The sequence below is a fragment of the Rhinolophus hipposideros genome (genome assembly GCF_964194185.1).
Source record: "Rhinolophus hipposideros genome assembly, chromosome: 1".
Classification (NCBI taxonomy): Eukaryota; Metazoa; Chordata; class Mammalia; order Chiroptera; family Rhinolophidae; genus Rhinolophus; species Rhinolophus hipposideros.
This window is the reverse complement of record NC_138047.1, coordinates 64253152-64388064: the sequence shown is the minus strand read 5'-3', so window position 1 is coordinate 64388064 and position 134913 is coordinate 64253152. Positions and strand designations below refer to the sequence as shown.

General features: G+C 38.3%; 3 protein-coding genes and 1 pseudogene across 4 annotated transcripts in view; 2 read left to right on the top strand and 2 right to left on the bottom strand.

The window, feature by feature from the left end:
* Positions 1-14602: 14602 nt before the first annotated feature.
* On the bottom strand, positions 14603-19925 carry DSPP (dentin sialophosphoprotein; the record flags this gene model as incomplete). The annotated part of the gene is made up of 4 exons (XM_081052729.1): positions 14603-17044; positions 17533-18516; positions 18647-18733; positions 19875-19925. 4 exons carry the CDS (start codon positions 19923-19925, stop codon positions 14603-14605), a joined length of 3564 nt encoding a protein of 1187 aa, XP_080908855.1.
* Positions 19926-76796: 56871 nt separating this feature from the next.
* On the top strand, positions 76797-126515 carry SPARCL1 (SPARC like 1). Its single transcript, XM_081046163.1, has 11 exons — positions 76797-77348; positions 108626-108690; positions 112683-112859; positions 113226-114128; positions 115491-115563; positions 116787-116905; positions 117375-117495; positions 119167-119303; positions 121151-121299; positions 121931-122079; positions 126055-126515. Exons 2-11 carry the CDS (start codon positions 108637-108639, stop codon positions 126081-126083), a joined length of 1911 nt encoding a protein of 636 aa, XP_080902289.1. The 5' UTR covers positions 76797-77348; positions 108626-108636; the 3' UTR covers positions 126084-126515.
* LOC308499369 (large ribosomal subunit protein P1-like) lies at positions 86488-86839 on the bottom strand (annotated as a pseudogene). Its single transcript has one exon. The product of its transcript is annotated as a large ribosomal subunit protein P1-like (transcript).
* Positions 126516-131091: 4576 nt separating the features above from the next.
* Positions 131092-134913, top strand: part of SCPPPQ1 (secretory calcium-binding phosphoprotein proline-glutamine rich 1) — a gene marked incomplete at both ends in the record, with an annotated part of 4408 nt that continues 586 nt past the window's right edge. The window contains 4 exons of the mRNA XM_081052698.1: positions 131092-131151; positions 132291-132323; positions 132414-132491; positions 134357-134401. Of these exons, the coding sequence (XP_080908824.1) occupies positions 131092-131151; positions 132291-132323; positions 132414-132491; positions 134357-134401 (216 nt within the window). The remainder of the gene's footprint in view (positions 131152-132290; positions 132324-132413; positions 132492-134356; positions 134402-134913) is intronic.

Genomic DNA, 134913 nt, shown 5'->3' with positions numbered 1-134913 from the left:
TTGGTATTTTTTTATAGGAATTGCATTGAACCTATAGATTGCTTTGGATAGTATAGACATTTTAACAATATTAATCCTTCCAATCCATGAGCCCAGCATATCCTTTCATTTATTTGTGTGCTCTTCAGTTTCTTTCTTCAATGTCTTATAGTTTTGAGAGTACAGGCCTTTTAACCTCCTTGGTTTCATGTATTCCTAGGTATTTTATTCTTTTCGATGCAATTGTAAATGAGATTGTTTTTTTTAATTTCTCCTTCTGATCATGATTAGTGTATAGAAAGCAATGAATTTCTGTATATTAATTATGTATCCTGTTACTTTACTGAATTATTTATTAATTCTATTGGGGTTGTTTTGGTGGATTCCTTAAACGGTTTTCTGCATATAGTATTATGCTATCTGAAAATAGTGATAGGTTTACTTCTTGCTTTCCTTTTCTGGAGTTTTCCATATCTTCAATTATTTTTACAATAAAAGTTTTTAAATATGATTTTTAAAAACTAATGTCACAGGTCAAATGTTTAAATCCAGGAGTTTATGCATTTATAATAATACCAAAAACAAAACAATAATAAAAACCTCTACTTGGTGGCTACACAAACATTTGCTTTATAAGGTTTGTTAAAGTTGTACAATTGATTCATACTTTGGGGTATGTGTATTATATTTCATAGTAAAGAGTCTTTAATATAAAGTTTTTGTTTTAAAAAATGAATATTGAGTATGATCATTAAGAATAGCTCATGATACAATTTCACCATTCTAATCTTATATAAGCAAATGTTTGTACATTTTTTATATCAGAATTTTTTGAGTTCTTAAAAACATTTTTTATCTTTTCTCCATAATGAAATTTTAATTGATGATTTGTTTTGAGACTTGGGAGTAGATAATTTTTTTTTTTAATTTTCCTATTTGCAATAACATTGAAACATTGCAGCTGGCTATTTAGAGACTATTTCAGAATTTACAATACCACAACTTAGTATTTTGAAAAAGATTAATTTCAGTGTGCCACAGAAATTGATTCTTTTCCAATCTGGAGACCTCAGAATGTTCTGATCTTGGAGAAAATTGGCAGTAGAATAAAAATGGATAGCACTGAGGACATCATGTCCCTCATTTTTCTTTGCCAACCTAAAATAATACTTAGACTAGATTATAACATTAGTTCTCAAAGTTGTTCTACTTGGGACTTTTTTTCTGTAACCCTCCATACGCCAGTGAAAGGATTCCAAAAGAATCAATTCTGAACTTGTGAAAGGAAAGATATTGGTCTGGAAAAGAGTAGCTCAATCTGAAAGTAAAAGTCCTTTAAGATGCATCTTACTGTCAGTTACAGACTGGTGGCATCAGGACAGAGATGTGTGAAAACCTTCATTAACAACATCTAATAATATGTACAAAGTGATGATGTCAAAGCATCTCAGATTCCATGGAATGCCAGGCATATAATTTTGATTCTGGATACAAAAATAAATAACGGATCATATTTTCTCCCAAATGCTTTATTCTTACTTTACTCATGGTTATTTCACTTTGCTAATAAAATATGTAATTTTGGCATACCAGATTATACATATATTTCTTTAAATCTCATCTATATGTAGAAAAATATTCATCAAATGCACAATCAACATGACAAAAGATAATAAAAAAGGTGGTAATGAAATGGGTTTTGGGCTTGTCTAGCAGTTACATCAACTGTGTTTTGTCAGTCTGAGGTATTTGAATCTGATGATCTGGAGCATGATAATCACTAACACCTTTGACAATAGTAATTATTACATAGATAAACATTTCACTTAGATATGTATTAAGTTTCATGTGATATTATCCTGTCCTCAGTCCTTGATTTGATCTATATGTCTAAGAACCCACATGAACCAAATTAGAGATGTCTGAGTTCACTACAGACATCTCTAATTGCTGATCTTCCCAAAGATTTCCTATATTCCCATTAATTGTAGGCCCCCAAATTTTGTTCCTTCTTTACGAATAGAATACCTATTAGTCTACTAGGTTCCTTTCCTGAGCCCATAAAATTACATAAATATTAGTTGTGATCTATGTGCTTGTTTTAATATATTTTCTAATCCTATTTCCACTAATCTAACAAAATCCTACTTCTCCCCTAATTAATTAATTTCAACTATTTAACATTTTGCATTTTGTTCTACTCTTCAACTTCCTTCTCTATTCTTTCTCTAGGTGCCGCTAACAACTTAACTTTTTATTGTCTGTTAATATCATTAAGGCCTGGCAGACCCCTATTAGGCACTTTGTAAAAAGGTAATATTTCTTTCTTTGCATAGTTTGAAGGAATGAATAGGTTTGTCCAACATTGTGTTTATTGGTCCTTAAGTTGAACTATTTGAAAGTGCTGTTTTTTAGGTTAAAAATAAAATAGTAGAAATAAAGCAACCAGCACTTCCCTACAATGCTTCCTTCTTATTTCCTCATCTCATCTTCTTTTCTCATAACTTCTCTATGAATCCTATACTTCAGCATACTCATCTATTCATTGTACTTCTCAATGCATTCTGCTTCTAATCAGTGATTCATCTTACTCAGAATTCTCTCCTTGCCACCTATTATATTACTGAGGGTTTGCCAGAACAAGTGGGATAAATACATAAATATTTATATTTGTATTTGTATTTATATTTATATCTGTATCTATACCTATCTCTATATCTATATCTATATTTATATAATAGAAATAGGCTCACATGATTATGGAGGCTGAGAAGCCCCATGATGTAAAATTAACAATACATAAATAATGACATAAAGTAAATACATCTTATGTTACATAATAAGGGAATAAGAAAGAAAAGAAAACGAAGAAGTTATACGTACATGCACAAATGTATTCATAACAAAATAAGGAGAAGTACTCCTGGCCATTACAGTCTTTTTTCCTGTAACTGGTTGTGTGGTCATAGCTGGTATTTATAACTACCTTCTTCTACTACCCATTCTGTGTTCTTTTTGCCTTCAGCACCTCAGCTGGTTGTAGTTTTTACCTAGTGGAGTCACCCAAACCTTCATTTCTTAAGGGTCTGGGACATTTTTAGTCTTGCCTGGATTGAGTGGTTGTAGTTTTCCATTGACCTTCACCACAGGACATGGTAATACGAAGAGACACCCTAATATATCTCTTGTATTCCTGACATACTCTTTCTTACCGCCATTGTGGAGTAATAATTCAACTTTTCCATGGTAATTAGGATCAGTTACCCAAGGCCACACCATAATGCTCTTCTTTATCTGTCATTTGAGAGACATAAGGAGCTCTAAGTGGCCAGATGGCTGTATGAACTTCCAGTTCAATACACTCATTGTTGTGTCTCCTGATGGACATGTTCCTCCCTCTGGAACTAAGACCTCTAGACCAGAAAAGCATAAAGTCACTAGAATAGGAGGCAAAAGAATTTGCTAGTGGGTCAGGGGGAAACAGTGAGTGGTGCCACTCCCATTCCCACCCCTTGATTCCTAGACTCATGAATACTGTCAATCATAGATAACGCACCATATATTGGACACTGATTCAGAGCATATGCAAAACCTTGCCCTAGCCCTGCACAGTACTGCCACCTGGCCGGCACTGTAACTGAATCTTCAAAAGGCCGTATCACCATTTGTCATGCAGGGTGTTATGCGGGGTCTCTAATCCCGTTCCCCACACCAGAACGATATGGTGAGGCCAAAAAGGAACACCCACTGAACCACAGAAAGGGGAGTCATACTACTATATTCTCATTTGTGGCTGGGTTGGAGACACAGGAAGCAGGAGCCACACGATCCACAGTCTGCCATCCCCTTCTCTGCCAACCAATCAACCCCTTGCTAACTGCAATCCGCACTTGCTACCTCAGCCACCATCTTCTTGCTGGCCCCCATTTTCTGCTAGCCTAGCCATGGCAGTTATATTAGTGCCCAATGGCTCACTGGTAAGAGCTGACGGCCAACTAGCCACAGCTGATGGCCATCCAATCACAGTAGATGGCCATTTACTACCAGAGCCAGCACCGTTCCACATGAGGCCGAAAGCTTGGAAACTGCACTCCTGGCTCTGTCCCCACACCATTCTATCAAGCCAGCTACTTCAGGACATTGGGGAACAGGGCAAGACCAGTGAATTCCATGAGCGTGGGCTCATGTAGCACTTCTTTTTCTGTGAGCTGAGTTCCTTGATCAGAAGTAGTACTGTGTAGAATCCTATGACAGTGGATAAGACATTCTGTAAATCTACAGATGATAGTTTGAGCAGAAGCACTGCATGCAGAAAAGGTAATTCAATATCCAGAGTAAGTGCCTATTCTAGTAAGATCAAAATACTGTTCCTTCCACGATGAAAACAGTCCAATGTAATCAACCTGCCACTAGGAAGCTGGCTGATCACCTGGGGGAATGGTGTTACCTGGGGCCTCAGTGTTAGTCTCTGATGCTGGTAGGTTAGGCTCTTAGTAGTGGCCATAGCCAGGCTGGCCTTGGTGAGTGGGAGTCCACGTTGCTGAGCCTATGCATAATCCCCATCCCTGCCACCATGGTTATTTTTTTCATGAGACCATGGGCAATGACAAGGGTAGCTGGGGAAAGAGGCTGATTGGTATCCACAGAACAGGTCATCCCATCTACTTGATTATTAAAATCCTCATGTGCTGAGGCCACTCTTTGGTAAGCATTCACATAGGACACAAATATCTTCATGTTTTTTGCCCACTCAGAGAGATCTACCTACAAATTTCTTCCCCAAATTTTATTTTCACTAATTTTCCAATCATGTTCCTTCCAAGTCCCTGACCATGTAACCCAGGGGTGTCAAAACTGCAGCCCGTGGGCCAACTGTGGCCCACAATCCATTGTTAATTGGCCCGCAGCAAATTCCAAAAATATATTTAGTTTACTTAAATAAACCAGGTGAGGCAATACGTACTTCACCTCGAGTGAGTGGCCCAGCTGTTTGTGTATTTTACCGCATATGGCCGTTGGTAACAAACATTGAAAAAAGTTTTGACACCCCTGATGTAACCAAACCGTTAGCCACAGCCCATCAATTAGTATATAGCCGCATGTCTGCCTTTTTCTCCTTCCAAGCAAAGTGAACAAGCAGGTTCACTGCCCACAGTCTTGCCCATTGGAAAGATTTGCCTTCACTGCTGTCCTTAAGGGATATCCCAGTCAGAGGTTGTAGTACTGCAGCTGTCCACCTTTGGGAGGTGTCTGCATATTCTGCAGAACCATCTGTAAACCAGACCAGAGTCTTCTTTTCCTCTGTCAGCTGATTATATGGAATGCCTCATGAGGTTATAGGTACAGGCAGGGAAAAAGAAGACAGTATAGCAGGAATGGGGACCTCCGACATTCGGACCACTTCTTCATGTAACTCACATGTGCCTTCAGGGCTCAGGCCCAGTTACGTATACATCACTTCCATTTGCGGTGCACACCTAACTTTGTGATAACATCCAGTTCATGATAGGAAGCTCAGGTCACATGGTAACTTGACTCGTGGTCAAGTGCTCAGTCTCTACAAAGGCCCAGCAACAGGCCAAGAGCTGTTTGTCAAAAGGACAGAGTTATCTGCAGATGATGGCAGTGCCTTGCAACAAAATCATAAAGGCTTATGCTGCAATTTACCTACAGGGACCTCCCACGAGCTCCAAACAGCAGCCCTATCTGCCACTGACAGTTTAAACTCCACTGGATCTGCTGGATCATACAGCCCAAGTGGGAGAGCCACTTGTACAATAACCCGCACCTGGTGAAGAGTCTTCTCTTATTCTTAACCCCACTGAAAACTATCAGATTTTTGAGTCCCTCAGTACATGGGCTGGAGTAACACATTAAATGAGGAATATATTACCTCCAGAATCCAAAGAGATGCACTAGGCATTGTGTCTTTTTCTTGGTTATAGAAGGGCCAGATGCAAAGAGTTATCTTTCATCTTAGAGCGGATATCTCAACATGCCACACACCACTGAACCACAGGGGTAAGAGGCCCCTGAATTTTAGTAAGATTTATTTTCCACTCTCTAACACACAAACGTCTTTCCAATGAATCTAGAGCAATTGGTACTTTTTGTTCACTGTGTCCAATAAGCATAATGTCATCAACTCATACGTACTGAACCAGTGTGATATCTTTGAAAATGGAAAGGCAATCAAGATCCCTGCAAACTAAATTATGACATAGGGCTAGAGAGTTGATAGGTATAATGAAGGTGGGAAGTGAAGGTGTTTTGCTGGTCTTGCCAGCTGAAAGGAAACTGCTTCTGGTTGTCTTTACGGACAGAGATGGAGGAAAAGGCCTTTGCCAGAGCAATGCTACATACCAGGTACCAGTGGATGTGTTAATTTGCTCAAACAGTGAAACCACACCTGGTACAGCAGTTGCAATAGGAGTCGCCACCTGGTTAAGTTGACAATAATCCACTGTCATTCTCCAAGATCCATCTGTCTTCAGCTCAGGCCAAATAGAAGAGTTCAATGGGGATGGGGTGTGAATCACTACGGTTAAATCTTTCAAGTCCCTGATGGTGGTGCTAATCTCTGTAAACCCTCCAGGAATGCAGTATCGCTTCTGATTTACGATTTCCCTAGGTAGAGTCAGTTCTGATGCTTCCACTTGGCCTTTCTCACCGTAGTAGTCCTCACTCCACAGGTGAGGAAATCAGTGTACGTATTCTGCCAGCTGCTAAGTATGTCTACTCTAGTTATGCATTCTGCACTGAGGAAATAACCACAGGATGGGTTTGAGGACCCATTGGACCCACTGTGAGATGCACCTGAGCTAAAACTCCATTGAATTCTTGATTTCCATAAGCCCCTATTCTTTCTGGTGGGCCACAGAGATATTTTGGGTCCCCTGGAATTATTGTCAATTCAGAGCCAGTGTCCAGTAGTTCCCACAGGTCTGATTATTTCTTTTTCCCCAGTGATGTACAGTTACCCTAGTGAAAGGCCATAGGTCCTTTTGGGGAAAGTTGGGAGAAAGATTAATGGTATAAATTTCAGTCGTATACTAGGGCTTTTCTTCAAGTGGAAATGCTCTTCCCTTCATTCAAGGGGTTCTGGGTCTCTATACTGTCTCAAGTCTAGGAATTTGAGGATTTATACCTCTCTGTTTTTATTATTTAAGTTAGCCTTTTGTTCACTTGATATAGAATTTTTCTGCAATACAGATGAAGTAGAATTTAGTAAACTCACCATCTCTTTCACTTCTAGAAACACCATGATTAACTAACCAATGCCATAGTTCTGTGCAAGTCAGACTATTCTGATTACTGTTTGACTGTGCTATCTATTAGGGCAACCACACCCAACTCGTCTTTGGCAGTTGAGTGTCACCACTTGGCCCCTGCCACCCCGAGATCCAATTACCCTTATTGCATTTAGGTTTTCAAGTGGAATAGCTGTGATTCCTACTGTAAGGCATGGCCTACAGAGATGAACAATCGTAGAGCTCTTCAGTGGTGCTAGGGTTCCCCTCACAAATTCATTTCTCAAAGTATTGATGAAAGCTGTGTCTTATGGTCCCTTCCAGTGTAGGTGAGTTGGTCTTAAATGACAAATCCACTCCAACATGCCAATCTCTCTAAGTCTCTGAATCCCTTCCACTACACTAAACCAAAGGAGGTCAAGCATTTCTAGTTCATTCACTTTAAGCCACCTTTTGGTCTATGTTTCAGTCAATCAACCAACCAATCAAACTTTTAGAACACTTTCTAACGCCCCAAGCTGCAACATTAAATGCAGAATCTTGCTTAGTGAGCCCATTTCAATAAATTTGGCCTTATCCAATTTTATGTTCTTTCCACCATTATCTCATACCCTTTGTATCCATTCCCACATATGTTTTCAGGATTTGTTTATATAAATACAATGAAAATGAATTATTAGAAAAATGATCATACTTGGATTTTATGGCAATGTCAAGTTGCTATAAAAATTATAAGTGCTTATTTTCAATTTCTGTACTTCCGAACAAACCACTTACCAGCTGTAACTATGCCACCTTACACTTTGATTGGCATTGATATAAGTACTGTAAACATCTTTAGGTTGATAAAATGATTTCAAGAGCTCTAACAGGTCAGAATTGGTGATGGTATTGCCGAAGCTCTAGCCAAAGACATTCTGGATTGGGACATTTCTCCATCAAACACTCCTCTGAAGATAGATAAGTGAAGCGAGGAAGAAAACGTGTGACTAAACTTATTATACAAAACGTTATTGAATTGTTATTTACCTATCTGATAATTTTACTTATCAATGGCCATTTTACTTCAAGAAGGGAGTCTTTCTAACGTGTAGAGCCATGAAGAATATTGTCGATTCCTTTTCCTGATTGTTTCTGATTGTTCATTTTTGTGGGGTTCTTTGCTTATCTTGTTTATCCTGAGTCTAGTCAGAATGGAAAAGAGTACTAGGATAAGATTCCTTGGTTGAACAAAATGTCTACATTACTCATTTACATTCCTAAAAATGAAGTTCAGTACCAACAACTGGCAGATAATGTCAGGTGAAAATTTGAGCTTTTCCGAAAGAAGAAACCCAGAATAAGTTATAAACGTCCAGCTTTTAGCTGTCCTTCAAACAAACCCAAAATGTGAGAAGAAATATGTCAGCAAACTTCAGAAACCCAGAGACAGAGAGACTCTTGGGAAAGAAAACATCTACGAAGTTAGGGCACAACATCCTGAATTTCAGAAGAGGACTCGAGTACAATATAGAGATAGAAACTCTTAACTACCAGAACTTAACCAATTAGGATGGGCTGCTAGTAGAAGAATGGAATAGACAGAAAGGAGACAGAACAGGGACCTCCTCATCTACATGAAACAGGTGAGAAATGCCAGTGGAGAAGTTATACCATGCTGCAAGTTACAAACAGGGAAATCAGTTTGCGAAACACTGGAACTGAGAGGAAATAATGTATGTTCAGGGTATAGAAAGTAATCAATAAAAAAAAAAATCATGGGAGGTGATGCCAAGTCCAACAGGTGGTGATCAGGAATGGGCATTATTTAAAGAGCAGGCAGGCATTGGGGAAAAGGACTAGCACGATAAGCGTCTTGGTTTTAGCAGAAACATACCTCCCAAGAAAGTAAGAAATGAGCTCATACTGAAAGTAAAATTCTACCCACTTTATCAGACTGGACTAACAGCCAGCTACAACTGAAAATGATAAAATTTAACAGGAAAAGGACTGTGAAGTCGTAAAGTGTCATAACAACTCCCTAGTTTGAATGACTCCTGCTTTATTAATCACTGAGAAACTTTATTGTCTAAAATTATGGATTATCAGAGACTTTGTTATTTAAAATGATATCAGTAAAGATAAAACACCCCACTCTTGCCTGGAGGGTCTAAGGCACTTTGAAACAGATCATTTTCAATATACAAGCCAGGCGCAACAATTCAGATAAGGGCTCTCTGGCTACCACAGTCCACATCCATCTAAATTTTGCACTTTCGAAAGATAAAGGAGCCTGGGTCTACTTCACAGTCCAAACCTGATGTTGACCCCTTTAGGTACAGCCCATTTGCTTTGAGCCTCCCAAACACTGCTTCTTTTAAATAGCACCTATATTCCACCCTTTCCCCAAATCCTGTAGTAGTTCTATCTTTTCCTTTGTTGAGACACCCGAGGTTGCTCTGGTTGCAGATTCCTTGCTTGTGTTGGATCAGTAAGCCTGATTATGTCAGACAAGTTTGCTCCTGGTCACCTTAGGCTGATTGGGCTAGGACAATTCTAAGCAGTACACTAGAATGAGATGAGGAAGCCGCACAGAAGCCCAGTGAGAAAGATCATAAAGGACTGTTGCTTGGGGACATGGTAAGAGTCCCCTTACTGGAACAGGATCTAGAATAAGACAAGAAGTAAATGTGCTTTGGTGCCAAGACGAAGTGTTGGTCTATTACAGCCTGAGTATCTACTGCCTCCAATTCACGTTGGTCTGAGGATGGAGCAAGGAAAGATTCAGGGCTTACAATGGAGGTTGGTGCTAAGGAGGCAGGAGATGGGACCCAGCTGGTTGAAATCTCAGAGCTGACCAAAGCGCCAGTGATGGGAGCTCAGCACAGCAGCCCCTGACTACGGGCTTGCCTGGGGCCTCACACAGGGAGATGTGTGGGAATGAAATTCTGCAAAGGGCAAAGCATTTCTCCCCAACGTTTCATCTCTTTAAGGTGAAGCGGGGGGAAGAACTAGGTAGGAGATAAAAGAAAGAATAAAGGAGGGCGGCATGTAGCCAATGGCAAAGCCCCAAAAATGGACCTGGAGGTACAGGAAGCACCTTATGATAAAGTGCTCTGTAAACGTAGTGCTTTGTGCTAGACTAATGGAATTGTGCCGACTAATGGAAAACACACTGAGACTAATGCACTGGTGATCTTTAGACTTTATACCATTTTCCTGGGCTCCATAAGTGCCCTGCAGGAATTAAAATTTTTTTTTTTTCTGTTTGGAGCGTATAAACCCAAGATCTCTGTTCAGAGGAAAGTGCTTGGGAACATTGTGTTGTTGACTTGTTTTGTTCTCTAGAGGATTTGCTTGCAAACAGCAGTGAATGGATCACTGTGAGAACACTACAATATTTTCGTCTGTGACTGAACTATTCTATTCTGTTTCGGCTCCTTTTCTGGAGAGGAAAATACTTCCTAGTTATTTTGGTCTAAAGTTTTTCAAAACTTCCATTACAAACCATAAAGTTTGAGTTCTGGGAAATTCCATTCCAGTTAATAACTTAAAATATATTCATATGGTGAAGTATGACTCTCCAAAGGTTATCTTTTTATAATCTATTTTAAGAAATAGATTTTATAACAACAGCAATAACAAATAAAAACCCTTACTACCTTTCCTAATTTGTGGTGTAAGCAGGTGCAGAAGGAATTCCTGTTTCAGGGTGGGAAGGATAAAATGACCTCTGGGAGCCAGTTTTAAAATTGGGTGTCATCAGTCACATGTGGAGTTGCCTCTGCAACCCAAAAGAAATCTTGAATTCCCAACAAACCCACCAGCACCACCACGGTAGCCTCTTGTTCAAAAGATGACAATATTACCTTGGCTCTTTTACTGTAGCACAAACAAACCCAGAAACCCATTCCCACCAGCACTCTTCCCCAACTCCTCCACACATACACCACTAATTGTTTCTTTTGTTTGTTTTTTTTTAACCACTGCTTCAAAACTGGAAAAGAAAGATAGAAGGAGAAAAGTGAATGTGAAAACTAAATATAAAATTATTACTAACAGTGATAATATTTTATAACACTTTTCCAAACCAATGGCTTTCAAATCTTTTTTACTGCCACCAACAGTCAGAATGACGTTTTACACTGTGTGCTAGTATATACACATTTGGACATATTTGTGTATGTATGTATATAGAGATAAATGTTATCAAGTTTCACAAAACACTACATAGAATGCCTCAATATTTTCTTTTTTATTCTTTTGTTTTACCAAATGTTGGTCAGTAAATTGATATCATGACCTGCTAAATGAGTGGCAACCTGCAATTTAAAAAAATACCACTCTTGGCCCTATAGCTCAGGGGTTAGAGCACTGGTCTTGTAAAAAAATACCACTCTCATAGGCAATATTAGCAGGTAGCTTATTGATCTTTACTCCAGAAAATAACCCCAAACCAATTTGGTTTTCTACTCTTGAGACATTCTTTTGAAGTGTCTCCATTTTCGCCTCAAAGGTCCAGAGGTGAACGCTGATATGATTATATAAGAAAGGGGGGATGGGGGAGGGGGGTTCACAGTGTGAGGGATATAAATGATGAACGTCGAAGTATTACCTTGTCTTGTGCACCTGAAACTAATAATAAATAAATAAATAAATAAATAAATAAATAAATAAATAAAGATATAAGACTATAGGTTAATGATTAATTCTTACATAAATGGGGTTAGAATAACTAAGAAATCTAAAATAATGAATAAACTCAAAATGTATACACAAAAAAAAAAAAGAAATTCACGCTGAAAGGTGGCTGGTTAGCTCAGTTGGTAAGAGTGTGGTGCGAATAACACCAAGGTTGCCAGTTCAATCCCTGCACGGGCCGCTGTTAGCTTCACCCTCCAAGAAAGGAAGGAAGGAAGGAAGGGAGGGAAGAAGGGAGGAAGGAAGGAAAGAAGGAAGGAAAGAAGGAAGAAAGGAAGGAACACCTGTAGAGTTGAACTAGAAATGGCTTAGAAAATGGTGGAAAAATAGGGACTGATTAAAAACTTATGGCACTTTACAAAATGAACTACAATACAGAATGTCAATCTGTGTGCTGTGAACCAATATTTAAGGTATATTGTTAGGTTATAGAATAAAACAAGCACATTGTGTATAGTAGACTTTCATGTGTTTTCAAAAGGAGGACACATGTGCTTATACATGCATAGAATATTTCTGGAAAATTCCACAGGATATTAGTAATGGGAATCTCTAGGGAAGAGAAATAGAGGACTGGGAGTCTGGTATGATGGAGGTTTAATATTTTTGTATATCTTTTTGTAGTGTTTTAATTTTTTGTGTATATACGTATATTACTTTTTCAAATAAAATAGCTAGTTTTTAAAACTGTGATGGAGAGAGTAAGTACTTACAAACTCATTAAGATGAAAGGAGTTTTCCTTGTGAACAGTCATATAAATAAATGTTTATTATAACATCAAAATTCATTATCTCTTTCATTTACATATCTTGTACAATTTACAAAGAGTTTCATATCCATTGCCTGACTTAGTGCTCATAACAACCTTTTGAAATAGGTGCAACAGGTACTAGAAGCCACACTTCATAAATTTAAAAAAAAGAAAAAAGAAAAAAAACCCGAAGCCTAAAAGGAGTTAAAAATCTAGAGCACATTTTCACGAAAGAAGTTTGGAACCATTCACACGATTGTGATATATTGAAACCTGAAATTTTACATTATTTTGAGTTATCAAGTCGTTTTTGAATAGCAGTATTTTTAAAGCTTTCATCAATATTCCTTACAATATTGAAATCTTAACTAAGAAACTCTTGCATAAAGGAGGAAGGAAGCAGAAAAAACAACCACTGAAACTCTCTGTGTAAAATATTCCTAATATTAGAACATAAATTGTCAACTAATGACTAATTGAAAATTAACATTAAAGAAGTTGCACCCAAAACTTCACTCTGTAGATTTTTACCTTTGAATTGGAACAAATCTAAAATAATTACCTAAGTGGAAAAAGAGAGAAATGACCAATCATCACTACTAAACCTTGAGAAAATACCCTGAAGGTTTTATGGCTATGGTCATTGTATCTCCGAGTGTCTCTGAACAATCCCAATTTGTACTTCCTGTCCCCAAGTAATTATTGATAGCCCCCCATTCACTCTCAACAGTATTTATAGTAAGATGACACTCTAGTCTCATTATCTTTAAGATCCTCATGTTCCAGTATTTGGGCTTCTTCCCAAAACTAAGAATTACCCTCATTCATGCAAAAGCTGAAAGGTCCATGCTCAGCAGTTAGCTGCATATATGATTCTCATATAAAACTATAGTAGTTTCCAAGTATTACCCACCATCAACTGCTGGCTTTACTAAAGAGATTAATAGCGAAGAGGGAATCTCAGGGCCTGATTTGGAACTTTGGGAGTTTAAAAGGGAAATGTGAACCAAGTTTAACTTGGTGAGACTGAAGTGGAAGACAAGTAACTGATTTCACTTTAACAGAGTCCTGAACATAGAGTTCAAAAAGTGAACCTCTCCAAGAGTCCTTCATTCAAGTATTGTTTTATTTATTAGTATTTGGACGGTGGCTATTGAAGGCAAGTCACTGTGTTAAGCACTGCATCCATTTGTCAATAGTTTTAGGGACTTTGTGCTGAATTTCCAGCTGGAATCGTAATATTAGTCTTCATATTTTGTTGTTTAACCCAGTCTCTGAATTCCTCTCTGGCACTCTTTAGAATTTCCCTAATTTGGAATTACTCTACTCAATAATTACAAAGATTACTCCCAAGGTCTATATAGGTTAAGTCGTTGCTGCTCTTTTTTCTTTTTTCTTTTTTTTCATATTACAAGTACGTTTCTTCCTTAGAACAAGCACATGAATTAGTACCCAAGCTGGATATCACAGTAACAGCATCTTTTACTCAGCAGAAAGTGAACCATCTATTCAGAATATGTAATTACTGAAAGATTAAGGCAAAGCCACAGGTTGTTTCTAAGAAGTGTTTGCTTGCTACATTCTCTAAAGCTTGGCATTTCAATTGAGGTTATCATGTAGTACATGATTACTTGAGGTTTCTGTGTGAAGTATTAAATAATTTTTAATTGTTCTTTTATGTTTAGATTTACACTTTTAGCAAACTCTTTTCAGAATATGTTTTAACACACATGTACCAAAGGTAATACATTCAGATTCTCTCTCTGCGGGAGTTGGAACATGGCTCTGAATCCGCCAGTTTGATTTAATTCCCCTCATTTTCTGTGGATGTTTACATGTCCTCTGTTTATTTCTCCCCTTTCTTTACTTTTTTGGAATTATTGATTTCCTATCACTCACCAAGCTTTTTCCAAAAGGAATCTTGTGGAGTTTTCTTTAGTTCTAATCATCACTGGTTGAGTGATTACTGTCACTGCCTTTACTGTCACTATCACTGTCACTATCACTACCATTGTTGCCATTACCGTTGTTGCCATTGCTGTTGCTGCCACTCTCATCACTACTGTCAGATGCACTGTCGCTGTTTTCATTACTGTCACTGCTGTCACTGCTCTCACTACTGTCACTGCTCTCACTGCTGTCACTGCTGTCACTACTGTCACTGCTCTCACTACTGTCACTGCTCTCACTGCTGTCACTGCTGTCACTGCTCTCACTGCTGTCACTGCTGTCACTGCTATCATTGCTGTCACTGCTGTCACTACTGTCTGATTTGCTGTCACTGCTGTCACTACTGTCACTGCTATCACTGCTGTCTGATTTGCTGTCACTGCTGTCACTGCTGTCTGATTTGCTGTCACTGCTATCACTACTGTCACTGCTGTCACTGCTGTCTGATTTGCTGTCACTGCTGTCACTGCTATCACTGCTGTCACTGCTGTCACTACTGTCACTGCTGTCACTGCTGTCTGATTTGCTGTCACTGCTATCACTACTGTCACTGCTGTCACTGCTGTCTGATTTGCTGTCACTGCTGTCACTGCTATCACTGCTGTCACTGCTGTCACTACTGTCTGATTTGCTGTCACTGCTGTCTGATTTGCTGTCACTGCTATCACTACTGTCACTGCTGTCACTACTGTCTGATTTGCTGTCACTGCTGTCTGATTTGCTGTCACTGCTATCACTACTGTCACTGCTGTCACTACTGTCACTGCTATCACTGCTATCTGATTTGCTGTCACTGCTGTCACTGCTGTCTGATTTGCTGTCACTGCTATCACTACTGTCACTGCTGTCACTACTGTCTGATTTGCTGTCACTGCTGTCTGATTTGCTGTCACTGCTATCACTACTGTCACTGCTGTCACTACTGTCACTGCTATCACTGCTATCTGATTTGCTGTCACTGCTGTCACTGCTGTCTGATTTGCTGTCACTGCTGTCACTACTGTCACTGCTATCACTGCTATCTGATTTGCTGTCACTGCTGTCACTACTGTCACTGATATCACTACTGTCTGATTTGCTGTCACTGCTATCACTACTGTCTGATTTGGTGTCACTGCTGTCACTACTGTCACTGCTGTCACTGCTGTCTGATTTGCTGTCACTGCTGTCTGATTTGCTGTCACTGCTGTCACTGCTGTCTGATTTGCTGTCACTGCTGTCACTACTGTCACTGCTGTCACTACTGTCTGATTTGCTGTCACTGCTGTCACTGCTGTCTGATTTGCTGTCACTGCTGTCACTACTGTCACTGCTGTCACTACTGTCTGATTTGCTGTCACTGCTGTCACTGCTATCACTGCTGTCACTGCTGTCGCTGCTGTCACTGCTGTCTGATTTGCTGTCACTGCTATCACTACTGTCTGATTTGGTGTCACTGCTGTCATTACTGTCACTGCTGTCACTGCTGTCTGATTTGCTGTCACTGCTATCACTACTGTCACTGCTGTCACTGCTGTCTGATTTGCTGTCACTGCTGTCTGATTTGCTGTCACTGCTGTCACTGCTGTCTGATTTGCTGTCACTGCTGTCACTACTGTCACTGCTGTCACTACTGTCTGATTTGCTGTCACTGCTGTCACTGCTATCACTGCTGTCACTGCTATCACTGCTGTCACTGCTGTCGCTGCTGTCACTACTGTCTGATTTGCTGTCACTGCTGTCACTATTATCTGATTTGCTGTCACTGCTGTCGCTACTATCACTGCTGTCACTGCCGTCACTATCTGATTTGCTGTCACTGCTGTCACTACTGTCACTGCTGTCACTGCTGTCACTGCTATCACTGCTGTCACTGCTGTCACTGCTGTCACTGCTATCTGATTTGCTGTCACTGTTGTCACTACTGTCACTGCTGTCTGATTGATCTTTGCTGCTGTCTGATTTGCTGTTTTCATCGCTCCCATTGTTACTATTGCCATCACTGTCATTATCATTAACGTCTGATATGCTATCACTGTCATCATTTCCTTCTCCTTTTGAGTCACTCTCATTGCCATTATCTTTGGATTCATCAGAGTTATAAGAAGTATGTCCTTGGCTACTGCTGTCATTGTCATCTTCAGAATTGGCATCACCATTGCCTTTAGACTCATCACTGCTATTGGGATCATCTCCCTGCATGGATTCATCATCAAGCTCATAACTGTCATATCCACCACTGTTACTGTCACTACTTGTTTTGCTGTGTCCAACCTTATTTCCAGGTTCTGATTTTGGGGCAGGTCCTTGCATGTTGTCAGCCTCTCCTTGTGTCTTGATATTTCCTTTGATCATTCCATGTTGTCCTTTACTCTCTTTATCTTCATTGACTTTTCCAGCTTCCTTGGTAATATTATCTCTGTTGCCACTGCTGGGATTTTCAATTTCTATTCCCTATGGAAAGATGGAATAAAGAATGGTTAATTAGTGCATGTTGTGATGCAAAATTGCATTGGTTGAAGAAAGACTGACTGGGGAAAGTGACCAGAAAAACAAGAATTCAGCTTCTGGTACTTCAGAAACATCTGTTTCTGGAAATGTGCTTTAGTCAGTACTTAAACGTGCTCTAGTGTTTAGATTATATAACAACCCATCCACATTTTTAACCAGTAGTAAGTTTTGTAAACCATTACATGCTGCAGCCATTATTTAGCATAAGACTTTTCTAGAATTAGAATCAAATGTTCAGAAATGTCTGATTTTTAAAATTGTTCTATATCGAAGTCTAGTAAGACTCACTTTCCCATTAAATTTTAAAGTAATTTAGGTGCAAAAATACATAAACACTTTATTTGTGTCATGATTTATTTGTGTGCTATTGTTAGTGGGTGGAGGGGGAGAATTTAAACTGCCATTGAAAGAAATCAGCTTCCCAAACTAACCTTATCTTGGCTCTTCCCATTAGTACTTGGCTCTGATTCTTTGATGATTCCATTTTCTACACCATTGTTTTCTCTGTGATTGGGTTTTTGGATGTCCTCTATTCTTTGGCTATCAGTGTCTTCTGGAATATGGTCGGAATCCTCCTCACTCTTAGAGGCATTGTCTCCATCTGTGTCATGGGGATCTTCTTTGTCTTCAGGATCATTATCTTCATTACTAATTGAATTTTGCCCTAAGCTGTTGTCATCCTCATCTCCTTTTCCATGACCCTGACCCTCCTGGCCCTTGCTGTTATTACTGCCCTCTTTTCCATTTCCTGTTTCTTCACCTTCATCACCACCAGAGCCCTTATCTTCATCCTCATCTACTCCATCCCCGCTAGGACTCCCATCAGAATTATCCAGGCCAGCATCTTCTCGATTGCCAGCTCCACTTCCCCTTGGTGTCACTCCTGCCTCCTCATTACCATTTCTCTCGTCTACTCTCTGAGATGTTGTTTCACTAGTATTTCCCTCATTTCTACAGGAATTCCCATTTATTCCATCTTCGTGGCCTGAATTGTTATTGCTTCCAGCTACTTGATGTTCATCTACTTTGACAACAATAGCATCCTCACTCTGACTTGCATCTCCAACATCCTCATTTGTTGAATTCTTTTCGGTATTTCCATTAATATTGCTCCCATTTGCTGCTCCAGTATTGTTGGTAATGCTTACTTGTCCCCTGATGCCATTTGCTGTGGTGGTTTCTTCTCTCCCATGTATCCCATCATGACCATATGTGCCCCCATTCTGATCCTCAGGATTCCCCTCTTCATTCCCTAACGTGGAATGCGTATAAAAACTTTTCTTTTTTGCTTCTGCCCCCTCAGAGCCATTTCTCTCTCCTTTGTAACCATTTTCGATGTACTGTGGCCTTCCTATTTCATTCTCATACATGGGGACATCACTTTCTTTGGTGGTATCATTGGCATTTAACTCATCCTGGAAAAGAAACAAAAATAAATCATGGATATCATCTTGAAGTAATGCAAACTGAAAAAGAAGAGTGTCAATTTTGGGAAGTTAATGGAATCTAAAAACACCTTATAGAAACACATTTTATACCCCATACCTGCATTGGCACTTCCAATTTTGCTAGAAGATTTAAATTCACAGGTTTGTCAACAGCATATCTTGCCAATGGCTTGATTTGAGGAACCTACCAAAGTGAAAATATTGGAAATCGAAAACATTCTTATTTTTTGTACATACACACACACACACACACACACACACACACACACACACTTTTCTCTACATGAAGAAAAATATGTAAAACATAAAGGCCAAAGTATGATCTAATCAGGTAGAAAAAAGAGGTGACCTTTTACAGGCTTATGTGGAATTTAAACTGGGCATGCAGATATTTTCCACAATGTTGTTACCAATTTTATTGATAAATTAACCAGACCATTTATCTCAACTATTGAAAGAGAATAGTCTTTATTAAAGAAGAGGAGATAGACATTTGGTGTTTCTATGTAATTAGCCTCTTGTAATAATAGCACAAGACACGCCCTAGGTATAATCTTGGCCAAAACTCCTAAGAGAAAAGTTGTTGTGACAAGAGCTGGTGCAGAAGCAAAATCAAGTATTGGCTACTTCTGTGTCCTTCACAAACACATTTGACATAGTTGAGAAAATTCTCAATTACATAAATACTAAAGTGTTTGGTATTATGAAAACATATCAAAATGTTAACCATAGCAGCTGACTGATAAAATTACAAATGGTTCGATTTTCTTTGTTGGTGTTTGTCTGTATGTTCCAAATTTTCCACAGTGAGCATATAAAAAATAACTCCCTGAGTGAAACATTATTTTTTTCCTATGTTGAAAAGAAGTCTTTTTCCCATTTTTCTTTCCTAAAACTTCCTAAACAATTCATTGATATTAGAATAAAATTCATAGTGCATGAGCAAAGAGGAACAAAGTCTTCATAACTTCTGAGCATTGAAACAAGATAATCTGATTGAATTTTTAAAATAATAATCCTTCTGACCAGCATGAGTTTTGATTGGAGGAATGGGAGCATGAATTTGGAATCATGTTTGGTTTTCTTGAGACCCCAGAGATATCTTGTCAACTGTTTTATGCAAACCTAAATGTTTAGACTCAGCTTATCTGCAAAGTCTTAAGGAAATATACATATATTTTAATTTTTTTTTCAGTTACAGTCGACATTTGATAATATTTTACATTAGTTTCAGCTCTACAGCATAGTGGTTAGATATATATTTTTTAATAGTAGGTGAAAAGAGATAGCAAAGTCAAGAGGTTTTCTGAGGAAGGCATACTTACCGGAATAGCCCATGCTGCTGCCCAAATGCAAACATATATAATTATCTTCATTGTCTTTAGTAATATTAATTAATGGCTATTAAAAAGAAAAAGAGAACAGCACAAGGTTACTTATAAAGCAAGACATGATAACCACAGTAATGTCTTAGTTTGGTCTGTAAGCATTTGCCTTTTTTGGGGGGCAAGGAGTATGTATCCAACATGAGAAGGCAGCTGTCAAGGCTCAGTGTTCTGGAACATACGGAGTGGTCACGGGGACATACAGTGCACTATCACACTCAGCACCAATGTAGCCACCTAGATGTTGTCTGCCTCTGCCAGTAAAGGGGAACAGCCATGTACGCACAAAGGCATAACCACATCTTTGTCCTTCTTGATGGTAAAAATCTCCCTCCCTTCTGAGACCAAGTATTAGCTAGGTGTGCTATTATTGTGCTTAGAAGGTGAGGCAGGTATCATCCTCACCCCAAATCCATACATTGGGTTATTCTAGATGTAAGGGAAAGACACAAGGGAGTCTAGGCTAATGGAAAGAACATGGAGTTTGGATTCAGAGACCTGGGTTCAAATTCTACGTTTGCTACTTGATGTGTGAGCTTGAGAAATTTGAGTCACTTTATTAAGTCTTTGTTTCCTCTGTCTGGGATAATAATAATGCTTGCACTTCAGGATTACCCCAATTATTTTAGCAGAAGAATATTTTCTGAAAAGCCTTCTCTGAATCTATGTCAGAAGGTGTTCAGTATCTCCTTTTACACCCAGCTGCTTCTGCACCCCTCACTAGTAGCACACTGCACTGTTTTAAAATATCCTGGTTGCTTGTATGTTCCCCTGCCCTACTGAAAGCTCCTGAGACCCAGGAGAATGTTTTGATGATCGTTGTAGTCTGATACATAGCACAGAAAAAGACATTTTATGAATGTTGTTGATGAATAAATATGTATTAGTATAAGCAATAGCTAGCACTGTCCTGGGTATTTAGCAATCTCTTAATAAATGATAGCAATTATTATGTGGGACTTCTAAAAACATGATCCTTTATTCCTGTTAGAATTCACATCCAGAAATGATCTAGAATATATTTTTGGTACATTGGAATAGACGTTATAGTCCATGTGAATCAAAATTTAAATTCCTAGTTACTGTAAATTGAATTTCCTGATGTAGAGATACTATTACTATAGAAAGAAAGGGAGTTTTACTCCTTTTTCATGAACTCCCACTGGATTTATAGATTATAATCCTGCATGTCATAAAACAGCCTTTATTGAATTTAATGTTGACAGTGGAAATATAATAAAACCTCAGTGAATATCAGCTGCTATAGGATTATTGGCATGTCTTCACAGGAGGGAGGACAGCTCAGAGCTACTGAGAGAAGGGAAAAAGTGATTACTCTCGTAGCTGCTCAGCAGGAAGCCAAGACCTCCTTCCAAAATGCTATAGATTAAAAGCGAGGCTGAGGTGACCTCAGGACAAGTATAACGCAGAGCTCTGGCAACAGATTCTGAAGGGCAGCTGTTCAGTAAGCAAGGGTTACACTGTACTTGGCAGTCCGTAACCATGACATAGACTCTGCAGAAGGCCAATCTGCAGTGCAATTTGGAGGAGCCATGGTCCTCGAAAGGCACCTACAATAAAGGCCAAGGTTATATGCAGCCCCTTTGTAGTAAACTGCAGCCCAGTAATCTGCCCACATTTAGCTCCCTTCAGATTCACTCCAGAGCAATTGCATGATGCGTGAGAATGCTCACCACTGTTTCCACATGTAGGTAATGACTTGAAAGATGACTACAGAAATGGCCTCAATTTTGTCAGTTGGAAAGCAGAGAATTGTGGGAATCCCCTTTCTGATTATGTTATTGCCATAAATAAAATGAGATTTAGCAATTATCTAGTTAATTTAGACAAATAAATAATAAAACAGTGAAAAGCCTAATTAAAGCCTTGTTTGAAAGTCCAAGCTAGATTTTTTAAATCTGAGTTATCTAATTTTTTTTATTGAAACTAACCAAAGCAACCAGATAATTATCAAATTTCCACCTCAGTTTGCCAATTTTTTAGTAACATACCTTTCTTTTTTCAAACCTATCATTATATTGTAAGATGGAAAAGCAAAGTAACAGAAGTCAGAATCTCTAGATATTCTAAATAGAAGTGTTTGAATATAGCTTTTAAAACCCTGATGTCAGTTGGCAGAAAATAAATTAATTTTCTAGGCCAGTTTGATTTTTCAGGGACCAAGAAATTAAATGTAAACTCATTCATTCATGAGTTTCATTCATTCATTCAACAAAAATTTGAAAACCTAATGTGGGCCAGACATTCAGTCCTAGAAACACACGAGCCCTACCCTCATGGAACTTATCACTGAGTAGGTTAGCCAGACTTTGAAATAAATGTAACATAATGTGTTAAATCAAATTCTAAAATTCATGTTTATTTCTTAATAGAGTCAGTGTTTGAATGTTACTATTGTTACTATTTAAAAGAAGAAGAGGTTTTTTTTCCCCTTTTTCATTAAATCCCATCACATCTTACATAGCAATGGTTAACTATGTAGATTCAAGGTTCTTAAAAATGTTTTTTCTCGATAAAAATAACACTAATGGTACTTTAGTGAATTATACATAAAAGATTCTAATCACTCAATCTGTTGTTAACATTTTACATTTAAAATTTGCTTCATCTTACATATACTCTTTCTATTAGCAACTGATATCTTGACATACTGGCTGTGGGAAAACAAAAAACCCTATTCTTCAGTGAGGCAATATTTTGCTAGGTGGAATTAGCATCCTTTCCCACATAAGTTTCCATTATCTTTTAATACAAACTCTTGATTTGACCAGTCAAAAGGGAAGGAAAAATATCTAATCATACAGGGTTATTCACTTCTTAAAATCTAGTTGGCTTCTTTTCTGAAATTCAAATTTCTTTCTAAAGTCTTCTGTTGATTCTGAGTAAAGAGGATGTTTCATCTTACCTTAAAAGGCTTCAAAAGGACTTTGAAAATCCAGGATTTCTTATCTTTTTCTTTGAAGACTGAGTGGCACACTGTCCTGGACTTTTGCGTGACAATTTTGTACCTGCTGAAATTTAAATGCAGTTTGATAATTTTCCCAACCAATCACTGTTTAGGATCCCTGATATAGGGTTATAAAGTGTCACTGTGTCTATGAAGCACATAATAACTTTGCCCACTTCCTTCACTTGCTGATACGTATTTGCTCACTGAACCATTTGGTTCCAAAGGGACTAGACTTACTTTCATTTAATTAAATAGCTCTTGGGAGGCTGTTTTGCATCTTAAATGTAGAGAATCGGTGTAATGTATCTGAAAGAGCCACTTAAACTCTGTCACCCTGACATTTCTTGTCTTGCTAAGGTTGGCAATCTAAGAAAACTCTAGGTTTCTTTAGTAAATATGACTGCCTATTTAAGGCCCCTATCATTCCTGAGGTAGGTATTAAAGTTTCTGTGCTGTAATTCAAGGAACTGTCCTCAAGCAACAGTCTTGACATTGCACAGAGGTGTCTTTAACAATCTATAAATAGTAACTCCATGCAATCTCTCTGACCTAAACACTGATGTAAAGTTTTTAAATGTGTCAATTTAATATTCAAACTAAATTTAAAACTACATATTCAAATTACCAAAATTTTTTGTAAGGTAGTTAAATGTGCAAAAGTGTGTACGGACAAAAGATTTAGCTCTCAATTATCTCTCAGTTATCTGTCAGCTGTGGAGGACAAAATAGAAAACCAAACCACATTATTAGCAGAAGGTTTTGGTACCTGAACTCTTGAATCCCAGACATATCCTATAATGCAGATAATCTCTACACAATTTTTCCGATTTGTGAGTTTAAAAACTTGACAATCTATGTCTCTCCATGAACTTGTTCAGAATTTTCAGGAATAATCCAATCTTTTTTTCTTTTTTTAATTAAAGTTTATTGGGGGTGACAATGGTTAGTAAAGTTACATAGCTTTCAAGTGTACAATTCTGTATTACATCATCTATATATCACATTGTGTGTTCACTACCCGGAGTCAGTTCTCCTCCCATTCCCATATATTTGATCCCATTTACCCTCATCTACTACCCCCCTCCTCCTTTACTCTCTAGTAACCACTAAACTATTGTCTATGTTCAATCTTTTTGTATGTTATAATATTAAAGCATGTGAACCATGTAAGACCACTAATATACTACTACCCAACAGTGATAACTACAGAATTTATATATAGGACTTTTACAGGGAAAGCAGTAAGGTTGAAAGGGAGTGGAGGGACTTTTACAGGGAAAGCAGTAAAGTTGAAAGGGAGTGGAGGTAATGGAAAAAGGATTTTTTTCTTTTTTGGAAGCTGTGTTTTCATAGCAAGCACTTTGTTTTTATTTAGACAGCATGTTTATGTGGAGGAGGAGGTCTTAAGTCACTGGAAACAGCACAACCCCCTCACTCACACACAGACATCAGTGGAGATTAGTGAACTGAAACTTACTTCCTTTTCCTTTAATTTGAATGAACATAAATTATAGTCAGAAATTTTAATAATTAATAGAACTAGTAGACAGAAAATCAGTATACATAACAAGATATAAAATGCCAACTAACTTGATCTAGTTGACATTTATTGAACACTTTATCCAAGTACAGCAGAATGAATCTTGTTCTGAAGAATAGGTGGAACATTTCCCAAGACAAACCAGATTCTAGGCTCCAAAACAAGTCTCAATAAATTTAAAAGGATTTGCGTCATACAAGGTATGTTTCCTGACCACAATAGAATTAAATTAGAAATCAATAACAGAAAGATCTCTGGAAAACCCAAATATTTGCAATCTAAATAACAAAAGTGTACTTCTAAATAATCAATGAATGAAAGAAGAAACCAAAGGGAAATTCAAAATTTTGAATTAATTAAAAATTAAAACACAACAATTTATCAAAATTTGCAGGATGTCACTAAAGCAGTTTTTAGGAGGAAATTTGTAGCATTAAATGCCTATATTAGAAAAGAAAAAGGTCCCAAAACAATGACTTCACCCTTCACCTTAATAAACTACAAAAAATAGAAAAAACTAAATTTAAATTAAGTAAAAGAAAGGAAATAGTAGAAATTAGAACAGAAATCAATAAAATCTTTAAAAAATAGTGAAAAATCAATGAAATCTAAAGCTGCTTTTTTTTTTTTTTTTAGAAGCTTAATAAAATGTATGTCTCCAGCAGGCTAATCAGATAAAGAAGAGAAAAGACATAATTATCAATACAATAAGAGAGATAAAACTACAGATTCTATAGACATTAAAAGATTTAAAAGGGAATACTATGAACAACTTTATGTAAATAAATTCAACAACTCACATGGAATGCTTAAAACCACCATAGTCCTATATCTTATCCATTAAAAAAGTTAAATTTGTTTTTAAAAACCTTCCCACAATAGCCTCTTTTCATTTTGTACTCTCTCTGTCCCTTTTAATCTAAGCTGGCAGCATTTCTACTGATATAAAATTTTCAAGAAGTCTTCCATGGATTTCACAAGGGTTCACTCAGTAAAACAAAAGTCATAGCCACAGATCTTTCCACATAATTTTTTCTGTACCTTTGAATTTTGCTGAGAAGGATGAAGGACAATGCCTGGAAACTATTTAGAGGTCCACTGGTTTAAGTGAAAGGATATGAGGAACACTCCTAATTTCTTGTGGATGAATATTCTGACTTTTTAATAACTTTCCCAGCTTTCAGCAAAGGGAGGTAGAGTCACTCCCTCAGCCATTTCTCTAGATCATGCTCTCTTGACAGTGAAGCTCTTAATTTTAGCATCTTTTGCCATTTGAAGAGGCAGAGAATTTTTAGTATTCTCAGGCCCTGGTTCCTTTTTGTTTAGTTCTTCTCTCAATGTATCTCTCAATGTATCTCCTCTTGCATTTTATTGTAAGCAGCAAGAAACCAGGCAGCATCTTCAACACTTTGCTTAGAAATCTCCTTAACTGTATATACAAGTTCATTGCTTAAAAGTTCTGCTTTCCACATACCTGAAGAACACAATTTGGCTATGCTTTCTGCTAGGCTTTTTGCCATGATGATAATAAGAGTCCTTGTTATTCCAGATTCCAATAATGTCTTTCTCACTCCCTTCTGAGACCTCAACAGGAACACCTTTAACATCTATATTTCTACTAACCGTCTTCCAGCCTCAAATCCTTGCCTGATTCCAAAGCCACTCCCACATTTTAGGAATGTCTTATGGCAGCTCTTCCACTTCCATGTACCAAAATCTGTATTACTTTTCTATTGCTGCCTCTGCTTTTAGAGGACTCATTTGGCTGGGTTAGCCTTATCCAAACAATCTCTTTATCTTAAGGTCCACTGATTAGTAAACTTGATTATATCTGTCATATCCCTTTTGCCACATAATGAAACATAATCATGGAAATAATACTTCATTATACTTACATGTTCTCCCCATACTCAAAGGAGAGGGGATTATACAAGGGTGAGGGTCACTGGGGGTCATTTTTAAATGCTGCCTACAACACATTTTAATCTATAGTAAAAGAAAATAGATCAGTGGCTTCACGGGGTCGGGAGGGAAGGAGGGAAGAACAGGACTATAAAGGGTCATGAGGAAATGTCTATGGACTTTTTTTTCATTGTCTTAACTGTGGTGATGCTTTCATAGGTGTGTGTGTGTGTGTGTGTGTGTGTGTGTGTGTGTGTGTATACATGTGTATATCGAAACTTACCAAATTTTACACTTTAAATACCTGCAGTTTATTCTGTGTCAATTACACCTCAATAAAGCTGTTAGGAAAAAGTAATTAATCCATTTCAAATCCTATAAATTGAGAAGTTAAAACTATGCCTTTAATTAGGGCTCTCCAAAAGAGACTATAGACCCCAATTTTTTGTGGAAACCAAACAATTAACTAAAATTTAAGATCTAGACTTAGATATCTTCACAATATTATCAATTTAGTAACTAAACAAGTGTCCAAAAACCCTTAACTGAGATTGTTATTCTGTCCCTAAGGAAAGAGTTTGGAGTGGAACTGTTAACATAGTGGCTGCTCTATTACCATGACTTTGAACTATTTGCCTTCCTGTTTTCTTAAATTTAGATAAACAGTAGCTGAGCCAACCATCAAAACTAAGGCAAAAATAGCAATAGCAATATAGAAACAGAGAGAATGTTCTGACTCAAATTACACAAACCAGCAGAAGGCAATTGAATAGTAGTTCTCTGTGTAGGCAGATGTACGACATCCCAGCAGAGCATCTTTGATTGGTGGAAATTTAAAGGGCAAAAACCTTCAAATCAATTTCCTGATATTGAATTAATGCCAGTGCAATTGGGAAAGCAGATACCATATTAATTTTTTTTTAAACTACCATAGTTATTTTTAAGTGGTAATCATTTCTTCTAGATTTTTTATTCTATTTCATCCAAGTCTACAGTTGGCATAATGTTCTCTGAAATACCTTAATTAAAAAGGCACTATAACTGAACCTCAAGTAACAGACATGGCTGTGGGTCAGCTTTAGTTTCCATTGGTTTATTATGACTGAGAACACAACCATTTCTGACCACATAATCTTTTCTTCTTAGGAAAAAAAAAGAATACTTCAATTTTTCTCCTTTCATGTGCATATATTTTATTTTCTCCAAACCTGTGTCTCTGATATTGAGAGATATTAGAGAGTAATCATTAAGAATCAGAGGCTTTGAAGTCAGATATATCTGGGTTAAACTCCTACCTGTCCCCTACATTGTGAGGTACTTGGTACCTCGGTACTTGGTACAAGGTACTTGGAAAAGTACCTAATCTCTCTAAGATTCAGTTTCCTCATCTGTAAAATTATGTTATAATAATAGCTAAAACTTATTGAACATTTATAACAGGACAGCCCCTATAAACAACAATCTAGGCTCATTATCTCATGTAGTCCTTAAAATGATCACACGTGGTAACACTGCTTTATCTCCATCATAGAACTGAAGAATGTATATCCTTAGGTGGCACAACCAATAAGTGACACAGCCCAGATTTGAACCCCAGAATTCTGACTTCAGAACCTGACTCTTAGCCACTGCACTAAGTGCCTACTTTATAATGACACTGTGAAGGTAATACATGGAAAACTACTCAGTGCCCAGTACACACACACTCCTAATGAGGGGAGCTATTATGATTTCATGGTTCTTCACTAAGTCCGTATCCTTTACTTATCACTGCCCAAATTTTCCTAGGATTATTGGCAAAATGATGCCTTTTAAATAAGACCCCAAAACTTTGACAATTATTTTACTCAATACTATTAGTAAATTACTAATCTTTGGTGCAAAGAAAAGTATAATGGCTCTCATTCTTTGTCTCCTACTGAGTGCTGAGACTCCTAACAAGCTCGCATGCTTCCACCCTCTGGGCCTTACTCCCAAATCTCTCACACAGATGAAAGAATTATCTCTCTAAAATTTAAACTTAATCATGTCACTACTTAGATTCAAACTTTTCAGAGGCTCTTTAATCTGACTTGGAACTTCTCAAACTATCCAGCCTCACCTTGGACCTCATTCCTTTGAGAACCCTTTAGACCATGGAACACAACCTATGCTGGGAAGATAACAGAAAAGCAGGACCTGAGATGTGTCCTGGATCAGAGTTCTAGATGATCTGAATACCCAGGACATGTCCTGTATTTTAATGACGTTTCCTACTTTCATATTGACTTTGAGAGAAATACTTAAATATCCTGTATTCAGCTCTTCTCAATAATCACAAAAAGTTAGCAATTTGCACTAGTTTTCCACCACAGTAATTGGTGTTTAAATCTCTCAATTGGCAACACTAGCCAAAAATCATTCCTCCACAAATAAAGATCTGCACAATCTAATATGTTCTCTGCAGCAGGTTTGGTTGAGAGAAGACCAAAAGGAGGGACTTGAAATTAAAATACACATTTTTCTTATATAAGAAATGAAAATACTGTTCTTTGGCCAAACTCCTGAGTCATGAACAAGGAACTACCACTAATAAGTGATAACAGATCAGTATACACGCTCAGAAAACCAGCCAGTCAGCAACCACTTCATTCCAATAACTATGCTTTTGGAAGTTAGCAAATCAATGACGGCCCAATCTTCTGAAAGGCCATTTAGCGACAACACCATGCTTCTAGACAACAGCTAATCAGTAAGTGCCTCACTCCAGTAACCACACTGGCACCTCTGCAAGCCCACCAGTCTCTGAACTCTCTCATTTCTCAAAGTCCACTGATCCCTGAAAGCCAGGCTTCCCAAAACATTAATTCAATAATATTGTGCCTTACAAGCACAGCTCTTCCTTGTGAGTAGAAGGAAAGTCCATCATTTTTAGATCAGATATTGAGTTCAATTTATTGTTAGTTCACAGGTTCACAACTTTCAACAATTCAGCTCCTATGTACAGTTAATTATGTGTTCCAATTTGTGAGTGACACTCACTGCTATGACATTATCAAATTCAATCTTATCACTTCTTCCTCTTGTTGCTCTTTATTTTAATTTGTGTATAGTTGAACCCCAAAATGCCAAAACGTAAGGTAAATTTTGTGATAAATTTTCTTATCATTTATTAAATGAGGAAAACGTCTTTTTGAAATTCAGTGCAGTTTCCAACTATTTAATATAAAAAATGGTGGAAAGTCAAATATAAACCAGTATATAATAATAACCAAACATAAGAGATGCACAACTTCCTAACCAGTGCTAAAGATGTGATAAAATAATAAATTTTTATGAAACATTTAGATGAGGAAGATAAAATAATCACAGCAGAAGCTATAATGGCTGTCCACATTGCATATCATCATCCGTTTTCAGCTCTAATAACTATCAGAATGTGCTGCTACCAGAGCTGTTTACTGATCCCAAAATTACAAGCAAATTATCAGGATGAAAGCTACTGCAATAATAAAAAATGTAATAGTTCCATTTGCTGTTACAGAGTTTATCAAAGATGTAATGCCTTACCTTTTACAACATAGGTACAGATGCAAGTAGTTTATCCTTGAGCAACATGGGTTTGAACTACTTGGGTCCACTTATAAACTGAGTTTTCTTTCCAGTAAATACCTGTACTGTTTTGGATACACAGTTGGGAGTCCAAGGATGCGGAGGGTCTACTGTCTGTATTGATCTATGCCATTTTATATAAGGGACTTGAGCATTGCAGATTTTTATATCAGTAGGGATCCTGGAACCAATCTCCTGAGGACAACTGAGGGACAACCTAAGTTTCGGGGGCATCAAAAATTATACGAGTACATGGATTTCTACTGTGCTAGAGTCAGTGCCTCTACCCCCCATATTGTTCATAGGTCAACTGTAATCATAACGAGAAAAACATGTTCCCTTTGCTTGTATATTTTCTCATGAAGAAATGTCACTTAAAAGGCTATTGTTAGTAAAATCATTTCCAGATGAGACTTCAGAGGAGCTCTATTATTGAGGTAGGAGTTAATGAGAAAAATTGTACTGACTTTGGTGGCAATAATATGAATATAAATTTTGGTGGATATTTGCATGAAAGTGCAAACAACGTTTACTCAAAGTTGAAGTAAACATAAATGGAAGTTGTCGGCTGTCCTGCCATATTCTGCACAATGTTGTTCAAACAACATCTAATCTCCTTTCACTTGACATTGAAGTCATCATGAAATTGTTCTCCTACTTTAGCATTTACACTGTTTAAACTGGGTGATTAAAAGATTTTTGTGAGAACAGTCAGAGATAGAAACTAAAATAACAATCCCACTTACAATTGCATCAGAAAAAAAATTAAACACTTAGGAATAAATCTAATCACGGAAGTAAAAGACCACTATCCTGAAAAGTATAAGACATTAGTGAAAGAAACCAAAGAAGACACAAATAAATGGAAAGATATTCTGTGTTTATGAATTGGAAGTGTTACTTTTGTTAAAATGTTCATATTGCCCACAGCAATTTACAGATTCAGTGCAACCTCTATCAAAATTCTAATGACATTTTTCACAGAAATAGAACAAATAATTCTAAAATTTGTGTAGAACCAGAAAGACCTCAAATAGCCAAAGCAATCGAGAAAGAAGAACAAAACTGGAGACATCACACACAAATTTCAAACAATATGACAAGACTATAGTAATCAAAACAATATGGTACTGGCATAAAAACAGATACATGGATCAATGGAACAGAATCAAGAGCCCAGAAATAAAATGACTATGCAGTCAATTAATTTAGGGCAAAAATATACAATGGGGAAAATATCTTCAATAAATGGTGTTAGGAAAACTGAACAGCAACATGCAAAAAAAATTAAAAATGGACCACGTTCTTATACCAGACACAAAAATTAATTTGAAATTAAACTTCAATGTAAGACCTAAAACCATAAAACTCCTAGAAGAAAACATAGGCAATAAGCTCCTTGATATAGGTTTTGATGATTTTTTGAATCTGACACCAAAATCAAAGGCAATAAAAGGAAAAATAAATAAGTGGGACTACATCAAACTAAAAAGCTTCTGCACAGGAAAGCAAATAATTGACAAAATAAAAAAGCAACCTACTGAATGGGAGAAAATATTTGCAAATTAAATATCTAATAAAGGGCTAATATTCTAAATAAAAAGCACTCATACAACTCAATAGAGGGGGAAAAATAACAAATAATCTGAATTAAAATATGGCAGGAGATCCAAATAGACATTTTTCCAAGGAAGGTACACATTTAGGTACATGAAAAAATGTTTAACATCATTAATCATCAGGGAAATGCAAATCAAAACTACAGTGAGCTATCACTTCACACCTGTTAGAATAGCTATTATTAAAAAAAAAACAAGCAATAGTATTGGTGAGAATGTAAAGAAAAGGAATTTTTGTGCACTGTAGGTGGGAATGTAAATTGCTATAGCCATTATGGTAAATAGTGTGGAGATGCCTCAAAAAAACTAAAATTAGAACTACTGTATGATCCGGCAATTACACTTCTGAATAGAACACAGCTACTTTGATAACAAGAATTGCCTGTGTGTGTGTGTGTGTGTGTGTGTGTGTTTATATCAGGAACAATTTTCATGAACTATAATACCCTTACTATGTGTGACACACTTTACTAATCTCTCTTATGTTTCATTTTTAATGCTGCTTATACTGGTTTTAACTCCCTGAATTGATTTATAACCCAGTAATGTGTCACTATGGGCATTTGGAAAACACTACTCCAGCACATACAGAAAGAAAAATATGTTTTTCAGATTAATAAATAACTTCAGTATTTGAAGTTTATGGGAAAGATAACGGGGCCGAATTAAATGATTGCATTCTCTAGAAATTTGAAGACTGGAAGCAGTAACTTCTTAGGTTTTCATTATTTTTCATCATTTCAGATGCCATGTTCATTTCTATTTTCCCATTAGGTATGTGGCATTGAATGTAAGAACCACTTAATTAGTGGACCCCATTCTCTTTCTGACCTACGAGGGAGTTCATAATCTTCTATAGAAGATGCAGTAGAGTTTGGTTTGTGGTCAAGTTCTAGGCATAGAGCCAGAAACTTTTCATAGATGAAAAAGTGGATAGTTATTCCTTGCAGGCTAAACAAGACTGACTTTTATACTTTTCAGCAAATATTTGGTTATAATGGTCCTATGCAGGCTATTGATTTGAAGTCCAAGAAGTGGTGAATATGGTGGGGTGGAAGACAAAGACGTGACATTTGTGAAGCCCTTACACACATCAGGAATTCTAAAAAGCACGTGTCATCTGCCCTCACGTTTAATATTCACAAAAGCTATATTAGTCAATTATCCTATTTTAGAAAAGAGAAAATAAAGGTCCAGACTCACAACTTCTAAGAGGCAAAGCTAGAATTTCAATCTAGATCTGCCTGACTCAGACTGTTGCAGTGCAAGGAGGTAAAAGAAAAGAGTGGGGGGGGAATGGCAAGATTGCCCAGGTTATGTTCTGCTAGGTTATTGGCCCAGTGGGAAATTTAGTTGAAATTAGTCTGTTCTGTTATAGTAAAGAAAGAATTTATATCATGATTATTAATTAATTGTCAATAACATAGCAGTGTGTTAGTCAGGATAGGATAGACTATGCTGCCTAAATAAATAAGCCCCAAAGTTTCAGCAGCTTAGTACACAGAGGCTTATGTTCTCACATTTCACAATACAGTGAAGATCAGGTAGCTCTCCTGTAGACAGTAACTCAGGAAGCCAGGTTATTTCCATCTTGTTCTATTGTCTTACAGCTTTGTAGTCACCCTGGGCATTACCTATCTAAAGATGGGGAAGGGAAGACAACTAGCATAAAAGACTATTCTGGATATTTTAGAGATCAGCTCTAGAAGTGGCTCTTTCCTTTTGTCCACAATTCATTGGCCTGGACCCAATCACAGAGGCAAGCTGGGAAGCTGGGAAATGTGGAGGAGCTCTCAGATATGGGCTCTGCCCCATTAACAGTATCTGCCCCAGGCAGGAAAGGTTTTCCAGGCTCCATGTGGGTTCTCACATTTGTGCAGGCGACCTGTATCTTGGTTGATTAGATATGGCCGAGGACACTTTTAGATAGCTTTGAAGCACTGTTTAACTCTTCTTCATCCAAGGTTGTTATTAATAAATATCATTGTTATTGTCTTTAATAAAAACATTTGAGGTCCTCTCTAAGACAGTTTTAAAGATGGGACTGAGGAGAGGACAGGCCCACAGGAAACGTGGATTACTCTTGCATTACAATTTTTAATACTGGAATTAGCAGTTTTCGTAATGTGGCTCCTAGACAACTTAAATCTGAATCACCTTGATTCAAGCTGTTAAATCTAAATTTGTAGGAAATGTAACTTAAATCTGAATCACCTTGATTCAAGCTGTTAAATCTAAATTTGTAGGAAATGTAGATTTCAGGGAACCACCTCTGACCTGTTAAATCAGATTCTTCATTTTAAGATGCTTCTTAGATTATTCTTGTGTTCACTAGTATTTGAGAAACACCGTCCAACAAGAAAACTGAAATATCTTCCACTTGAAAGCTAATCCTGCCTATGATTACAAAATAAGCTCAGGTCTGAGATTCAACTTCAATCTTCTTTTCTAAATGAGAAAAGCCAAGGATAGAAAATTCTAGAATTTAAACTGTCATAATGTTGGCTGAAACAGATGATGACAGAGGCCAGACCATCAACGTCAGTAAAAGAAGAAAACATGACAAGCTCAACTTGGACACCAAAACTCCTCAAAACTTTATTTTTGATGGGAATGTGTGTGTACGCATGTGCACACATGCGTGTGTGTATGTGTGAGTGTATATAAACCTCATATCTGCCACTTCTTTTCTCATCTCATCACATTTTCTAATTTAACCCTCCCCTGCCCTTCCAAATGACTACTAAACAAAAGCCACCTGCCAACCAGTTGTTTGCTAATATGAAATGATATAATCACATCCTCATCAGAGTGCTGCTCTGAGGATTCAATTAGATACTGTGTGTGACGTGTTTCGGTCAGATCCGGACACCCAGATGGCTAAATCGATGCCAACAATTATTAAAATTAACGGAACCACTGACAGACCCATGGTGTTACGGGGCTCTAAAAATAATCCCAGGTGGGCCAAGAAATTCAAGTGCCTGATTTCCATTACTCAAGGAAGAGTTGTGAATAGATGAGATAGGTGACTGCGATGGGTACATCACGGCATTCTTCAGGAAACGAGTTAGGAATGCCAGCCCACCCAAATGTACCCTGTCACATGGCGTAGTGCCAGGGTAAGTGATACGTAGCCCAGCTCCACCACTACTGCCGCCCAACACACCCACTCAGAGAGGGTTTTAAGCCAAATGTAAATCAGTGGATAACTTGCCTACAATTGCCTCTTATAGACATGGCCTTGGACTCTCTTCAAACAACAAACCACCCATCAGTTCAGAAAATGACAGGGTTCAATTTTAATGGGTCTATCTGCCCCCTCACAAGGATGTGTTCAGGAAGAGAAGGGGGGCTGCTAAAATGCCTAAGACCACAGGAAGAATCACGCTACGATGTTTTGCATGAGCTGCTATGAATTTAAATAAACAAAGACAATATCCCCTTTAATTTTAGTATGTAGTAGCCGAGCAAAACTAAAAAGAAGACTATTGGTGAGCATTGAGAAGAAAGATTCTTCCAAAATATTAATAGAATGGTGACAGGAAAGGGAAAACAGCATGCTGTGTTTTTTAAACAATAGGTCACAACCCATTGATGAATCATAAAATGAATTTTAGTGTATTTTAAATGAAAGAACAGAGTAGAACAGAACATCACACATGACAAAGGTATTTGGAAAAGGTCTGTTTTGGTTTGTATGTGTAGTGTGGGTTACAATGTAATATTTATGACTTATAGTGGATTTGTAGTGGAAAAGTTTGAAAATGTGTAGCAGAAAGCTAATTGCTCTAGAATCACAAGGAGTTTGAATCCAGGCTTTATTACTTGCTCTATCAGTTTTATGACTTGTGACAAGCTTCCATTTCTTCAGATGTGAAATGAGAATAATACCTACAAGAATTCTTGGGAGGTAAAAACAGGATCATGTATACAAACTGTTTTAGCACAGTGTCTACCACAGAACAGTCACGTAAGGTGTTATATACATAGATAGATTCAGGTACCAGAGTAACATTTAATTTCCCTTAGCCTCAGTTTCTTATTCTGAAATAAAAGAGCTGAACTAGATGAACTAGGGCCTGCTCTACAATTATGTGATATAGCTAAAATGGTCATTCTATTATCAAATCAGAGAGATTCTCTGAAATGTATGGCAAATCCCAGGTGACAAATAGATTTCTTTTTTATTAATTAAATTCTTTGTTTTTAGATAATTACAGAGAAAGCTTATGTACCTGTGATAATAAGAAATATTAAGATAATAATAATAAGAAATAAGAAATAATAAGAATATTTGGTCTCTGTCCCTGGTTCCTGGCACAAGCTCCTAAAATCTTGGGAATCTCCAGAGTGATAAGAGTATCCTTCTTATGCTAATGAATGGCTGGTGGCTGGGGGCTCCTAGATAGCTACAGAATGGGTGCTAATCACCAGAAAGACAAAAGCATGATTAGAGAGTTGGGACTTCCAGCCCAGTTCCCTGACACAGATGGAGGGGAGACGGACTAGAGATTGATTGGCCAATGATTTAACCAATGATGTCTACATAATCAACCCTCCATAAATACCACTAACTGACAGGATTTGGAGAGGTTCCAGGTTAATGAACAAATCAAGGTCCTGGGAGGGTGATGCTCCCAGAGAGGGTCTGGAAGCCCCAGATCGCTTCATACCTTGCCCAATGCATCTCTTCCATTTTGCTGTTCCTGAGTTGTATCCTTTATAATAAACTAGCAAGTAAAGTGACTTCCTAAGTTCCGTGAGCAGCTGTAGCAAATTATCAAACCTGAGGAGGAGATTGTAGGAACCTCTGATTTATAATCAGTTAGCCAGAAGTACTGGAGGCCTGGAACTTGTGATTGGCATATGAAATGGGGCAGTCTTATGAAACAGAGACCTTAATTTGTGGGATCTGATGCTAACCTCAGATAGATAGTGTCAGAATTGAATTCAATTGCGGGACACCAGCTGGTATAGGAGTATTTGTTGATGTGGGGAGAAACCCCACATATTTGCTGTCAGGAGTTTTGTGAGTAAAAATAGCTCTGGAGTACCTTTTGCCCAGTTTCTGCCGATAACAATATCTTGCAAAACTATAATGCAATATCTCAACCAGGATATTGACTTTGATATACTCCATTGATCTTATTTAGATTCAGATTTCTTTATAGGTTCCAACTATGATTGATCAGTAATGGGTAGAGTGCAAGCTTGGAGGCTGCTTTGAGTCCTGATTTAAAGGGAACAAATGTTTCATGAAATTAGCAACGTCCACCACTGGGACAGGATTGGAGAGTGGTGACATGTTTGCTACAAATGTGCTGACTCTAAAGTAAGTGAACAAAATGTTTGTTTAAATTAAACCTTTATTTTTTTTATTTTTTTTAAGATTTGTATTGGGGAAGGGGAACAGGACTTTATTAGGAAACAGTGTGTACTTCCAGGATTTTTTCCAAGTCAAGTTGTTGTCCTTTTAATCATGGTTGTGGAGGGCGCAGTTCAGCTCCAGGTCCAGTTGCCATTGTTAGTTGCAGGGGGCGCACCCCACCATCCCTTGTGGGAGTTGAACTGGCAACCTTGTGGTTGAGAACCCACTGGGCCATGAGGGAATCCAACCGGCAGCCTTCAGCATTAGGAGCACGGAGCTCCAACTGCCTGAGCCACCAGGCCAGCCCTAAATTAAACCTTTAAAGTTAGTGCTTAGTGAGTTATAACTTCTGTTTTTATGTAATATAAATGTTTTAATATATCAAGATCCAAGAAAAGGGTAAAAAATTATCTCTTCATCAGGAAATTATACGAGCGATTCTAACATGTATGTAGGTAGATAACCTATGCTCAGCAAAGAGAACAAGCCTTAATAGAGTCAAGTATACAATTATTTTTTGGGCACCTTTTCACCTTTGAGTACTTGAGCTATTTTCACGTTGAGTGCCTGAATGACGGCTTTATGCTAAAGAATAGAGGCAACCTTAAATGAGAATGTCTGTTTGCTACATTCTTTTCCACCAACTCTACGTGAAATCATAAGATGTATTCAATTTAATTGAAAGATGAATGAAACAATTTGGACAGAATAATCAAGTTAAATAATTTTTTTCTTTAAAGCCTTTTTAAGTAGGCTTCACTAGAAAGTAACAGGATATGGGAACTGTTTGCTTTCAGGAAATGTAAATCTTGTATTGGACTTTCTCACGGAGTAGAGTTGCTTTTGAGTGTCTGAGATTTATTATTGAGGAAAGCAGTTTAATATAGTAGAAATGGAGCAGGACTTTGTTTATCTTTGTCTTTTGGCTTAGCATTTTGCTATCTTAAAAGAACTATCTGTATAAAGTACTTAATACAGTTCCTGGTATACAGCATGGGACAAATGTCCGCTGCCGTGATGATGATGATGATGATAATGATAATGATGATTGTGCTCATGATGATTCTTGATGATTCTAAGCTTTGTAAATGTTAGTAAACCACTTAACCTTTCTGATTCTCTGTCATCTCATTTGCAAAGGGGGAGTGATAGATAAAAATATTGCCTTTTATGCCTACTTCACAGGATTATTGTAAGAATCAAACAAGATTATGGTTTTGAAAATATTTTGTAAACCGAAAAGAAGTATAGGTGTTCTAGTGATTGTTGTTGATACTAGATTTTTTTCCCCTTTCACTACAGAAAAGATAATTATTCATAAATGTCCTGAAATCTAGCTCTAGTGTGGATCACATGGTAGATTCTGCTGAATGAAAGCATATGGGGATATTTTCAGTCTGCTGACTCCACACTCCTTTCTCCAAACACCACCCCCAGCTACTACTCCTTCTACTACCACCTCCAGAGAGTTAATGAATTGTCCACCTCTACTAGGACTGCAGCCCTCCTCTGTTCTTATGTGGGTGTGATGAAAGGAGCAGGTTGGCAAAGAGAGAATAGATGTGGGCATCAAATCAGTGGACAGGGAAAATTACAGCAAACTGACATGCACACACGCAGAATGTTTAGAAGAGACTTACTATAGCCCAGAACATTGCAAAATAAATTATTTCTATCTAAAATTAAAACATGTTAAAATTAGAATCATAAATCAATATCTCAGTGACGCATGTCGTGGAAAAGATATTATTTCACATAAGATAATTGAATTCTTGGAGCCTCTTTTCTATAGAGTGCCCTCTCACTGATGTCAAAGGATGCATTTCCCGTGGGAGAGACAGAGTGGGGTGAGGATCAGCCTTGACAAGAGAAAACTGATCAGATTTAATAGGCCCGGGTTTTCACTTGGACTATACTGCCAATGTCCTCAGTTATAAGGGGAATTTGCCACCCTTTCTGGTTTGTTGAGCCATAAATATGTTTGCATTTTGTCTAAATTGGCATCTGAAATGGGGGGCAGTCTTGTGAAACTCCTTGTTCCACAGCTGTGTTTGAGGGGGCAGGAAGCTATATCACAGTCATCTTCAAAGTTTGAAAATATATGATAATTAAAGTCAGCAACATGCCCAAGGTGCAAATCGAGAAGGGATGGATTCATTATTCAGAACAGTTGATGTGTTTTCAGCAGGGCTATGATTCATCAGTATCTAAAATCATATCACAGAATAAAAATAGCAAAAGGACACAAGATCACAGTGCAAATTTTGACTTAATCAGCACAATATAAAATCACATTTCTAAAATGATTCTAATTTGCACTGATCCCAACAAATCAAGAAAGAGTTTTGAACAGACAAAATACAAAATATCAGAAAATAATGTTCTTTCTAAGTAATTTCACTTTAAGTTTGAACTACATATTTTAATGACAATAAATATCCTGATAAAAAAATAATAAAGCATTGAATAACCATGGTGTATACCTGAGACTAATATAACTATTTATGTAAGCTATATTTTAATAAAAATGTTAAAAAGTAAAGAACAGGAAAAGTATGAATGCCAGATTGAAAGTATAAGAAAATCCATTGACATTTAAAAAAAAAAACCTCTCTGTACTATAATGAAATAAAAGTAGTTTTAAGGTATAATCAGATTTCTGGACTACTCACTGTTAAAACAGAATTTTTATAAACATCATTCAATGTACAAGTGAAACGATACCAAAAGACCCTGCCCCATAGGTCACTTCATTCAGCTGCTTCGAATACATTTTGCAGGAAATTCCTTCCTATGCTTTTTTCCTCAGACTCTAGGCCATTTTTTCTTTGATGGATAAGGCAGACAATTGATGGAATTATTTTTTAGGCTCTCTCTTGTAGATTTGTCACATTAGAACATGGGATTCAGGTCTCCATCAAGTTTTTGTCCAGATATGTATGCAAATCCATAGGCGTTCTTCTGAGGAAAGAAGCTTTCTGCTGTGTCTGCTGACATGAAGAAAACTGCCCATATCCTTAATTTTCTTAAGAATTTCTTTTTATATTTGCCCCTCTTACTTCATAACTAAAGGATATAGATCTTTAATCAATTACATACACTTTCTGCATTTCAAACCCTGGAAAGAAGCATCAATTTAGAAATAACTATGAACAGGTACCTACTAAATATCTGGTTAAGGAAATGACATTGAGAAAGTCTGAGAAGCATATTAGATTTCCAGGCCTCTGGGTTGGAATGAACCACAGAAAGTAAATTCTACCTCAACTAGCAGCTAGATTTTACTGAGAATCTAGTATGTGCTGAGCACTAAGAACTTTACATGGATTAAATGGATTAATTTATTTAATTTCCACAACAATCCCATGAGGTTATCATTATTTTTATTCCCATTTCACAAATGAGGAAAATGAGGCACAGGGCAGTTAAATGCCGGGCCTAGTACCTAATCTAGTGAATAGTGGAGTCAAGAGCCAAACCCAGGCAAAATGGGTGAAGAAACCTAGAGTCACATTTCGGGCTCAGTCTAAAGATGTCTAGGAAACACACTTTTGTTACTCTCACGTATTGGCTCAATTTTATGTTCCTGTTCTAGTTTTCCCTCTCTTTCATCAACTACTTCCAACATCTTAATTATATGTATTTCATATGCTCCCTCAGTTCTTTCTCCTTAATCAAGGCAGTACATAAATAAACATGATGCCAGTTAGGACTCCCCCCACCAATACTGTTATCTATAATTAACCATAGTTATCATTATCAAAAAGATGAAATATGTGTATTTGTTCATATCCTGGACTCTAACTGAAAAATATCATAATTTAGTCAATGGAAATTGAATAGGCTTTGGCCAGATTGGTACCATGTAAAACTGAAAGTATTGTTAAATGAAATGTAGAAGGCAATGTCTTGCCCCTTCCCCTTTCCTTTCCCAGTGTAGAGAAGTCAGCAAAGTGGCTGAAGGTGTTAGGGCAGAGAAGGGTTAAGGGCGCCATGGGGATGCACAGGCATGGGGAAACAAGTGAGTTAGCCAAGGACATGGGACAATAGGGAGTAGGTAGACTGAAGTGGCAGTAGGAGAAAATGACTGATATAGTTGGAAATTGGTTATGCTGAGAAAATTAGTAAATAAATTGGGAAAAATTAGAGCCAAGTTTCTAGTGCTGGAAAAGGGTATTTAAAACACGGAAAGAGGGAGGGCTAGAAAGAATCTTGAGATATGGGGTTAGAATCCAAGGTAACAATGTAAACTCATGGTTTTATAATACACAGATAGAAATAGAAATAGTTGTAGATGTATATGTGTGTGTTTATGTGCATGTTTGTGTAATCCTAGCTCTGTCTAGTAAAGAAACCTAGAAGCCATGATACCCCAGTAGTAATGAGTACACCAAGCACCCAGATTTTGCTTTCTAAATACCATTCTCCTCTGGAAGAAATCAAAGCATCTTGAGAAATGACTGATTAGGACTAAGGCAAATAAAATACAAGATGAGCCTGCAAAGTCTTTTTATGTCAGAAAGCACATAAATACTTAAGGAATGATGGGGACATGTCAAAGGATTACAGGGGCCACCTTGAAGGAACTCCCTTTGGCCAATTTGGAAATCATTTGAACATCAAAATAATGTTAATAACAGATAATGGTAATAAGCAAAAATACAATAGGAATCCATGAGTCCATATGGATATAAAAAATAAGAAAACAGAAAAAATAGGAAAAACAGAGTTTTTCCTTATAAAATGTCAACTAATAAAGGTAGACAATAGAGAATAACCACATTGAAACGATTATAAAGGAGATTGATTGTAGCAGAACTATCAATGGATTCTGAAGCTGGTGAGCAGAGATTAGATGAGGTACAGGATATTAGCAAAATATCAGAATAACTCTCCTCAGATATACCCCAAGTACAAATCAACTGTAAATGGGAAAATGATGACTTTCAGGTGCAGACATCTGGTAGAGAACAACATGCCAAGTGGTCAAGCTTAACACCACCAGCGGTAGGATGGGTTAACGTCATGTGACTCCCTGATAGAGCACAGTGTCATTTCAGTGGCATAACTGCCAACCATGGGTCGTCTAAGTCTAGGCATGAAAACAGATCAAATGAACCTAGTTAGTGATCATCCTATGGGATGTAATATTTCAACTCTTTAAAACCATTCAGCACATGAAAGGCAGGTAAAAAGTGGGAACTGTTCCACATTGAAGGTGTCCTAACAGACAAGATGTTAAATGCAACTCATTATCTTGGATAGGATCCTTCATCATAAGGGAAAAGAGAAATTTACCAAAATTTGAATGGGGTCTTTGGAGTAGACAGTTGTGTTGTACCAATGTTGATAAGTTTATTTAGAGAGCTGTGGGCTATTTTTACATGAGAGGGCCATTACTTTTAGGAAATACACACTGGAGTATCTGGGGGTGATGGGATATCCTTTCTTCAACTTATTTTCCAAAGATTCAGAAACAGACTAATGATAATGGAGTTTGTGTGTTGCAGTAAATGCAGTAAAATATTAACATTTGAGGAATCTGAATAAAAGAGATATAGCAGTTCTTTTACCTGTCCTGGCAACTGTCCTATAAATATGGGATTACTTCACAATAAATTATTTAAAAATTTAAAAGTATCTTCATTATATTGATAAAATCTTGACATTTTAATGAAAAGCAAAAATCTCAAAGAGTTACATTGCCACATGACATGATTTTAACAAATGTTTTTCTCCTGAGGTGATCAGTGGCTTTTAGACACTCACTCCCTGCCACCGAAAGCAGTAGCAGGTTAGATTTAGTTTTGTGTGTTTACCTCTTGACATAAATCTCTAATTTTGAGTCAAATGATGTGTCTAGTCTAGAACAACAGTGCAGAAATTATAATTATCTGTCTATGAAAACACTGTTTGTCATGAAAATGCTATTTTTCTGGGAAGCAGATTATGTGATGCCATCTTAAAACATATATACTAGAGGCATAGAACACAAAAAGACCCTTTTACAACAAGTCATTCTGAAGTTCAAACATAACAAGTAAAACCACTGTCAAAATACATGATGTGAACCTGCTGTTTCTTCCAACATTGATAGCTTTCCTGGCACACACTGGCCTAGATATTGGACAATTTTATTTGCTTATAGTGTTGCAATGGTTGGACTATACTTTATTGAGTTTTAATATATCTATAGCAATTTGGAAAGCTCCTTGAGAATTACAAAACAGCAAGAAACAAGTTGTTCTTGCCTGTGAGCACTGTAAATTGGTTAATCAGTTTGCTTCAAAATATGCCAGGAATGTGTACCTAGTCTACCTCTGTATTTGCCTGGTCTTGGGCAGAGGAGAAAAACAAATGATATTCAGTACCTCGGACTATGAGGTTTGGAATCTGAATGTGTGTGGAACATGAGCTTTTAATAAAAGAATTCCAGAAATAGTCTTTTCTAGTATTAGCAAAAGAATTTTTGTTTTTGGATCTTTTCCTTTTTTTATTTAATTTCACAGTCCCATGACAGGATAAGAGTGAGAGTGGAATTGAAAATGTATCAGCTTCATAGCACAATGTGTTTGCTTTTTAAAATAGAGAAGAATCAAGCTCAGCGTTGTCCCACCACTATTTATAACACCAGACCCGTCCCCACCCTATTAGTCCCCTCTATACTCATCCGGCCAATGGTGAGACACACCAGCCCACTCCTCTGCCTACACCTGTAATTGGACATAGAAGAAAACCTGGTGACATTTCGTACCTCAGGCTGCAAGCGTGGCAAGATACTGGAAGTCTCTTGGGACCTAGTAGATTTGGAAAATGAGTAAAAAGAGAAGGAAGACTACTTCTGTGGGATACTACTATTGGGATAGGCAGAATATTGGCCTCTCTGACCTTTGCCGCTGGTGTTACACCCATGACTATGTTATATTACATGGCAAAAAGGATCTGCATGTATAATTAAGGTTATGACTCAGTTGACCTTAAAATAGGAAGATTATCTTAGATGATTTGGGTGGGCCAAAGGTAACGACGAGCCCTTAAAAGTAGAAGAGGGGGACAGAGAGATTTTAACCATGAGAAGCAGTCAGTGCACCATTGCTAACTTGAAGATGGAGGAAGCCGCAAGGAAATGGGAACCTCAGTCCTACAGCTGCAAGAAACTGAATTTTGCCAGCAATCAATTAGATTAGCCGTGAATTGTTCCTCAGAGCTTTCAGAAAATTATGTATAGCTTCCAATACCTTGATTTTGGTTTGTAATTCCCTGAGAGGAGAATCCAGCCACATCTACAACACTGTGAGATAATAATTAGGTGTTGTTTTAAGCCACTAAGTTTGTGATAATTTGTTAGACAACAATAGAAAAATGAATACAGTAGGTATAAGGTTGTTATCTTACGTGGTAGAAGTAATGGAATAGACTAGAGGCCTAAAAGCAGCATTCCTACTGCTTAAAACTTTATTAGAATGATGTGATAGAGAGAATGCTATGGTTCACTAATGCAATCTCTTCCAGGGCACACATTTCACAGCTATTCATGCATCTAGGGTGGAAGCATGGGACTGAGCTCTGGTCAAAGGAATGTGAGCAAAAGAGACAAATACACTTCTAAGCCTGGCCATAAATTGTCCCATGCAATCTTTTGTTTCTCTCTATCCCCTTGTCCCTACATGCTAAAAGTGAAGGAATCTATCATAGCACAGCCAGAAAGTAGAGGGACGGATATAAGTTTGCAAACTTTATATTTTACTCTCTTTTATCACCAATATTTCAAACAAGGAAAGATATTTTAACACTAAATTATAGGAAGGATATACCCTCATTAAAAAATGACAGTCTCGGGGTGGCCAGTTAGCTCAGTTGGTTAGAGCACGGTGCTCTTAACAACAAGGTTGCCGGTTCAATCCCCACATGGGTCACTGTGAGCTGCACCCTCTACAACTAGATTGAAACAGCTACTTGACTCGGAGCTGATGGGTCTTGGAAAAACACACTTAAACAAATAAAAGGTTTTTTTTTAAAATAAAGGAGTCTTTCTCAACAAGGAGCACTTGATGACCCTATGTGACAGGTATATATTACGCTGTCTTTATCCTTTTCATTTCATTTTGTATTATTGAAATCTTTGTCATGGAATGGCACTAACTTGAAGACAAGCACAGGGGAGCCATTGTACTGGGTGCAAATCTCAAATGATATGTATGGTATGGGACTCCTGGACGTTTCCAGAGCCAAATTTTCATGAAGACAATAAAGCTTAAGGTTTAGAGCCCTGGGAGAAACCCTAGCAATATATTCACATGGTCACATAATTTGGGGAAAACTACAAAAGTAAAAAATTTTAATCACAATCAGTTTAGACTGTCTCTTTCCACGCTGACTTCCCCTTATGTACACTGATACTGATGTGGTCACTGGCACTTTTGGAGTCTACTTAAAGTGAAAGGTAAAATGGGGATATATTCAGTTTGAGTTGAGTGGGATATATTTACATGTCTCGCAGTCATTTCTGTGTATGGTGGAGTAATTGCTAGCTATCCCAATGTAGATAGAAATGGCCTCCGTTAATACACATACCACCCACTGTGCCAACTCATCTGCCATCACAAAGTTGCACAGTCAGAGCCAGTTCAAGACGTGAACATCTCATATTGCAGTTGGCACTGGAAGCATGTGGGTAGTCATTAAGAAACAAGAATTGAAATGTATGGAGACAGAAGCTAGTCTGTAAAAGTGCTTCCAACATCAGACATACAGAATGGTAATGGGGGGGTTCAGTTCTCCTCTATACCTTGTCAAAACAGAAGTTCTCTCCTGTCAAGATTATATACTGAATGATGCAGCATATACAATTATAAAAATACCATACGTTGTATTTTTCTTTTTTTATGGCATACTTGGTAAAGCCTAAGAGTCAGTCCCACCTACTGATGTGCCAAGAGCAATTAAGGCTCAACTGTAACAGGAAGGCACACAACCTACACAAGGGACACTGCTGGGGCACCCAGCACGGTGGATAAGGGAGACTGTGTCACTGGGCCCTACAGAAACCTACTGCATAAGTCCACTCAGCCAAGACTGAGAAACACAGAAGATCTAACTAATACATAGAAACAAACACAAAGAGGCAGCCAAAATGAGAAAACGAAGGAATACACCTGAAACAAAAGGAGAAAACTCCAGAAAAAGAACTAAACAAAATGAAGGCAAGCAACATACCAGAGACAGAATTCAAAACAATGGTTATAAAGATGCTCAAGGAACTTAGTGAGAACTTCAATAAAGAGATAGCAAGCATAAAAAAGGACATAGAAACTATAAAAAAGAACCAGTCAGAAGTGAAGAATACAATAACTGAAATGAAGAATGCACTAGAAGGAATCACCAGCATACTAAATGAAACAGGATCGAATCAATAATTTGGAAGGCAAGGTAGCATAAAATATCCAATCAGAACATCAAAAAGAAAAAAGAATCCCAAAAAATGAGGATAGTTTAAGAGACTTCTGGGAAAACATCAAGCATAACAACATTCGGGTCATAGTGGTACCAGAAGGAGAAGAGAAAAAGCAAGGGGTTGAGAAACTATTTGAAGAAATAATAATTGAAAACTTCTCTAACCTGGCAAAGGAAATAGACATACAGGCCCAGGAGCACAGAGGGTCCAAAACAAGATGAACCCAAACAGGCCCATGCCTAGACACATTATAAATAAAATGATAAAGGTTAAAGACAAAGAAAGAATCCTAAAAGCAGCAAGAGAAAGGCAACTAGTTAATTTTAAGGGGGCTCCCATAAGACTGTCAGCTGATTTCTCAACAGAAACTTTGCTGGCCAGAAGGGATTGACAGGGAATATTCAAAGTGATGAAAAGCCAGGACCTACAACCAAGGGTACCCTAACCAGCAAGGTTATCATTTAGAATGGAAGGACAGAGCTTCCCAGACAAGAGAAAGCTGAAGAAGTTTATCACCACCAAACTGGTGTTACAAAGAATCTTAGAGGGACTTCTTTAAGATGAAAAAAAAAAGATAAAAAATATGAATAATAATATGGCAATGACTACACATCTATCAACAATTACTTTCAACATAAATGGATTATATGCTCCAATCAAAAAACATAGGGTGACTGAATGGAAAAGAAAACAAAACCCTTACATATGCTGCCTACAAGAGACTCACTTCTGATCAAAAGACACACACAGACTGAAAATAAAGGGATGGAAAATAATATGTCATGAAAATGGAAATGAAAAAAAAGCACAGGAAAACAAAAAATGCTGGGATAGCATTATTATACCAGACAAAATAGATTTTAAAACAAAGGGTATAACAAGAGACAAAGAAGGACCCAGTAATTCCACTCTGGGTATTTATCCAAAGAAACCCAAAACGTTACTTCAAGGAGATTTGTGCATCCGTGTGTTCATTGCAGCATTGTTTACAATGGCCAAGATGTGGAGGCATTGATCATTCATTGATGAATGAATGGATAAAGAGGAGGTGGTACATATATACAATGGAACATTGCTCGGCCATGAAAGGGAAGGCGTTCTTGCCATGAGTGGCAGCACGGATGGAACTGGAGGGTGTTGTGCTTTGTGGAGTATGAGTATGTCAGATGTAATGTGATTTTGCTTATGTATGGAATCTAAAGGATGGATTAAACAGACAGACAAAACACAAACAAAGTTGTGGATACAGAGAACATTTTGATAGTTGCCAGATGGGGGAGAGCTGAGAGGGTGGGTGAAAAGGGGGAAAGGATTAAGAAGTACAAATTGGCACATACAAAATAGTCATAAAGTTATAAAGTACAACATAGGGAATAGTCAACAATATAGTAATTAACTATGCATAGTGCCAGGTGGGTACTAGACTGACTAATCAGGGGGATCACTTCTTAAATTATACAAATGTCTAACTACTATGTTGTACACCTGAAATTAATATAAAATAATATTGAATGTCAACTCTAATTGAAATTTTTAAATAGGTGGGGGAGATGAAGGGGAATAAGAGGTCCAAATTTCCAGATATAAAATAAATAATTTAGGGGGATATAATGTACAGCATGGGAATACAGTCAATAATGTTTTCATAATGTGGTCTGATGTCAGATGGTTGCTGGACTTATCATAATGATTACTTATTTAGGTATATAAATGTTGAATAACTATGTTAGCTATATTTTAATAATTTTTTTTAAAAAGAGAAAGTGATCAATTTAAAATGGAAGTAACTTGTAGATATTTAGATTGTCTGAAAATTTAAATAATGAGGAAAAGTGAATCACTGGGAAATGTTTTCCACTTTCTTTTTACTGATTTGACATCTACAGAAATATAGCAATAAATCAATATAATGAGCACATGGACACCAAACTAGTTAATGTGTCACCAATGCAGTGTATTTATGATCAATCATTGCACAAGAACAATTTTAATATACTGACATCTTTATACTCATAAATGAAAACAAAAATTGGAAGAAGTTTTTCCAAATTTGAAAATGTTATGTTTTTATTTGTGTCCCTTCAAAATTCATGTGTAAAAACCCTAACCCCAGAACTGAAAAATATGGCTGTATTTGGAGACCGGGACTTTAAAGAGGTAATTAAGTTAAAATGGGGTCATTGGGGGAGACCCTAATCGAATCGGACTGGTTTCCTAATAAGAAAAGGAGATTTGGACACAGACAACAAAGACAAAGGGGCACTGTGTGGGGACACAGCGAGAAGACAGCCATCTGTCAGCCAAGGACAGAGGCCCCAAGAGAAACCCAACTTAATTACACCTTGATCTTGGACTTTCAGCCTCCAGAACTGTGAGAAAATAAATTTCTGTTGTTTAATCCACCCAATTTATGGTATTTTGTTATGGCAGCACTGGTAAACTAATATAGACAGCAATCTAAACATTTTACATGATACTCCAATAACAAGTTCTGAAACTGGAAGAAACTTTTCTTAACTATCACCAATAGAAAATAAACTATGCTAACTATGCTAAAGGAAAAACCAAATAGTTGTTCTATTCTGTCTCACCATAAATCAAAGAGTACGAACATAATACATGTAAAATAGAAAGTATTAAAGAGCCATGTAAGGCATTAATTAATAAAAATATTTTTATGGAATATTTTATGTTTGTGAAATTTGTCAGCTTTTTAAAATTTGTAATTTGTTGTGCTTTGTTTTCTCATTCTACAAAAACATTTATTTTCTAAACTAATTTTGTATTCTTTTTCTTGAAAAGAACTCCAAAATTATACAAGTCTCAGACTTCACAAAACCTGAATCTACCCCTGCACTTCACTTATCTCATTTCTCAGTGACAAATGAACCCATGCTTGTCATTCTCCCAGTCCAACTGTACTCCCAAATCTGTCAAGTGAAATGTTTCTGAAACTTGCCTCAGAAATAACTCCCTGGATATTCTCATTGAATAGGTCCTATGTGAGACTTCGGCATTTGCATGTTTGAAAAATTCCACAAGCAGTACTTGAAAAATTCCACAAGCAGTCCTTGATGGTCAGCACAGGTTGAAAGCCACCATCCTGAGATGCCAGGGGTGGCTCATTTGGGGGCACTTACTTTACAAGGAGTGGGTCATCACTCATTATGGGTTGTGAAATCCATTTAGTGGGTCCCCAGTATTGTTTTAACAGGATGGAATAGGTTAGCATGCATCACGAGGTTAGTGGTTTTTGTTAAACTTTTGTTTCTAAATAAAACAAAATCTGTAATATCTACATTGCCATGGGGGGACCCAACTCTCAATGTCAGGGTCATTAGAAGTTTCACAGCATCAGTTGTCAGGGACACCAGAAACTAAAAAAGAGTGACCTGGAGTTTAACTAATTGTAAACAGCCCTTCTTGCTTATACCCTTTGTTAAAGGGTACGGATAACTTTGTTACAGGACTTGAGGGGGGAAAAAATCAGAATAGAGAAATTATAAGCTCACAGGACTTTTTCAAAGAGGTGGTAAGCGAGTGTGTGTGTGTGTGTGTGTGTGTGTGTGTGTGTGTGTGTGTGTGTGTGTGTTTTCAAATCCTGGAAATACTAAAATAGCTGCAGAAAGAGGAAAGGCAATTTGAGATTTAAAAAAATAAAAACTGTTTTACTATGGAATGTGGTGGGGAAAGGAAATAGGAGTTTGGAAAAGCTCCCTTCATGCAAGCAAAAGTTTCTATCTGTGTACTTTAGAAGGAAGTAATAACCACAGACGAAAGAACATGGTATGAAAACAAATGGTGTGACATTTGTAGGGCACAAAGACCAAGTTCTTTCTACTCAAAATAAAATGCTTAAGTTATGCTGTCTGGCAAAGCCCACTGAGAGTTGGTAATGTGCTTGTACCTGGATATCTTTGTTTCCTGGAGCCCCTAAAAATAAAAAGACATACTCTATGTGGCATTTAGATTTAGTCATCAACTAACCCTGGACTGTTTTCACTAAGAACCTGTTATACTTTAATTTGGGTAGCAATGAACCATCTTTTCTCTTTGTATTTATGAGCTGATAATCATGAACTGGGAAGACCTTGAAAATTCAAGGCAGCAAATTTTTCTAAGCACTTTAACAAGAAACTTGAAAATATAGGGTCAATAAGAAATACACTCTTCTGTGAGAAAAAGTATTTTCTGTGTTCTAGTTTCATTACTGTTCAGGGATGTTAGGACATTGTTCTATTAATTGTGTTGATATTTATTGAAAACAGGGTGGCAAATGAATTAAAGCTACAGGCTCTGGAGCCGGACTACCTTGGTGAAAATACAGCACAGTACTTATTAGCTGCATGAACTTGTGCCTTAATTTCTCCATTTGTAAGTGGGGCTACTAGTGAATATAACTCATGAAGATTTTGTGAACATTAAATGAATAATACATCAACATGCTTAAAATAGTTCTTGGCATGTAGTAAACACTCAGTAAATAGAAAAATAATCGAAAAAATCAGTAAGAACTTTAAACACAGACACAGAAAGATCAAAGAAGAGACTTTCCTGCTAATTCAACATTTATCTAACTTTTTTGTCCAGTTTTAATCCCATATGTTGGAAACAAGGTCAGTAAAAATGGAACTATTATTAAAGAGGATGAAATAATGACTTTTAAAACTGACTCTAGCACAATGATTCTCAAGTTGAGGTATTGAGGATCTTTGGCATTTCATTCAAAAATACTATTTTTAAACAAATGCTCTGTTAGGTTTGAGGGTTTTTTTTTAATTAAATATGTTATCAATAATATTTGTTTATTACTTTGTTAAAACTTTATAACCTGAGATCATTTGCGCTATGCTAGATAACCGACCATGGTATTGAAGAAATGTTCATCAGCGGAGAAAATTGGGGCTGGGGTGTGGTGTCGGGAGGCAGAGTTATTTGGAAAACTTTCTCAAAACACAAAAGCCTATGTTCTTCTTTTGTACCACTGATACAGAAGAAGGTACAGAAACAACCCCATAGTGAAGTGTTGTAAGTATAGTGGCAGTGAACCCAAGTTCTCCAGCCTTTGACATTAACTTTTTCTTTAATGTACAAACTAAGTGATGCAAACCACATTCTGCATAAATATGCAATCTAGAATCTTCTCCAACGTTCCTATGATTTACTATAAAGGGGACTTATGTTCTCCTAGATGCCTGTCACTGCAAAGTCTTGATTCTGAATCCCCATTCACTATTTCCCTACCTGTGTGCTATGAATAACCATCCTTCTGCTTGCTTTCTCTCCATTCACTCCAATTACCACTAATACAAATCTCCTCCACTCCTGGCTCTCCCTCTCCTTTACTCTGCTTCGTTTTTTGCCCTAACATTTAACAGCATCTGGAAAATTATATAGTGATTCTGTGAGGACAAAATCTTGGTCTATCTGGTTTGCTGCTATATCCCTACTATTGTACCCCAGGCAGTAGGACTCAACAAATATGTGTAATGAATGAGTAATTGAATGAAGAATTCATTATTATTATTTATTTTATCTATGTAGTTGACTTTTACTGTGGGCTTTGGATAATGGAGGTTACTTACACCGGAGCTCAGAACAGGAAACAACTTTAAATGGTTCCCTAACCATCTCTATTTTCCAAGCTCGTCAACCATCTCCCTCAAGGAATTTCCCATAAGCTTTTCTCCTTAGTCCATGTTTGTAAATTTTTTGGGTCTTATTTTTCCTTTTCTTTCACACTCCATCCTATCTCTCTTTTGGTCCCAGGTCCAGGGCTCTTCTTGCTTCCAATGGTGATTCAACTAAGAACAAATCTGCACACCCAAAAGTCCCTTTATTGTGTTTCCAATACTAGGTACCTAAAATTTGACTAATCATAACCCTTGGTCAAAGACACAGGCTCCTCCTTGATCCAGGCATGGCCTTTATTTATTTATTTATTTACTTACTTACTTATTTACATATTTGTTTGTTATTCAATGAATACCTGTGTATTTACCACTCAGAATGGAAATGAGAACATTCATAATTTCTAACATCTACATATACTCTTCTCCCTATCCTGTACCCTGCCTCTCTCCACCAGAAGTAATCACTATCCTACAACTTCTACTGTTACTCCCTTTGCCTTTTAAAACTTGTAGTTTTACCACAACATAAATATTTCTTAAAAATATATTGTGTAGTTTTGTTTATAACTTTTTTTAAAAGGGGGGAATTATAGTATATCTAATTTTGTGGGCTTACTTTTTACTCAAATTATATTTCTAGGACACATTTGCATTCATTTTTCTTTGTTGCATTCATTTTTCTTTGCAGTAAAATATTTTGTTGTATGAATATACCACAATTTATCTGTTCTCCAGTCATTGGGCATGTGAATTTTTCCTTAGTTTTTGTTATTTCAAATAGCAAAGCTTTTATGTGCATTCTTGTGTATGTTTCCTAATGTACATGTACAAGAATTTCTTTTGAATGTATATATGGAATTAATATTCACAGAGTATTTGAATCTCCAACTTTAAAAGGTAATGCCAAATTGTTTTCCAAAGTAGTTGAACCAATTTATACTCCCACCAGCAAAGTATAAACTTGTCTATTGAGCCACATCCTCTCCAATATCTGATAATATTAGAGTTCTTCAATTTTCCAATTGATTGGGTTTTAAATGTTATCTCATTGTGACTGCCAACAATCCTTGGCTTATAGATTCATCACTCCAATCTCTGCCTCTATGGTCACACTGCCTTCTTCTTTCTGTCTCTCTCAGTGTCCTCTCTTCTTTGTATAAGGGCACCAGACATTTGACTTAGGACCCACCCTAAACCCAGGATAATTTCTTCTCAAAATTTTTAAATAATCACATCTACAAAGGCCAAATAAGGTCCAAATAAGATCACATTCTGAGGTTCTAGGTAGACATAATTTTCAAGAAGATACTGTTCAACTCACTAAAAGATGAAAAATTGGAATATTGGGAAAAAGCAAGTCCAGGAAACAGGCAGAGAGTGGAACATTAAAGAATGAGCATGAAGAATGAAGAGCTGCATAATATATGTTAACACCTACCCAAGAGCACAAGGATGGAAGGGGTACCAAACAACCATGTAGACAAAAAATGGCTTAGCCAGTTTACATCAGCCATCCTCTACCATCAGCCACCCACTACTGGTATATGAACAGTGGATGAAGTAGCTCTGTGTCAGGGAGAGAAGCTATGTGTGTGCCCCATCTATGCTCCCATTCACCAAGGCTGATTTAGCTACTGCCCTTGCCAAATGTATAACCTGCAAACATGGGAGACCAATGCTGAAGGTTCTATTCCATCACACTCTTCTGCATCTTGTGTTCCTCACTCAGCAATAATTTGTGGAAATTCCTGAAGAACATCTGGGTCAGCTCTAATTAATTGTTTTTAATGGCCACATAATATTCCAGGGCATTCCAAGGCTTTTCCTGCTATGGCCTCCTTTCACATTACAACACCCTCTAAAATTCCTCTTGTGCTAGGAAAATTGGACAAGTAGCCAAGAGCAATAGATGGTGAGGACACCTGAGAAGATCCTGTCTGACTTGTCTCCCCACAAACAACATATTTCCTCTTCTCCTGCTCTAGTTTCACATTACACATTCAAATTTAACTGTTCAGAGAAGAGGTGGATTTCTGCAATTGATAAGTTTCATTCTGGGAATTAAGTTATATTTTTTAAATCCATTTTTGGCCACAAGCTAATAAACCTACTGTTTTCTCAAATAAGTGACGAAAACAGAGAAACTCTTTGAATATTTCAGGAGACTTGACAGTGAGATAATCCTGTTGAAAGTCAGCTGCAAAAAACATTTTCAGAGTCACCGTAAGTAGAGAAAGCACAAAAGCAAGTCTCCAAAATTCTGGTGTGAAAGTTCATGTACTTCTTTTTGAAGATCACTATATATGCACAAATTTTTCTTAATGATAAACCTCAAATTAATTTAGGAAGGGGAAACAGACGGTAAAAGAGAACATATCTATCTCCCAGTTGTCCACAGAAAAGCAGCAGCTGCTGCAGGATGTCCTTACATGGCATTCGTTTCCTGTTGTCCCCAAGTGAAGTCTGCAGGGACACACTGGGGCAAGTGGTACTTGCCATTTCCTGGAAGACAACCACAAGGCCGACTCTATAATTACTCAGAGGCCCCATCTAAGTACCACAGCAGTAATCAGGCATCGGTCACCGGAAGAAGAGACTTATTGGGGGCTCTGAAGAGACATATGTGTTGGGCCTGGGGAGTGAAGGGTCCAACCCACATCTGGTCAGAACCTACAAGGAAAGCGTTGCCTCCACAGATACTACAAGAAACATTTCTAATGAAGAGGCTGACAACCACCACCAACAGCCCTGCTGTCCAAAATATCTGAATGGGAGCAAAATTTCATGGAAGCAAATAAAAATGTCTTGAATATTTAGAGATACAGTTTATATTGGCAACACATCCTGCGTTCGGTTAAGCTAAGTAGTTTTGTAGCTGTCTTGTCTTACCTAACTGGACCTCAGATTGAAAAATCACTGCTCTACCAGCTAACTGTTAGTTTTAAATGACTTCTAGGAAGAGTCCACCAACAATTTCATTTCCCTGCACTGCAACAAGCAGTATATTAGCTATGGTGAGAATTAGCAGCTGTAATTTCATAACCAACAAGCCAATTCTGATGCCATTTCTAAAATATGTAGCTACTTATAATCACTTCCATTGAAAGATATAACCCTTTGTTACAATAAATAATAGTCAAATTGCCTTCTGAACAACACGTACTTTTCCTGATTAAAAACTAAATTGCACATGATTTGAGTTTTATTGCCTCAAGAGATTTCTATAAACTTTTAGAAGTGGTTTTCAAACTTTATTCCAGGAATCTCTCTCCATAAGAAATCTTCCCAGAGGGATAAACAGATAAAAGCAGAACTGTTCCGATTAAAGTAGTTTAGCATGCTCTCCCCTCCTTGCATTAACCCACCCTCATAATATTCCAGGGCGTAAACAGATTTTAAAAATAAACTGTCATAGTTGGTGAGTTAACGTAACCATTACTTTAATTTTTTATTTTGAAATAATTATAGATTTACAAGAAGTTACAAAAATAGTACAGAGAGGTCCTATGAACCCTTCACCGAGCTTTTCCTAAAAATAACACGGAACTATAGAGCATTATCAAAACAGGGAATACTATTAAGTAGACTATAGACTTGACTGAGATTTCACTAGTTTTCACACCCTCATTGTTTCATATAGTTCTATAAATTTTAGCACTAGTATAGATTCCAGGACCACAAAGGAACACCCTCGTGATATCCTTTATAGTTCTACCTTCCCTCCATTCCCATCCCTAACCCCTAGCAACCACTGATCTGCTGGTCAGATCCCCATACTTTTGCTATTTCCAGAATGTTATACACATCAAATCATAGAGTGTGTAACCTTTTGAAACTGGCTTTTTTCCCTTAGCATAATGCCTTGAGATCCTTCCAAGCTAATGTGTATCAATAATTGATTCATTTGTATTTCAGAGTACTGTTTCATTGTATTGATTTACCTCAGTTTGTTTATCCATTCACCTTTTGAAGGTCATTTATGTTATTTCCAGTTAGGCTTATTATATAAGTAAAGCTCCTGAGAACATTTGTGTACAGGTTTTTGTGTAATCATTAGTTTTTATTTCTCCAGGATAAATGCCCAATAGTAAATTGCTAGGTTGTACAGTAAGTATATGTTTAATTGTGTAAGAAACTGCTAAACTGTTTTCCAGAGTTATTTCCCCCGTTTTGCATTTCTACCAGCAATATATCAGAGATCCAGCTTCTCTGAATTCTTGTCAGCATTTAGTATTATCAGTGTTTTCCCTAAGGTTAATTGGTGTGTAGTGGGGTAATCATTTATTTTTCAAATTAATATAACCTGTCCTTTCTTTATATGTCCAATTTAAAATTGAGAAATGTTGAAATAATGAAGACTAGTGCTTCCCAAACATAAAATTAGCATAATAATATATGTAATGATGTGAACCCAAAGATAGCTATTTCAGGTGAAATCTCGATGGGTGGATTTTACTGAGGTCAGTGATCTAGTCCCAACTCTAAAGACTCAGAAACTTTATTTTATTCATTGACTGAAAGATGAAAGGACATACAGGCACTGAGCCATGCCATACTACTAAGAGACTATCTGCAGGCTAGGATATCAGGTATAACAATATCAGACAAACCTGGCCAGAGAAAGGGTACCGTTTCCCCTGACATGGCAGGGCTACCCAAGTGCCCAAAGCTCAAAGCAAAGGTTTACAGAAGCAAAGCACAGGACACTGATGTTCTTACAGGCATTTTTATAATGCTATGCTAGCCTGACAGAAGGCTCCCTTCACTTTAGACATTCTTGAATGAAACACAATCACAGTCTATACGATAGAGTCATCTTTTGGCCATGACCATACTAAAGAAAAGACCCACTTTTCATCCCCCTTTTACAGCAGGGTCACTTACCTTCTCCTGGATTTCATATCGCCCATGAGCCTGCTTCTTTTAACTTCTATTAACATGCTATTTTTCAATGTACTGCCTGATTTTCATGTATTTAATATGCTGACTTCCTAAAGATGCTTGGGCTCACTCTCAGGGAGAGTCAACTATCTCTAAATTGTAGGATAATTCTAAACGTGTAAATAATCAATTGCAACCTTAGCCTGTCATATTAAAATTGGTTTTAAATTTGTTCTAAATATAAAAACAGTCCATGCTCACAGTAAATAATTCAGACTTCCAAGTCTTGAGCACATCATTCCCTGAGGTGATTCTACTGATCGAGTGGTGACATTTTAATCTAGTTATCTTTTATCTTAAATTTTAGACTCTATTATACTTTGCTGTCTACATCACCCTGTCTAAGGACTGAATATCTTAAAACTCTAAATATACACTATGTAGATAACCACATTGATACTTGTTTGAATTCCAACCATAGAAAATGGTATCTAACCACAAACCCAAAAGAGCTCTGGTAATTGGTAGTATTGCGAATGTAACTGTGAGTTGCTTCTGATCACTAGAGCTGGGTCCTTATCATGGCACAAAGTGAGAAAGAGATTTGAAACTGCTTTAAAGTTCAGAACTTTATCTGGTGTCTTGAACTTAAATTAATCTACCTCAAAACCTATTTCCTTTCTGAAAACATCTTTATTGCATTCAAACTGTTTGAAATTATCTTCCTTTACAATTGCGATTGAATAGAGTGCGATTTTTATTGAGTTGGTTTGGCTGTATTTGTTACAGGCTAAGAGATCCCTAAGTCTAGTGGCTAATACAAGATAAAAGCTTATTGTTGAATGTAAATTTCCAGAGATAAATGACCAACGTTGGGAGGGCATTTCGGCCATCCTCATTATGAATCTTCCACCTCTGGGTCTAAAACAGCTGCTTCAGCACCTTCCATCATATCTGCATCCCAAGTCAGGAAAAAGAAAGGTAAAGAAGTGTGCATTGCTCATTTCTGTAAGGGTGTGACCTAGATGTGGCACACATCACTTCTGTTGCCATTCTATTATCAAAAACTTAGTCATAAAGGTACAGCTAGTTGCAAAGGAATCTGGGAAATAGTCTCCAACTGAAAAGCAGAGTGCCCAGCTAAGACCCAGTAGTTTTAATATTAAAGAAAGGACAAAATAAATATTGGTAGACAATTTGTAATCTCTCCTACAGTGACCAGTTAGTTATTCCTCGGTTATATTCAACTCCTTATCCCTTCCATTATTTTCTGTGTGTTACCAAGTCCAAGTACAAATAAAATGAACTGGAAAACGGACTTTTGTATTCAAATATGCAGTTCAAATTACAATTCAAGGAACCCAATGAGTGCTTCCAGAATCAAGAATCTGAATCCTATCTTGATAACATCCACCAATTTTTATTGATAAGTGATTATACTTCAGTGATAAAGGGATATGGGTAAGAAGGTGAGGGAAAGGGTTTTTAAAAACTGTAAACAGACGTCTCTTTGAGAATAAAGTTTATAGATTTTTTTTCAACCGTTTCATAGTAATAGTAGTAGTTATAATTGTAGCGGTAAATAACAGTAATAGAATTTGCCTTTTTCTCTTCACTTGTTGTGTCAGGTCTTTCCTAAGTAAGTTGCATAAAGTATTTTATTGGATCCTCATAACAAACCTTTGAGGTAAGTAATTTGCCTCTTAAAAATGAAGCTGAAACAAAGTAAGGTATAATAATATCTTGCCCCAAGTTACATAGCAAGGAGTAAAGCCAGAATTTTAATATAGGCTGTATAACTTCCTATATTATAGAGCATGCCTAAGAGATAATCTTTATGAAGGCACTATGTTTACATGTATATTAGCTCATTTTGTCCTCACAATAATCCCATGGTACTATTTACAGATGGGAAAACTGAGGGTTAAAAGGATTAGATAACTACTTAAATCAGACAGCTATTAAGTAATAGAACCAAGATTTCAACCCAGCAGTATGATTCCCATCCTCCAAACTAATACAGAGCTCGAGCTCAGAGCTGCTCATACTGGGGAAGAAAGCAGAAACTAATATGACCTTATCGTCTTCTAATAACCTGTCCATTCTGCCTTGTAATTCAGCCAGAGCTACTAGAATATCAAGTTAAAAGAATTTGCCAAGGGGGAACAGGTGGGTTTGGAAAAGTAGATTTGTTTTGTCTGATGAGTCATTTTTGTCTTGTGTCTGGTAAAAATGAAATTGTTTTGTCTCATTGTGGCCCTAGTTGTATCCAGAGATATCTTGAGTTTGTCATCTTTGTCTGACTATAAAAATAAAACCAGATGGCATGCTGCAGGTACGAGCACGTACACTGGGTGTATAGAGGTGGAAGGTCTGAGAGGTCAAGTGAGTGATGGGAAGTTTCTTAGTACCACTGCAATGTCTTCCTGCCACTCTTCTCTCCCTATCACACACACTGCTAGAATACACAAGACACAGCTGTTTATAAGCACCTATATCCAAGCATTTCCCCACACTTCAGATACCCGCCAGCAAGGTCAATCCTAGGAAAATTGTAAAATGCAATACACATCACACCCTCTCCCGCTTGTCTTCTTTCTATCTTTGTTTTGTGGTGTCTTTAAGCTGCTTGTTGACAGTCACAAATTCCTCATAAAGGGCCCTGCCCTAACTGCAGCTCTCTGTCCCTGCCTATGCCTAATCAACCCATTCGTTTATTCAACAACTATGTCTGGAATGAGCCAGGCACTGTTCTAGTCTCTTGAGATATGTTAGTAAGCAAAACAGACAAAAATTCCTACCATTCGGAAGCTTACATTCTAGCAGAGGGAAGAAAATAAACAATGCATTATAAATGAATAAATTACTTAGTTTGTTAGAAGATCATTACCATGTAAAGAAACAAAAAGTTGAACAGGAAAGAAGGATCAAGAGAGCTGAAGGAAGAAGACAAAGGTGTGGTTTGCAATATTCAATACCATGGTCAAATGAGGTCTCACTGAGGAGAATTTGGAGCGAAAATGTGAGGTTGGGAGAGAGCGAGCCAAGTGGATAAACCAGGAAAGAACACTCCAGGCATAAGAAAAAGCAAGTTCAAAGGCCCCAGGCCAGACTGTATCAGAAGGGTTTGAGAAGGCCAGTGTTGTGGAACAGAGTGAGTGAGGGTGAAGGGACAAATAGTAGGAAATGACATCATGTCATGGAGATCATGGCAGCGATAGCCTCTAGATCTTGTAGACCAATGCAAGGACTTTGGATGTTAAATTGAGTGCAAATGGAAAGTAAATTATGAGGTGTAATCAAAAGACACGGTGTATGTTTAAATAAAAAAAATTTATTATAATAAAAGACACTTTGCCATTAATCCCCCTCAAAATATCCCCTTCACTTCACACGTACTTATCCCATCACTTTTGCCAATTTCTGAAGCAGTTCTGGAAGTCCTCTTTCATGAGTGTCTTTACTTCATCCTCCATCATGACAATGCTCTGTGTCACACAGCTCTTCTGGTATACAGCAATTTCTGTCAAACACATTACTCTGTGTCCTTACCCACCTTATTCACCGGATCTGCCACCAAGCGACTTCTGGCTCTTCCCCAAAGTAAAAATGACCATGAAAGGAAAACGTTTTGAATCGATTCAGGACTTCAAGGCAGCCATGACAGCGCAACTAAAGACTAAAGACACTCACGAAAGAGAACGTCCAGAACTGCTTCAGAAGGTGGCAAGAATGATGGGATAAGTGTGTTAGAAGCAAGAGGAAGTATTTTGAGGTAGATTAATGGCAATGTGTCTTTTACTGTAATACATGTTTTTTATTTAAACATTCACTGTATGTTTTTTTAAAGCGAGATTATTTTGTTTCTTTATTTATTTTAATTTTTATTGGGGAATATTGGGGAACAGTGTGTTTTTCCAGGACCCATCAGCTCTATGTCAAGTCGTTGTTTTCAATCTAGTTGTGGAGGGCACTGTCCCATTTGGGAATCGAACCAGTGACCTTGGTGTTATGAGCACCATGCTCCAACCACTGAGCCAACCAGCCACCTTCACTGTATTTTTTTATCACACCTCATACATTGTCTCTTGAATTTAATTGGTATAGATAATTAAATTCCTCTTTTAAGAAAACATAAAAACCTAAGAAATAACATAATGGGGAGGACCAATAATTTATCCAATTCAATCTTTTACATCTAAATTGTTTCCAGTTTGTTAAGTGGAAGAGCCTTGTGCTATATCCTAACCACTAACCTCCCCTTAAAAACTCATGAGAGACTTATGTAGAAATGCATATAATCCCATCTTAAGATATACTCTTTTAGTTTCCATAAACTCTTATGAGAAAATGATCTGTCTATTGAAGACAAGAAGTTCTGATCCTTCAAGCTTAGTAGTTGGGTCCTCCATTTATGTAGCAGGCACTACCACTATGCCAGTGTTATGTCCCCATAGCCCAAGACTTCAATAAAATTACAAAGCAAGCAAACACAGTTTCTCCAGCAACAGTTTGAGAAGTCGGGTGTCTTAGATATTAGGAACCTGGTTAAAAGCCACAAACTTCCCTTTTCAGCCCCAAATAAATATTTTGGTGAAGTGAATCTTTTCTCTGGTTTTCATTTTTATACTACTTACTATTTACCAAATATTTAATTGAGAAGAGCTAAGTGGGATAAAATTATTAAACATTCAAGGGGAAATAGTCATATTCATATTATGAAGAACATTTTATTCACTTAAGTTCATCTTATAAGGACATTGTATTTATTCAGAAAAAAAATATTAAGCAATTTGGGTGAAGGGTGAGACCCCAAAGGAATGTTTGGGTAACAAAAGAAAGCTGGTGAAATACCAGCAAATGAAGGGAGAAGGCATGAAAGGTTGGAGCAAAGCTATCCTTCAGGAAGAGAAAGGAACAAGGAAGGCCAGTGACAAGGATAGAGAGAGGAGAAACACTTTGGAATAGGACAGCTGCAGAGAGACCAAGAAGAGCAAACATGTCAGCTGTGGATTTTTTATGTGAATTTCTGCATCTTGTGTTCTGTGACCTTCTCTCTTTGACGCTATAAAGGGAACACTAACGTACAGACTTTAAGCTTTCCTAAATGATTTAAACATTACAAAAAAACCAGCCCTGAGACAATATAGCCATGAAACCTGGAGACATATAATTCTCTCATAATAAATAGTAACAATTCTTTTTCTTACGGATTTTTAATGCCTGAATGTTTTATGGTGACTTATGGTTATTATCTTCTCCCAGTGAAGAAGGAAATGAGTACCTACTATGTTTCCCTGAAAATAAGACTGAGTATTATATTAATTTTTGCTCCAAAAGATGCATTAGGGCTTATGTTCAGGGGATGTCATCCTGAAAAATTGTGCTAGGGCTTATTTTCCACTTAGGTTTTATTTTCAGGGAAACACAGTACTATAATCCCTAGATTCCATGTGATGACATCACCAAAGCAACAAGAAAGCAAATAGCTTAGAAAGGAAAAGGGAAAATGTTGACTATATTATATGACAGTGTTTCTCAGTCTCAGCACTACTAACATTTTAGACAAGAAAACTCTTTGTTGGGATGTTAGGGGGCAGGAGGTACCTATCCTAGGCCTTATAGAACATTTAGCAATATTACTGGCAATGTTAATTAGCATTAGATGCCAGTCATAACAATCAAAAATATCTCCAGATTTTGCTAAATACACAACTACCCCTGGTTGAGACTGGCTGGCATGAGGTGACCTTGTTGTGCTGTACATAGTATTTAGCTAATGTTCACCTCAAAAACTATCTAAAAATAATAAAGAGGCTGATATAGCTGTACTTTTTAAAACTACAATTGAAGTGGAGATTTAAAAAGTCAGAAAAAATGAAAAATAAATTTCAGAATTCTGGTTAGATGCAATCCAACCCTAAAGCTTTGGCAGTGACTTTGTGGATATTTTGCATAGACAAGAGACTATTTTAAATAAATTGGTGTTTGTTGATATGATCAAGAAATGTAACCCATATGAAAAAAATTTTATTAGTTGCTGAAGAAGTGAAATGATGAACCTTTTATTTCTTTAGTCAAAAAGTGAGCTTATCCATTTCCCTCTTCTTTTAAATGACATAAAGATGCAGTTTGAAAACGCACCTACCCATTTAGCTCAATAGTTAAGTCTTGTCTGGCTGTAGTGTAAAAATAGCCATTCCTCTGTCTGAACATGAAAATAGCACTTCCCCAACAAAAGCCAAACATCTTAGAGCTGCAAAATATGTTTACTTTTATAAAAGAAAAGCCTTTTTCTCTAGTGTTTATTTTGGAATCGTGTAGGTGTTCTAGTAGAGGTGAGCAGGTATATAAGGCTCAGAGACAAACCTATAAGAATATGCTTCCTGCAGTGAGGGAGTCTTGTGATATTCACAACTTTCTAGACGTTGGGTTGAGAATATATGCTGGTGTAGTGCATATCCCTGGCCTTTTAAAAAGTTATGGGGCTGACCCTGTGGCTCAAACGCTGAAGTTGCCGGTTCAATTGCTACATGGGCCAGTGAGCTGCGCCCTCTACAGCTAGGATTGTGAACAATGGCTCTGCCTGGAGCTGGGCTGCTGTGGGCTACCCTGTGCTGCCATGAGTGGTCAGCGGCCAACGTGAGTGGTCGCCAGCCAGCGTGAGCTGCCATGGGCTGCTATGTGCTTTTGTGGACTGCTGTGTGCTGCCTTGGGCTACTGTGTGCTGCCATGAGCGTCCAGTGGCCAGCCTGAGTGGCCAGCAGCCAGTGAGAGCTGCCGTGAGCTGCTATGAGTGGCCGACCAATGACTGACGACTGACTGCCTCAGCTGGTGGGAGCACAAGGCTCATAATACCAGCATGGGTCAGGGAGCTGCGTCCTACACAACTAGACTGAGAAACAACAGTTTGACCCAGAGTGGGAGGGGGAGGCGGAAGAAGGGGGGTAAAAAATAAAATAAAAACTTTTTTAAAAAATGAAAGAAAAGTTATGGATATATTAAAATAATGATAATGATCGTAACTCACTGTCTAATCTTTGTGAAACACTTTATATTCATTCATTGAGTCAGCAAACAGTTATTGAAGGGCAATATTGGCCACAGTCAAGATATTAGCAAGTGAATATATATGATTGTGTTTCAATCAAATTTTATTTACAAAAAAGGGGGTCATAGTTTGTCTACCCCTGAAATAGGGTAAAAGGAATGAGGAGTTCAAGGGGGTCATCAGTTTTAAGTAGAGTAATCAAAGTAGGTCTCTTGAGAAGATAGCATTCAATCAAAAACTAGAAGTAGGTGAGCAAATCAAACATGTGGTTATACAGAAGAAGAGCATTCCAGGTAGAGGGAACAGCCAGGGCTAAAGACCTGTGGCAGCAATATGTCTGGTATGCTTTGAAGCTCAAGAAGGACCTTTGCCTGGCTAAGGCAGAATGAGTGAGTAACCTTATTTATAATCGTGTTCAATTGGTAGCTCCAATTTGTTTCCTCTTTCTTCCTTTTCCCCCCTTCTGTTCAATGAAACATGTTTTACTACATTAAGTAAGGGCTCAGAAATAGAACTTTTCCTGTCTGGGAAAGGTAAACAATGTTAATATTTTGTTTTGTCCCCATGAAAGCCTCTGTTCAACTCCATATCGAGAACCGGGACAATACATGAAGTGAAGAACATCTCACCACAGAGGTTTCCTCTAGAAATCTTAAATGAACACATTCTCATCCTCAACAAAGACAAAATAAAGGTTTTTGTTTTGTTTTGTTTTGTTTTGTTTTCCATTCTTTCACTTATCCGCCTTTCCCCACATACACACACTCCGGTTCAAGCCGTTGTTTCTCAGTGTAGTTGTGTAGGACACAGCTTCCTGGCCCATGCTGGTACTATGAGCCTTGCGCTCCCACCTCTCGCCTCACCCCATTGAGGCAGTCGGTTGCCGGTCCTTAGCCGACCGCTCATGGAAGCTCTTGTCGGCTGCCGGCCGCTGACGCTGGCTGCTGGCCACTCACGCTGGCCACTGGCCACTCCTGGCAGCACACAGTAGCCCAAGGCAGCCCAGCAACCCTTGGCAGCTCACAGCAGCCCAGCTCCAGGGAGAGCCGTTGTTCACAAAAGTCTGGGTAAGATTAGCAAGCAGAAACACATATACAGGCCACAAAATCTCACTGTCCTCTCAAGTACATACCTTCCCCACCTTTGCCTGCATTTCGGCCTCCCTGGAATTCTTCCAGTTGCCAGAATGCAGGGTGCTATCCCTTTCCGGTCAGGAATGCTAGTGCCTGACCCTTGTCCCTCAGGTAACTCCTACTCATCCTTGGGTTCAAAAGGCACTTTTTCAAATTAAGTCCAATCCTTCTGTTACGCACTCTCAGAGCAAGGTTCCTTTTTCTTCATAGCCCTTTTCAGTCTGTAGTTTACATTTTCATCTGAGTGATTAATGACTATCTGCCTCTTCCACTAAACTTGAGTCTTCATGAGGACAAAAATCCTCTACTCATGCTCCATATCGTATCTCCAGCAGCCAGCAGTGCCTGACATATAAGGAGCACTCCATAAATATTTGTTGAATAACAGAAGCCTCCCAGTGGTCAAAGAAAAGTGAGAAGCGTGATAAGTTAAAATATTTACAAAATCAATAATTAGAAGCAAACACATTTTCTAGAAAAAGCATAGCTTTTTCTTTGTCTGAGCTTTGAGCAAAATTTTTCCCATGTGTCCATAGTTTTGTGTGAATTTGTAGGCAGCATCCTTATATTGATATAATACATTTCAAACAGCTGTTTTCTTAAAGCATTATTCAATATAGACCTATGACAACATGCCAGATCACAATTCAACATAAATAATTCTAATTGGGGCAAAACAAGGTAATCCACAGGTACAGTTTTCTCAGAGTTATGATTTTATACAAAGGTATTAATAATGGAGGGGGACTGCATGTCCTTCAAGCCCTCCTTCATAAATATGTCTTCAATGGGGATTGTGGTATGATTGGACAGCTGAGAGTTGATGGTTACATTCTCTGTGAACACATGCAGAACAAATCCACATTCATTCTTTGACAATCAGCAGGAAGCAGTATGATTATTCAATTGACTATTGTTCAGAGTAGAACATGCATTCATCTGGACAATAACTCTTGGGTTCCATTCATTTGTGAAAGAAGATGGTGGTTCATACTCCCCTCTTGTGGCCACTTTCAAATATACCAATTGCACACAGAAGCCCAGTAAAGCAAATAAGCAATCAGATTTCTTCATCTGAATCAGATAATCTGAAAATCACTCATCCTCTAGTCCTTCTATAATGTCAGGCCGATTTAAAAAAAAAAATGACAGGATGTTTAACATCTTAAAACAAGGTTCAATAGACTTTGTATTAAATTGTCAGTGATCAGTGTTTAAGAAACTCAACATTTGAGCTAAAGGGGGAAGGTTTGATGCAAATACATGAGAGGCCTGGTCATTCCTTGCACTTTCCCCTTCCTTAACTATATTTGCGTTCTCTCAATTTGGTTCCCTTCAACTAGCACACCAATAGATTTGGAACTTTTGGCGAATGTGGAAAGGATTGATCTGATCGATGAACCAATCAATAAAGTTACAGATGCTCATTTTACAGATCTTTATTGAGTACTTGCCACTCTAGAAAATCAAGGTTATATAAGAAATAATCCCTGCCTTAAAATAGTATCTTTTAGGGGGAAGACAACCATATACACATAACTGTATTACATGACAAAAGTGATTAATGCCCTTTGAAAATTAAATTAATATGCTATTTCCCTATGACATAGGACAAAGCCAGAGATGGGAAGTGAAGGGTGACAGTTGATGAGCTGCTTCTTCTGAGTCCACACATTCTATGTAGTGCAGGACAAATATGCATATTGCACTTACTCTGCATCAATACTTACTCTGGTATTCTACGCACTTTATCAAAAATAATATACCGTTCACCTCTGACCCGTTAGAATGTGTGTGTTATATGCTGTTGAGTTAGCTCCGACTCCTGGTGAGCCTATGAATGAGCAATGTCCACAATGTTCTATCCTCAACAGTCCTGCTCATTCAGCTCCTGTAGCATCCATTAGGATGACTACTATCAAAAAAGAAAAAAGAAAAGAAAGAAAAAACAGAATATAACAAATTTGGTAAGAACGTGGGGAAATTGGGACCCTTGTATGCTGCTGTTTGGAATATAAAATGGTATAGCCTCTGTAAAATCATATAGTATCTGTGGAAAAGAGTATGATCGTTTCTCAAAAAATTTAATATAAAATTACCATGTGATCCAGAAATTCCCTTCCTTAGTGTATACCCAAAAGAACTGGAAACAGGGTCTCAAAGAGATGTTTGTACACCCATGTTCACGGCAGCATTATTTACAATAGCTGAAATATAAGAGCAACCCAAGTGTCCATTCTCAGATGCATGAATAAGCCAAATGTGGTATGTACATACAGTGGGATATTATTCAGCCTTAAAAGGGAAGGAAACTCTGACATAAACTACAATATGGATGAACCTTGAGGACATTATGCTAAGTGAAACAAGCTAGTCACAAAAAGACACTGTATGATTCCACTCATGTGAGTAGTCAAAATCATAGAGACAGAAGGTAGAACGGTGGTTGCCAGGGCTTCGAGGGGCAACAGGAAATGGGGGTTAATGTTTAATGGGTATAGATTTTCAGTTTTACAAAATGGAGAGAGTTATGGAGGTAGATGCTGGTGATGGTTGCACAGCATTATGAATGTATTTAATGCCATTGAACCATACACTTAAAATGGTTAAGATGGTACATTTTATCTTATATGTTTTTTACACAATAAAACTTTCTTTTTTTATTTTATTTTTTTTTTCATTAAATTTATTGAGGTGACAATTGTTAGTAAATTTACATAGATTTCAGGTTGTACAATTCTGTATTACATCATCTATAAATCCCATTGTGTGTTCACCACCCAGAGTCAGTTCTCCTTCCATCACCATATATTTTATCTCCCTTACCCTCATCTCCCTCCCCCCACCCCCCTTACCCCCTGTTAACCACTAAACTATTGTCTGTGTCTATGAGTTTTTCTTTCTCATTTGTTTGTCTTGTTATTTTGTTGTTTTTGGTTTATATACCACATATCAGTGAAACCATATGGTTCTCTGCTTTTTCTGTCTGACTTATTTCACTTAGCATTATACTCTCAAGATCCATCCATGTTGTCACAAATGTTCCTATATCATCTTTTCTTACCGCCGAATAGTATTCCACTATATGGAATAGTATTCCATATACCACAACTTCTTTATCCATTCATCTATCGAAGGACATTTTGGTTGTTTCCATGTCTTGGCCACCTTAAACAAAGCTGCAATGAACATTGGAGTACACGTGTCTTTATGTATAAATGTTTTCAGATTTTTTGGGTAGATACCCAGGAGAGCGATTGCTGGGTCATATGGTAATTCTATTCATAATTAATAAAAAATTCTTTGTAATAGAAAATTACAAAGCAAGGAAAAGAGAGTGAAGGGAAGATAACACATAAAGTGGCAGCTAGCTTTAAATTCCTGGCCCCTAGGTTCGCAATTGACTTCGTAGGCAGTGAGAAGGTATTGAACACATGCGCAAGAGATATTTGTCCTGCTATTTTTGCTGAACCTCAAACAACTATTAACATACAACATGACAAGTACTAACAAAATGAAAAAAATTATAATTATAAAAAATTTGACTGCATTTCCTCAGAAAACAACCACAATATTTTCAAAAAGGTACTCCGCCTTGTTTTTTTATAAACTTTTTAGAATAATGAATACTGTTGCAAATGTTTATACAGAGTTGAACAGAAAAATATGAATGACTCAGTTTCTCCAAGCATAAATTATAATAGTCCATTGATTACATCACAGTAAATTGTGTATTTTTTTTGGCATGAGTTGTGTTTTAGTCAACTAGTGAGGCTCATCAGTCAAAGGGGCAAAACTGGTTCTTGGGAAGGGCAAAAAAATCTTATTTTTATATTTATATAAAATATAGCTATAGATATAGTACATAAATGGATAAGCAGTATATCTGTGATATTAAAATTTCATGAGGTGGCAGGAACACTCAGAAAATAATGTTCAAAGGGCCTTTTGGGAGAGTGATAATAAAAGAAATTTTTGAGAAATATTACACTAGAGAGAACAGGCTTTGTGCAAATAGTTTGTTTTGTCTCCGTTTGAGTTGCCAGCCAGTGAATGTCAGCATAGACACTAACCAGTCCTAATCTGGCTCTTTTACCTTTTGCTAGAAATCAAGCCTCAGTTGCAGTGCCACCAACACTCGTGTGTATAACCAGACCACACAAAATCTCTATAACAAACCCAGTGCTTTTGCACAAATACAATATTGACAAAAATACAAATGCCCTTGCTCAAAACCAAGAAGAAAACACAACCACTGAAACAAATTTCCAGAATAGGATTGCGTCAGTACACAAAAAGTACTTCTTAGTCTGAAACATCTTGCTCTGGGAACTTAACACTGCAGCCAAGAAAACATCAGACAGATTTGGAGGAGGGAGGCCTTTGGCTAATAACAGCAAAGTGACCTCACCCATGAGAAGGCCCGAGTATAAACTTCGGTCGTGGTGAACAAGACACATCCTGCAAGTCAAATGCACAGAAACATTACGAAGTCCAGCTGTATCTCTTTGGGATAAGAGATCCACACACCAGGCAATTTGAGACATTGAGCTCTGTGTCTATCCCAAGGTGATGTCAGAAGAAGAGAGCAGCCACATAGCTCACATTGCTAGTGCACAGCCCACCCCAATTCCCCCAAATTCAATGAGGGTTCTGTCTGAGAAAAGACAGCAACATAGGACTCCAGGGATTGATGTGAGCAGCTGCTGTGTTTACAGAGCTTAACTAAAAGGATGTGTTTTATCCCTGTGCCTGAAAGTCATCTCCCTCACAGAGTATATTAGCAGTTTATGTGAAAAGAGGAGGCGTTCTAATTCTTATTACAGAAGGCTCCATGACAATCTCCAGCATCATTCAGCTTCCTTATTGCTGGCCTTCATTGTTATCTTTTATTATTATTATTATTATTCTTGTTGTTGTTGTTGTTGTTGTTGTTTATTGAGCCCTAGTCCAGTTATGCATTAGACAAAGCACTATGCAAACATCATGTCTTTTCCTCAAAAGTATTCTATCAGATAGGTATTATTATCATCTCTTTTGACAGATAGGACATGGAAACACAGAGAGGTTAAGTAACTTGCCCAAGGTCACAGAACTAGGAAGTCTCAGAGCTGGGACTTAAATTCAGGTCTGTCTGACTCATCAATTGTCTGCTATACTTCCTCCAGGGAGAAAAAGGATTTCGAATAGGTACTCGAAATTGGTACTCGAAATTGGCTTCATTGGTATAATTTAGATTCAGAGGTAGTAGAATTTATTTCTAGTAGTATTCAATGGCATCAATGATTAGCAAGACGTTATCAGGACTTTTTGGTAGCCTCTGATAATCTGGCACCTGATAGGGATGTAGGCACAAAAGATTAAAGGTACAAGAACCTAGCAGGCATTGAACTTCAACTGCTAACGTCCTTCAATTTAGAATTTACCAATTCTGAAATCAGAGCACTGGGCATATGCACCTACATGTAACTTTTTGGGCTGGGACTCAGACATTTGTGTCTAGCACTTTAGTAATGGATTTGACAGTCCATGTTCATCGCCAAATACCATCAGATTGGGGTGTTTTGTTTGTTTGTTTTTGTTGTTGTTGTTGTTTTGTTTTGAATCTTTCAATGGTGATTAAAACTCTCAGAAGACAAAAAAAAAAAGAAAGAAAAGAAAAAAAATTTCTTGCTATTGTGATAGAGGACTTCAGGAATAAAAATAAGGGCACAGAACTCTTGACTACTAAATGAAAATCCACTCGCACAAGTACAAAAATATCATCATGAACTGGACCACATAAAAACAGCTGTAGATTCTGATTAAACTAAAAATGATCTTAAGCAATTCCAGAAGGAAAAAAGTATGTATTAAAATCTCTTGTTTCCTTCCTCAGGCACTGTAGCTTTACTTTCTTAACTTTCAACGTTACTCTTTAAACTTAACCCACCATGTCAAAGTTATTTTCCTGATGTCCTGGACAATTTCTCAAGTGTTCCTAGGTTCCCAGTTATCACATGATGACTCCCATTTCGTAATCTCTTGCCATGGCTCCTCTGGGATTATCCACTGCCTGGGAAGCTACGAGATTGGCCCTGGTCTGAGGCCCGGGACCGGGCTACGCTCACCAGCCATTGCCCCTTCCTGTTGAGTTCCACTATGTTTGCCCGACACCACTTAGTGGGCACCGCTGTCACTGCTAACACCATCAACCTCACCTGGAACTCCGCCTCTGCTGAGCACTGTCACTGCCAATCCACACCACTACCACCATCACCCCAGGAAGGCTCTTGGGGTGCACTGTTGCCTGTGGCTGGAGCCACTGAGATGCCAGAGCAGCTCTGTGTGCTCTGGAGTCATCCATATACCAAAACCTACTGTGCTTTTCATTACACTGAATCACCTGGGTATGAAAACAGGACTCCTTATGCCCTGGTTTTTCAAGAGATTTAATTAAATAACTTGTTCCATTTAAACTCAGAGGCCCCCTCTTTCCAGGATGAACTTCAGTCCACTGAGGGCTGGCCAAGGGTTAAATCTAAGAGAAATAAACTATTCCACCACTCTACTGGCTATACTATTAAGCTAATCTTGTCTGCCTGGTTTCCTGTTCCCTTACAATGAGTCTTTCCCAAGAAGTCCTTGGCTCCTCCTGGAGGACTCACCCCACTCATCCCTCAGACATGTCCAAATTTATTCAGTAGTACATAAAACTAGGTTTAAACTGAATCCACAGAGCAGAGATCAGAATTTAATCACAAATAGCAGTTATAATTTTTGGAGTTTTGCTAATGTCAACATTGAAGAATTAAAAATCACAGTTCATCTGTTACTGTCTCACAAAATTTCTTTTACTTAATTGGACTTTAGCCTTTTTCCATTACCTATCCACCTAGGAATGTTGTAGGAAAGAGCAAAAAGGAACGTGATATTCCAAGGATGCTGTGAGGGTACCACTTGCTGCTTTATATACTGTCTTATATGTCTTTGCCTGAAATTTGTTTATATTGTGAATTCTACCAATAATCATGTTTTCCTCATTACTTTGGTCAACAAGTCGTTTAAAATCAAATCTGCAGCTCACTTTGTAGTGGGTTAAATTGTGTCCCTCAAAAATTTTTGTTTAAGTCTCAACCTCTGGTACGTATGAATAGGAACTTATTTAGAAATAGAGTCTTTGCAGATGTAATTAAATTAAGATGAAGCCATACTGGATTAGAATGGGCCTTAGATCCAATGACTGGTGTCCTTATTAAAAATAAATAAATAAATAAATAAATAAATAAATTATATATATATGTGTGTATATATATATATATATATATATATATATATATATATATATATATATATTTTACTGGAGGCCACCAGAAGCTCGGAAGAGGTAACAAAGGATTTTTCCCTAAAGCTTTCTTAAGGAGTCTGTGCCTGCTTATTTTAGACTTCTAGCCTCCAGAACTTTGAGAAAATAAATTCCTGTGGCTTTAAGCTACCCAGTTTTTCGTAATTTATTATGGCAACTGTTGGAAACTAATAGAAGTTTTGGTACTGAGAGTGGGTTACTCTTATACCAAATTCCCCCAAAAAAGTGGAAGTGACTTTGGAATTGGATAATGGGCAGTGGTTCGAAAATTTTGGAGACATATGATAGAAAAAGTCTAGATTGCCTTGAGGAGATTATTGGTAGAAATATGGGCATTAAGGGAAATTCAAGTAAGGGATTAGAAAGAAATAGGAACTATACAGGAATCTCCTATCATCTTAGAGAATACGTATATTGTCATGAACAGAATGTTGGTAGAAATATAAATATTAAAGGTAATTCTGGTGAGGTAAGGTCTCAAAGGAAATGGTGAACATGTCATTGGACCTAGAGAAAAGGTGACCATTGTTATAAAGTGGCAGGAACTTTGCTGAATTATCTTTTACTGTTGGATGGAAAGCAGAACGTGTAAGTGATGAATATGGATATTGAGCTGAGGAGATTTCCAAACAAAGTATGGAAGGCATAGCCTGGTTTTACCTTGCTGCTTATAGTAAAATTTGACAGGAAAGAGATAAATGGAGGAAGAAACTATTAAGTGAAAAGGAACCAGCACTTAATGATTTTGAAAATTCTCAACCTCCAAATAGCAAAAAATGGAAAGTATACTCTGGAAAGAACATCAAGGATATAGCCAGACACCATTTTGCTACAGAGATTAGACGTGAATGTGATCATGGATCCAATCAACCTTCTCAACAGAAGCGAGGAATACAGATGAATTTATTTAGGAAAGATCTGTGGAGGACCCTCTTGTCTCATGGCTTAGACCCCCATAGATTGCACAGGAGACTCACAAGTTTCTTGAGAATGTTATACCAGCATAAATATTTCTACCCTGGGCTGAAAGGGAGAGAGACAGCATGAAATGAAGGCTGTTAAACTTCCAAAATTTTACATGTCTACAAACATGTGTTATCTTTCAAGGAAAAGACAGGATGACTCCTGTTATGGGCTGAATTATGCCCCCCCCCCAAAATTCACATGTTAAAGTCCTAACCCCCAGTATCTCAGAATGTGGCTATATTTGGAGCCAGGACCTTTAAAGTAATTAAAGTAAAATGAGGTCGTATGGATGGGCCCTAATCGAATATGACCGATATTCTTATAAGAGATTAGAACACAGACACACACAGAAGGATGACCATATGATGACACATGGAGAAGACAGTCATCTGCAAACCAAGGAGAGAGGCCTCAGAAGAAACCAACCCTGACAACACCTTAATCTTGGACTTGCAGCCTTTAGAACTGTGATAAAAATAAATTTCTGTTATGTAATCCACCCAGTGTGTGGTATTTTGTTATGGTAGTCTTAGCAAACTAAAACATGGTGTAAGCAAGAAAGAGGGTTCTACAGGTCAGGTCCTGGCCAAGATAATTGTTGACACTGTTTCTCCTGCATCTTTCCCTCAGCCATACTCACTTCCTACCTGGGGCTCTCCACTACTCCAAGAGAACCATGCCCCTCTTCTGACAATGAGTGTATGTCTTGTCTCTTAGACTCCTAATAGGCAGGAGCAATGCTATTTCTCTCATCTCACCCAGAGACTTGTGCTATGTATAACAATAAGGCTCATTCAATGCTTGAGGATTGATTCATGTATTCTCTAGTTCCTCACTTGAATCAGAGGTACTTAACTTCATGGGACGCCTGAGTAGAGAAGTTCATAGATGGACTTTAGGAGCTTGCTCACGGCTTTCATTAAATTCTCAAAGAGAATCCTAGCACGAGGAGGTTAAAAAAAATACTTCAGCTTCAATATTGGCTTTTGTTAGACCCTTCTGTTCAATTCTGATGTTATGTCGGCCAGTTCATATGCAGTAATATAATAAGCTCTTTATTAGTCAAAGTTCTCCCGTCACATTTAGACACTGGATAAGATTCTAAATCTGATCTTCAGCTTCACACATTAAGTGAGTATTATTGTAGGTTTGTTGTCCTCAGCTTCATGAACTGTAAATTATTTTATAAATGACAACTTCAGCAACAATAAGAGTTTGGATATCTGCCCATGAACATTTCAAAAATAAAGCCATACTTAAAAGAAAAAAAACAAAAGAGTGTAGATTCAAGGTATTTTTATTTTTATTTTTTCAAAAATTCTCTATTTTCTGTTTATAAGAAATACACTTGTGTTTTTAAATTATTTTATAGATTAGTAAGACCTAGAGAAAACATCCAGTATAGCTGAGAGTCAAAATTCTCACACTTTGCCACCTACAAATGAACAGTAGGTAGGTACAGTATTTACATTTAAAAGATAAATCCAGTTTGCTTTAACTGGATTATTTTTATTAACATAGATTTCTATAAGACATTTAGTTTGATCATTTCATATAAGTAAAAAGTGTCAATTTTAATATTAGAAAAAAATGTGTTTTGGGTCAAATCTCTTTTCTGTAGCTCTCTAGCTAAAACTTAGTCTCATTGAATTAATGTGATTACCTGAAATCAATCTCATAAAGTTATCTCAAATAAATGGGGAATGTTGCTAGAATAAGAAGTCAACATTTTCAGTCCCAGAGAAAATTTTCTTCGGCTAACCTGAGCAACATCTTCAGAAATGCTTGTTCTACAGATCCTGCAATGGTCGCACCACGCCCATGGCCCTCAGGAGCTGTTGGAGAAATGGTGTCTCTGTCTCCCACACTGCTCAGACCCAGATGTGCACAGAGGCAAAGAAGAAGCAAAGTCAAAGACAGTCTACCCCTTTGATCTTCCTCTGAGGAGACTGCTCACACACTAGAGTTTGGCTGTGGAAAAATATCCCATTGTCTGAGGCAAAAGGACATCACGTCATTTCATCCTGTGCCTGAAAAGGCAGTTTGGAACAAGTCATCCTGATTCTAGAGATGTGAGATGGTTCCCAGCTGTGTCACGACTTGTGTTTGGTTCCTAGGCAAATTGCCCAGTTTCCTCTGCTTCCAAATTTCCCCAACTGCAAAAGAGAGATAATACTTGTTACCTTTCTCTTATGGTGTTCTGAAAAATAAACAGGGCAAATGTTTCTGTAGTGCTTGGAGATAATTGTGTGAGGGCAGATTTGCCTAGAACTAGAGGTTGGCTTTTTATTTTTGTTGTTCTTGGTTTGTTTTTGGCCTGACTTTGGCATGAATGTAGAAAATCTAAATTAAATTAAATTCCAACCAATCATCTCATGTTTATGGAGCATTTACAGTATGCAAAGCACTGTGCCAGGCACATAGAGAACACAGAGAGGGCACGTCCCTACCCTGAAGGAGCTCACAGCTTCCTCTGAAAGAGGTATTATAGCCTAGAGGTTGAGTAACACAGCGTAGCCATCAGCGGCCAAGGTAACTGGGTTGAAATCTCACTCTACAACTGAGCAGCTGGAGACCCTAGAAAAATCACTCAGCTTTACCAAGCTCCAGTTTCCTCATGCAAAACACAATAGCTAATCTTTAAGTGTTGGCTAAGTGGCAAGAGGTGTTTTATATATTAAAATTTACTTAAAACTAAGAACAACGTTAAAACTCATAGCAACCGCCTGAGGTAGATATTATCGTTGTCCCCATATTTGTATCCCCATCTTATGGATAAGGATGCTGAAGCTTGGAAAGATGACATAACTTGTCCGAGGTCGTACAGTTAGGAAGTGGTAAAGCCAGGACACAAACACATGCCGAGTGGCCTCAAAGCGTGCGGACTGTGCCACTGTACTACCCTTCCCTCAAATGGGAACATAGCAATACTCACCTCATATAGACTTGTGAGGATCAACTGAAACAATGCACAAAAAACTGTTAGCTCAGTGTCTGAAGCATAACAAATGTGCAACAAACGTAGAAGTAGCGGTAGAAGAGACACATATAAATGACCAGAATTCCAACTCAAAAATAAATGCACACCTCCAGTCTATTTCACAGGAAAACTCCTTCTTATAGACCAATCATTATAGAGGGTCTTACAGTCGGGAGTTGTGTGAAGGGAAGAATAGTCAATGAACTGCCACATTTGTGCACTGGCGTGCAAATGATCTATGCTATAAAGCAGTGGTGCTTCATGTACATGTAAATTTCTGAAGATCATTTAAAGAAAGGTGAAAGTACCTGAAATACCCAGCTATTATTAAAATTCGGACTGTATTCGTGAGAACAATTTCCAATTAAGCAATGTGAAAATGCAACTGCTACAGTTCTTCTCCCCTCCCTTAACGCCCATCCCCCAGTTTCCTTTAGGAAGAAACAACAGCATGGAGTTTCTTTTCAAAGTCTTAAAATAAAAATCACCAAAAAAAGGGATCCTGCTTATAAAACCTTTTAGAGTAGTTTGGAGGGAAAAAAAAAGTTGTATAAAGAGCCAAGTGCTTATATCCTAGCCAAGTTATGAGCCTCTGAGAACAGGAGCTTGAAGGGAGGACTGTTAACTCTTCCCCTGTTGGTTTGCACTGCTGGTAAAGCTCATCGCGCCCTCCGTCAGAGGCCAGCCTGCCAGAGAACGGCAGGAATCTGCAACAAAAATGATGACAGTCTGAAATACGCCCCAGTGCCAACCTCCAAATTCTCCTGTCACCCCAGACTCTGAGGAGTTGACAGAGCAGCAGAATTTCAACTCCAATAGACTCAAATGTGTTTCTGGGGCCAAGAAGCAGAGCTGACAAGAGAAGAAATTTAAAGAGTATTGGGTATTTGTCAAACTTTTATTTCCTGGCTGTGTGCAAAGAGGGGATTCAACTTCAATTTTCGGCAAAAGCTCTGGGTCTAGCCATCTACCAGAAGGTAAATTTTAATAAGTTTATATATTGTCTAACTGCATGTGTTTAACTGATTTGCATGATCTGATAAAGATATCTAAGATGAAGATTTTTGCCTAATACAAAGCCATTCATTTACAAAAAAAAAGAAAAAATCTCTTGTGTGATTTACAGAAAAGCTATTTAATCGGGAATTTTAACACTTTTATACATGTTTCCTTTTCTTCTGCAAGACTAAATATTAAGTACTAAAAAATGATGGGTTTAGTGCAGAGCAAGGGTACAGATGTAAAACTGTTGTTGGCCAGAATTGCATTCAGATCTTGGTGAAGTCTGAATTCTGAAATGTGTTTTGCAGAAATAGTTTACTAAATATATTAAATAAATCATAAGGAAAGTAATTTCAAAACAACTATGAAATCAAAGTAGTTTGTGTGTTCTCCATGTTTAAAGTAGCTGAAATTATTCAATAACCACCATTGTCCAGTCTGTACTTAATAGGAATGTAGAAATGGAACATTTTGCTTTTTCAAAAGGTAGAAAAATCCCTATAATATTACATTATTCTTTGATTATTTTATAGTTATTGTGACTAGTATTCCTTTCCTGATTCCCTTTTACAGTTTTATGACTGTCTCTAATCACTTTCTATCATTTTTTAAGATGTGCACAAACATACATAAAATTTCTCAATTCCTAATGATTTCTTATTAAGGAAGGGGAAAAAAGAGGGAGGAGGATCAGAAAGCTAAAGCGATTATAACTCTCACATTGTAAGGTACTATCACTTCTGGCTCCATCTTCTAAAAGGAAAAAATAATGCAAGTCATGCTCATTCATTCCTCCAAGTATTAGAGGTCACCCTCCAGGAGAAAACCATGCTTTCAACTGCAGATCAATACTGTTGATACTATAAGCAAGAGGTACTGCAGAAAGAGTATCTTTCTTGTACGGTCTTTAATCGGCAAAGAGGTTAAATATGTCACCTTGGCATTATATCTGAGCGCTTGTCTGGCCAGAGCCCAAGTACACTGAATAGAAATGTTCACTCGGTCCAACTCAGCAGAAATCTTTTTTTTTTTTTAATTCTTCCCTTTCTCATGGATACCAGCTTTTTGGGGTTCACAGCTTATTTAGCTAAACCTTGATAGTTATGACTATCATTAACTATGACTTTAGGAAAAAAAGGACATCCCTCTTAGGAAAGATTTAAGTACATATTTCTGTTCATTCAACAAGATCTAGCAAAGCAGAGATGTCTGTTTCATCTCCTTCTCATCCAATCAATTAATGCTGCTTTTCACATTTTGGAAAAGAATATGCACATGTGATTAATAAATCTTGCCATTTTTCTTTCAGGAAATTTTTGTACAGCCATTTAGCAATTAGAGCACTGGATTTCCTTTAAACGTCCTTTGGGGTTTAATCCCCAATAGTCTCTCATGTGCAGTTCCACTTACCAACTAAGTAAAAATAATAATAATGATAAAAATGAAATGAATAGTGATGTAGCTGGACAATTCCAAAACATTATTCATGTTATTTCCTCTTGACTGCTTGTTTTTATTCAGTCAATTTTTTAACAGTATATAAACACTGCTATTTTAATGAAATTTAGCACAATGTCCAGAACATGTTAGAAATCTTTTCCACAAAGAAGAACACAAACAACTGTTGTTAAAAGACTTCAGGTGTCCTTTCCCCTCACATAGCATTCTGGAACAACCTTCAGTGAAGGAGAAGGAGGCCCCATAAATCCAGGACAATTTCTCTTGTAGGCAGCCCAAGAGATGCCCAACTAGGCGAGGATCTGGTTCATACAGGGCCCGGAGGGCATCTTTCCCCAAAAGCTGAGCCTGCAATAGTGGTACCACCTGGGGCTAGCCTGGTTTTTGTCCTGGGCATCAAAAGGTGGACAGAATTCTGGGAGGAGAGGGACTGTAGCAAGATGGTGTAATAGAGTGAATAACAGAGTGAATGGGCTCTGGAGGCATATAGATGTAGTTTATATCTAGGCTGTATCAGGCTCTGTGACTTTGGTAAATGACTCTTTGGGCCTCCGTTCCCTCATTTGTGGAAACGTGGAATCGTACAATTGGTGGCAACCTCACAGATTTGTTGTGATGACTAAGTGAAGAAAACAGCTATGCCTGGTGCACATGAAGCTATCAATTGATCATAGCTAATAGGAAAGCACTAGCATACCGACATGTCCTGACTGGAACTCCACAGAAAGGGAATTTTCTCCAGGTTTTCCCTCAGGGTTTCTTCTTATTACCTGCACACGTTGCCGTATAATAAAATGTCGACGTCAGCTCTCTGCCTCCGAGTCAGCACAGCACAGTGGACAGAGCATGTGTTTCCGAGTCCAACACACTTGGACTTGAATCCTGACTCTGCCTCTTACAGGCTGTGTGAGCTTGGGCAGTGATTTCACACCTCCAGAACGCAGTGTGCCCATTTATTAAGCAACTCGTGATCCTATTCCCCACACATAGGGTTGTTGTAGAAATTAAATGACTTTTTAAAATAACTATAGCACCTGGCAGTGCCCTAGCCACACATTGATAGTGTTCGGTGATGCACTTGAAATTATTTTTCTGGTAGTAAAATTGGGGATTAAGAAAATATTCTTTGAATTCATTGTCTTTTTTTTTTTTTATCCAAAGAAATAGAAAAAATAAATCAATCACTACTGTATTCTCCTGGGGGCCTCAACATGAAGTATTTATTACTGTGATTCTTTGCTGCTTCGTCAATTAGCTGCTTCTTAATGGCCAAGTCAAATGAAACCAAAGAGAGTTTTCTATTTCAGATTGCCATTAAGGAGAGTGAGAAGAAATGCTGCTTTGCAGTCAATTCTGTTTTATTGGCCTGCTTGGACAGAGGAGAAGGCCCCCAGCATTTCTCCTTTCTTATCTTTTCAAGAATAGGGGTTTTGACTTACTCCAGGGGGTATTTTTGCTCTTTAACTGAAATTCAAACAAAAGGGTTTGGTTTTTGGTTTTTGGTTTTTGTTTTTGTAAACCTCTCCCCAATGTTCCTAGCATTGAAATGTCAGCTGCTTTTTCTGGCTACATGTAGCAGGAGCAGCCTGTCGTCATAGCAATGAAAGGGTATAGAGAGACTCGAGTTTCATGACCCACTCTGTGAAATAACTCTTAGTCTGCTTTAAAATCCTTCTTTAGAAATGAAGTCCCTAGTCCTGGCTTGTTTCCTTCCTATTATACAACCAGCTTATGCACGCCAATTGCAGTAGCTAAATGTTTCCTTTAAAGATTCAATGAATAGATGTTAAGAAAATGAACAAGAAAGCTACTAAAATAGTGACCAGTTTACTGGGAGCGCAGGGGAAAAACAACTGGGATGGCAAAGGAAGAGAACTAGAAATGACTTCACTTCATAGCACGTACTTCACACCCTGCAATAAATCCATTCTCCCACTGCCTCCTCCCGTTGTCACCATATGCTATAGGATAGTGGTTATCTAGGGGGATTCTGGGGCAGGCTGCCAGGACACGAATCCTGGTACTCAGACTTTCTAGTGCTTTTTTTTTTTATCTTATTCACTCTTTGCCTCCATCAACTCACATGTACAATAGGGACAATAATAGTTATAAAATTGTCATGGGAATCGAATGAGATACTGTATGTAAGGTTCTTATTACAGTTTCTGTCCAGGGGTAAAGGTTGACTGTTAAGCTTGACAAACCTCAGTTTTCCTTAATTATTAAATGGGGATAACAGTTAATTCATAAGATTATTGTAGGATTAGCTGAAATAATGGATATAAGTGCTCAATAAGAGGTAGTTCTTTTAATTTTTTTCATCACTTGGTCTAAACCTGATAAAATGACTTTTTTCAATTTGGAATTTTCCAGTAAGTAAACTGTAATGTATACAGGCCTCACAAGTATCATTGTATAAATATGAGCCACTGAATTCCTAAAGAGGGAAAAAAAGAGAAATAATAAGGGTTTTTACATTTATGACGAGTAGAGAAGACTCTGCTCATCTTAACTAACACTAGGGGGCAAAAAATATTAACACATCTTATCTTTCATGAAAATGTTTTTTATTAAAGTTTCCATTTTAGTTTCTCCAGTGTTTTTCAGGTCATAAAATTATGTAAATATGTAATATTTTAATCTTATGTCTCACACAACTAATATATTCAGTGTGCTATCCCAGGTGAAAGGCCAGCAACACTCAGGAGCAAAAATAGAGAGGGCTGTGCTCTTGAGGAGCTCACTATATAATTAGGGAGACAGTCATTAATCACACCATCACATTAAGAAAAAGTGCCTATGCTCAAACATAAGGTGACCTCATTACAAAGTCATCTTCACTTTTCTAATGAAAAAATCCTCAGCCAAAGTCTTTGGCCAACCTAAACATACAAGTGGACAAAATATTGTAAAGTAGACAGGATACGCACTCTATGGTGATATAAACATATTTCAAATCTCATTTCACTTTAAATGTTTTACCCTGATAAAAATGACTTTTTTCAATTCTCATATTTTATGAAACAATTTTGTTAAAACTTCCTACAGGCACCTTTAACATCAGTGTTTGTGTTCACTGGATCCGCTCTGTAATTATCTAACGCAGAGTACGTCATCAATCCTCTCTCCGCATATTGTTTATAACACACTTCTTAAAAATCTGCTGGTGCTGCACATTGGATCCCCATGCATGAATTCTCATTCTATGGCAATGATCGCTACATATTAATTACTTACTATATTGCTTTCACCAGTGCTCTTTAAAGGGTTTATTGGAAACCACGTGAGTCTGTAAAGCATGGCTTTCTAAAATTGTGCAATCCCAACATTTGCAATAATGAAGTCATACCTCAAGAATAAATACTAACTCTGCTTTAAATATCTTTATCTCCTTTTTTATTGTCAAAGTGACCTTCTTAAGAACAAAAATAAGCATTGCATAAGATTATTTTAGGCTGTTTTCCTGAAATGGTACTTGTTGTTCAAAATGAAGTAATTGAGGCAATGGCCTTTAATGTGAGAGACCTCAGAAGTACTAGAACATAAGGCAAATTCCTCTTCTACAGCATGATTTTAGGGAATGAAAAAAATCACATTACATTTAGCATATATTGTATATAAGTATATGCTGAAATAAGGGTTAAGAAGGCAAAGCACCTTTGTTCTAAGAAAGTATGTGAGGAGCCTGATCTCTGCTCAAGATCAGTGATGGTTTTCCTTGATCTGAAGGCTAGATAGAAGTTAATTGTGTGTGTGTGTGTGTGTGTGTGATGGGTGGTGGTAGTTGGGGTGAGTAGCTGTTGGAAAGAGGACTCTGAGAGTGTGAACACCTTTCGCAAAGACCCTGCAGCAAGAGGGATCAAGGCCTATTTGAGGACGAGAGAGAAGGCCAGCTCCTCTGAGCAAGGGGCAGAGCAGTGGGAGATGCACATCCTAAGCAATTCCCCATAATGCTCTATTCCCTGAGCACTAAAGGTATTTATCTTCTGCTTGATTCATATTTAATATGTGTCTATAACGTCTCTGTTGAATTCTATGTAGAGTCAAAGTTCTGATAGGCATGAACCATGATTATGCCTAGCTCAGACCCACATTGTTGTAGGTTCAGTTATTATAGAAAGGATGACAGGCAATTCAAGGTCAGAGCTCCAGTACTTTTGATACTGAGTATATTATTTACACTCGTAGGGCTGGGACACCTTGATGTCAGATGGTGGTGACTCAGCAAAGAACACAAAATAGGAGAGCATCTTTTTCAGTTTTTCAGATGACTTCAATTCCAAGATACAGAGCTCTCCCAAGAGACTCATTAATACTTTAAAAGCCCTAAAGCATCAATGTTAACTCTGAATCAGGTAACAACATGTATATATGTTAGCCAGAATATGCCTAAAGGGCTTGTTCTCTGATAACAATGCCTTTGGCTATTATGTAAAGACAAGGTGAAGGAGAATGTCCTGTTTGGGTCTGATTATGAAGTACCCATAATAATCATTTTGTTTACTACATTTCCCTGAGAGGAAATTTTTCCATAGTTATAATAATTACTAAAAATAGCAGCCTGCAGGCTTCCTCTGATATAAACGAATTCAACAGAAGATACCTGTCCTTATTTGGAAGTGTGGATGTACATACTCCAGGAAGTGATATGTCAATAGTAAGAAGAAAAATGAAATAACATAGAAAATAGTCAGTGCAAACCTCTCCTTCTTCTAGGGTATGTGGTATGTTTTTCTCATTTCTTTTGAAACAAAATAGGATGAACAGATCAGCTAGTCATCAGATGCCTTGAAAACCAAAAATACTGAAGCAAGTTTCCTTGGCTTAGAAGAGAAGGAGGAGGACTTGTAAGTTTTGCTGAGGCTGCCAACGAAGGAGTCAACAAATGGGGAGAAACTCAAGGCAGCATGAGGAAAATTCAATGAGAAAAATTTGAAGAAATAACTACCAGCACTAAAATTTCCAAGGAATCATTAACATAGACAATACAAGAGAGGTTAAAGAATAGATTCCTCCCTTTAGAGGTATGGGTGGCCATGTTTACACTTGAGTTCAGTGGTCAGACAGCTTGTTAAATGCTTAAGAGAAAAGGAAAGAGAAGAGAGATAAAAAGAGAGAAGTATAGTGAGACAAGAAGGGCCCAGTAGAGACAGATGGTTAGGTTAAGTAGATTTAAATAGTTAGGCAACAGGGATAACTTCAAAAATAATATTTACCATTTTAAATGTAAATTTAATGTTCTAAATTAATTAGTTTAATTTAATGTTCTTAAAAAGCTGTAGGGACTGAAAAGAAATCAAATACAAAAATCTACTCTGACCTAATCTTACTCTAATTTAAACTTCTAAAAAATATTATAGAAACTGAAATGGAACCAACTACAAATAAGACTCAAAATGAACCAGAGAAACCAAAGTATATTCTGGCTGTTTGTACAAGTTCACTTCTAAATCTAGATGGATGATATTCTAGGGTGCGCCAAACTTTAGGTGCCCTCCCCTTCTCTAGGAGATAGAAATTTTAGGACACCAAAAGACACAGACCAAGAATCAAAGGGTTTGACTCAGGAATGTCCTATGTACCCTACCAAACACAATGTCCAAGCAATATTTGCTATTACACACGCAGTTTTCCACCCTCCATCTGAAGAGCCATGCACTCTGTCTCAGAGGCCAGAGCTGACATTGCTCCATCAGAGATCAGAGGTGGCTGACACATGCATAGCCCTTTCTGTCCATGCCTTTCAGGCCAATATCTGCAGGCTTAACTGTGTTACCTTTCTAGCTAGAGGGGGGAAAAACAGTTAGGCCCTTTTCCTTGTTTTTCCAGGGCCAAAACTTGTAGACCTGCAGAGAAATCTAATTACAATCTCTTTTCATGGTGAAATTCAATTACAGCCTCTCCCATGGTGAAAGCCAATCCTTTTCATGCAATAAAGGAAGTTAAACAAAGGGGTTTCAAGCAGGGGATGTGCCTGTGTTCTGCCTTCTCTCTTAGGCAACTATGCAGAAAGGTTGCAGTGACCTTGGCTTGCTTGGGAACAATGGTTATAATCTATTACTACCCCCATTCCCATAAGAAGGATATTTTCATATCTGATTCCAACAGTTTCTGGGGATTTCCTCAAGGATCCATTTGTTAAGGAAAACAAATTTTGAGCCACCCTCTACACACTCATTTTTTTTTCCTTTTTTATTTTTTTTTTCAGGACTTTATTGGGAAACAGTGTGTACTTCCAGGATTTTTTCCAAGTCAAGTTGTTATCCTTTCAGTCTTAGTTGTGGAGGGCACAGCTCAGCTCCAGTTGCAGTTGCTAGTTGCAGGGGTCGCAGCCCACCATCCCTTGTGGGAGTCAAGGAGTCGAACCAGCAACCTTGTGGTTGAGAGCCCACTGGCCCATGTGGGAATGGAACCGGCAGCCTTTGGCATTAGGAGCCCTGAGCTCCAACCTCCTGAGCCACGGGGCCAGCCCCACACACTCATTTTTGATTCAGCACGATGACTTCTCTTACTGAACTTGGAATGTAGTATTAGACAAGGAATAAAAGTAGTGAGTTATTTAAGCCTCCTATAATCTCTTTTTGACATCTTTAGTATGCTGTGCCACCCTTTCACAGAATACTATCTGTTTACAGATAATACTATATATAGTATTATATATAATAATACAGATAATATCTGTTTACACAGAATACTAACAGCCAATCTGTTTGCTTGAGGATAATGAGAAACTGCAATGTTGCTTGAAGAAATGTCACGCCAAATTTCCAAAACCTGACTGACATAAATGTTCTCAAAACAGTCATTTATAGAAATACATATTCTACAATTACTTGGCATAAGTCTAGAATTGCTGAAATAATAAAATTATTAGCCATGTTTTTTAAGACTTTTATTAAAATATAGCGAACATACAATATTATATTAGTTTAAGGTGTACACCATAGTTATTCAACATTTATTTACCTAAAGAAGAAATCACCATGACAAGTCCAGCAACCACCTATCACCGTACCATGCTATCACAATATTATTGACTATATTTCCTATGGTGTACATTACAGCCCTATGACATTTATTCTATACCTAGAAGTTTGAACTTCACATTCCCCTTAACCTTCACCCACATTTTTAAATTTTTCAATTACAGTTGACATTCAGTATTATTTTGTATTAATTTCAGGTATGCAGCATACTGGTTAGACATTTGTATAATTTAAGAAGTGATTTCCCTGACTAGTCTAGTACTCACCTGGCACTCTACATAGTTATTACCATATTATTGACTATGTTCCCTATGTTTTACTTTACATCCTCATGACTATTTTATAACTACCAATTTGTGTTTCTTAATCCCTTCATCTTTTTCACCCTGCCTCCCAACCCCCTCCCATCTATCACCCTGATAAATCTAGTACCCATCTGACACCATACATAGTTATTACAATATTATTGACTATATTCCTTATGCCATACCCTACAACCCCATGACTACTGTGTAACAACCAATTTATACTTCTTAATCCCTTCCCCTTTTTCACCCATCCCGCAGCCCTCCTCCCATCTGGCAATCATCAAAAAGTTCTCTGTATCCACGACTTTGTTTCTATTTTGTTTATTTGCTTTTAGCAGAGTCAGCTTTTTATTGAACGAAGTTTAGTGAAAAAGACCAAAGCCCATGTCATCATCAGACTTCTCAGATTCTTCTTTCTTGCTTCCACTTTCTTCTCCTCAGCGGGGGCAGCAGTGGTGGAGGGGGCAGGACCTCCTGCTGGTGCAGCACCAGCTGCTGGGGCAGGTCCGCTGCCCGTACATTGCAGATGAGGCTCCCAAAGTTGACATTGGCCAGAGTCTTTACAAACAAACCTGGCCAGAAAAGTTCAACATTTACACCGGCTGCTTTAATAAGGGCATTGGTCTTATCCTCCATCACTGTCACTTCATCGTCATGCAGGATGAGGGCCAAGTAGATGCAGGCGAGCTCTGAGATGGAGGCCATGGTGAGGGCGAGTGCTGGGGGAGCATAACCAGGCGCGGTGCTAGTCACCAGATGAAGTGAGGGCCTCACCCCAAAACATCCTTAGCTTCCTTGAAAGGACAGATCATCTTACTGGCAGCTGAGGAAAAGGGGCTGTTTGTTTGTTTTTTATTATTTAGATTACACATGTAAGTGAAATCACATTTCATCTGTCTTTCTCTGTCTGACATACTCCACTCAGCAAAATACCCTCCAGGTCCACCCATTCTGCCACAGATGGCAAGAACCCATTCCCTTCCAAGGCCGAGCAATATTCCATTGTATATAGGGTATATACCACCTCCTCTTTATCCATTCTTCCATCGACGAATGGATATCCAGGCTGCCTTCATGCCTTGGCCATTGTAAACAATACTGCAATGAACAAACGGATGGACATGTCCCCTCGAAATAGCATTTTGGGTTTCTTTGGATAAATACCAAGAAGCGGGATTACTGGGTCCTTCTTTGTCTCTTGTTATAGCCTTTGTTTTAAAGTCTATTTTGTCTGGTATAAGTATTGCTACTCCAAATTTTTTTGTTTTGTTTTGTTTTGTTTTGCTTCGATTTTCATGAAATAACTTTTTCCATCCCTTTCCTTTCAGTCTGTGTGTGTCTTTTGATCTGAAGTGAGTCTCTCGAAGGCAGCATATGTAAGGATCTTGTTTTCTTATCCATTCATCCAAGCTATGTCTTTTGGTTGGAATATTTAATCCATTTACATTGAAAGTAGTTGTTGATAGACACGTAGTTATTGCCATGTTATTTTTTCATATTTTTATTTTTTTTCTTCATCTTCTTAAACAAGTCCTCTACGATTCCTTGTAATACTGGTTTGGTGGTAATGAACTCCTTTAGCTTTCTCTTGTCTGGGAAGCTTTTTATCTGTCCTTTTATTCTAAATGATAGCTTTGCTGGGTAGACTAATCTCAGTTATGGAACCTTGCTTTTCACCACTTTGAATATTTCCTTCCAATCCCTTCTGGCCTGCAAAGATTCTGTTGAGAAATCAGCTAAGTCTCATGGGAACTCCTTGTAGGTAAATAACTGCTTTTCTCTTGTTGCTTTTAAGATTCCCTCTTTGTCTTTAACTTTGACATTTTAATTATGATGTTTTTGGGTGTGGGCCTTTTTGGGTTTATCTTGTTTGGGACTCTGTGCTTCCTGGGCTTGTATATCTATTTCCTTCGCCAGGTTAGGGAAGTTTTCAGTCATTCTTTCTTCGAATATGTTTTCAATTCCTTGCTCTCTCTTATCTCCTTCTTGTACCCCAATAATGAGAACATTGGTACACTTGATGTTGCCCAGAGGCCCCTTAACCTATCCTCATTTTTTGGATTCTTTTTTTCCTTTTGCTGATTGGGTGTTTTCTTTCTTTTTAAATTAGTTTCATGTGTACAAAATCATGTACTAGTTAGACATTTACACCCCTCACAAAGTGATAACCCCCCTCCCCCAATCTACTACATCTCTGACATCAGATATAGTGGTTACAGTTCCATTGACTCTATTCCTTATCCCGTACTCCACATCCTGTGACTATATATTAAATTATAGTTAACATTCAGGATTATTCAGCTTCAGCTTTAGGTGTACACTGCAGTGGTCAGGCATCTACACCATCCATGAAGTGGTCGCCCTAATAAGACAGTGCCCATCAGATACCTTACCAAATCTTCACAACATTATTGATTATATTCCCAAAATGTCTTTGGGACATTGCAATGTCCCATGGCAATCTTGTGGTTACCAATTTGTGCTTTCTAATCTCCTCACCTGCCTCATCATCAGTCCCCTCCCATCTACCAACATTCAGTTTTTTCTCTATATCTCTGAGACTGTTTCTGATTGGTTAGCTAATTTATTCTATTCTTTAGATTCCACATATAAGTGATATCATATGGTATTTGACTTTCTCCATCTGACTTATTTCACTTAGCATAATGTTCTCTTGGTCCATCCATACCTTTGCAAGTCGTAAGATTTCATTCTTCTTTATGGCCGAGTAATACTCCATTGTATAAATGTACCACAGTCTCTAATCCAGTCATCTACCAATGGTCATTTAGGTTGTTTCCATGTCTTGGCTATTGTGAATAGTGCTGCAATAAATATAGGGGTGCATATATATTTTTTAAATTGGCTTTTTGGATTTTTCTGGATAGATACCTAAGAGTGGAATTGTTGGGTCATAAGGTAGTTCCATTTCCAGTTTTCTGAGATACCTCCATACTAATTTCCGTAGTGGCTGCACCACTGATTGGGTGTTTTCTGCTACTTTACCTTCTAAATCACTGACTCAATTGTCTGCTTCATCTAATTAACTATTGATTCCCTCTAATGTATTCTTCATTTCAGTTATTGTATTTTTTATTTCTGACTGATTCTTTTCTGTGTGTTTTCTATCTCTATTTTTATGTTTCCTATCTCTTTGTTGAAATTCTCCCTGAGATCACTGAGCATCCTTATAACCGGTGTTTTGAACTCTGCATCTGAAAGATGGCTGTCTCCATTTTGTTTAGCTCTTTTTCTGGAGCTCTGTTCTGTTCTTTTATTTGGGACATCTTTCTTTGTCTCCCCATGTTGACTGACTCCCTGTGTTTGTTTCTAAACGCTAGGTAGGAGCAGTCTCCCTGGTCACCATAGCCAGGTACTCCAGGTGTGTCCCTTTTGTGGATTATGTGTGCCCTCCTGTTGTAGTTGAGATTTGGTTGCTTTTTACACATCAGTGACAGGGATTGACCCTCAGGCTGATTGGTTGTGAGGACTGGCCATGACTACAGTGGAGGAGCTGTTGTGCAGGGGCTGACAGTACAGAGCAAGATTCACTTTAGCAGGTCTCTGGTGCCTGCCCAGTCTGCCCTTTGGGTGTGTCATCCTTATAGGCAGCTGGGTGATGCTCTGGCTTGGTCTAAGGCTGGCCACTGGGTGTGCCAGTCCCGGGGCCTTCTCGGAGGGATCCCACTGTAGGCCAAGTCCAGTGCAGCCTGTGCGTGGCCTGGGGCCAGCTAGCATGAGCCACAAAGCAATCCACAGATAGCCACCACTCAAAATGAGCTTGGAGATACCTCGAGAGGCCAAGCTGCAAACCAAGGCCAGCTGCAATTAGCTCCAGGCTTTCAGCTGCTCAGCCAGAGGTACAGGACACACTGACGCCAGATACTGCTTATTTGGGTTTTGTGAATCTTGGAAAGATTTTAGGAAAGCCCATAGCATGAGCCAAGACAGGCCTTTTGTATGGAAAAGCTACTGGAAGTGACTTGTGGAAGTTGGGTGGGGCAGGATCTCAGGGAATCACCAGAGCAGGGCAACAAATGGTATTAGACAGGTTGATGGAGATTCAGATATGGCAGCCCACCTGTGTCTGCATACAGGGAGGGGCAGGGTTCAACAAAGAAACAATGGCTTTCTCTCCATTTGGGAGAAAGCTGCCCCTCCAGCCATCACTCTGCAGCGAGACAACTCAGTTCCTCCCCATATGTCCCTGGCACCTTTCCAGCTGCTGCCCCAGTGCTGGAGCTCAGAGGGAGTGAGTCTATCAGCAAGTAAGTCTATGCGTGGATCCTTTAAGAGGAGCACCTGGGACTCCAGCCAACCTCATCTCACTCAGCCACAGTCTCTACTGGTTTTCACAGGCAGAATTTATGGGGACTTCTCTCCCTGGAACTGGAACCCTGGTCTGAGAACCCTGGTGTGGTGCTGAGGCCCCTCGCTCCTTCCAGGAGCACAGCTGCAGCCAAGATATCCCTCTTGATTTTTAATGGTCACATGTGGGTGTGGGAACAACCTGTCTTACATCTCTACCCTCCTACCAATCTCCAGGTGGCTTCGTCTCTATGCCCTTAGTTGTAGAGCTTCAGTTCAGCTAGCTTCAGGTGATTCTCAATAATGGCTGTTCTGTAATTTAGTTGTAATTATGATGTGGTCATGACAATAGGCAAGCACAGCATTTACCTACTCTGCCATCTTGACCAGAAATCCCACTAACCACATTTTAATCATATCTCTATCACTACTAACAGTCACTGTAGTCCACTGAATATGTATGAAGCCCAGATTTGCAACTTATCCCAAAAAATGGGCAAAATTTTTAGAAGGATCATCCACTAGTAGGTTTTAAATTAAGTATGAGTGGAGTAAGGAGTGGTAAATTCTTTAATTTTGGGGGGTTTTAGTAGTGTGTGGACAGAGTCCCAGAGAGCAGTTTCCAGGCTCTCAGCCTTGCGTGGAAAGGTGCTGGCTTGGATAGTAGGTGGCCATCAACTGACTATTTGGCCATCAGCTGTAAGCAATTAGCCGTTAGCCACTGATATAACTGCCATGGCTGCGCTGAGGGGTTGGTTGATTGGCGGAGAAGCAGATGGCAGATTGCACATTGTGTGGATCCTGCTTCCTGTGTCTCCAACCCAGTCACCAGCAAGAATATAGTGGTATGACTCCACTATCTATGAATCTCTTGGTGTTCCTTCTTGGCCTCACCATATCCTGCATTCTTGTGTGGGGAGCAGGAGCTGAGACCCTGCATGACAAGTAGGTTGAAATTTACCCTAGGTTTAGTAAAAGTGCTATACCCATAGAGTTAATAAAAGTAAATACAATAAACAAGGATAAAAATGCACCATTCAGTGTGACCCTGAAATAGTTCTGAATGCAATACGTTTTTATGATACTTGTTTCTTGAGTTCCATATAATGGATAATATCCATATAACATGATAGGGACTCAGTGGGAAGGTGGCCTGAGATCTATGAAAGTCAGAATTTGTCTTGATTATGAGTCAATGAAAACATGTAACTTGTTTTAAGACACTGTGTGTCACTCTTCATGCTGTCTTAGCACATTGGAATCATTTTTAACTTTCAAACCAATAGTTCAGCGGTTTCCCAAATTTTTGTTGGGATCAAACAACTTTGAGCTAACTCTAAAGCAACACAGCATTCTGCTGGAATTCAGAAGAATCCAAACACAAATGCTGAACCCCAGATGTCTTCTTTCTCTCTTTTGTTCTTCCCTGATTTAGCACATAGCTATAGGATGTGAGGACCTCATAGAGAGGTGCAGGTTACGCTCATTCTAGGAAAACTTTCAGTAACTTCCTAAAGTATAAGTTAGAGGAAGATACTAGAAGTTTTTATTTCAATCTGGGAAACCTTTGGTTTAAACTTTGGTATTCCCAGTGATCTCACATTTAGTAGCTTCTTAGATAGGCTTTGGGTATGGGGGCCGAGTACCAGCGTCAGCTCACCGTTAAAAACAACTAGTTGATTCTCTCCTTTTGATCTGAAAACAATTTGAAGTGACTGATTTCAAAAGCAAATGTTTTCTTATAATTTGAAAAATATTCCAGGTAGGTGTGTAGGAGATTACTATAGCTTGAGACCTGGATATGATTGACTTCTTTTCTTTCCCAAAAAAGTGACACAAAAAAATCCAGCCCATGCTTACTCTACATTTGGTTCTTTGTTGTTTTATTTTTCTCAAATCTTATGTGTTTGGATGTTGGCCACAGGAAGGCCTGGCGTTGTGGTCACGGCTGGAGTTGTCTGACTCACCTCATGCTTACTGGCATCTTGATAACAGGGCTGATATCTTTTGAATTCCATAGCTAGTTATTAAATGTGTGTACATTTTACTACCGTGAAAACAAAAATAGTCATTGTCAAAAAAATTAACAACAGATTTCCTTGTACAGTATTATTTATACCCAAAATACAACTTTGTTTCAATTTGTCTAATTAGACTACTTTTGATTAGGCAAATTTCTACATGTTCTGGGACTGACAACCCCAAAACAGTGTTTTTAGAACGATTTTTAAAATGAGTCAGACTGAGTTAATGAATTAGGTTTCCTTTGGAGTGGGAAAGGACTGTAACAGAAGGAAAAAGAACAGAGAGACTAATTTATTTCCCACGGTTCCAGATTAATCCTGGTGCCATAATATTCTAGAGATTGCATGAAAAAAAGAAATGGGAGAGTACTATAAAGTGAAACATGCCATGTTCCAACACAAAATGCTCCCAGAGCTAGTTGCCTATATTTTCTTCTAAAACTCTTTAATTCCACAGCACCTCCAACTCTTGTGATTTTATCAGTGAAATTATCTTTATTGAGTGCTAATCACATTTTAATACTTTGTAGCTTTTTATTATTTCCCAAAATGAGGACTGCTGTGTTCCATTTATAAAGAAAAATGTGCACCGACTAAGGCAATGTAGGGGAGGAAAAACTTTCTCCTCTACCCTCTTATGTTCAGTAATGGAGACCTGCAAATTAAATTGATAAAAGACAGGTGAACAGAAGAAAATGGTTTATTCATATGTACATGGGAGCACTTAATTAAGCTGTTGAAGTTAAAGGCTTATATACCTAATTTACTAGGGGAAAGGGAGGGGGTAGAAACAGCTTCTGAGGGAAGAAAGAAAAAGTTTCTTTAGGAAAGACAAATGGGTTTTTAGAACAAACCAGAGATAAAAAGCCTTTGTGCCATTTATCTATACAGGTATAAGTGGTCTTTCTGTTTTGTTCAGCGTCAGAAAGCTTCCCTGGAGAGGGATTATGGTAGATTCTTTTGTGGTCTCTCACCTGGGAGTAGAAGCCACACCAAATAAGGAATTTACAGCAGTTCTCATTTCTCAGAAGTTTTTGCTTTTAGTCAGTGAAGGGAAGCACTGAGAAGGCTTCCTTCTGCATCTGTTGAATCTCAAATATCTCCATCTTAAAATAATCTTGATACTAACTCTAAGGTTCCGAGTAGGTCCCCATAGCAACTATAGAGACACTTGAAATAGGGCAGCACTGTGGAGCAGGAGCCAGTTTTGTTGGCAGGGGATCTAAAAACTATTCAAACCCATGAATCCTAAACTTTGAATCAAGGGTTGTATTGGTCCAACCCCAGCAAGGAAATGATAGATCCAGGCAAGAAAATTGAATTTGGGGATTTGAGGAGAGTGTAATTAAGGGAGCATTTTACCAACGTGTAGGCAGGGTATGGAGAAGCCACAAGGGGTTGGAAGAACAGGCTAATAAGAAGTAAGCTTGTGTGAAACAGGGAGGGGAGCATTTTCTAAACCCAGACAGAAAATGCTGTGTGGAGGTCACTGAGAGGGGCTGTGACCTTCAGGAGAGGAACCTAATCACAGAGAGGGAGCTGAGAAAATACATATCCAAATTTTACCCTGTTCCTTCTATCAAATCTCTCCTGCCAGTGATCCCCATTGGCTAACCCCAACAGAAACCATCAAGCAAGAGAACTTATGATGCAATTCACACAGGCTCCCCAGGGGCAGCTCAGAGTGGAGAAGGCTGGTGAGTGGATGTGGAATGGATCTGAGGGAGCAAATGGAAACTATCTAGATATTCAGAGAAAAAAACAACCAAACAAACAAAAAACTCTCTTCCCCTTATGAGGCACGATTCACAGCTGCAGACCAGCTGTGTCCTATCCTTGCTTGAATGAGTCTTCTAGTGCTTCTTCCTCTGTGAAGGCATAAATAAGCTTGGGTTTTTCACCTGTTTTCAAAGAACTCTTCGACAGCCAGTTACAAAATCCATTAGGGTTTATTGTATCTGCTTCATTTGGTGAAAGCAAGTAATGAATAACACTGTACCACTGGGGCAAGCAATTGTGTCCCCTCTTCAGTGAGTTGGCCCTCACCAACATCCACAAGAAGTGTCACCACGCGCTAAATCCTGGAGGAACTTCTGCTAGTAGTGAGTGCTTTCATGCAAGAAATACTCATCAAATCCCACCATCGTTCCCCAACAGGTCCCCACAACAAGAGAATGAGGCCACTTGAAACTGTTCCAAGTTAGGTATGATTTGCTGTTTTTCTTAATCCTGGAAAAGAACTACCACCAGTGAATTATTCTCAATATAGTCACAGAGCTGAAAGCACTTGAAATTCCTCTCCCAACAAGCAGAACTTAACAACCGACGTGTTCTGTTAACAAGAGAGGAGAGATGATTTCCATTGAATCCAAAGAAGTTTTATATTATGTTGGCAGAGTTTAGTAAATAAGGGAAATGCAAAGAGTAGTCAGATGAGAAAGCTAAGAACTGGGCATTCAGGGGAAAGAAATTCTAGGGAGTTAGAGAATAAAAGAAATTAGGGAATAGAGAGGAGAGCTAAAAGCAGAAAAAGGACAGGATTAGTGTATCTGATCATTTCAGTGGTGACGTAGGCTTTAAAGGTGAATTGTCATGCTGTTAACACTGTAGGGACAGAGCCCCAGAGAGCAGTTTCCAGGCTCTCAGCCTCACGTGGAAAGGTGCTGGCTCGGGTAGTAGATGGCCATCAGCTGTAACCATTGAGCCGTTGGCCACTAGTATAACTGCCACGGCTGCGCTGGGGAGTCGAGTGGAGGAGAGTAGAGTCGGTAGATTGGCAGAAAAGCGGACAACAGGTCACACATTGTGTGAATCCAGCCTCCAGTGAGACTATAGTGGTGTGATTCCCCTACCTATGGCTCCGTGGATGTTCCTTTTTGACCTCACCGTGTCCTGTGTTCTTGTGTGGGGAGTGGGACCAGAGGCCCCGCAGGCCGCCCTGTGTCACAAATGGCGCAGCGAGCAGGGTACGGTGCCGGCCAGAGCTCACCGAAGGGCAGTGAAGCAGTTTGTGCGTATGAACACTCTGTCTCAGGAAGACCAGGAGGAGCAGCTGCCGGAGAGCTGGACCCCCTGTGGAGGGGTGGGAAACCGTGAACGGTTCCCCAACCAGCGTAAGCCCCTTGAGAGTGAAGGTCCTTGCGGCTCTGTGGGCTGGGAAGTGCTTGCTGAGGCCCTCACCCCCAGGTTGGGGAGGACTTGGAGCCCTCACCCTGCGGAGAGGGCATACATTGTGAGGCTAACATGCAGCCCTGGTGAATGACTGGGGACTATGGGGAATTGCCTTCCATCCCTAATTTAATGGACCACTTGACTGTTCGCTTGGGAACATACCACCATGTAGTGGAACTGGCAGATGTTTGCTTTTGTGTCTCGACCAGCCACCGTGGAGGATATGTGAGAAAGACTGGCTGTGCCCAGGAAGACTGGCTGTGCCCAGGGAGACTGGCTGTGCCCAGAGAGAGTGGCGGTGCCCTGAGAAACCCTGGATGTGTCCGGGGAGACTGGTGGTACCCGAAGAAGCCCAAGAAGTCTGGTTGTGCCCAGAAGTACTGGTGATGCCCTGAGAAACCCTGGCTGTGCTCAGAGAGCCTGGCTGTGTCCAGGATATTGCATTCACCTCCAGGCTCCTCGCATAGGGCCCCTTGCGGAAGACGCTTGTCGCATAGATTGTGAGGCGAGACCCTGTAGGGGTGGAGTGTGGGGACAGAGCCCCAGAGAGCAGTTTCCAGGCTCTCGGCCTCACATAGAAAGGTGCTGGCTCGGGTAGTAAATGGCAGTCAGCTGTAACCATTGAGCCGTTGGCCACTAGTATAACTGCCGCGGCTGCGCTAGGGAGTCGAGTGGAGGACAGTCGAGTTGGTCGGTTGGCAGAGAAACGGACAGCAGGTGGCACATCATGTGAATCCAGCCTCCAGTGAGACTATAGTGGTATGACCCCCTACCTATGGCTCCGTGGGTGTTCCTTTTTGGCCTCACTATATCCTGTGTTCTTGTGTGGGGAGCGGGACCAGAGACTCCGCATGACACCCTGCATTACAAACGCTATGAAGTAAATCATTCAGATATTATTAAGCCCTGCAACATGACAAATGCCACAAGCCTTCTGGTGAGCCTTACTCAGGAGTGGACTCCGAATTTGTGAACCAGAAGTTTACACAATGTGTGGGGCCCTCTTTTTTAAAATTAGGAAAATCAAAATCAGGTACAGAGCTATGTAAGAGTCCTGTAGAAGTGAGGAGACCTGAAATGTAAGCTTTTTAGCTTCACACCTCTGGCCATACTCAACTATCTGTACTCCAAAGAATATGAAAGATGGGGGAAAATAAATGTAAATATGAGAAAACCCCACATTCACAGAGAGAGAGGAAATGAGAATACAGACATCATAACACGATTTGAGCAAAGAAAAATAAATATGGCCAAACTAATTTCTTTCATTACACCCCAGGGCAGGGAGTGGTAGAGACTTTCTGAAGAGCTGGCAAATGTTTGAAGGGAAAAAAACAGAGTGTTGCCTTCACTCTGTTGGCCCAGCCCATAAAGAATTGTGAAATGAGACCCAGTAGGATTAGTGAGTGGTGAGTGGTATGATAAAATGAGGAACTCTGAAAGGAATGATAAGAGGTGTGGAAACATGGCTATAGCACAAGCTTGCCTAAGATAAGCCAGTGGGGATCCTCTAAATATAATTAAAGTAATCCTTCAATTACTCATTAGAGAAGAGGGAGTATTACTAATTTCTCCCGAGCTAGAGAGACAGAGAGATCTTTGAAAATGTCCCTGAAAAGCTACCCCTTTTGAAATTGTCACATCCTTTGTCTTCCATGCTCCTCCGTCATGCCTGGGCACAGTGGTACAGAGGGATGTTCAGGAAGTTCTCACTGGATAACTGTGCTGTGGGTGTGAGGTGACAGACAGGATACATGGGTGCTGCGTAGATGAAGTGCTTAGCATGGTACTTGGCATATAGTAAAATCCAAAAAAATGTAAGACATTACATTAGCTATTGTATTAAACAGTCAATGATAAAACCTACTTCTTCAATAAAATAAGACTTTGATGAACACAAGTGATTCTACTACTAGTGAATATATTTGAGTGCTATTTCACTCAAGATATTTAATGTTGGGCAGTCGGATGGCTCAACTGGTTAGAGCGCAAGCTCGGAACAACGGGGTCGCCAGTTCCATTCCCACATTGGCCAGCGAGCTGCGCCCTCCACAACTAGATTGAAGACAACAGGCTGCCACTGAGCTTCCAGAGGGGGCGCCAGATGGCTCAGTTGGTTAGAGCGTGAGTTCTCAACAAGGTTGCCACTTCAATGGGATGGTGGGCTGAGCTCCCTGCAACTAAAGGTTGAAAACAGCAACTGGACTTGGAGCTGAGCTGTGCCCTTCACAACTAAATTTAAGGACAATGACTTGGAGCTGATGGGCCCTGGATAAACACACTGTCCCCCAATATTCTCCAATAAAATTTTTTTAAAAAAATATATTTAATGTTTATTCCAATTCATTATTGCTGCTTATAAACTTGGTGGCTTAAGCAACAATTGTTTTATTAGGTTGGTGCAAAAGTAATTGTTGTTTCAAAGGTTAAAAATAATTGCAAAAACCGCAATTTCTTTTAACCTGATGTCTAAAGATTTTGTGGGTCAGTTTAGGTAGGTCACTCAGAGGTATGGAGCTGGCAGATGAGCTGCTCTGGAAGGTCCAAGGTGGCTCCTTTGTGAGGATAGATGGAAAACTGGGATCAGCAGGGACCATTGAACAATGTCTTCTGTGGAATGACAGTTTCTTACAAAGAGCTCCCAAAACAAGTATTCCGAGAGATTCAGGTCAAAACTCCAAAGCTTTTTGATGAGCTAATTTTCAAAGTCCCAGACCATCACTTCTACCTCAATCATTTGGACAGGTAAGTCGATCCAGAGGAGCAACTTTAAGCAGAGGAGAATTAGACTCTACCTCTTAGTGGGAGAAGCAGCAAAGAATTTACAGCCATCTTTACGATACCATAGCACTTATAAATATTCAATGAAAAATGTTAGAAATTGTCTCAAGACAGCTACCCATATGAGTTAGAATAGAATTCACATCCATGGGTGTTTGGTTCTTCATGGGAGACCTGTTTCTGCCACACCAAATGTTTCTTCTGGATATTTGTTTCGATGGTCCATGGTTCCGGCCACTACAAGAACTCTAGACATTTGAAATTCCAAATCTTGGTTTTCCCATATAGGCCATATCTTTAAAAAGCAGTCTAGCTGTCATCTTTCAAAATTCCAGATAAGGTTCTCCTGAAAATTTGGTAAGGAGACACTCTGTTCCTAACAGAAGGAAAAGGCTCTCCTCAAAGTTCCCACCATTTCTCATCTTTAACCTCTCCAGACCCATGAAAAGAAATAGAGGTATAGAGAAAAGAAAGAAATAACTGAAAAACTCTAGGTAAAAGGATGCATTAAAGTCTCTGTAAAATATTAATTTGGGGGTTATTAAGCCATTTTTTTCCCTTCTGAGTGTCTCAAAGAAATGATAGCTCTCGTTTCATTTTTACACTTGGTGAAATTACCAGATGACAATATGATAACATTTGGGTCTCAAAACAACCCTAGAAGCTAAATAGGAAACAGACTATTATTTTTCCTTTTTTGTAGATGAAGAAACCAGTGACTTAACCGAAGTCTCTTGGTTGGCAAAAGGCAGCTCAGTTCTGGAACGTAGATCTCCCAATTCTATACCAAATGTTCTTTCAGCTATGTTGCTGCCTTTGAATAAGCTCATGCAATTTGGGCAGAATAATATTTATCTAATTTCACATCCACAGCATATTTAAGTCTTTTAGAATAATAATTCTATTCAAAATGTCTCATTTTTGCATTTTTCACCTAGAGATTTATTTGCTCTTTCTGCAATGATAACAATCTGTATTTTTGTAGAGAGTGCACACCAAATTTAAATATCTCAAAATATAGGATATTTTTCCTTATCCAAGAATAAATGGTATTCATCATACTTAGCAAGAACATCATGGGTTTCATTTTCAAAGTACTTTGTAAGCATCAGCTAATTAAGCATTCCTGCAGTCTTCAGCATGACAGTTGTTTTCAAAATATCTCTCATTTCCCAGGAAAGTTCTCCACTCAGTCTTATTTATACAAATGAGCACATTTGTTCAGGTCTTAAAATAAGAAGTGGAAGGCCATGGAATTATTTCAATCAGCATGTAGCAAATACAATTAGCTCAGCAAGACAAAAATGCCCAGTGGCTGGTCTGAAGGACAATGTGAAACATAGTAGAAAAACTCACGACCTTCTACATTATAGGTACTAGATTTTTCCACAAGAACACAACACAGCCACCTGCTTTAGAATTAAAAACTCGAGTGATTTCCCACTTGGATCATTGTAAATGACATAGCCATAGTCTATCGTTAAGTTTTGTTTTCAATTTCTGGATGGAAATATAACAAAACATGAGACCGCTAAAAAATAATTCCAACCTGGGACATAATATACAATCAGGCACCATGCAGCAAATATTGGGGTTGACCCTCAACTGGCCACCAAAGGTCATATGACAAACCCTACACTTATTTTACTTGTATGTCTTGATATGTCTCCCCCACAGCTATGCCAAGATTCTCAGCATTCTAGTAGCTCCTTTGGGGTAACGCCAATGTGAAAATACCTCTTACTGAGACTAGAAAGACATTAATTCAGGCACATTCTTCTCTTCTAAGTGTGGATTTAGATGCATATCGAAAACTAGAATTTAAATACATGAAATATCAGACAAGTGAGCTTGTTTTTGAGTGAACTAAATGTAAAGATATTCTGACACGAGGACTCCTGGGCAGCTTGAAATCACAGAGTGGAGGAAGACTTGGAAGAAGAGAGGAAAAAAGTAAGGGAACGCTAAAGTTTCATTTCCTGTAGAGCACTTACTGCAAAACATAAATGACTATAGAGAGAATATTTCCAGGCAGAGCAATGGAAATAATCATCACTGACATGTGCGTGTTATTAGGGTGGTGCAAAAGTCATGGCGGTTTCAAAGGTTAAAAATAATTGCAAAAACCGCCATGACTTTTGCACCAACCTAACACTTTAGAGTTTGCAAAAAGTCTCTCCCCCTCAATGGTTCCCTTTGATACTGGAAGGAATTGTTATTCCCATTCTATAGATGAAGTTTGGAAAGATTAAGTCATTTGCTCAAAGTACATTTAGTACTTGGCAGAGCTAAGGCCCAAAGCAAAAACCTCTGATTTCTGGTGTGCAGAAATCAGTTCTGCTGGACCCCATGAGACCCCTGGACTCTGAGTCCAAAGTGTGGTGTTCCAGTCTTTGCTCACCTCTTTTCTTTGCACACTGAGCCAAATAATTTAGATTCTCCACACCAAACCAAATAATTTAGATTCTTTGGTTTCTTATAGTTAAATATTATCTACTCTCCTCATTGAATCAAATGAGAAAATACAAAAGAAAATATTTTATAAACTGTGAAATGCTATTAAACGTAAGGAAGGTGCAACTACATCTAACTTACTGAATTGATATTACTGGGCCTTGTCTAAACACATCCTTACAGTTAAGCTTTCCTCCCTTTTTTCTGAAAAAAATAAATAATCCCTCCTTCTGTTCAGAGTTAAACCTTCCACCTACACATTAATATTAAACCAGCAAATATTTATCAAGGGCTTACTGAAATTCTATCATCTCACTTAATCCTCATCATCATTTTACAGATAAAGAACTGAGGCTCAAAAAAACTAAATAATTGGGCCGGTCTGGTGGCTCAGGCAGTTAGAGCTCCATGCTCCTAACTCCAAAGGCTGCCAGTTTGATTCCCACATGGGCCAGTGGGCTCTCAACCACAAGGTTGTCAGTTCAAGTTCTCGAGTCCCACAAGGGATGGTGGGCTCCGCCCCCTGCAACTAAGATTGAACACGGCACCTTGAACAGAGCTGCCTCCCAGATGGCTCAGTTGGTTGGAGCTCCGGCTATCAAACACAAGGTTGCCAGTTCAATTCCTCGAGTCCCGCAAGGGATGGTGGGCTCTGCCCCCTGCAACTAGCAATGGCAACTGGACCTGGAGCTGAGCTGCACCCTCCACAACTAAGACTGAAAGGACAACAACTTGACTGAGAAAAAAAGCCTGGAAGTACACACTGTTCCCCAATAAAGTCCTGTTCCCCTTCCCCAATAAAATCTTAAAAAAAAAACCACTGAATAATTTACCCAGAATGATGCAAATTAAGTATTAGAGCCAATGTAGTCCTGTTTCAGAGCCTATGTCTTTATCTGCTGTGCAAAATTAGCTTCCCAATGGCTCGGGTAACTTCTCTTTTTCCCCCCATTTCAGTTATCTGTGACTGCAAAACAATCCACCCCCAAATTAAATGGCTTAAAACCAGTCCCCTCGTTTACACATGATTCTATAATCTGTACTATGCTCAACAGGATGGTTCTTCTGTTGATTTTGTCTGGAGTCACCAGTGTGGCTTCAGCAACCTGGGAGCTCAGCTGAAGCTGAACCATCTCAGATGGTCTCTCATCCTCCAGAGTTCTCTCTTTGTGGCCACTTATCATTCAGTGGTACAAATTAGTCTCTAGTCCAAGCTTTTTTAAAGCATGGGGGATGGTTTCCACAGGATAACAAATCCCAATGTGCAAGTCCTTGCCAAGCCTCTGCTAGAATCATGCTGTCTAATGTCTCACTGGCCAAAACAAGTCACAGGGCATGAAGCCCAGGAGTTGTGGGTCACTGGAGCCATCATTAAGTACTACATTTCCTCTCTGTCACTCTATCTTCTTATTTGTTTTACTTATGCTTTCTCCTAAGCATAAAAAATATTGGATGACCACATTTTAATACAAATAAAAATTTTCTGTGAACATACTTTCTGCTTTGGGTACCATTTAACTCTCCTTCCTTTCACAGCCCAAACATCTTAACAGAGTGGTCTACACTCACTGTCTTCACTTCATCACTATCGACGGTGTTTTCCAGTCACTACAGACTGGCCTCCACCAACACTGTGGCACCAAAACTAATCTCTCTCAACTCTCCAATTACCTCTGTATTTCCAGAGGCAATGAATAATTCCCTGACCTTGTTTACTTTGACTTCTCTGTGACATTTAACACTTTCTTTTTCTTATGTGACTCTCCTTTCTCTCATCGTTTATAGTTTTAGTTCTTTCCATGCTCTAATGGCACCTAATTGTGTTCACTTACCAGGCTTCTGGCTCCTGCCCTCTGCTCTACTCATTATACAGCTTCTCGTGCTAATAGCACCCAAACTATGTATTTAACCCCAAAACTCTATGCTTTCCTGCAGACCCACTTATTGAAATATATCTCTGCTGAAATTCAACAAGTCCAAAACTAATTCATCATCTTTCTTCTAAAACCAGACCCTCCTCTTATAATTCCTTATTTGGTGATTAATACCATCATCTACCCATTTGCCCAAAGTAGAAATGTGATAACCTAAGACTCTTCCTTCTCTTCTTCCCACAATACCAAATTGGTCATTACATTTAATCTGCTCTGCCTTTAAATATTTCTCATAACTATCCAGTGGCATGCTGGTAAATGTTCAACAACCAGCTTTGGGAAAGTGTGGGGAGAAATTGGGTAAAATTTTATGATTTCCATGGTATAATCCTCCCACCATGGCTGATTTCAAGCTAGTAGCATGACATCACCAAACATAATTCGGAAGAAATGTGCAGTAGCACACATTATATGGTATTTCCACTTGTAGATACAACAGGCGTAAATGACCTCAAGAGAGTAAGTAACAGTATGAGTATGAAGTGCTGAGTTTTGAGTATTTATTTCCTTTGTTTTTCATATATTTAATTTAATTATAAGCATATATAATTCAATTTTTGAAGCCAGCTCATCAAATTCCTGGAAATTTAACAATTGGCTCTCATGAGCCAATACAAGCTAGATCGAATCCTCTCCTCTCCATTTCTAAGACCACAGCCAAAATTTAAGGCTCTGACCCCCTCCCATCTTAATATTGCAATTTCCTCCTAATAAGTCTTTCTGTTCTTCTATCCTCCACATAGCTGTCCCAAAGACCCTTTCTAACATACTATATGTTTTTATTTAAACATGTTCTTCAGTCAAGAGAAGTTTAATTTCTACACTTTTGCCTTGTTGAGACTATAAGAAGTATCATGGAAAGGGTCTTTTGATAACAAATAACCCAACCTATCTTCTGTGATAAGCCTTTGTTTTTCCCAACACACAAAAATATATTTGCCACATATGCAAAACCTTAAAATATTTGGAATTCTTTATTTAAACATTCAAGGTGAATTCTGAATTTTTTCTAATACTCGTTTTGGGTTCTTTGTTTGTTTGTTTTTCCTCTTTCCCAACATCTTTGTGTAAGTACTAAATGGAGATTTTATTTGCAAGAAAGCTGAGAAATCATCTAAGCAGAAGCCAGGAAAGCTGGGTTCCAGCCCAGTTCCCTTCTTAAAAGCTCTGTGACCTTAAGTATATCCTGTCACAGCCTTTCTAGTCCTGTTCATCTGCCACATCATGGGGTTGTTGCAAAGATTAAAAAAGGTAATATCCCATTTGTAAATCTGTTCGGTAAACCTGAGGCACTTTGATAATGTAAACTCCCAGGGTCTGTGATACACCATTACTGTTTCTAACTAATATTTATCCAAAGGTATAAATGATATAACACACATTTCACTGTTAGTACTCTGAATTTCTACCTAAGTTATGTATAGTCATTTTCAGAGGGGTTTCTTAGAGGAATTTAAGTCTCCAAGGTGAGTACATGTTGTTTTCATTAAAACTGGAATAGGTTAGGGGTGGCCGGATGGCTCAGTTGGTTAGAGAACAGCTCTGAACAACAGGGTTGCTGGTTCGATTCCCACATGGGCCAGTGAGCTGCACCCTTCACAACTAGATTGAAGGACAATGACTTACAGCTGATGGGCCCTGGAGAAGCATACTGTTCCCCAATATTCCCCAATAATTTTTTTTAATTTGGGGGTACTTAAAACAGTTATTTTTTAAAAACTGGAATAGATTATTAATTTAAGATTACATAAAGTTATAAATGATTTCAGTTTTTCCCCTACACTCTATCACAAATCACCTATGTGCAGCTTTACTCTCCGTATTTCCAAAGCACTGTTCCCTAGTCCAGATGGCCCACCTTGTGGGGTACACATAGTGAAACAGGTGAAAACAAGTTCTTAATAAAACAAGTTCTTAACAAGTTTCTTATCCCACATGATAAGAAAGTCTGTGCTAGCACCTACAGATTCCTTTTCTTCAACAAAAACTTTATTTGCTAATGAACCAAATACCCATACTAATTCCTATGTGTCCTAAAAAAAATAATAATAAATTATTAATAGTAAAGGAAAATATAAATCAGATGAAGAAATGGAAATCACCTCTTGATTAAATGAGGTAGATTAAATATATGCATATATTGCCACTCCCTGTTAAAATTCCAGTATAATGATAGAAAAAGAAAAATTATAAACTCACAATGACAAAGTAAAAAAGAGAAGACAAAGAAGATAAAAGATATCAGCAAATTTTTAGCAGTTGGAAGAACAAGAAAAGCTTAAACCTAAGGGTTTTCAGAGAAGGGTGCCACAGACAAAGAAGGCAATTCACACTGCAGAACCCAAAGAAGTTTCAAGAATTGGAAGGACCAAGTAATTAGGGAGATGTGGTAAGGGTAGAGTTTGAAATCAGGAGGATTGGTTGAAAGTGTATCAGATAAACAGATATGAGATCCTTCCTTATGCCTGCACAGCCAGGGGGCTTCCCATTGTACCCTAAACAGGAAAAAGGTCATTCTTCTCTGGGCCTGGACTTGAGATTGACACAGTGGAGAGTGGGATATGGTGCCATGCAGAAACCTGGGGGACTAAGTGAGAGTCAGTGTATGTAATGACAGAACTCAAGTCTTTTCACTCATTCATCTCACAGAATGCTAGCAACCAGGCTTATACCCACCTCTCCAAAGTAAGAGATATGAAGATCTTCTCTAGAAAAAAAATATCTCCCCAAGAGAAAAGATCTGACAATGACATTAAGGGTGCCCCATTAAACTATTAAGTTCCTGCTTCAGCTCCTCCATGAAAGCTCTGCAGGATGACAAGTCCTGCCCATGAAACTTCTAATATGCTTTTTGGTGACTCACTACTAAATATTACTGGACAACCAAAGACATTAGACACTTGAGAAAAGTTTTCAACAAGAAAAACAAAGACCAAAATGAACAAACCAAAATCAGAAGGATAATATGAAACAGAAAAATGCAGGGTGCAGATGAAATTTTCAAAATGTTTGATTAATGTCCTCAAAAGGACAAAAGCATATATTACACACACTAATTTTTAAAAAAGTGAATAATATTTAAAAGGGGGGACCTTAAAGAAGTAAGAAGTTACAGTCATATGAGCAAAATGTTTAAAAAATCAATAGAAGAAATGAAAGATAAAGTTGAAGAAGTTTCCCAGAATAATATTAAAAAGATGGAAAAGAGGAGCAAAAATAGTAAATAAATTAGAGTATCAACCCAAGAATTCTGAAATTTAACTAACATGATGTGGGGACACAGTCCCAGAGAGCAGTTTCCAGGATCTCAGCCTCATATGGAAAGGTGCTGGTTCAGGTAGTAGACGGCCATCAGCTGTGACTAGTTGGCCATCAGCTGTTACCGGTTAGCCCTTAGCAACTGATATGGCTGCCATGGCTAGGCTAGCAAGTGCAGACTGCAGTTAGTATAGCAGATTGCTGTTAGCAAGGGGGTTGGTTGGTTGGTTGGCAGAGAAGCAGATGGTGGATTGTGGATTGTGAAGCTCCTGCTTCCTGTGTCTCCTCCAACCTAGCCTCCAGTGAGGATATAGTGGTGTGACTCCCCTATCTATGGCTCCGTTGATGTTTCTTTTTGGCTTCACCATAGCCTGTGTTCCTGTGTGGGGAGCAGGAGCTGAGACCCCACATGAATATCAGAAAGAAAAGACAAATTAAAAAATAAAGGAGCAAAAATTATCAAAGAACTTAACAGGTAAAAAGTCTCCCAGAACTGAAATATATAAATGTCCGAATTCAAAGAATTAGTGCCTAAAATAAATTTAAAAGGATCCAAACTAAGGCAGAATGTAATATTTTGGAACACTGGGGATAAATATTACAACTTAAAAGCCTTTGGACAAGAAGAATAAAACAATCTCATTATAAATAAGTGGGGGAAACTGACATTGGATTTCTTACTAGCAACACTGGAAACTAGAAGAAAATGAAACATGCTTTAAAATTCTGAGAAAAAAAAGTTTCCAAGCTAAAATTCTATATCCCGCTAAACTATGTATCAAGTGAAGAAAAAAATACAGATTTTTTTTGATATGCAGTCTCAAAAATGTTGTCTCCTATATGACTGTTTCTCAGAAACTTTCTGGAGAATGTGCTCCATGAAAATGAGGGAGAACATCAAAAAAGAAACACATATGGGACCTAGGAAGCAAGAATTCAAGCACAAGAAAAGAGCAAAGGGGATTCCCGGGGTGGTGGTGACTAGAGATCCCAATAGAAAAGCAGTCAAATGGAGCAAGAGAACTGACACTCCGGGAGGGACCTCTCAAAGGGGGAAAATGGGACTGGGGGATTTCTTTGTGGGTTTATTGTGGTGGTTTTATTGTTGTTGTTGTTATCATGTTAAAAGGAATTTTTTTAATTTTGTTGAAAAATTTAGAAGGTTAAATAATGGGTACATGGAAAAGTACATTTAAAAAATGAGGCTGTTTCTAGGTCCAGACAAAATCAAAATATTGTTCAAGAAAAGGAACTTGAGTATAATTCAAAACAGAAATTACTACTTGGCTCAGGTGTGAAGAATATTTATATTGTCATAAATGTTTTAAAAAATGATTTAAATAAGAATTGTGATACAATTATTTTAGGTAGAGAGCTGAGGGGAAGAAGGATGAGAAGAGTGTGCTATGCATATGTGTGCCTGCATAAGTTGTATGTCTGTGTGAAGTGATAGCTGTTACAGTATTAAATCAGTATAACAGCTTAATGTAATATATTTTAAAATATCCATTTAAGCATGTTATTTAGAAATATTGAGCAGAAGAAATTACTCACTTTATTTATAAACCTCAAGTATTATTTAAATCTCTTTGGATGCATTTGTGTATAAAACTATGATTGAAAAAATATTTCAAAAGTGTTACCAACTATTTCTGGGAAATCCAGAGATAGAAAAAAATTTCTATTAAAGTCTAAAAACTGTATCCTTAATCCCAGAGTTCAGACTATGAGACTTATGGATACTCTGAAAGAAAATGTAGACAGCTCACTCCTTTTAAGAGAGTTCATAAGGAGGCCAATTTACTTCACCTCTTAGGCTCACTTGTCTCATCTCTAAACTGAAGAAGTTAGTTTGGAACTAACTAAACTCAAATGCAAGGCAAATAACAATAGTGAAACAGACTATGTACAAATGCCAGCATCCTTTATACAGTATAGTATCTACTCAGATGGAGCCAACTGTCGTCACGAAGCCCTGCTGTTGCTAAGAGGGCCAATACTTCAAGAGAAATTGCAAATCTGGATTTTTATGTGAAACCTCTGGATTTTTAAATGCTAATTTAAAACACACAGTGCCTACCAAACCAAACCCATGTGCAGGACACTGCTAACTCACAGATTGCCAGTGTGAGACCTCTAAATTAGGTGAACATTGGTGGTACCTTTAGGGCATTGCAATGTCTCATTCCTAAAAATCTTCACTGAATGCATGGGTTTCCCCACTACCAAAGAGTCAATTTGTTTATATAGCACGTTACTTCACTTGGTGACTTTTATCTTCACTGTGAACACTCTCAAATGTTAAGAAGTTTTCATTCAAGGAAGAACAATCATAAAAAGAGTTTCCACTGAACACAGCTGGGCCAAAAAATCAAGGAGTCATTCTCACAGGGACACAATTGAGTAAAAACTGCCATTAATCTGTCCTTTCAGACATGTTAGTCCACGAAGACAATTACCTTTAAATACAAAGGACAATATCAAGCTCAATATTTGCTAAGAAGATTATTAGATACTCTTTCATAAGGAAACTTATACCCACCACCGCTAATTATCTTCTTGGTTCACAGGTCTAGGAAACATGAAGACTGTGCTTTTTTTCCTGAACATTTTGGGAACTGCAGCCGCAATCCCGGTAAATATTCTTTCTTCTGTTATTACATCTCTCCCTCCTGACATCTAACTTAGAAATCCTCCATTTAAAAGAAAATGTTCCTATATAGTGGTTTGAAACTCTTTTTATCTTAATCATATTATTATTATTATTATTATTATTATTATTATTTTACCCAAGCAAGGAATAGATGACTAGAAAAATTGAGATAAGTTACTTTTTTAAAAAAATATTTCTTTTAAAAACTATCAAGTTCTACAAGATGCAATAAATATGCAGCTGAAAGTGTTAGTTATCAGTTCATTAGCCAGGAAATATGCCCAAATACCAAAGAGAGCAGGAAGAAATAAAGTCTATGGAAGCTCATCACATTAGTATGAGAAATCTTGGAGTGCACACCCATACTCTCCAGCCGCATTTTCTTTAAGATCGTATACAAACTGAATGAGAAAGTCTGAGTCTGAACCAATGGGTTAGGGACAGGAAATGGTATGGTAACCTCAAATCAGTTCCTAATTCATTCTTGGGGGGTTTGTCCAAGCAAACGTGCTGAAAGCGGACAGGACTAGAACATTCTTCTCTTCTCGGTCAGATATACTGGCCCTACCATTCACACAGCAATAAGTAAGCCGCATACAAATTGGATTATCTGAGACCATGTCAGCAGGCTCAAAATAAACTGAAAGTTCGATGCATATATGGAACCATGGCTGGATGATCACATCATCCTTAGTCACACTAAAGGATTTGTGTATTTTTTTTCTATTTCACCAAATGGAGGAAACAGGCTCCTTTACATAGACAAAGCTATTTATCTTTTGTCCCTTCTCTCCCTCCCTCTCCACATCTAAGATTCTACCCTTGCTCTTTGAATAGATGGGGGCCAGCTTCTGGTTGCTAGATGTGTCAGCAGAGACAAACACCATGCCACCCAGACCAGGCAGTTCTTAGGAAACAGAACGGATGAGCACTGCTACGAGTCATGCTCAGGAGTGGAGAGCGACTCCGGCATTATACATTGTCCTCAGAAATTACAAACGTGGGGGAATGTTTACGATCTTGCTCCCCAGCATATGTCGTCAGTTTGGTTTACATAAACTCTTATTTTAAAAAAGGAAATTACAAAAGTGGGATAAATTATGTTCAGCACAGAAAGGAGTTCCCTCTGAACCACTGTTTTCTCCTGTAATTTGTTTCTTCCCTGGAAGCTGTTGCTGCGATGTAAACAGGCATCAAAAGTGTCTTTCAACCACATGTTTGAATGACACGCCTGCGTATGGACACATTCCAGATGTTTCCTCTTTAGGACAATTTTTTAAAATATATATATATATATTTTTTATTTTTCAACTACATTTGACATACAATATTATATTAGTTGCAGGTGTACAAGCTAGTGATTAGACATTAGTAAAACTTACAAAGTGATCACCCCAATAAATCTAGTACCCTTCTGACACCACACATAGTTACAATATTAGCGACTATACTTCTTATACTATACTTTACATCCCCAGGACTATTTTGTAACTACCAATTTGTATTTCTTAATCCTTTCATCTTTTTCAGCCACTCCCCAACTGCCTCCCATCTATCACCCCAATAAATCTAGTACCCATCTGACACCATACATAGTTATTACAATATTATTGGCTATATTACTTATGCCATACCTTACATCCCTATGACTTCTGTGTAACAACTAATTTGTACTTCTTAATCCTTTCCCCTTTGTCACCCACCTCCAGTCCCCCTCCCTTCTGGCAACCATCAAATTGTTCTCTGTATCTATGAGTTTGTTTCAGTTTGGTTTGTTCATTTAGATTCCACATATAAGTGAAATTATATGGCATTTGTCTTTCCCTGTCTGACATAGTCCACTCAGCACAATACCTCCTAGGTCTATCCATGTTGTCGCAGATGGCAAGATTTCATTCTTTTTAATGGCTGAGTAATATTCCATTATATATGTACCAACCGTTCTTTATCTATTCATTCATTGATGGACACCCAGGCTGCCTCCACATCTTGGCCATTGTAGACAAGGCTGCAATAAACACGTGGATGCGCACCTCCCTTTAAAGTAGAGTTTTGGGTTTCTTTGGATAAACACCCAGAAGTGGGATTACTGGGTCCTTCTTTGTCTCTTGTTATAGCTTTCGTTTAAAATGTTTTGTCTGGTATAAGCATTGTTAGCCCAGTTTTTTATTTCATTTCCATTTTCGTGAAATATCTTTTAGCGTCTCTTTACTTTCAGTCTGTGTGTGTTTTCCGATCTGAAGTGAGTCTCTTGTAGTCAGCATATGTAAGGGTTTTGTTTTCTAATCCATTAAGCCATCCTCCTTTTTAGGACAATTTGTTATCATGTAGACCCAGTCAAATGCTCAAAATAGATTTACCTACTAGAAATCTTGTACCATTTTCCGTTGTGCCTGAGGTCTCTGAAAGTGGTTGATTGATTGATCTGTGTGGACCGATTCTGTGGTTCAATCCTGATTCACAGGATTGATTCTGTGGGTTGGTTCTGTGTGGTTAGAAGACTCCATGTAGATTTGCAGAGGGCATATTGTTATACATATAGATGTGAGCATAATGATAAAACAATTTTATTTCAGAAAATTTCTGATAGAAGATAAACTGACATTATTGTTTTGTGTATTTCTTCAATGGAGGAAGGCGAGTGGAGGAGGAAGGGAGCAGAGAGAGGGAGCAGCTCTCCACTAATAAGCCTACAACCTCCTCTAGCTATTGGCTTCCATGATGCCCCTGCCAGCAACTTGCCAACCTGGTCACCATTCTTTCTCCTTTTGCTTCTTAATAACAGCTTCTTTGGCAATATTTCCCAATATATTACTCCTGACTTAGCTGGAAAGGTTATAAGAAGCAAGAGAGCAAACTAAATCTAAAATAAATCCTGTACTTCATGGCTTTCTTTATATTGCAAAATCAGCACTACAGAACCTGCTGATGGAGTAAACATGAGTCAATCCAAATAGAATCTGAGTTTTATTCTTAAACCTGGATCTAACATCTGAATGTCCACAGCATCTCTCTAATAAAGACCCATGGTGAATACTCACCTTAAAGATATGAAACAGTTCATATTATTACCACTGAGTGACATTACTACAAGCAGTGGTAAGTTTTCACTTGGGTAACTCCCTAAAAGTTACAAAATATTTTAACGTACATAACCTTATCTTCATATTTCTGCTCACTTCACCTTGAGAGATGTCAGGGTAGAGATTAACAAAACCACAAGTAGATAGTAAATAGCAGAGTCAAAACTTGAAGGGAGGTGTCCTATCTCTAAGTCCAGCTGTTCAATTATTCATTGTGTGCCCAACTCTTCATCTATGCCCCCAATCTTGCTAAAAATAGATAGCGCCATCCCTAGTGGAAATAGTAGCTGCTCTTCCCTACTAGATTTGGTGCTCTGTTTCACAGTTTTTTAATTAGTGAAGATTACATTGTTTTTATTAAAAGACTTCTTGATGGACATAAAGCTGATAGTGTTAAGAAAGTAAACAAATATCAAATAAAATGTGTACAACCTTTCTGTTAATTATCAGTGAGTACTTAAAAGTTAACTTAAGAAAATGTACATTATATCCTATGATTAAGTTTATATGACTTCTACTTTCTGCTAAAAAAACACTTATCAAAATCATAAAGTATGAATGCTTGCAAAAGTTTAAAAAACACAAAAAATAATTCCAAACTCAAATTATTATTAAAATCATTTTTGTTTTATTTTAATCCAGTCTCTGAGATATGTGTGTGTGTGTGTGTGTGTGTGTGTATTTTTTTTTTTCTTAAACATGATTGGGATTCTGTTTTCACTTAAGATTACATTTTGGATATTTGCTTCTATCCTTAAAACTTCTAGAGAATATCCCTTAATTGATGATAGAAATGAAATATATTGCTATTAATAATGATAATAAAAACTAGAAAGTTTGAACATTAATGTCTAGACATGAATAACACAAACCGGTTTTTAATTTTTTCAGACAAATGCAAGGTTCTTATCTGATCATCCCCAGCCAACTGCTGATTCCTTGAGTTCAGTCCAACAGGCTGAAACGTTGGTAACACCTAATGACACTACTGTGCCCATTTTAAGGGTTGAAGATGCAGAAAACGACACAGAAACGGCAGTATACGTAGAAGACCATCCTAACCATGAGGTAAAGGTAACATGGTTAAGCTAATGTAATTTTTAAACTCTCCAAAAGTTTCCATTTCGAAGCATGGTCAAAGAGATTATTTCATCCTCATCTCAGTTTAATATTTTTAAAGATGATCACATCATTCCAATCACTTGAAGAATTGTGAGATTTAATCAGTTTTACTGCTTGGGCTGACATGCTATAAAATTGTTTCATTTCACAAACTTCAAATTCAGATAAAACTTCTAGTTATAGAATATAAAGAACATCACAAATAAGTTTACATGATATGTGAAGAAAAAGAATAAACATTGTTAGCTTATAAATGATAAATGTGATGTACATATTAAATTATCTGTTTCAAAATAAACTTTTTTTTTAAAGGCTGAAAACTCTTCAATAATAAAGTCAAAGGAGGAAAACCATGACCAATCAGCAGATCAGGACCAGAGTTACAGCCCAGAGCTTGGATTACAAGATGAAGAGGAAAGCAAAAGTGACTTAAGTGAGAATTTGGAGTATATACCAACTGAAGATACATTAGACCTAAAAGAAGATATGAGTGAGCCTCAAGAGAAAAAACTCCCCGAGAACATTGATTTACTTGCTCATGATGTTAGTTCCGTTGTAGATTCTAACCAACAAGAAAGCATCACAGAGGAAAACCAAGAACAGCCTATAAATGATTCACAATCTCAGTTGAACGGGAGCAGCATATATAGCCAAGACCTAAGTGATCAAGGAAACCAAGAGCAGTATCCAAACAGTCCCAATGGAGAAGAGGAAGAGGAAGTTGGTACCCACAATGATAACCAAGAAAGGGAAAGAGAATTTTCTGAGGAGCATCCTAGCAGAAAGCAGGAAGAAGCCAGTACGCAATCTGATGATATTTTGGAAGAGTCCAATCAACCAACTCAAGTAAGCAAGATGCAGAAAGATGAATTTGAGCAGGGTCACCAAGAACAAGAAGATGGTAACTCTAATGAAGAGATGGAAGAGGAAACTGCATCAAAACTCGAAAAGCACAATCAAGATACTGAACAGCAGAGCCAAGAGGGAAAACCTGGCCTTGAAGTTATCAACAACCCTGAGGAGACGGATGAAAAGACTATTTCTGAGGCTTTGCTCACAGATCCTACTGCTGATGGTGATGATGGCCCCAGACATGGTGCAAGTGACAGCTACTTCATCCCAAGTGAGGCCTTCCATGAGGATGAAAAAGCTACTTCCAATTACCATCACGTCAAATATGAGGAGCAAACAGAAAGAACACATGAGAATGTGAATGTAGGTACCCGTGAACCTGGAGAATACCAAGGGCTGGGATTATGTACAATGATGCTTGTCTGATAAAGCAGTTAGCTTTATCAGGAAACAGCCATAACCTTTCTCCGCGCTCTCCCAGTCTCCTATGCTTATCTCTAGCAGTACATCACCAAATATATTACAGTTATTTGCTTTCCTCTGCATCTCCATCATGAGGCTGAAAATGCCTGTTTTAGTTGGGTTCCCCTAGGAGCAGACCCTGGACTTTAGCTCTTTTTTTTTTTTTTTTTTTTTTTTTTTGGCAAGTTCAGGGAACAAAGAGGAGTGAAGAAGTGACACAGGGAAGGAGAAAGGAAGCGAATCAAAAGTACCTGAAGAAAGCCATATAAAGCTCATTCCTCTGAATTTCCCCATGTGGAGAGAGAGAGCTGGGGTATTTATACAGGCAGAAGAAAGCCTGGAGGGGTGTTAGTTCCCCAGAACTTTCAGTCTCTTCTTTGAGCAAGCCAAGTAGAATTCCATGGTTTTGAAGCCACAGATAGATACTGGCCATTGAAAGTCCCTGGAGCTAACTAGAATTCTAAATTCTGACAGGTATGAGGGATGGGACATTCTGACAATTGCTACTCTAATGCCTTGAGAGCAGGTAGTTGCCATGTCATACCAAGTTGAATCACCAATGTCTGGCCAAATGCCTTTACAATGATAAGAGACCCGGCAACGTTTGTTGATTTAGCTATAAAGACTAAAAACAAAGAGAGACTTCCACTACAACTGTATTAAGCAAAGACACACCAGAAGTGACAATCATGAAACTGCAGCGGAGGGGGGGGGTATGGGGGAGAAGCATATTCTTATTTGGTTGTTTTAGCATTTGGAGCTTTCGTGCAAAACCCTGGCAGCCACCTACCAGGACTTGACACAGCTTTTGGAGGGCAAGGCCAATAGTAAACTTGATTACTGAGAACTCTGCTGCCATTCTAAAATAGGAGTTTTCTCACACTTTAGAAACCTGGTAAGAAACTTTTACTAACAGCTTCCTAGAGATTGCTGACATAACCATGCCTTCACCACAGACTCACATCATAATACTACATTTCTGCTGTTTCCCCAAATCCAAAGGAGAGATTCTAACTTTGCTCCTGATGTTAGTTCCAACTTTTATGGAGTCATCCCCAGAGATACCACGCTGAGTTGAGAAAGATAGAAATGGCTCCTGTTCTCAAAGGGTCAGTGTCTCTTTCTATGGCTGTGGCTGGTGTCTCTTTTTGAGCTCTGAAATTATTTGGGTATGAGAAGCTCTGGGAAGCTATGCACAGTGGAAATAAAAATTATGTAACAGCCTCCCAATAAATTTCAACTTCTGTTCTTGTTATTATAAAGGCCAACAAAGCAGAGATCTCACCAAATGAAGATGAAAGTTCAAGCGAAGTCAACGCGAGGCTGTACGGTGCTGGTGAGTAGGGGCTCAGCAAGCTGCTTGTGATTAGGTCAAGAGAGAGACAGAATTAGCCACACCGAGCTAGCTGCAGCTCTTCATGGGCAGCGACTGCACAGAATTTTTCTCTCCCTGATCCTCCCCAAAGAAACGCTCTCATGAGTTGTTGACATTCTCTTGCACACATATGATATAAGTAGTCCACTCTTCTCTTCAGTTTCACTTTCCACGGTTTCAGTTACCCATGGTCAACTAGGGTCTGAAAATATTAAATTTCCCAACCATTGACATCATCATGGCTCAATGATCCAGGATCACCCGAAGCAGGTGATCCTCCTTCTGACGTATCATCAGAAGGGCGGTAGTAGCTGAACACTACGTCATAATGCCTCCGTCATTCACCTCGCTTCATCTCATCACATAGGCATTTTATTATCTCACATCACCGCAAGAGGAAGACGGGTGAGTACAGTACAGTGAGAGACCACATTCACATAACCTTTATTACAGTATATTATATAATTTATCTGTTTTATTATTGTTGTTGTTAATCTCTTACTGTGCCTAATTTATAAATCAAACTTTATCATATGTAGGTATGTAGGTATGTATGTATAGGAAAAAACAGAGTATGTAGTGTTCAGTACCATCCATGGTTTCAGACATCTACTGGGGATCTTGGAACATACCCCCCCACACAGAGAAAGGGGGGACAACTATGGGTAAATGTGTTTACAAACTATAAGTCTTATTGTGATATTATTGCAAAAGCTAGAATTCTTTTTGTCTATATCCTTCTCCTTCTCAGAAGAATTAATTCTACCTTATTTATTCTCAAATCCACAACTTACCAGTGAATTTAGATCCCATATTTAATTAAGACCTAATTCCCAATCACAAACATTTTTAATTTCAACACAATAAAATTGTTGTGACTTATTTAACTTCTGAATAACGTGCACAAAACTGCACTATAGACTTCAGACTACGACCGTTGCAGGCAGGCTAAGAAGAGCTGTTTGTTCTTTTTCAATCTCCAACCCAACTGAACAGAAAATCTAGACTATTGTGTAATAGTCTGATACCAGAGGATCCCACCGGAAAATTAACATTAAAATGATTTCTAATATTTTCCCAAATTTTCTCTTGTTAATGAAAATGGAGCTAATTGTCCAGATGAATTTGAGCTTACATGCTCAGTTTGATTTAGTCCACGTTTCCTGTTCAAACTTTTCTCTTAGATTCTTGCATGAACTTCCAGTGTAAAAAAGGACACATGTGTAAGGCTGACCAACAAGGAAAACCTCACTGTGTTTGCCAAGATCCAGTGACTTGTCCTCCTACAAAAGTCCTTGACCAAGTAAGTATTCTATGAAATGATTCCTAAGGGACACCAAATAGTGATTTGAAAGCAGTTTGCAATTAATTTTTTTTGTATAAAAAAAAGGTAAATGCCCAGGTTATGATCTAATATTTGAATTTATATTAAATAGAACCAAATACCAACAAAATCAAAGAATGTCAACTGTGCCCTAAAAAGGTAACAATGGTGCTGATCTATAGAACTCATTTTTAAATTCATTCTACCCTTGAAACATCTGCAGTTTTCATTGTACTGAACTCATCTGGAGCTAAACTGTCATCAGTGGTATAATTTAATTGATTTTTTTGTGTGCCAAATGAGATAGTTATGATGATAATAGCCTGACCTACCTGACCATATCTGTCGCAGCACAGTTTACCAGACAGACTGTGAGCTTTAAGGAGCAGAGTGTTTTCCCAATGAACAGTCGGAAACATGAGCTTATTCTCCTGCTTGTCTTTCCTAGGTTTGTGGCACCGACAATCAGACTTATGCTAGCTCCTGTCATCTGTTTGCTGCTAAGTGCAGACTGGAGGGAACCAAAAAGGGGCACCACCTGCAGCTGGATTATTTTGGAGCCTGCAAATGTAAGATTCCATCACTACAACCAACCACCTTTCCTGAGAGGGTTTTGGTGAATCTGTGCATATCTCAATAATATATGCATACGTACTTATATACATGCAAACAAGAAAAAGCTTAGCGTAGTTCTGAAATGAGACTGCACATTAGAAAAAAACTGGGGAAGCTTAAAAAAAAAATAACAATAATGTCCTGGCTTTAACTATAAGAGATTTCAAATTCATTAGAGTGGTTTGAAATGCTGGCATTGTTTTTTCATTTGTTTCTAAAGTAACCTAGACAATTCTAATGTGCAGCCAGGGTTCAGAACTACTATGATAATGTGATCCACTTAATAATTGAATGAATCATTGGAATTTTGCTAAATTATTTGTCCTCTTCCCAAGTTAAGCCTCTGCCAAGAAGTTTTATGACAACATATCCTCCCAGAAGTTTTCAAAAATTGTCTTCCTTTCCCAAGATACTCTCAGTTATCTTTGGATCTCCTTGTCACTAAGTGATTCTCCACATTAGCAGTGCTCACTAGTATTTCCGGTTTCCTCTACTTCCAGACACATGAGAGGATTAAACTTCTCAGCATGCTGGATTTTAGATATGGCCATATGAGTTGCTTTGTCCAGTGAAATCTGAGCAAAAGTCATCCATGTGAGTTCTGGGCAACAGCATTTCAGAGCTAGTGTATGGTTCCCCAGGCTCCCTTTCCCTTGTGCTAAGATTGTGTTGAGATGGTGGAGTCTCCATCATGCTGAGCATCAGAGAGACTGCGATGAGCAGAGAGTCCTCCTGTCAACTTGTGTTGGACGTAAACCAAGATCAAGAAATAAACCTTTGTTATAATGTACAACCTGACAACTATATAGTTAACACTATTCTATGGTATACCGAGGGTGCCAAAAACACGTATACACATGACTTGTATTCATCTTTCATTATTGGTATATATTATTACAATTTTAGTACAGTTCCTTCCTTTCTTAAAAAGTGTATACATGTTTTTGGCACCCTCTGTATTTGAAAATTGCTAAGAGAGCAGATTCTGAAAGTTCTCAAAACAAGTCAAATAAAAAATTGGAACCATATGAGGTGACGGATGTTAACTAAACTTATTGTGGTAATTATTTCACAATATATGTGTGTCAAGTCATTCTGCTGCACACCTAAATTTAGACAGTGTTGTATGTCAATTATATCTCAATAAAACTGAATAAAAAACCACTTTGGTTTCTTTAAGCCACTGAGATTTGAAACTATTCTATTGTTACCACAGTATAAACTAACTTCTACCGTTTTCTCTTTTCCCCTGTGTCCTCCACCTCTGAATCCCATCTCTCTAGTTCTAGAGAAGTGGTTCTCAGCCCTGGCTGCACAGCAAAATTAGCTTTTGAGCTTTTGAAACATCCTGATGCCCAGGCTTCACCCCAGACCAATGAAATCAGAATTTCTTTGAATGGAAGCTTAAAATTTCTTTGAATGGAAGTTTAAAAACATCTGATATGTTTTTAAAACACCCAGGCAATTCTGTTGTGCCACCAGGGTTAAAGACCACTGTTGTGATGAGGGGGCAGTGAGGAAGCCATCGGTCACCGGAAGTTGTTAAGCTTCCGATTAGGAGGACTTGCCATAGCATCGGAGTAAGACCCAAAGATTAAAATCTATTTACTCTCTGCTTGAAACAGCTATTCCCACTTGTACGGACTTTGAAGTGACTCAGTTTCCTCTAAGGATGAGAGACTGGCTCAAGAATATCCTCATGCAGCTTTATGAGTCTAACCCTGAACATGCTGGATATCTAAATGAGAAGCAGAGAAATAAAGTAAGTTCTCCATGGGTCAGCTACCACGGGTCTTCTACAGGGCCTGAAGAAAAAGTGCCAGGGGGGTGGGAGTGGCTACCTCCCTCGGCATATCGGCAAAAGCCCATTTTGCCTCCCCATACCTGGTTAGCACATATGGATTAACAGAATAGTAATGGTCAACGTTCACGCCACAAGGTTTGGAACATGGCCAAACCTCGCCATTCCTGTACAAAGGGCAGTAGCCTGACCAAGGGCTCTTTAACTCTAACCTAGAGCAACCTCTGGTTGAGTAATCTGAACCTCAGTTCCGCATTTATACATTCAGGCCCAGACATGTTATTTAAATCTAAACATCTTTTTGTCCTCAGAGGTCAGATGTAGATTTATGATATAATAGAAATCCATTATTTCACAATGTAATTAATATGTTAAGATTAAAATGTGCAAAACACTGAGTCCAGAAGTTCCAGGAAAAATGTACTCATCAAATAGTTACTGAGTACATTCTAAGTACTTGGAATTAATTTACCTGCTGGAGATACAGCAATGAACCCAACAAAAATCTCTGCTTTCATGAGCTTACATTCTAGGCAAAAAGATAGACTCAACAAATGTCTGTGTGTGTGTGTGTGTGTGTGTGCAGATATGTATTTACATATGCAAATATGAACATACATACAAATATATAAATATATGTAAATACATGTATAAGATATTTCAGGTGGGATGAAATGTGCTCTGAAGCAAAAATAAAACAAAAAGGAGGGTGTGCATGAACTGTGCCAAATACTGTTTTGATAGGTTGTAAGATGGGCCTGAGAGTTGACCACTCGTCTGGCATGTGGTAATCATGATCATAGTTGACCTTGACAAGAGCTGTTTCTGCAGAGTAGGGAAGAAAAAAGCCTGAGTGGACAGGATCCAAAATAGGAAGAAAGATGTGGAAGCAGCAAATGTAAACAATATTTTCAAGACATTTTGCTTTAAAGGGAAAAAGTGAACTGAGGTGGCAGCTGGAGGGGAATGTGAGTTCAAGAGTCCCACCTACCAGTGGGAGATGGTAGAGGATGTTTTTGTGCTTCTGGACAAAAGCCAGCGAAGAAGGAAAGGTACCCGACTGCTATAGGGTAGTCTTGAGTAAATGAGAAGGGGTGGGTTCCTGAGCATCAGTGAGATGGGCTTAGATGAAGAGCAAAGGAAGTTCATCTATGATAACAAGGAGGGAGGGAAGTTGGTAGATGTGCTCATGGAAATGGGTAGAAGTTTTGTTCGGATTGCTTGCAGTAACTCAGTGAAATAATGGGCAACATCACAAGCTGAGAGTTTTGCATGCATTGCCCTCAAATAATTTCTATCCTCTCTTTAATACATCCTCACAGAAAGCCTTGAGAGCATTAGAAACAAAACAAAGAAATTTCAATAGGGTGGCCAAACAGTATCACACCAGAGCTAACCTGAGACTGAGCAGGCACTGGATGGAAATACACAGAGAATTAAGAATGGAACATGCCAATGGGGGAAGAGTGGGGCTTTTCACTAACCAATAATTTTGCCAAAGTCAGTTCAGCCCTTTTCATTAAAATCTTCTCATAATTTTAAGGAATATCATAAACATTAATTGATTAAAAGAAAAAATTAAAAAAGACAAATTTTTTCTGAAAACTATAGGTTTTTTTAACATTGGGTATAATTCTATGTAGAAACAAGAAAGGCTGAAATGTTGATTAGAGGGCATTTCATTTGCTCTCATTTGATGGCCTGGGCTTGTTTTCCTCTGTCATATTTTATTCTCGTATTTATGTCGTATTGATAATTTGATTACACTTATTTGATTCTCTGACGATCTTCTCCCTTCCTAATCCCAGGTCAAGAAAATTTACCTGGATGAAAAGAGGCTCTTGGCTGGGGACCATTCCATCGACCTTCTCTTAAGGGACTTTAAGAAAAACTACCACATGTATGTGTACCCTGTGCACTGGCAATTTAGTGAACTTGACAAACATCCTATGGACAGGTAAAAGCTCTCTGCCTTCCCATTGCTAGGTCACCTCCCTGATATAATGTCTCGTTATCTTTACAAAGAGAATTCTAAACAGGTTTAGGAAATTTCCCAGTTCCATTCTAGAATACTGAAATGCCAAACAATTGTAGTTAGGTGCCTAACCACAGAACCGCTTTGAAAATAACAGATTATAACCACACTATAGCTCCCACGTTTACATGTTGGGGTCCAGCCTCCCACAGGGACGCTTCCAACTCTTTCTTATTCTTGATTCTAAAGTCCCAAGATAGTAATCGGATCTGCTCAATTTGGTCATGTGCCTATATCTGGAACAATCAGGTATGGCCAAGTGCCTAAGAGCCAGGTTGTACAAACATGATTGCATAAATTTATAGGGGTGCACCCCTATAAATTTAGGGTGGAGGGAGGACAGTTCCCAGTCAAGAAGGAAACCTTGTGAATTGACGCTCCCAAAGCTGTTTATCTTACCCATAAATAGTTTATTCATTTTCAGCTTTTCACGAGTGTTATTATTTACTTGGCATATTCAGCAACCTTGTAGAAGAAAAATGGCCTTTATGATTCTTAGAGGCAACTTTCACACACAAGCTCAGTTAACAAGCTGCCATTGATTGCATTGCAGAGTCTTGACACATTCCGAGCTTGCTCCTTTGCGAGCATCTCTGGTGCCCATGGAACACTGCATAACTCGTTTCTTTGAGGAGTGTGACCCCAACAAAGATAAGCACATCACCCTGAAGGAGTGGGGCCACTGCTTTGGAATTAAAGAAGGTAAATTCATCCTCATTTTCTAGACAAGCCCTAAGGCCTACAGCTCTCAGAGAGAGGTCCTGCTGTGTGTTCAAATTGAAACCTAGAGACAAAATGGCAGCGGCCCTCGGTGCACATGTTGTCATTGCAAGGTTATTTCTTACTTCCTTTATGATACTCTGTTTTCAAAGTTTTGATTGCCTATTTTTTGAATATCTTTCAAACCTTGATTATTGAAAACGAGCTTGCTCATAAAAATCAACTCGAAGTTAGGAAAAGAGAAGGAAGTAGATTAAGATATAGCCTAGCAAAACAAATGTCTAAATTTAAATTTCTCCACAGTGGAAGTGAAGAAAGAACCCTCTTTATAGCAAGTGTGACTATCGAGAGGATAACTGCGTTGAGGTCTCAGCAGTTAGTTAAGCCTAAGAAAATGATGTGACCCCAGAAAGTTGTGCCAAATCTCAGAAGGCTACCCTTCTGAGAAAGGAAGGATTTTATATTTAACCTGGTTATTGAGCCAAACTTTTAAAAACCATATGTGAAGAGTAAAACAGCCAGCCTGATTCTGCCAATGGGAGATGTCAGGAGAATCTTACTATGCATTGTCAACACACTAACAATTGGGTCTTACATCACATGTTGTGTCCAGATATTATTCCTTTAATCCAACCTCACCAATGGTCCTCTCCATAGGACTGCACACAGTATGGCATGTGGTTTCCTCCCAAATGAGTGATGAGAGAGAGAGAGAGACTATCCAAGACTGAAGCTGCAATGTCTTTTATAACCTGCTCTCAGAAATGACATACCATTACTTCTGCCGTATACTGTTGGTCACACAGACCAGCCCTGCTACAATGTGGGAGGAGATACAGGAGGTGGGGATCATTGGGGGCCATCCTGGAGGCTGGTTACCACACACTATTTATACCATTCGCGCTGGTAGAAAATTAACAAGCTTTTAAGACCCAGGCCCATACAAATAATGCCAATTCCTTTCTAACACCTATTCTTCCATAAGCACAGTACTTAAAAATTCAAATATATCCACAAAAATGGTTAACACTGTCTTTTCCAATTCCCTTGTTAAAAGGTACCCAACTACAGCTGCCCCGCCCCCTCCACCCCACCGTTATGAAGAGGGGAATAACTTAGCTGGGACAGGACCTGTGTATGTATGCCCTTTTAGATGGCATACACTCCTTTCATTTTAATTTTAAACGAGTGCTTAAAAGGTAAATTTGAACAGAGACCATTTTTTAAGGCAACCCATTGCTCTTCGCTGTTCATTTTAAACTTCTGGCAGCTCTTCAGCATGTAGGCTCACTCAGGCTCTGTGCGGGGAGGAGCGAGAAAAGCTTAAAGCTCAGTGACTCGCAAAGCTCTTAATAGTCTTGTTTGTTCACTGTGGTTTGGCTCTGATTACGTTATTTTGAAGAAGGGAAAGAATTATCACCATAGTCAGCCAATAAAACAGATATTAAATATTGAGTCAGAACAAATAAACACATTACTGCTTTGAGATGCAGCTAGGGAAAGCAACAGAATATATATCTCTATTTGTAAGTATACTCTTCCTTCCCTCAGGGCTGAGATATCAGCAGAAGGACAAGATAAATTTTATCCAGTGTTTTCCTGAATTTTAATTGCCTTTCATCTGAACCAAAAGTACTAAAATGTTCCAGCTCTGTCTTAACTAGCTACATGAATTAGAGCATGCCACTCATCCTCAGAAAGTCTCATTTTCCTTGTGCATAAAAAGGGCATACAATTAAGAGCTGGAGAAGTCTTATTTATTTACTGCCCATGTCATTACAAATAGTGCCACATATCCAAAGTAATCTTCAGAAAAACCTTCCAAGTGAGAATAACAGGGTAAACAAGTCCGATCCCGCAGGTCCTGCTAAGCCAGTTAAAGACATTACCTTAGGAATACTAGAGGATCACCAAAGTGTTTTAAAGAGGGGAGTGATTTCACTGGATTTGTATTTTTAAAAAATTCTTTTGGTTACATTGTGGGGAAGCCAAAGAACAGTATGAGAAGATGTGGTACATTCAAGCAAGAGTTGAGGACTTGAACTAGATCAGTTCCATTGGGGGGAAAGAAAAATAGACATATTCAAGATACATATTTAAAAATATAAATATATTCAAGATATATCCAACAATATAAACACATTCAAGATGTATAACATGTGGAAATAGTAAGATAATGTTTGATAGGAAATAGGTAGGGTCAGGGAGAGTTGAGAGATTGAGAGAAAGAATAGTGTGACACCGAGGTTCCTGGCTCAGGCCAGGGAGGGTACGTAAAGGTACCTTCTCCTAAGACAGAAAACACAAGAACAGGAGCAGATTTGGGGGAGATGACAAATGCCATTTGGGACACACTGAATTTTGAAGTACTTGAGAGATAATGTACAGTTGATAGCTGAAGATATGGGTCTGTTTTTTAAGACAGAGTCTGGGAAATGAAATACATATTTGGAATTAGTAGCATACAGAAAGTAAGTGATACCAGGGAAAGGAATTAATTCCCCAAAGGAAAATGTGTTGAGTTACATGGAAAAGGGTCTAGCATTGAACACCAGGAAACATCTAGATGATAGATAGGGGAGAAAGAAGGAGTCCACGAAGGGGAATGAAAAGTCCCCTAAAAGGAAGAAAACACGGTAGCGCCATGTATAAAGGGGTGTTTCAAAGAGAAGGAAGAAAGCCCAATGCCAGATGTTGCTGAGGTGTCAAGTAAGATAAAAGACTAAGAATATTGGTTGGACATAGAAATAAGGATATCCGGGGTGGCCTTGGTAAGAGCAGTTTTTAAGGAATGGTAGAGATGGAAGCCATATTCTATTGGTTCAGAAAGAATAGGCAATGGGAAAGAGTAAAGAGTGGCTGTTTGAAGGCAAGAAAATGCTAGAGAGAGATGTAGAGTTGAGGAAAGCATTTTGGGGAATAAAAGAGGCTTGAGCACTCATGCACTCATTCATTCATTCATTCATTCATGAAACAAATCTTTACTGATGGTCCACATAGTGCCATTGTTCTTGAGGCTGGATATCCTCATACGGCATATGTAAATGCTAATGGGAAGAACCAGTACAAAAGGAAAAGATGAGGATATAATTCTTTAAAACAAGCGGAAATAAGGGGAGAATTCTGAGGTCAGAAGAGATCTTAGGCACAGGTAGAGGATTATCCTTAAAGTCAGCAGGAGGGAAATCTCTCATCCAAACAACAGAAACAAAACAAAACAAAACAAAACAAAAAGTGTAAGTGTAAGTGCAAATATATGTAAATCTATAAGTAATGAGACTTCTTATCCCCGTTTTACAGATGAAGCCACTGCTCATAAGAAATATAACAAAGCCCATAATCTTTCCCGCTCTTGGGGTGAGAGGAAGACTTACATTGGGCAGGAAAATTACCTAGTGTCCCAGACAGTAGTAGTTCAGCACACTTCAAATTAATGTGCTTTAAATATTTGTTCAACACTTACTGAGTGAGGGTGTGCCATACTGGTAAAGGGTGGGCTTGTAGCCCCCACAGGATGCTGTCTTCTTCCATAGTGTGGCAACAAGTTCTTTCACAATTACTTAATTGGAAATTTGGCCCTATAATTCTATTTATTTGCATTATATATATTTTAGCGACCCTTACAGATTAGTACAGTTGACACTTCTTGGGGAGGGTCTCCCTTCAATCTCTTCTATCAGTGGTTCTGACCCCTACATCAGAACTATACCTGCAGAGCTTTCTAAATGTATACCTGCCCTTGGCCCACCCCTAGGGAATGCTGATTCAAGAAACCAGGGGTGAAGACTGAGGATGTATTTTTTTAAAAGCTTCATGGGTGGTGTTGACGCCCTACCAGGGCCGAGAACCATCGTACTGCCTTAGTGACTTCTCTAATCCCCCAGCTCTGACGTTATTTGTTTATATTATTGCTCTGGCTACTTTCTAAAATTGTGTTTTGCTTTTTGTCTCTTACAGAAGACATAGATGAAAATCTCCTGTTTTGAATTCAGATCTGAAAGAATTCAAACTTTCCAGCATCTTCCTCAGTTCTGACCACTTCTGAAATATATGCAGCTATGATACTTGTAGAATTACATTTAGTAAAACATTTGCATGTCAAGGAAGACAATGAGAATAATTGCTTGATAACAGTGTATGCACCAGGCATTTAACATTAACTTTGGAAAATAAACTTTAAAATTAACTAAAATCAATATAAGCAAAATACGGTATACTGTTTGTGAATAGGAGTTTAACTCATCACTCTGCACTCATTTATGAAATACTTACTGATTTCTAAAACTCAAAAACATAATATGGCCATTTTGTCCAGAATACCACATGCATGTCAAGAAAATGGATTACTGTTCTTTTGTTGTGAATGTGTATTATTTTCAATATCTTAATATCCTAATAAAAATTCATAAAAGTCCAAATGTTTATTCAAGTTTATTTCTGGTCATTTATTTAAACAATTATATGTGAAAGACAAACTGCAGTCTCACACTTCATATCAAATTATAATTGTGCTTCTTAGACCCTATTACTTAAAAAAAATTTTTTTTTAAAAAAGCATGAGTGTGCTTGGGAGAGATGTTTCTTATGGGAAACAAATATTCAGTTGTTCAATGGTAGTTGTTCATGAATGTCCTTTTCATTATGTAAATATAAAGAGGACAAAAATTGAATTCAAGTGCCGTTTGGGGACAGAGTCCCAGAGAGCAGTTTCCAGGCTCTCGGCCTCAGGTGAAAAGGTGCTGGCTCAAGTAGTAGATGGCCATCAGCTGTGACCAGTTGGCCATCAGCTATTACCGGTCAGCCATTAGCCACTAATACAACTGCCGTGGCTAAGCTAGTAAGCGCAGATTGCAGTTAGCAAGGGGTTGGTTGGTTGGCAGAGAAGCAGACAGCGGATTGCACATCGTGTGGCTCCTGCTTCCTGTGTCTCCAACCCAGCCGCCAGCGAGAAGATAGTGCTGTAACTCCCCTATCTATGGCTCTGTGGGTGTTCCTTTTTGGCCTCACCATATCCTGCGTTCTTATGCACGGAGCAGGACCAGAAACCCCACGTGACACCCCACATGACACAAAGCACAGCGAGCAGGGTATGGCGCCGGCCAGAATGCCCAGAGGGGTAATGTAGCAATTTATACGTGAAAGCTCAGCTTCGGGAGACCAGTGAGGAGCAGCGCCGGGAACGGGAGTTCCGGTCTGCCTGGGAGACTCGAGCCTCCAGATGGCACACCACCCTCTTGGCCATAGAAGGCGTCGCCTTCCTTTTGGTAATCTGCTGTTGCTGTAGCCTACGAGGGTTGTGGACGTCTTGCACCAAGGCCTCCACCCAATCAGACACCTGGCATGGCGAGCAGGATTCCGGCCAGGTAGGAATGGTGTCTGACTCTGGGCAGGAGGACATGTGGCCCCCACACAGAGTATGGTACCCAGTAGACACTGTTCTCAGGAGCTGGACCCCCCCAGGAGGGGTGGGAGGACATGGATGGCTCTCCAGCCAGCGTAGAGGGGGCCCTGTAGGTTCTGGCTGAGCGGTTGCCAGAGGAGACGAAGGATACAGCCGGCTGCGTGGGCTGGATGTTCCTCACTGCGTTGCATTGTATCATGGAGGACACGCTTAATGAAATAGCTCAGGTACAGGACTAGTCTTACTTATGAGAAACTCTGGCTGTGCCCAGAAAGCCTGGCTGTGCCCAGGATATTGCATCCACCTCCAGGTTCAAGCCACAGGGCCCCTCACAGAAGACACTTATCATGTAAATTGTGAAGCGAGACCCTGTAGGGGTAATGTCTGGGGACAGTCCCCACACTCGGAAAGGTGCTGGCTTGAGTAGTAGATGGCCATCAGCTGTAACTGGTTGGCCGTCAGCTTTTACCAGTCAGCCATTGGCCACTGATACAACTGCCATGACTAAGCTAGCAAGCGTGGACTGCAGTAGCACGGGGTTGGTTGGTTGGCAGAGAAGCAGACAGCGGATTGCACATCGTGTGGAGCCTGCTTCCTGTGTCTCCAACCCAGCCACCAGCGAGACTATAGTGGTATGGCTCCCCTATCTATGGCTCCGTGGGTGTTCCTTTTTGGCCTCACCATATCCCCTTTTTATGCAGGGAGTGGGAGCTGCCCGCATGACACCCCACGAGACATGCCCTTCACCAAATTTGGTTAAAAGTGTGATTATGCACTGCTTGATCCAACTAATTTTAGCCTTTGTACAGGTGTGCATTTGTGTTGGGGGAGAGCTGCCCTGCAAAATTTCTACACATTTCATATCCTCAAAATAAGAGAGTGAAGAACCCTGAATTGTCTTAATGTCCTATTAGTCAGAGATACATATTACCACTGTAAATTGATAGCAAGAAACTGTGTCGTAAGGGAATATCTGTGTTTTTATTTGAGCTGTTCTTTGGTAACTATGAATAGAGTAAAAGCTAGGTTGTGAAAACATAAAAAAACACCATAATAGTTTTACAAGGTCTGAAGTAAGGCAATAGAAGACCCTGTCACCCATTTTATTCAACTTATTTGAAAGAAAATTAGATGTTTTATATATTGTCCTATCTGAAATGGAAGCTATCAGTGCGATTATCTTTGATGATTTTTTTAAATAATCAAAAATTTTTTAAGAGCCTCATCTGTGATAGTCACTGAGATAATGTGCCTCTCAGAATTTATCTGAAGGATACTTACGGAAGTTTGTTTTCTATCAGAATAATCTTCTCTAATTAACATCAAAGTTGTATTTCTTATCTTTTTTAGCTCAATGAATCACTTGTTCTTAACCAGACCCCATCACACCATTATCATGACTAAATAATTATGTTCAATTTGATTAATCAAAGTCTAATTATTACTTATAATTTTTTCCAACTAGGGAAATAATTTTAGAAATTACTTCAAAATTCAGAATGTTTTTATGGGTAGCTGCAGAGAACTGTCATTAGAGGTCTTAATTAGAAACCAAGTTTCTAGTTGTTGAAATTATGTTTGGAGGCATTAATTAGACGTAAGTTACCATTTTTAAATGTTTTATGTGTTTTTGAATAGTGAAAAATAATTTTAATGCTAAAGACACTACTTAAATGTTTACTAAAAGTGTTTTATTTGAAAATAATTTCCATTTTGAAAAGAAAAATATATAACAGAAAAACCTTAACTTTTTCTGTCTGTTAAGCCCTCCATGTATATAGCTGCCCTAAATAACATATTGTAGAAGCATTTTAATATACTCGGTGGTCACAGTTTTTAATTGTGGGTTGTTTGTGATAAAAACATTACTCTAATCCTAACCAAGGAGATGAAGTTATTTTTTCAGTAATCAGTCATTAAGCCCATGTCTGTGTAATTGAGATACTTTAGAAGTTGGAGTTCCTAGTCTAGAACCAGTTATCCAGTTTACTGTGAATTCTGTGACTCATGTTGCCCATGACCATCAAGGTATTAGCAACCTGGCTTAAATACTATGCAGGCATAGAGATCCCAGGAGATCTGACTGCTCTTTGAATTCTTGCTCCAAGGACCATTTGCAGCAAAGGTAATTAAAAAGACATACAGTATCACTTGGACTGATTCTATTGCACAAGGTAAAAGGATGTAAGATAGTCTTGTGTTGGATAATTTCATAATTCCGAATAGTTCCACTTAACAAAGTAAGAAATTCAAGGGTTTGAATCTAAGGAAGAAAAAGATGTGAAAGAGGAGGAAAAGGGGGATTTTTGCCTAAACTAAGGCAAAATAAAATAGCACAAAGGTAACTGAGTTGAATTTCAAAAACATAAAATAGTTGAAGAGTGACTGCTATGTAAAGAGATATAACTTGCTTCAGGTGCTGGGGACAAGTCTTAATAAGAACATGAAGCCGAATTTTTCTTCCAAAATTCAATTCCAGAGTATAGAGATTTGGTTTGAAACACACAAGGTAAGTTATTTTGAATTTAATGTGATTGAAGACCATCAAAAGGTTTGCTTTCAGAATCAGCTGGCCCGTAAAGGCCACACTGATTTGCTTTATGGAATTTACTCGTGTTGTGCATATTCCCTGCCAACCCCTTACGCCTTACAAGATTTTCCCCATATCATTTCCTTCTTGAGAAATTGTAGTTGGCAGTAACAGCACCCAGACCATGTGAAGGCCTGGTGAGTCTCATGAAGTTGGATTTATTTGTATATTACATAAAATTTCATTTGAGCCAGTGGTGGTTCATTCCCAATACTAAGCATGGTACGACACTGGTGTTTGATTTGTGGGTAGACATCACAAGTTCAAATAACTTCAGGGACCAAACAGGTATAGGTTGAACTGTGAGAATATAAGGAAGAGTAGGAAGTGTATGCACTGCTATGAGCCAGAGAATGCATGTCTTGTCTAAAGACATTTCAAGTTTTTTAAAGCACTCTGTAGGCTTACAAAACCAGAATCTAGAGGCAGAATTTAGCCTGACCACTGTTTCAACATCTCTAACTAAATAGTCTATTTACAATGGTAATAGGACTTAGATAGAAATACCTTTTTAAAAATGATCTCCTGGCCGACCTGGTGGCTCAGGTGGTTGGAATGCCATGCGCACCGTGCTCCTAACACCGAAGTTGCCAGTTGGATTCCCACATGGGCCAGTGAGCTGCGCCCTCTACAGCTAAGATTGTGAACAACAGCTCTCCCTGGAGCTGGGCTGCCGTGAGCAGCCAGAGGTTGGCATGGGCTACCATGTGCTGCCATGAGTGGCCGGTGGCCAGCGTGAGCAAGCCAGCAACTGTCGAGAGCTGCCGTGAGCTGCTGTGAGCTGCTGTGAGCAACCGACTGGTGGGCAACTGCCTCAGTCGGGGGGGGGGGGGGGAGCGCAAGGCTCATAATACCAGCATGGGCCAGGGAGCTGTGTCCTACACAACTAGACTGAGAAACAACGGCTTGAATTGGAGTGGAAGAGGGATGAGGAACAAAGGGGAAAAAAATAAAATAAAATAAATGATCTCCTAACCCTTCCATTCCAGACTCTTCCTTCAGAATGAAGTTTCTCATCCTGGCTGGCCTTCTGAGCACCGCCACCACCGCTCTGCCCATCCCTGTGAGTACTCCCCTCCGTTCTAGAGACAGTTTCTGGGCTAGAAAGCATTTCCTGTGTCTTTCCATCTCACAAAAGAGGAAAGTGGAGTCCAGGAAAGTTGTAGGCCCAGGGTCTTCCCAGTACAAATCCCAGCTCCACATGCCACGTGCTAAGTGTATGACCTTGAGCAAGGAAGTAACCCATGGCTTTCCTGTCTGTAAAATAAGGTATCAAAACTCCCTAAGGCGGGTAGCTGGTTAGCTCAGTTGGTTAGAGCCCGGTGCTCTTAACAGTAAGGTTGTTGGTTCGATCCCCACATGGGCCACTGTGAGCTGTGCCCTCCACAACTAGACTGAAACAACTATTTGACTTGGAACTGATGGGTCCTGGAAAAACGCACTTAAATAAATAGAAGTTAAAAAAAAAAACTACCTTAGAGTATTGTGAGGATGATAAAAATGCATCTAATGCACTGAAGGGGCCTAATTGGAACATAGGAAACTCTCAAAGAAACTTAGCAATATAGGACAAGTATTCTGCGGTGACCTAGGTCTTACACAGTTTAAACTGAGTTTCATTTACAATATCCTTCCCCAAAACCGTCTCATGTTGACTACAGCCATGCTTTCCACATCTGTACAAATGAGATCTAAGAGTCTAATATGTTTCTTACTCTGAATAAGTAGGACACCAAGTAGGCAAGAAACTCTCTCCCCTGAACATTTCTGTGTCTGTGTGTTAACAAAGGAGCTTTTGAGTAAGTGAGGGAGTTTTCAAAATGTGTGCTTGGGAATACAAAATTTAAATTTACACTTCCATACTCCATTCACTTTGAACTTCTAAATGCTGAGAACTAAATTGACAAAAATTGTTGATTCAAAGATAAAGAAGTATGCCATATATAGTTAATCTCAAGAAATGTAAATAAAAACATTCTTTGGACATAAGTTTAAAGGCAAAAAGTACATGTTTTCATCACTGGACAAAATTAATTCAACTTTTCCCTATTAGATACTCAATTGCTTTTCATTTCAGAGGTGAAGCTACATCACTGATGAGTATAATGCTCTAGAGTTTCTCGTTCAGAATAAAATATCTTTGTTATTGAGTGATGTATTGCCATATGTTGCCTTACCTTGTTGCTGTTATTGTTTTACAAGTTTGAACAATCGGGAGGAAGTTCCAGTTGTCAGGTAAACTTCTAGTCGTATTTTAAAATGGCATGTTCATTATTTTAAAAGTGCAATTATCTGCAATTACTGACATCGTATTTCTCTTTACAGAGATTTAATTTTTACCCACCACAAGGACCACCATTTTTTCCTCAGATCCCATTTCCCCCACCTCCACAACTGCCCCCGGTAAGCATGGGTTTGTGGAAACTCAAATTGTGAAAAGTATTTATTAGTTGGATGATGGTTAGAATATTTTCCAAATTTTGATACAGGAATATGAGGATTTATTAAGTCACCAGTCATTAGCTATTCACAATCCCCTCTCTGCATAGCTTGTGGTGCCGTGACAAGGGGCGAGCAAATTCCCCCCCAAATCTTTAGTGACTTCTTCCAATGTCTTTCTCCACCTGCCATCAAAAAGGTGTTTGTACTGAATTACTTTGACTATGATGAGTTTACTCTTCTTGTTGGACCCTCTCCAATCTTCTGATATCTGGATTCTAATAACATTTTTTAATAAAGGCCAGAATAATGCTAAATATATAATAGAATTGCCTTTGTTCTTTATTCCATATGTAATTCTTTTGTTGGTATGAACAGATAGCATTCATTCGGTTAATATTTACTGAGTGTCTACGGTATCCTGGGGTCTATAGTGAGGGCTGGAAATACAAAAAGAATGAGATAAGTTCATAGTCTGATGAGGAAGAGAGATTCACACATGAAAAAACAGTGTAATTTGGTTAAGTGCTTCTAGATACAAATACAAAGTCAACTTAAGCTGCGGGTCAGACTTCATTCACAGAGGAGGAAATAGTGTCTGAGCTAGGCCATGAAGAATGAGAAGTGAGTGGGGCACTCAGGCAGTGGGAACAGCAAAATGCATAGGACAGACCTAAGGAGGACATGGCAGTGTGTGTGTTTGGGGGGTGGGAGGGAACCACCAGTACAATGAGGCTGCAACACAGGCTGGAAACACATTAAATTTGGACAGTATTTAGGCAATGATGTTTTGAAAAGTTCACATACATTTTAAAATAGCATCTTGCTTAACTTCTTATTTAGCACCTAAGTATCTTTTAAAAATAAACACTATTTTGCATAATTTTGGTTTTATTGCTAAATGTAATAAACACACTTTCCCTTTGCTTGTATGTAATTTAAATGGTTTATATCTCAACTTTAAGTAGGCGTTTCAAAATTGGTCACTAAAACTACAGTCCTCAATGGAACATTCCCTCCCTTTAATATTTTCACATGTTCTAACTGAATTTTAGCCACTAAAATTCTAAGTACTTACACTTATAATTGTTAATTATTTTGGTTCTAGTCAGGGTTAGTGCATTGTTTCCCCTTTTTCTGGCTGAAATTCAGTAAGATTTGCCTTAAATTAATGCAAGATCCTGGGGTCGTGATTTATAATTAGAATTTAGGAGCATCTTATTCAGTTAACATCTTATATATAAAATTATGTATAACATCATTTATAAAATCTATGTGGCAAAAAAAAAAAAAATCACTAGTATCTGAAATGGAAACTTCCTTCCACCAGATGGCAGAGTAGTATTAAAAATCAGCAAAGAATAAACTACCGTGTTTCCCCAAAAATAACACAGGGTCTCATATTAATTTTTGTTCCAAAAGATTCATTAGGGCTTATGTTCAGGGGACGTCATCCTGAAAAATCATGCTAGGGCTTATTTTCTGGTTAGGTTTTATTATTGGGGAAACATGATAGAGAAACATGGATTTGCAAGAATTATTAACATATAAGACAAATTCCTGAGCTTCAGTTTTGACTAAGCAAAATAAGCATACCTCTTCAAAGAAAAAAATTTATTTAAAATCCACTAGAATCTAATCTCTACCAACTAGAAGGTGGGTCCCTGAGATCACATAATTGTTCAAATCCTGGATACATGGATGGAGTGGGTGGGTGGGTGGGTGAGTGGATGGATGGATAAATAAATAGATGAATAAATGAGAAAAAAGCCAAAACAAAATGTTCACATTTTGTTTTATTCACAATTCACTTTTTTCTTTTTTTGTAGATTCCAATTCCTCTTCCCTTTCCTTTTCCATATGATCCAAATCAGGTAATTATACTTAATTTCTTTTAAGAAAATATTTAAATGAATATAAAGAAAACCTTCAAAATTCTTTAGATTTAGTCAGAGTATTTGATACCAAGAATTAATGGTTATCCTTCTCTTTTGGGAACCATTAGTTATTGATATTTTGTCGGATTTGAGTCATTTAATGTACAAATCTCACATGCCCTTGAAAAATTGAACTACCTAAAAGCTGAAACTTCCCTTGATCATGTGGAGAGAACCCAGGAAACTGCAGAAAAAACATTTGAAGTCAAATAACCTGGGGATGCAAGCGCTGCCATTTAGTATTTTGGAGTCATCTTAACTTCCTCTGAGCCTTATTTTCCTCTAGAAAATAAAATAGTGAAATGATTTATTTATAAAGTCCATTTCACCTCTTAAATTTTATATCTGCCATTAATGGGGGTGAAATCTGTCCTAGAAGCCTTTGAACTAGATTGAAGGTTATGGTCATGATATTAAAGGATTATTTAAATTTTACTTTTGACAGGATT

Excerpts from the sequence above, each read along its gene's own strand:
- SPARCL1 (XM_081046163.1), top strand. The coding sequence starts at position 108,637 with ATGAAGACTGTGCTTTTTTTCCTGAACATTTTGGGAACTGCAGCCGCA. Across the intron at positions 112,860-113,225 it reads AAGACCATCCTAACCATGAG|GCTGAAAACTCTTCAATAAT; the intron begins GTAAAGGTAACA and ends TTTTTTTTAAAG. Across the intron at positions 121,300-121,930 it reads GACAAACATCCTATGGACAG|AGTCTTGACACATTCCGAGC; the intron begins GTAAAAGCTCTC and ends ATTGCATTGCAG.